A 114,694-nucleotide genomic window follows, 5' to 3' on the forward strand; every position below is an offset into this window, starting at 1 on the left:
TGTATTAACTAAGATTTCCAATATTACTTCATATTCTCAGGTTGAATATTAGGAATTTACATAGCAGACTAAGGCAGGAGGGACCGGTGAATTGAAGCAAATTCTTGATGACAGAAAACAGAGATTTCAGGATTTTGCATGGTATGACAGTCTTCTCTACCCTTTATTTACTAGAAGTCCACAGTCCAAGGTCATTTGCTAAAAATCATGTTGTGCAAGTTGACTTGTTTATAAAAATTAAAGAAGTTTTAGCAGAATACATACCAAACACAGTGATTTATTGAGTACTAGTCACTAAAATTTGCCTTCTAGGTGTGCTCAAACAAGTGCAAGACCTTGACCAAAATGCATCCAGGTCTCTGTTTACTAAGACAAGCCTAGACAGGTAAAATTCAATTTAGGTGTTCATACAGATTAGCAAGCAATTCTAAAGAAGTGCATCTACTCAGTGGAATAAAAACTGTACTGCACACATTTTACCTATTAACACCTGCATAAATATGGCCAGAAAATCCAGGGAATATGCAGAAATTTCAATTCCCTTTGCTAATAAGAACCAAGGACTTCTTAAGAAGTAGTCCTTAAGAAATGTCTCCATCGTGGTCCTGGTCCTGGTCTCAAAAGAACTCTGCACTCCTTTCTACTAGATGTTTCCTTTTCAAAAAAATTTATGACTACTGGAATGCTTACATCATACTAGGATCTAGCCCAGCAGTTGAAGTTAAAACATTTTCAAAACAGACGCAATCCTCGCTCTGAAGATACAGTATGTACAGCAGTCCAGCTGAAAGACAGCAGGGAGGCTACCTGTGGTGCAATCAAGATACACCCGAAGGAATCACAACTGGAGTCACTCTCCCAAAGAAGTGCGGAGATTAGGCTGTCAGTTTGAAATTCCTCTTGCGCAATGGACACCCAGAGATGGCTTTCAGTCCATTCTAGTTCACTCATACCTTCCTTTTATACATGGTTATTAGGCATTATGTCTTCAGTTGCTTAAATTCCAGTCATCCAAGTATTTGAATTAATTGCATATTTGCTTCTATTGTAGCTCTGCTCGTTAAGTAAATCCTTTCCGCTGCAGAAATGCAGAACACTCTAACTTGTTCTGGCTATAAGCGAACGCCCACTTAGGGGAGACAGGTGGTTTTATGCATCTTTCTAAACTCAGGTGATAACGTTGCATGCGGTCAATTCCACACAAGGTTGTTTCCCCATTCTTCCCGCCCAGGTTCTTCCAGGGGCCCAGGGTCCACTTCCACTCTCGCCTGCTGTGTGGGGCACCCATCTCTCAGTTCAGTACGTCTCAGGGTACCGGCAGCCAAGGTCAGGAGAAGCAGGCAGCCCTCCAGGGCTGCACCAGCACTCACTTCCCTGACTCTCACCCCGCAGTCCGGGTTTGGCCTCGACACTCAGATTCGGCCAGGCAGTCCCTCGGCCCACAGACCCCCGTGAACTGCGGGGCCCGCGGCTCTTCTCTGGCTCCAGAACCTTCCATAGGTCGTCTATGCAATCCGGGTTCCCTGAGCTGCTGCGACGTCCCGAACACGAACAACATCTAGATGCTCCATGGGCGTCGGGCCGACGAGGCCCGCTGGCCGAACCTACCTGTCAGCCCCGCCCCCGCCCTGCCGGAAACGACCGCCCTCTTTCCGGCCACCCTTCCGGCCCGCATCCCTCCAGCTTCCGGCGGGCGGGTGTGCGCGCGCCGCCTAACGACCTTCTGGGCCGACCGGTCGGCAGGCGGCGGCGGCGTGTGAATGGAGGCCTCGGCCCCGGGCCGAGCGCGGCGGGGCTGGCGGCGGGCCCGGGCCGCGGGGTCCCCGCTCTCCCGGGCCGCGGTGGTCCTGGTGGTCTCCGCGCTGGTGCTCTGGGCGCCCCCGTCAGGTGAGGCGGCGGCGGGCGGCGCAGGGCCGCAGCTCCCGGAGATTTGTGTGTGTCACACGTGCGCCCTCTGATGGGAAAGCCTGTCTCACGGGTCCCGTCCATATATTTAATAAGATGTAAGTGCTCAGGAACCAAGGACTTGTCACATTTATGTTTAGACGGGCGAGGTTATTGAAACACCCACCGCTCAAGGCTTGAGGTCAGACCGGCTGTTAATAACCCCTAATCAGCCCACGGGTCCTTTGCCAGCTTTCCACGATATTCTGGCCTCTGCATTTAAGTATATTTCAAAACCAGGAGACATCCTGCGGCTTTGTCACTTTCCGTGGACCTGGAGCTCCATCTGTTGGTTTTAGCTATAAAGTACAAAGACTGGGATTTTTAAAGTTTTGATATTTTGCTGTCGCCATTTGTTTCCTGCTTTGTATCCAGAAATCCGAGATACTTCTTCACTTTTTCAAAGTACAGTTAAGATATTGAAGGGAGAGCTTAATTAAACGGTCGTCATTTAACCAGAAAGGTTTTGGCTGCGTTATTTTGCGTTCAAGTTTTAACCTTTTTAGAAATATTTAATAAAGTGTCTACCAGAATTGAATCACAGAAAGGATAAAAAAGGTGTGTTTAGATGAAAGCTGTGGAGATAAGGGGCGATGAGAAAAGAATCCCACCAAGAATTGAGTGAGGAAGGGCTGCATACGTAGGCAGGGATAGGAGAACGGAAAGAAATGGAGTGAGTAGATGTTACAAAATATGCCAAAGTCTTGGCATTAGGTGTCCAAAGGTCATTGCAGTATAAGTAGACAATAGCCAATAGCCTTTAGTTACTTTTGTAGAAGGATGCTTCCTGACCTTGGCCCATGATCTTATATTAATACTAGATAGGACTGTATATGGTGTGTCTTTTGATCCAAGAACAAGGTCAGGCTTGAGGGTGTAAGACATGGAATAAGAAGGCTGTATCCTAATATGTAAGGTATGAATAGTGAAGGCAACATTTATGTAGCATTTTATAGTTTGTACAATAGTCCTTTTAGTTCCTGCAATAAATCTAGAATTTAATTTCATTTTACAGATGAGAAAACTGAAGCTCCTGGAGTTTTAAGTGACTTTCCAAACACTCATTAGTGGAAATTGGGATTTAAATCCAGGTCATCTGACTTTGAATACCATACTCTTCTTTCTGCTATACCCACTCTCTGTTAACAGCAAAGAGGACTTAAGTCCAAGTTATGTTGCATTTTTTTGTTGTTGTTCTTCTTCTGTGCACACACCTGTGTCCATCACATTAGCTTGTTCAAGGATAACTGAACAATATCATAATATATTTAATGGCCATTTAATACTTGCCATGTGCGAGGTACAGTGCCTGGTACAGATTTTTTTTTTTCTGAAGTCTTTTATTTACTTGCTGGTTTTTGCAGGGTCAAAGCATGACTTAAAAAGACCTTCCTAGTATCACCCAGCTTCCTCTTTTGCTTCCCATTCCTGTCTTCTCCAGGTTTAACAAACTCACTTTTTATTCTGGTTTCATTGAAATATAATCGATACACAGCGTTATATAATTTTGAGGTATACAACATGATGAGAAAAAATTGTTTTCTTGTGTTGGAAACTTCGGATTTATTCTCTCAATGGTTCATATATAACTCAGCAGTGTTAATTACATTAATCATATATTGATCATAATTTATGTTATTGTATGGCATATTACATCCCAAGCACTTACTTATAACTGGAAATGTGCACCTTTTGACTGCCACCTACTGAATGGGAGAAGATACTTGCAAAGAATATATACGATAAAGGATTAATATCCAGAATATACAAGCAACTTGTACAATGCAACATCAAAAAATGAACAGCCTGATTAGAAAAGGGCAGAGGATCTAATAGACATTTTCCAAGGAAGACACACAGATGGCCAGTATGCGTATGAAAAGATGCTCAGCATCACTAATCGTCAGGGAATGCAAGTCAGAAACAGAGTGAGATATCACCTCACACCTGTCAGAGTGGCTGCGATCAGAAAGGCAACAAATAAGCATTTGAGAGGGTGTGGAGAGGGGAGTCCTGTGCATTCTTGGTAGGAGTGTAAATTTGTTGTAGCCACCATGGAAAACAGTGTGGAGGGTCCTCAGAAAATTAAAAAACAGAACTACCATATGACCCAGCAGTACCCCTCCTGGGTGTTTATCTGAAGAAAACAAAAACACTAATTAGAAAAGGTATATGAACCCCTGTGTTCATTGCAGCACTACTTAATAGCCAAAATATGGGAACAACGTTAAGTGGCCATCAGCAGATGAATAGATAATGAAAATATATGTACACAGAGTAAACTCTTACTCAGTCATAAAGAAAATAATGAAATCTTGCCATTTGTGAGCAACATGGATTTTGACCTAGACAGTATTATGGTAAGTGAAACAAGTCTGACAGAGAAAGACTAACACTTCACTTCTATGTGGAATCTAAAAAAAAAAAACAAATGAGCAGACATCAAAACATAAACAGTTGCAGACTGAGAAAAAACAGGTCTTTGCCAGATGGGAGGAAAGAAATAGGTGAGGGAGATTAACTGGTATGAAATTCTAGTTGCAAAATAAATGAGGCACAGGTTTGAAATATACAGCGTGAGTATAGGCAATAGTATGTAATATCTTTGTATGGTGATTTATCATAACTAGGCTTACCATGATGATCATTTTTAAATCTATACAAACATCAAATCACTGTGTGGATAACAGGAACTAGCATAGCATTGTGGATTAATTATATTTCAAAAACAAACTCATGGAAAAAGAGATCAGATTTGTGGTTACCAAAGGAAAGGGAGTGGCAGAATTGGATGAAGGCGGCCAAAAGATACCAATTCTTGATAAATTGACACAAACATTGATCCTATGCTTGAGCTTATAATGAAATAAGGAAAATTATATCTATGCATGAAGAACTGTGATACAATGTAGAGTGAGTGTTGCAGATGATGTACTAAAGAGATAAGAATGAGGAAGGCAAACAGAAGGTTTGAGGGAGGAAGGACTTATGATGTGTGTCCTGAAGGGTGGGGATTTGGATTTTTAAAAATGAGAATATTCTAAGTGGATGTAGAAAAAGTTGGAGCTGAGATAAACAGGGGAAACAGTGGGTATATTAATTTCATTGAAGCTGGAACAGGTACCAGATGTCAGATGTTGATTCATGGCTTCCCTTAAACAAACATCAAATATTGTAAGACAGTGTACTATTTGAATGTTATGAAATCTCTGGTGAACCAGACTGTTGATTATTTCTGTCTTTTTTTTTTTTTGATAGTTGGATATTTGGATCGATTACCAAGAAATGCTAACTTGCCCCAAGATTCAGTGAAAATAGTGGGATCACCAAATATTCCAGGTATTAATAGATTATCAGTAATTGTAAGAAAGTTTTAAATTTTAAATTTTGTTTTAAATTTTGTCAATCTTTTGCCAAAAACTAATGTTCCCTATATTGTTGTCTCCTATGGCCCTTTTCCTTCTGTGGAAATGGATTATAAGTTGTTTCCACAAATTTAGATTCATATAGTCCAATTCTGTTTGCTGTAACTGCTTCAAAGTACAAAAATAATTATTTCTAAAAGTTATCTAATTAAAGTTGCCTACAGTGTTTTTGCTTGTATAATAATCATAATATTAGGTGTATTCAGTTCTTATGCTAAAATTTTTTAAAAATGAGATCTATATATCATGAAGATTTTGGATTAATAAGATTTTGCAGTAGTAACATGAGGTAAAGCATCTGTAACTTTTTTGTATTTTTTTAAGTGAGGCAAATCCACTTAAAGTATCTAATCGAGTAGTTTTTAGTATATTGACCAGGTTGTGAAATCATCAGCACTATGTAATTTCACAACATTTTCATCACTGTAGAAATAAAACCACCATACCCATTAAATAGTCACACTCCAGCCCCTGGAAACCACTAATCTACTTTCTTTCTCCATGAATTTGCCCATTCTGGACATTCCATTTAAGTGAAATCACTCTGTGTGTCTGGCTTCTTTCACTTAGAATGGTGTTTTCAAGGTTCATTTATATTATATAATGTGTTAGTATTTCACTTACGGCTGAATAATATCTCATTGAATGGATATAATACAACTGTGTATCCATCAACTGATGGATATTTAGGAAGTTTCCACTTTTTGACTAATGCTGTTATGAACATTTCTGGACAAGTTTCTATGTGAACATATGTTTTCAATTCTCTTGGGTCTGTACCTTGGAGTAAAATTGCTGGGACATACAGTAACTCTGTGTTTAACATTTTGAGGAACTTCCAAACTATTTTTCAAGGAGTCTGAACTGTTGTACTTTGACCCCAGAAATTTGTGGGGATTCAAATTTCCCAGCATTCACATTAACATTGATTATTGTCCAAATTTTAAGAGTGTAGCTATCCTAGTGTGTATGAAGTGGATTCTCATTGTGGTTTTTATTTGCATTTGCATATTTGACTAATAATGTGGAACCTCTCTTCATGTGATTATTGACCACTTGGATAGCTTCTTTACGGAAATGCCTTTTCAAGTCCTTTGCCCATTTTTTAATTTGGTTGTTAATTTGTTATTGAGATGGAAGAGTTTTTTTTTTTAAATATGTTCTGGATACTAGAACATTATCAAATATTTTCTTCTGTGGATTTTTGTTTTCTCTTTTTAATAGTGCTTTTTAAAGTACACATTTTAAACTTTGATAAAATCTGATCTCTACTTTTTCTTTGGTACTAGTGCTTCTGGAGTCATGTATCAGAAATAATTGCTTAATCAACAGCCATAAAGTGTTATTCCTCCATTTCCTTAAAAGAATTTTACAGTTTTAGTGCTTATATTTGGGTCTTTGATCCATTTTGAATTGATTTTTGCATATGGTATGCAGCAGAAGTCAAATTTCATTCTTTTGCATGTGGATATTCATTTGTTCCAGCACCATTTGTTGAAGAAACTTTTCCTTCTCTATTGAATGTCTTGGTGCCCTTGTTGAAGAACAGTTTGCCATAGATGTATGTTTTTTATGGACTCTAAATTTTTTTCCTTTGATTTTACATCTGTCTTTATGCCAGTACCACACATACTATATTAATTTCTGTTGCTTTATAGTAAGTTTTGAAATTACCAGGTGTGAGTACTGCAGGTTTTCTCTTTATCAAGATTGATTTGGTTACTTCGGGTCCCTTGAAATTCCATGTTATTCTAGAATCAGCTTTATCAAGTTTTGGGGAAAAAACCCATTGGGATTTTAATAGGGATTTCATTGAAACTGTAGATCAATTTTGGGAGTATTATCACCTTAACACTATTTAGTTTTCCAATTCATGTTCCAAGAACATGGAATGTCTTTATTCATGGAATTCTCCAGGCCAGAATACTGGAGTGGGTAGCCTTTCCCTTCTCCAGGGGTCTCCCCTACCTAGGGATCGAACCCAGGTCTCCCACATTGCAGGCGAATTCTTTACCAGCTGAGCCACAAGGGAAGCCTTAGTTATTCTTTACTTTCCCTCAATGGTGTTTTACAGTTTTCAGTGTATGTCTTGTACTATTTTTGTTAAATTTATCCCTGAATATTTTATTCTTTTTTTGATGCTGCTGTAAATATAATGTTTTTCTCAATTTAGTGTTTTGATTGCTCAATGCTGTTGTATACAATTGTATATAATTGAGATTTGCAAATTGATATGGTATCCTTCATCTTGCTGAATCATTTATTAGCTCTATTTTTAACAGGAGGCAGGGGGAGTTTTTTTTTTTTAATTTTATGCATATAATATCATGTGATCTGCAAATCATGGTAGTTTTATTTCTTCCTTTACAATATGAATGCCTTTTTTTCCCTTGCTAGTTGTTTTAGGTAGAACCTCCAGTTCAGTATTGCTGTTAACAGATAACCTTTTGTTCCTGAACTTGGAGGGCTGGGAAATGTTTTAGTTTTAACTATTGAGTACTATGTTAGCAGTAAATTTTTGTAGATGTCCTTAATCAGATTAAGAAAGTTCCCTTCTGTTCCAAGAGAACTGTCCCTGGTGGCTCAGCTGGTAAAGAACCCACCACTGGTTCAGTCCCTGTGTTGAGAAGATCCCCAGGAGAAGGAAATGGCAACCTGCTCCAGTATTCTTGCCTGGAAAATTCCATAGACAGAGGATCCTGCCGGGCTATAGTCCATGGGGTCGCGAAGAGTCAGACATTACTGAGTGCCCATAAATATACTCAGTTTGTTGAGTGCATTTATTGTGAAGGGGTGTTGAATTCAGTCAGATGCTTTTATCCATATACTATGATAATCGTGTGGTTTTCGTCCATTCCAATGATTTAATAAGGTATTGCATTGGTTGATTTTTGTAGTTTGAACTCGCCTTGCATTTCTGGAATAAATCTGAGTTGATTATGATGTATAACCCTTTTTCACACTGCTGGGTTTGGTATTTTGATGACTATTATGTACATATTTTTCAGGAAAAGTGGTCTGTAGCTTTCTTATCTTTGTCTGATTTTGATTTTAGAGCAATAATGGCTTCGTAAAATGAGTTGGGTTGTGTTTTGGGTGTGTTCCTTCCTCTTCTGTTGTTTTTTTTTGGAAGTTTATGAAGTATTGTTCGTTCTACTTTACTTGTTTGTCAGTATTCACAAATGAATTCAACTGGTGCTGGACTTTTCCTTGAAGGAAGTTTTAGGTCTATTCAGATTTGCTGTTTCATTATGGTTTCTGATGAAATGTAAGCTACTTTTATTGAGGGTCATGTATATAGTGAGTTGCTTCTCTCTTACTGGTTTCAAGATACTTTGTTTTTGGATTTTCACAGTTGATTATGATGTGTCTAAGGTGTGGATCTCTTTAATTTATGCGAGTTTTGAGTTTATTGAGCTTCTTCGATGTGTAGATTGTTTTTCATCAGTTTGGGAAAGTGCTATTGTTTCTGTCCTTTTCTCTCCACTATTCCATGGCACTTTTATGTATATGTGTGTGTGTATATATGTGTGTGTGTTTGTGTATGTATACAAATGTATGTACACAAATATGTTTGATGGTTTCCCAAAGGTCTCTGAAAACGGTTTGTTTTTTTTAACTTATTATTCTATCTCTCAGATTTTCTGTCTCTCACACTGATATATCATAAAGTTTGCTGATTTTTTTCTCCTGTCTGCTCAGATCTGCTGTTTATTCTTTATTGTCAATTTTCAGTTGCTATTGTACGTTTTAATCCAGAATTTATCTTTTTAAGATAATTTCTATCCTATTATTGATATTTTCTATTTGGAGAAACATCATTTTCATATCTTTTTAAAGCCATGATATTATTTGATCATATTTAAATAATTGATTTAAAGTCTTTGTCCAGTAACTCCAAACTTTGGCTTTCCTGAGAGACAGTTTCTATTGGTTGCTTTTTATTTTTTTTTCTGCCTATGACTATGCTTCCTTAGTTTATCAGTTCAGTTCAGTTGCTCAGTCGTGTCTGACTCTCTGCGACCCTATAAATCGCAGCACTCCAGGCCTCCCTATCCATCACTGACTGATATTGCACGTTTGGTTCCAGGTCATCACAATAAAGTGAGTATCACAGTAAAGCAAAGCACATGAATTTTTTTGGTTTACCCATGCACATAAAAGTTATATTTGCACTGTACTGTCATCTGTTAAGTGTACGATAGCATTTGGTTAAAAACCAGTATATGTACCTGAAATAAAAAATACTTTATCCTTCTCCTGGGCATATATCTGGAGAAAATCATAATTTGAAAAGATATACGCACCTTAGTTTTCATGTATTTTTTGCTGTTAAATAGCAGCACTATTTACAATAGCCAGGACATGAAAGCAACTTAAATGTGTATCAAAAGAGAAATGGATAAAAAAAAAATGTGGTACATATATACAATGGAATATTACTCAGCCATAAAAGAAAAACTAATGCTGTTTGCAGCAACATGGGTGGACCTAAAGGCTGTCATAGTAAAGTAAGTCAGACAGAGAAATACAAGTATCATGTGATACTGCTTATATGAGGAGCCAAGAGAAGGGTGCAAGTGAACTTACAAAGTAGAAGCAAAGTCACAGATGTGGAAAACAAACCTATGGTCACCAGGGGATGAGGGCGGGAGGTATAAACTGGGAGGTTGGGATTGACATACAGACATGACTAGGAAAACTCCACAGACAGAGGGCCCTGGCGGGCTGCGGTCCATGGGGTTGCAGCAGTCTGGACGTGGCTGAGTGTGCACACACAAATACACACACACATGTGAAAGAGATAACTAATACGAACCTGCGCTGTGCTCAGTCACGTCTCACTCGGTACGATCCTGCGGACTGTCGCCCGCTCGGCTTCTCTGTCCATGGGATTATCCAGGCAAGAGTGCTGGAGTGGGCAGCCATGCCCTCCTCTAGGGGATCTTCCCGACCCAGGGACTGAACCCAGGTCTCCTGCACTGCAGGCAGATTCTTTCCTGCTGAGCCACCAAAGTGAAGTGAAGTGGCTAGACATGTCTGACTCTTTGTGACCCCATGGACTGTAGCCTGTCAGGCTCCTCCATCCATGGGATTTTCCAGGCAAGAGTACGGGAGTGGGTTGCTATTTCCTTCTCCAGGGGAATCTCAACCCAGGGATCAAACCCAGGTCTCCTGCACTGCAGGCAGACGCTTTACCATATGAGCCACCAGGGAAGCCAGAAGTGAAAGTCACTCAGTCCTGTCTGACTCTGCGACCCCACGAACTGTACGGTCCAGGGAGTTCTCCAGGACAGAATACTGGAGTGGCCAGCTTTTTCCCTTCTCCAGGGGGTCTTTCCAACCCAGGAATCGAACCAGAGTCTCCTGAATTGCAGGCAGACTCTTTACCGACTGAGCCCCACCAGGGGAGCCCCAAATAAGAGCCTGCTTCTACTCATACTCTCTAATGGCCTGTTAAATAATGGCCTAATGGTTATATGTATAAATGACTCACTTTGCTGTACACCTATAACTAATACAACATTGTGAATCAGTTATACTGCAATAAAATCTTTTTAAAAAAGACAAGAAAACACTTTATTGCTAAAAATGCTAGCCATCATTTGAAACTCAGAGTTGCTATAAACCATTGAAGATTAACAAATGTAAAATCTGTTAGGTATAGTAAAGCAGAGTATAATAGAACGAGGTATTCCTGTAGCATTTGTTTAGTGGCTTTTCTGAACTCACTTTAAATTCTGTATTCTTTGCCATCTGTGGTCACTGAAGTCTCTGCTTCGTTAGATGGTTCAACAGAGATTTCACTAAACAGCTGAACCAGTTAGTCTCCTAGTATTTTCTGAAAATCTTTCTGTGCCTGTTGTGGCATATCTTAAATATTTAGCCAGACAGTCGACAACTCTGCTGTATCCTTCACTTTCTGCTTTGCAGAGACTCAGTTTCAGCCAGAGGTGAGAACTTTAAGGCCTCTCATTCTTATTGAGCATGCCCAGTCTTGCTCACGTGCCCGACTCTGTGCAGGCTTTGGCCTTCTTTTTTCCTAGTAAGGTGTTCAAACTTCTCAAAGCTGCCATAGACATGTCATGCCCAGCTTTTCCTTGTAAGGTTTTTGGTTAGAATGATGTTTACCTCAGATGTTCCCACTGCTTCAGGCATTTACAAAGTTAAGTAAGTAGCCTCTAGTTGTTTTTAAACAGATTCTTGGGGGAAAAGGCTTTTATTTTACAGTGGGTATGCTCTCAATTAGGTCATATAAAGATAGCTTTGTGAAGGTGCCTTCAAGGGACAGAAGGTAGGAAGGTCAGCTAATGACAGTTCTCTGGGAAGGAGGCGGTGGAGATCATCTACCCCCAGCTCCCTTTTTGCTGACTGCCAGGCTGCTGGTTCTCCTGGAAACAGGGCAACTCAAAATGCTACGAAGTCACTGTTTTTACCTAGCCTGTTACTTTGCTAGGGCTATTGTAAAGAACTACCAGATTGGGTGAGTTAAACAACGGGGATGTTTTGTCCTACAGTTTTGAAGGATTGAAGTCCAGCCACTCAGGCTTGGATGATCCTTCTGAGGGCAGCAGGGAAAATACCTGTTCTCTCGGCTTGGAGATGGACATCTCCCTGTGTCTCTTCACATAGTTTTCCTCTTTGTCTATATGTCCAAATTTCCATCTTTTATAAGGATACTAGTCCTACTGGATTTGGGCCTACCCTGATGACCTCATTTTAACTTGATTACTTCTATAAAAACTCTATCTCCAAATAAGTTCACTTTCTGGGGAACTGGGGATTAGAACTTAAACATATGACTTTAGGGAAAAGCATAATTCAGCCCATCACACTGAGATTCAGTTGATTTTTTTAAAATACATTTTTCCTGGGTTGCTGCAAGTCTTTGATTAATTTCTAGAGTTCTGAAAATGTTGATTCTAACAGTATGTGCCACATTGTTATTTTTCATATTACATTTATGACGGGGATGATTTTGGAGTTCCTTACTCTGTCATTTTCACTGATAGCACAACTTTTATTGCAGTTTTTGTTTTAAAGCTATAGTTTTTAAACTTAAGTTATAAAATAGTCATATGTAACTGCCTTCCCTTTTTATTACTTTCTTTTATCAGGTATGCTTAAATGTATCCTTAAAATGAATTCGTATTTCAGTTAAGAAAAAACAATTGAGTCTTGGTATGGTAGGCTAAATTATGCTTCTCTGTAAAGTCATGTGTTTAAGTCCTAATCCCTGGTTTCCTAGAAAATGAGTTTATCTGGAGACAAAATTGTTATAGAAGTAATCAAGTTAAAATGAAGTCATCAGGGTAAGCCCAAATCCCACACAAAGTGTCCTTACCAAAGGGCCAGTAACTTGTGCTGAGGAGTGACACTTTAGTACTAGAAGCATTTAATAAAAGTAGAAAAAAAGAAGAGACATTTAAACTGAGGTAAGTAGAAAATAAGAGGAAAAATTGAGACCAGCGAAGAAGTGGATTGGAACTAAAAGCTGCCTTGATTCATAAGAGAATAACTCATGTATAAAAATATTATGAATAAATTTAGATATGGTGAAATTTAAATATAATAGCTTAATATTCTGAATAATTTTATATAATAAACTTATAATGAATAACTATCAAAATGTAAGCTTCTGAAACAGACTTGATTAGAGTACTTAGTAAACTAATAATTAAATTTTCCTGATTGGTAATAAAAAGTTTTTTTGCTGTTTCCTTCCTTGTCAAGAGTAAGTACCAGACTATACAGTTTCTAGGGACAAAAACACTTTACGTATTCTTTCAGGGAACATTAATAGGAAAAAATCTGCCTAATTCCTTTTATGTGTCTATTATAATCTTAGATGCCTAACTTAATAATGCTAAATAATAACAATAATGCTAAATACTAAATCACAAATTTTGTACAAATTGGAAAAAGACAAAGGATAATATAAGAAAATTATGCACATTACATTTATGAACATAGGTGTAAGTGTCCCAGGAAAACATACTACTAAGAATAGAGGGGAACTTGCTTAACCTAAGCAAGGGTAGCTATCAAAAAGCCGCATTCAGTACACACGATGCTGTATGGCAAATTCTAGAGAGAGTCTCTGTACAAAGTCAAGGAGAGTTTTAATTCTCATAAACAATTTTTATCTTACTGGATCACAGAAATCTTAGTATATGGTTAATCAGTGAAGTATTGCTATGAAATTACTGAGGAGTTGCTAGAAGCTTTCCTAAAATCTTCCTTATGAGTAAATTCAAAATAACTGAATCCTTACTGTGTTCCTTTTCTATCTCCTAGACAATACTATTTTTGCTTGTTTAATGAACAGTATTGTTTAAATTTTAAAGCAAATTGAGAAAATGCTTAGTAATTAAAATCAATCAAAGCACGTATTTGTCAATTTTTTAATCACATTACAATTCTAAAATTCAGTATGTTGTGTTACATCACTGTGGATAATGTATTATTCCTATAATCTAAGCAAATTTATCATGTCAGTTTCTTTCGGATTTGGTATCTTGGCAAAATAAGTCATGATATAGAATTATCTTAATACTTTGTAATTAAAATAATTTTCTGAGAGTACAATAAGTATACATGAACTCTGAATAAAAAGGCTAATAATTTATGCTAAGATTAAGATATACCCATACACACAAATAAAATAAGTGTATATTTTTGAAAGCTAGTTACTGGAATCCAGTTATATTTAATTCTTACCAAGCAATAGCAATAATCCAAAGAAAACTTCTGAACACAAGTTGCCCAGACTACAAAAATGTAAGCCATTATAGAACATGAATGAACATAAAATGTTATTGGGACATTTTAATATTGTATTTTCAGTGAAAGTATATGTTATGCTTCATCAAAAGAGTCCACATGTGTTATGTGTAACCCAGCGGCTGCGGAATTCCGAACTGATAGACCCATCATTCCAGTGGCATGGGCCTAAAGGAAAAATCATTTCAGGTAGGACTCTGTTTCAGTTGTCATAATTAAAAGTGACATGTATGAAATGTACCCAGAACAAAAACAATACTTTTATCTCATATACATTTATCTAGTAGCTCACTTCTTTTTTTTTGTGATTTTTTCTTAGAGTTAGAATCTAAAAATGTAGATGGTGTGACCATTTTTCATAGATCTTAATTTGAGATAGAGACATAATGAATGATTAAACTGGAGAATTCTCTAAGCACTCATATTTCAAAAAATGTTCCTTTTATTATAAACTTCATAAAATCATTTTGGTTACCTGTTATACTTTTGTTAACAAAGTATGTATGAAAAAACAAATATGATTCTTGCTTTTGTTAAAAATACAAATGAGTACTTTGAGCTCTAGATTTAAAACTCTGATCTTGCTTTATATAGCCCCAAATAGGGGCAACTTGAGACTTTATTATGATTTATGATTTTTTGTTTCTTATCTTATATTTCATTCTGACCAAAATCCTGACCAAACAATATGGATTATGTTTGAATTTAACTTAAATTAACTTGATTCTAAAATAGCTCAAGGTTTAAAGAGCTACTCCACACTCTGGGCTAGGTGGTGTGTCTTCCAAGCTGAATTATTCAGCTCTTAGCTAGTGACTACTTGGTGGACGCCATTGTGCTAATAAGCTTTGTGGGAGATGCGAAGAGCAGACTTAATCTCTGCCTAACTGTAATACTAGGAGGAGATAGGAAGGAATCTGCCTAGATAACAGAAATTCTGAGAAGTTGAGCAGTTGCTATAAATCAGTGAAATGGGCCAAGTGTAAAGGCATCCAACACTGAAAATATAATCAGATTTTATTTTTATTGCTCTCTGAAAGCACATAATATAACTAAAAGATATATATTATGTGTATTTTACATTTGATATTAAAACTCTGTAAGTTCAAAAAAAGGCATTTAACTTACTGATTTGTAGTTTGTTACCCCTTTGACTTGGAAATTGAGATGTGAAAGTTGTTCTTCTCTAAGAAGCCAGGAGAGGTCTTGCAGTTTGTATTGCAATGTATAGAATGTATGTGAATTTGTAATCCTTTATCTGGAAGTGATATTTTATTTTACTCACTTTCATAATGGAAAATAGATGTCAAAAATGTAGCTGTTTCCAGGTAAGGATAAAATCATATTGATACAATGGTTTTATACTTATAAAAACTATTCCTGGAAAATTCTAGAATTCTGACAGCATGATTACAGTTTGTTTTTCAGTGCAGTGTCATATCATAGTTTGCTGTCTGCTGGCTTTAAAGCTCAGCCCTATCACTGTTATTGTTGAAAGATGTAGAAAATGTCTGCTTTTCTTAAAGCCTGAAAAATAGAGCTTTTTGGACTGTAGGTTAAACTACACTGTACTTGTTTTATTTTTATGGATATTCCAAGGATAGTTCTCCTCCAGTTGACCCAAAGAAACTTGTAGTGTAATTATGTACTTGAGCATTCCTTCGGAGAGAAATACCCAGACTGTTTAGATAGTTGTGAAGTTAGGGACCAAGTCTTAGATTTGGTCAGCTCTCTTTCTCTTTCCCTCCCCTGCCCACTCCCACACCTCCCCTGGTCTCTGTCTCCCTTCCAAAATTTTTGGTTTAGAAAAGTAGTACATTTATTACAAGGAGACCTGTATCTTTTACTTCAGTTCTAATACTATTCTGATGAATTAACTCTTTTTGGTGTGTGACTTTCCCACTTTTCTAAATGTTTAAACAAACTTATGGAAGCACATACACACACACATGTTGAGCTCTACCCTGTAATTGCATCCTTATTATGTTTCTTAAAAATGAGATTATAGATTATATCTTACTCTACTTTAATATTTTTATTATGAAGCATCTGATATATACAAAGCTGGATAAGATGTATGTGTGTGTGTGTGTATAAATTATGAAGCATAATAAAACCAACATCTTAGAATAGAAGCCAAGGTATACCATTCTCAAGACTGTTGAACCTTCTAATGTTTAAAAATCCCATTCTTCTGTTCCCAACCCTGTCAGGTAAATGCTATCCTAAACTTTTACAATATTATTCCTTAACTTTTTTAATGCATTTACTACATGTATGAATACACACAAATACATACATATATTATTGCATGCATATTCATACATGTAGTGAATGTCTGCATACACACATATATGGATATATTCTGTAAATGTATTTTAATTTTAGTGTTTTTATTTTCAGTTTTATAAAAGTAGTCAACAGGTATGCTTTCATCATGTAGCAGATACTGTTCTAAGCAATTTACATATACTAGTCATTTAAATTTTGCGGTAGCTGTTTGCAGTAAGTACAGCCGTTTTTGCCCCTTTATGTATGGAAAAGGAAGGCACTGAGAGAGAGAGAGCGAGGTGCTTTTCTTGAAGGCATGTGCCTTTGAAGTCTGGTTTTAGAGTTCACAGATAAGTAATCTAACAAAGGTAGGACTAGGATTTTCCCCTCACCATTTTGTGACTTTTTGTAGTTTGTATCTTTCAAGGAATTTTGCCCATCTTAGATTTTCTTCAGCTTGTTGAATGAATGTTCATCATTTGTGACATTTTCTTGTTATCTTCTTATATATTCAGGATCTCTCTGCTATGCCCTTATTCACTCCAGACGTTGGTTGCCTCTCTTCTTCATTTTGGTCTTTCTGGCTGCAAGTTTTATCAATCATTTCAAGGGACCAGCTTTAGACTTAATTTTTCTGTGTTACTTTTCTGTTTTCAGTTTCATTGATCTCTGATTATATCTTAAATTGGTTTATCTTTTTCTTTTGATGGTTGTAGAATTCTATACTGGCAATTTTTTTCCAGCATTCCAAAGATGGAATTCTGTATTCTTTTCGCTTTCGTGGTTTCTTGTGAGAAGTCTGCTATAAACTTGTTCTTGTCTCTCTGTAGGCACTGTGCTATTTTTTTCTGATTAATTTCAAGGTTTTCTCTTTTCCTTTCACTTCAGTGATTTAAACACTAAATGCATTTTGTTGTTGTTATTTGTATTATTCTGCTTTGTGTTCTATAAGCTTCTTGAATCTGTTTTTCGGTTTGTCATTAATTTTCGAAGTCTCATTTTATTTTCCAGTGTTTCTTCTGCTCATTCCTGTTCCTCTGCTCTTTCTGAAGTTCCTATCTCCGTTATGAACACTGAAATTGTTCTGTAACTCTTGGATTCATTCTTCTTGGAGGTATTTTTTGTGGTTCTGGCTAGGTAAATTTCTTTTGACCTAACTTCAAGTCATTGATTCTTTTCTTAGCCATGTCAAACCTCTTTATGAGCCCACTGAAAGAAAATTTCATCTGTGTTACTTTTTTTTTTTAATAGTTTTTGTTTGTTTTGCTTTTAGTTCCAACATTTCCATTCGATTATTTCATAGAGTTTCAATCTCTACTGAAATCTCCTATCTGATCTTGCATGCTTTCTATATTTTCCATTAAATTATTTAATGCATCTTTCATAGTTATTTTAAGTAAACTGTCTGATACTTCTGACATCTGTGTCATAACTTGGTGTTTTGGAAGTGTGTCATTTCTTACTTATCTGTATGCTTCTTAATTTTTGTTAGTTTGACATTTTGAATAAGATAGTAAACATTGAGATAGGTATTGTTATATTTGAGATGAACACTTTTAAAAATAGTATTAAACCTTACTATTAGGAGTTTTTATTAGTCAAGAATTGTCTGACTTTGATATTGGTTATTGCCATGGTTACTAAAATTTTTTTTGTCTCCAGTATCTCATCTTTGGCTTTGATTTCTCTTTGACTTCCTCAGAGAGAATCCCTTTCTTATAACTCTCTTAGCTTGATTTCGCTGTGTTGCTGGGCTCTTAACTAGGGATGGGCAGTTGGGAGAGAGGGGCTCTCTAGTGCTCTGATTAAGCCTTGGACAGCTGTGGCGCCCCAGTCTTGTGGGTGTGGCCTTCAGAAGTGCTTCATCCTCTCCTCCATCCAGCTGTAGTGTTGGCCTGGTACTTCTTGCTGACTCTGCCTCAAGGGTGATTTTTTTTCCTTCCTGTTTCCTTCTCTAGTGGCAACATTTTTCCCCAGTGCTCTTGATAATGATTTTTGTTTCTTCTCCCATTGGAGGTTCAAACATTGCTCCTTACCTGGAGGCAGGGGAAATGGATGTGGGTAGAGTTTTGACAGGGCCGCTGGACCCCCTCCAGCCAGCACCCTGTGAGACTTTTGCTCAGGGTTCCCTTGATCTTCCTTTTGAACACCCAGAGGTTTTCATGAAGGTAAAAGCCTTTTAGAGCGTGCAACTTCCTCTACCCACCCCCATCTCTGATCCTCAGAGGTTTTACATGCACACACTGGTTAGCACTTGGCTTTTAGCAATTCACTGAAGCCTTTCAGCCAGTTTTGAAGCAAATGCTTGGGTTCAGGTTCTCCTGTAGGCACTGTACATTCCTGGATTTCAGGTGACTAGCTGCCCTACCTGCCTGAGGGGTTTGATAGGTTCAAGAGAGTTCACTGGTTAACACTTTGTCTGTCTTTTCCCTTATTGTTATATGATGTTAATGCTGTTATATTCACTCTCTGTATCTGAGCAGAAAGCAAAAGTATAAACCTATTTTTTGAAAGAGTAAGCTAAACTGAAATTGTGCTTAAATTGTGCCATGTCATTTTAGAGAGCTCTGAGGCATGGGTTTCTAGAAATTGAATCCAACTCTAAATTTTTAGATGATCAAGCTGAATTCTAGAGAGAGAAGTACAGAGTTTAGTTCAATTATTTATTGACTGTCTGTTGTTATATTAGTTCTTATAGTGATACGTTATTGCGTTTTCACTTGGCATCCCATTTAAACTTAGTTATTTAAAAGTCAGTTTGGTAAGTGGTATTTGTTAAGTGGATTCTTCTCCTGGCTGTGAAATCCTCTGGGCATTTCTTCAAAGTGTGTGACTTTTAAATGTTTTAAAATAAGAATGTAGCCAGAGAGTATTTTCTTACAAATTGTTATGATACTAAATATTCTGGTGGTCATTATATTTAATGTTGTAGTAGGCACTCATATATATTAATACACTTTTTAATTGATGCTTCTGTTTGGGGAAATTTCTGCTTCAAATTAATGCCAGGGAATACATAGCCTCATTGCTGACATATTATTCTAAAATTTCTTTACAACTTGTGGGCACCTTTTATCATATGATATATCAGTCTTTGCTGAAATATAGTATATCAGGCACTTGAAAAACTTTTATCTGTTCCAAAAAGGAGACAGCATGTTATGATAAATATATACTTTCATTAAAAGATATTCATGAAGAAATAGGCAATACAATAGAAATTCATTCTAAATTTATGTCACATTTTTCAGCTTCATCCAGGATATAGAAATGGGAGTTCTCAAGGCATAATGCTCTATGTAGCACATTTGAGGACAGGTGTATCCATCTATTCATTTCTCCTTCAATATCTGAAGCAGGGCTTTGCATGTCTAGAAACCCAACAAATTGTTAGTGAAGAAATTAATGATGAAAATTGCTTAATAATAACACTAATTTTTTTGTCTTATTTTGAAGTAATTGCTTCAAAATAAATTTCAATTTCACATTTATGGGCAATAAATTATTTTCTTATAGTAGAAAATGATGAGCAATTATTTCATGAGATAATATTTTTAATTGTTATGAATGGTTTATTAAATTACTAAGTAAGTGCATTTTAATGTCTAATAATTTTTCTATTGCAGAACCATGGTTATGAACTTTCAGAATAACAACCTTTAATTGCTTAATGACATAGCTTTTTCAAGTACTTTAGCATTCCTTGTATTTGTTATACAAAAACAATTCTATGAGATATATTATCATATTTTATGATTCTTTGTTGTACAAATGAAGGAGCTAGACTTCAAAAAGATTAAGTGGTTATCCCTTAGTTACAGTTTGTGAGAAAGGTACACCTCAAATCCAAGTCTTAATCCTTTTAAATCAGGCTTCTTTTCCATTACATAACATGGCTTTCTCCCATTTGCTACTTTAAGTAATGTTGAAGTTGCAAGAGATCTTACATCCAGTTCTGACGTCTAGCACAGCAATTCTGATTGTGTGACTCTGGCCATGAAGTTATCCAACCTATATTTTCTTTCTTGTGCAACTCTTAGAGATGTAATCCAGCTTTTGCCTAGTAACTGTGTAATGACAACCAATCCCTAGTTGTCGGTGATTATATTGAGTTAGTCTTTGTTCCGGATACAGTGTTTCATCCCTTTAATATATAGTTTGTATGCTTACTGAGAACATAACTCATCTATAAAATATTTATATGTATATATATAGATATAGTTACTTGACAGTATATATAAATACTTGACAGTATATAAATATATACTATTTTATATGTTTATGAATATTGATCATGCCATCTCAATGCAGCAGGCAGATTAGGAACACATCATGTACGTGTGATTTTTAGCCTCTTACCACTTAGGCAGCTACACACTTCATGACCTCTGGTTAGTGAAATTCTGACAGTCAGAAGTACATCTTGGCACCTACTGTCAAGAAACACCAGACACAATGACTGTGTTCCCTCGACTTCTTTAATGTATAGCAGGTAAATTTGGATGGCTTTTCTCTGTTTAGAAAATAGCTTGTTACTTTATTTCAGTTTCATGTTATTTAAGCCACTGATCACTGTATCTTCTTATTCTGTTAGAAAACAGCACTGCACAAATCACCTCCACAGGAAGCCTTGTATTCCAGAACTTTGAGGAAAGCATGAGTGGTGTTTACACATGTTTTCTGGAGTATAAACCTACTGTGGAAGAAGTCATTAAAAATCTCCAACTGAAATATGTTGTATATGGTAAGAAGAGGTTTTAGTTCTAGTTTAACATTTCTTAATGTTTTCAAATATTTACATATTTTAACAAGTTTGTTTTAAAGGGATTTTGTTATTTTTAGTCTTAAAACTTTATGCCTGCTTTTATTTTGCAAAGTGCTTTGTAAGGAGTAGTGGTAAGGGAAGGTCTTTTTTCTTCAGGAGAATGTTGACTTTTACAGATCAATTTAAGCCAGTGAATAAAAACAGGATGGTAGAGAAGTCATGTTTTCAGAGTATGTGGGTGATACTGTAGTCTGTTATGCTTTTAAATTCTGAGTATCATTTTTGATGGTTCACTGCCATCCTCCTGAACAAGAACATGAGTTGCCACTGTGTGTAAAACCCTTTTGTGAAAACAGTTGGATCTGTTGATGTCTGAGACTGAACAGCTGAATTAGTAGTGGAGTGGCCAGGAGAAGAGCTTGAATGGAGGTTCCCTCTCATTGGTGAGACCTACATATGGAGACAGAGTCATGGTCCTCAAGGATGCCCTTGTCTCACCTTCAGAGTTTCTAAACCTGTTACCCTACAGTAGCAGGTTTTATAGGTACAACTAAGTGAAGATCTTGAGACAAGAGACCATCCTTAATTACTTGGACTGGCTCTGGGCAGTCACAAGAGTCCTTAAAGAGGAATGCAAGAAAGCCAAAGGCAGAAAAAAGAAAATATGATGAAATGAGAGGCTGAAGGGAGGGGCCGCAAGCCAAGGAGGCAGCTGATCTCTAGATCCTGGAGGTGACAGAGAAGTGGGAACCCCCTGGAGCTTCCAAATTGAACGTACCTTGATTTCAGTCTTCTAAGACTCACCTTGAACTTCTGATCTCTGAAACTGTAAGATAATATATTTGTGTTATTTTAAGTGACTGTGTATGTAGCTTAAGAAGTTAATATACCATTGGAAGCAGTAGGAAACTAATGTACCATTGTTTTCACAGCTGGGATACAGAACAAATGGCTGAATTATTAATAGTTTCTTGATCATTTTTTGGTCACTAAAAAACACTATCCCATGTATCAAAAGAAAGACATAATTTTCATGAGGAATTATATTAACTTTGTTAGGCAAATAATTTTTTTAAACTTTATAATCAGTCATACTTCATTTTTGTTATAGTTTTTTCCTATAATATATGATATAGATTTGATATAGCTCCAGTTGAGCTATATCAAATCCTAAAAGATGATGCTGTTAAAGTGCTGTGCTCAATATGCCAGCAAGTTTGGAAAACTCAGCAGTGGCCACAGGACTGGAAAAGGTCAGTTTTCATTCCAGTCCCAAAGAAGGGCAATGCCAAAGAATGTTCACACTGTTGCATAATTGCACTCATATCACATGCTTGCAAAGTAATACTCAAAATTTTCCAAGCCAGGCTTCAACATTACGTGAACTGTGAACTTCCAGATGTTCAAGCTGGATTTAAAAAAGGCAGAGGAACCAGAGATCAAATTGCTAACATCTGTTGGTTCATAGAAAAGGCAAGAGACTTCCAGAAAAACATCTGTTTCTGCTTTATTGATTATGCCAAAGTCTTTGACTGTGTGGCTCACAACAAACTGTGGAAAATTCTTCAAGAGGTAGGAATACCAGACCATCTGACCTGCCTCCTGAATACCAGACCATCTGACCTGCCTCCTGAGAAATATGTATGCAGATCAAGAAGCAACAGTTGGAACCGGACATGGAACAACAGACTGGTTTCAAATCAGGAAAGGAGTACATCAAGGCTGTATATTGTCACCCTGCTTATTTAACTTATATGCAGAGTACATCATGCAAAATGCTGGACTGGATGAAGCACAAACTGGAATTAAGATTGCCAGGAGAAATATCAATAACCTCAGATATGCAGATAACACCACCCTTATGGCAGAAAGTGAAGAAGAACTGAAGAGCCTCTTGATGAAAGTGAAAGAGGAGAGTGAAAAAGTTGGCTTAAAACTCAGCATTCACAAAACTAAGATCATGGCATCTCGTCCCATCACTTCATGGCAAATAGATGGGGAAATAGTGGAAATAGTGACTGACTTTATTTTCTTGGGCTCCAAAATCACTGCAGATGGTGACTGCAGCCATGAAATTAAAAGATGCTTGCTCCTTGGAAGAAAAGTTATGACCAACCTAGACAGCATATTAAAAAGCAGAGACATTACTTTGCCAACCAAGGTCTGTTTAGTCAAAGCTATGGTTTTTCCAGTAGTCACGTATGGATGTGCGAATTAGACCACAAAGAAAGCTAAGCGCCAAAGAATTGATGCTTTTGAACTGTGGTGTTGGAGAAGACTCTTGAGAGTCCTTTGGACTGCAAGGAGATCAAACGAGTCAATCCTGAAGGAAATCAGCCCTGAATATTCATTGGAAGGAGTGATGCTGAAGCTGAAGCTCCAATACTTTGGCCACCTGATGCAAAGAACTAACTCACTGGAAAAGACCCTAATGCTGAGAAAGATTGAAGGCAGGAGGAGAAGGGGACGACAGAGGATGAGATGGTTGGATGGCATCACTGACTCGATGGACATGAGTTTGAACAAGCTCTAGAAGTTGTTGATGGACAGGGCAGCCTGGTGTGCTGTTGTCCCTGGAGTCTAAAAGAGTCAAACATGACTGAGTGAACTGAACTGATGATATAGATATGTTATTTTATGTAGTTTATATAGTTTATAGCAAATATACTTTGGAATCTCTCATAAAGGTATATTCACATAAGCTAAGAAATTTAACAGTGCTTAAAATGAATGCTGATTTATAGTAAGGAAAATGATAGCTAATATTTGCTGGGCATTTATTATGTGTCAGGTAATGCTGTGTTTTTATGTATAATTATAGTAAGAGCACAACACATATATTACTTATTTTTGCAAGGCATTTTATTTTTAGATTTTTAAATTTATTTTTGGTTATGCTGGATCTTTGTTGCTGTGCAGGGGTTTTCGCTACTTGTGGTGAGTGGGGGCTAGTTTCCAGTTGCAGTGGGTGGGCTTCTCATTGCAGTGGCTTCTCTTGTTGAAGAGCATGGGTTCTAGGGCTTGATCTCAGTAGTTGTGGCACAGTTGTGCAGGGCTTAGTTGCCCTGCAGCATGTGGAGTCTTACCAGACTAGGGGTCAAATGTGTGTTCCTACATTGGCAGTTGGATTCTTAACCACGGGGCCACCAGGGAAGTCCTTCAAATTTTTTTTTTCTAACTCCCCTTTTGATTTCTTCTTTGACACATTGGCTACTTAGTTAGAACCATGTTCTTTAATTTCTACTCATTTGTGAATTTTTCACATTTTTTTTTATTACTCTAATTTTATTATATTGTAGTCAAAGAAAATACTTTGTATTATTTCAGTCCTTTAAAATTTATTTTGATTTGTCCTTTAAAATAGTTTCTATCCTGAGAATGTGCCATGAGCATTTGAGAAGAATGTATATTTTGCAGCTGCTAGATGGAGAGTTCTATAGATATCATTTATGTATATTTGGTTTGGGCATTATTTAAGTGTTGTATGTCCTTGTTGCTTTCTGCATAGTTGTTTATTATTGTAAGTGAGGTATTGAAGTCTCCAAACAATATTTTGAATTGTGTATTTCTTTCATCATTTCTATCATTTTTTTTTTTTGCTTCATTTTAGTGCTTTGTTCTTGGATGTATGTGTATGTGTGTCTTTATATTGTTCTCTCTTCCTGATAGGTTGTCTTTTTTAATCATAAAAAAATTTTGCCCTTTATCTGTGGTAGCATTTTTTGTTTGTTCTAAAGTTTACTCTGCTTGACAGTTGAATAGCCAGGTAGCCATTCCTACTTTCTTGTGATTGCTGCATATATGGTGTATTATTTTCCACCCCATCACTTTCAGTCTATTTGTATCTTTGCATCTAATGTGTGTCTCATGTAGACACTAAGTTCATTGCTTTTTAAATCCAGATTCACAGTCTCTGCCTTTTGATTATATAATTTAATTCATTCACATTTAATGTTATTTATATAGTTGGGTATACTTAATCATTTTACTTTATATTTCCCTGTCTTGTGTGTTGCTCTATTTCTCATTACATCTTGTGAATTAATTGAATACTTTCTAATGTAGCATTTAAATTACTTTAGTGATTTTTACTCTATATTTTTTGAGTCATTTCCTTATTGATTTCTCTAGAGATTACCACATATATCTTAACCTATCAGAATCAGCTTGATATCTTTACTAACTTAGTTCTAGTGAGATATAGAAACCTTAAACTTAAGTAGATGCTTTCCTTTTCCATACTTTTTGTGGTATATTATAAATATTATATCTGTAAATGTTGCAAAACTAACAATACATTTCTATGTTTATTATCTTGTATAATTTTATACATCTCAAGCTGAAATTAGAACAAGTGTATATTTATAGACTTTTTTACATTAGTCTTTTTGTTTATCATTTTTTATTTTCTTAAATTGTTCCTATTTTTCCAAGCTTCCATCTGTAATCATTTCTTAAGCTAGTACAGCCTTGCTTCTACCTACTTACTTTCTGTTTCTATTAGAAAATCTGTATTTATGTTTGGTCCCAGTGATAACATCATACACAAATTTTTATATGATTGCTTTTTAAATCAGTAAAGAGGAAAAGTAGAAATAAGCACTTATTCTGTTTTATAATTACCTTGTTTTTTGTTTAGATTCAAATTATTGATTGAAGTCATATTCTTTCAGTCATGAGAATTCAAGATAATTTGAAGATCTAATTAGTTTTATCCACTTCTATTAAAATTTGGTATTGGGAAGTTTGTGAAAAAAGTTTTAAAACGGTCAAAAATCATCAGTCACCGTGAGACAATACTTATTTCTTAACCAGAGTTACAAGAGATAACAAAAGTATATGGAGAATCACTTAAAAGTAAAGAACCTTACATAATCTGTTATCAGAAATCGCATTCCAAGAAAACTTTATTTTCTTAACAGAAAGAAAAATTTAATCCAGGCCTTACCTTAGCTTGCTCCCAACAAAATCAATTTACCCAACTAAATTCAATCCAATCTTAGAAAATCCTGATCATGCATAACTCTTTGCAATACTTTTTCATAAATTCTCATGCCTTCTTTTACTGAAAACATATCTTACTTTCCTTAAAAGATTTTTCCACACCAAGTTACTTTTCTTGCTGACAGATAACCTAGGTACAGCAAAAGTATTATGCTTAACATTGATGACTTCTGAGACTTTAATATGTCTATATTAATCTATATTAATCAAACCAGGTAGCTTAAGCTACCTTCAATACCAGAGGTCAGTTTGGTACTGAATACTTTTCCAGATGACTTAAGCTTGAAATTCATTCTGGCAACATTACTTTATATTTCTAAGTATTTATATATGCACTTAATTTCCTTTAAGTCAATTAAATATAGCTTCTTTTGTGAATTAACACACAAACACAGAGGCCTCATAGTTCCTCTTCCAAAATTTCAGCCATGAGTCAGGTACAGCAATGTAAAACCCATCTGTCTGCAAAAGAGTTTGGTTTAAATTTGAATTTCTAGCAGATGGGACAAATCAAGCTCACTTCTCTAGATGGCTAAATCTGTTTTACTCATATTTGGGGAAAAGATGCTCAAAGATTTTATTTTTCCTTGATAAGTTCCAAATTATTTACTCTCTTGTTCAAAATTTGCATTTTAAAAAGATGGCATAGAAAAAGGTTTCTAGAGAAAAACCAGGTAGGACATTTGCATCTCAAAGGCACAGGCAAGTCCCTCCTATGATAACTTTGTTTCCCCTTTGTTCAGTACTTACAAGCCTCTTAAGATAGATGGGGAAGGTTTTGGGAGTGCTAAAAATATCGATGGGTTTTGAATTATTTTTGGAGCTACACCCCTGGTCCTGTAAAGACTAGATTTGTAAAACAAGGACAGTTTTTTGTTTTTTTCCGCCTTTTAAAGAATTGGGTGGCTTCTAAGTGATACTGAGGGACTAATATACCCATTCACCCATGTTGGAATGTTTACTTTCCCTCCTGTAGGTTAGAGAAGAAGGCCTCTTTGAGATTTCTATCCAGGAAGATCCCCTGGAGAAGGGAATGACTTCCCAGGGCGGTACCTTGAGAATCCCAGGGGTAGAGGAGCCTGGCAGGCTACAGTCCATGGGGCCGCAAAGAGCTGGACACAACTGAGCGAATGAGCAGTGCACGTACACATGGTTAGCTTAGTTGGATCCGTGGCCTCCCAGTTTGGTACTCTATTTTCAAACACTTTTGGGCCCTGCCTGGCTTTAAGAAGCTTCCCCCATGGCTCAAGTAGTAAAGAATCTTCTGCCTGCAATGCAGGAGACACAGGAGATGTGGGTTTGATCCCCAAGTTGGGAAGATCCCCTGGAGGTGGATATGGCAACCACTCTAGTATTCTTGCCAGGAAAATCCCATGGGCAGAAGAGCCAGGTGGGCTGCAGCCCATAGGGTTGCAGAGTTGGATACGAATGAGCATGCACATTCGTGTTCAGACCTTTGATCTGAGGAGGCTTGCCTACAGCCTCTCCCATTGGCACCCTCTGCTTGAATTCTGTAAGCCCACAGATGGACCCCTTCATGACACTGCAGTGTCTGGGTTTGTCCATTCAAAGCCAAATAGATGAGGGGAGTCTGGGTGCAGGGAAGAAAACCACTTTTAGTTCTAGCACTGAACCAGTTCAACCACCCATAGTTTTACGGCTTAGATGGGCTTGCCAACTGAAAGAGATGTGCAAGTTGAGAGTAGTGAGTCAGGTTTTGTTTGGGGCAAAATGAGGACAGCGTTCCGGGGGCAGCACCTCAGATAGCTCTGAGAGACTGTTCCCAAGAGGCAGTGGGGGAAGGTCAATATATAAAATTTTGGTGAAGGGGAAGTTTAGTACAATTAAGCACTCAAATTATAAAAGATTTTCTGCTAGTCATGAGATGCTGGTGTCCTCATGAAGGGATTTAGTGCTTTTCTAGATATGAAGAGATGCAAGGGTTGGGATCATGAAGTCAGCTCCTGAAAATATCTAACTATCTAAAGAACTGTCCCACCAGATTCCCTGGAGCACAGCGTGCCTCACTCCAGCCTGTACTCCCTTAGAGGGTGTTGAGGGTCAACAGCTGCAGCAGCACAGGGTTCATCTCCACAGGGCAGACGGCAGACGCCTTGTTGTTTGGTTATTGGTGGTGCTCTTGGCAGGTGTCATTTTGTATCTGACAGGATGGAGTGGTGATCTCCCCTAGTTTGAGACTGTGTTAGATTCCGCTGACCAAGACCGATTGTTTGTCCTGGTGGCTGCCATCTCCAAGGGATCTCCAGCTTGGGTTATTTTCTGGAATTTAATGAGCAAGTCCCTTCCCAACAAGCAGATGGTGCACTCAGATGTGAGCAGAAATGGATGTGCAAAGGTAAAGCTTTCTAGCAAGCAGTTGAGGGAAGGGGTGAATTACTTGGTTTGGGGCTTTCTATCAATCCCTGTTATACATAATTGAGAAGACAAGGGTCAAGGGACATCAGTTAGCACATAGTAGAAGGCCCCCCTATTTAGTAAGAAAATGACTTTCCTCTCTGCCACATCAAAGATTACCAGAGGTTCCTCTGGAGAAATGACCAGGTATCCTTTGGGAGCCAGGGAGAGTCCTGGGCTCCATCAGTCTTCAGTCCTCTTACCATCATTGGTTTGGTAGCCCCAGGTCCCCTTTGGGACTGAGGGCAGTTCCTCTTCCAGTGGCCTTCTAATTTTCGTATCAAGCAGAGTCCCAGTGGACTTTTCCTATCCAGGCAGCATTTGTTTTTCCAGTGATCCTACTGGCCACACTTAAAACAACAGATATTTTCTCAGTGAGATAGTGGCTCTGATCCAGGCTTCCTGGTTCTTGTCCTCACCATGGGTTTCCACAAGGGTGGGTAACTCTGAGGTGGTACAGGGGTTAGGGCTGCCTATGGTAATTGTGCTGTTAACTTTTGAATCCTTTTTGCCTTTTCAGCCCCATCTCTACTGTTAAATACTACAAAAGCCAAATCCATGAGCTGATTAATGGGTGTCTAGTGTTTCCAGCTCCCCAGATAGGAGTTACAGATAAATGGTCCAGATGACTGTACCTGCTCAGAATTGGGGGGTGGTGGGGGGGAGTAGAATTTCCTGGCTGTGGATCTCAGGGAGGTGAACTTGTAAGGGGATCATCTGAAACATCAAGCTCCTGAAGGGGAAGAAGGCACTTTGAAGAGTTGTGAACCAGGCACACCCGGCTGGAGTTCTTTAGACCTGGATTTTGGAATAGGGTCATGGACCTTTGGATGGATGGAACTTCCTCCCCCCCGCCATTTTCCTTTCCTTTTACAAAATAGGCCAAGCTAGAAGATGGTATTGTAATTCAGTCGCCCAACTTTTTATTTTGCCACATTTCTTGGTTTCCTGGTATGTGTTGGGATCATGCAGTATTGCAAAAGAAAATTAATTTCTTTTTCTTGAACCATCCTGTCTAAATTTTCTGCAGTGAGCTAATACACATCCTAGCAGGGAGTCCTTCAGGATGCTTGTGGTTGCCCCCATTTTTTGTTGGGATGTTTTGATAAGACGGGTCTGATTGATTCTTGTCAGACGGTAGTTATTTGTCCTGGCATTCTCCCAGTGTCAACAGGGGGGTCCCTGTGAATGCCTGAAATCTGCCACATTGGCTAGCCTGAGGAGACCCTTGCCTTGACAAGGAGATCCTTGTCAAGAAAGGGAATAAAAGGAGGGGGGGAGAAGCAGCCAGAATCCCAGGGCCTAAATCCTTTAGAGGCAGAGGGAGGAGACCTCCCTGAGCCGGCTAAACAGATTACCTTTATCACTGAGAGAAACAAATAGAGCTGAAGGGTATCTCTCCTCAGGATGTGGTCCATGTGATGTTGAGGAGGCCTGCTGTTGTTGAGTTGCTAAGCCATGTCCACTCTTTGTGACCTCATGGATGGTAGCATGCCAGGCTCCTATGACCTACACTATCTCCCAGAGTTTGCTCAGTCTCATACCAATTGAGCAAACTCTGGGAGATAGTGGAGGACAGAGAAGAGCTACCTCTTCACAGAATTAAAAGAGGCAACACCCAATCTGCTGGCAAAGCCAGCAAGCAGGAGCAGGGATCAATAGATAGTCCAAGAGGTCAAGAGAGAAGGAGGATATAAGAGAAATCTAGGGCAGGAGGGAAGGTGTACAGTCATGATGCTTCCCAAGAGACATTTGTAAGCCCACTGTCTCCTCTCAGGGGTTGGTAAAGTCTGCCTGTGACCCCCATGAGATAAGTGCTCACCCACACTTCTGTTCAGGGGTGTCTGGGTGCCCCACCAGATGTAACCCTTAAGAGGGAGCATGACACCTGGCTCGGTATCACAATTGATAATGGGGTTGAAATAAGGAGGAAGACTGAGTGGGACTAGGAACGTGCACCCCTGCAAGCTTCATAGCATGGAGGACCTGCAGCCCTCTGGAGGGAAGTGCTTGCCCACAGCATTCCCTTGGGGGTGCAGTGATGCTGTAAGCCAGGCTGCAAATCTGGAGGAGGATTCAGGGAATTCCCAGTTTGGGCCCTCTTGTAGTTCCAGCATCCTGGAACTGGGGATGGGACGAAGGACGAGCAGGGAGGGGAGGAGCCACAGGGGAAGCTCACCCAACCAAGTGTTCAGTTGCGTGTGGCAGTCTTTATTTGGATGTCCGGTGGTCATCTTGGGGATCTTCTCAAATTCACAGAGATAGAACAATAGAGGAAAGCGAAAGATCGAGGGCCCTTGGCCTTGGTGGGTTCCTTCACAGCCAGAGAACTGGTCTCTGCCAGATCCTGCAGGCGGCATGAGCCCCACCTAAGGGGCTGCTTGAATGTACATGGCTTGTGACAAGTCCCCGTCACCCTTCAGAGGGGGAGCTGTAGCCCAACAGGTGGATGGAGATTATGCTCTTTGAGGCCCCTGTTGGGCAACAGAAAAGATGTTGAAGGAAAGAAAGTGGCGCACAAGAGGATTGTCATGTCCCAGTTCTTAAGAGTTCCTGGGATGGCTGCCAAGCATGGGTTCTTGGCTTCTAGTAGGATAGAATTCAAGAAAAAGCAATAGTAAAGAGAAAGAAAGCTTATTCAGGGAGATAGACACTCCATAGACAGAGTATGGGCCATCTTGGAGGACAGGAGACAACTGAGTATGCAGGTTATCACTTTTATAGGGCTGGCTAATTTCATAGGCTAATGAGTGGGAGGACTATTCCCGCTATTTTGGGGAAGGGGTGGGGATTTCCAGGAATTAAATTAGGCCATTGCCCCCTTTGACCTTTATGGTTGGTCTTGGAACTGTCAATGGCATCTGTGGGTGTGTCATTTAGCTTGCTGGTGTATTACAATGAGCGTCCACTGAGGCGCACGGTCTAGTGGAAGCTTACTCCTGGACCATCTTGTACCAGTTTGCTTCTAATCAGTTCAGGTCGTATCCTCAGGCTTTGTCATCCTTTTAAAGGTTGTGGCCTGCCGGATTCCTTTCTCAGTTTAATGTACATGTCTGTTGTTTTCAACAGTTCCCTGGGGCATAAATTCCTCTAAAACTGATCCAATTAAACGTGGGTTCCCCAGGTCCTTCTTTGAGATGTGTTCTGACCTCAGGGTTGCTCCTTCCAGCTGACTCTTCCAGTGTTGCTCTCTGATAGACTAGGCCACCTGCCATTTAGCCTATATCTCCAATGAGTCTACAAACCTCCAGGTTGTCTTTCTCCGAACTGCCAGTGTTTCTGAAAGTGCCCCACAGTTGTTCACAGAGTTCCTCTGAGAAGAGATTTTGAGCTCTGTTCTGTGGTCTGTTTGTGCTCTCATCCCTGACAGACTCTCTGAGTTGCAGCTCTGGGGCTGGGGCTGGGGCTGGGGACAGTGGCATTCTTCTCTTTGAGTGACACCCTTCGTTAGGCTTTCCTGATAGCTCAGTTGGTAAAGAATCCACCTGCAATGCAGAAGACCCCGGTTTGATTCCCAGGTTAGGAAGATCTGCTGAAGAAGGGATAGGCTACCCACTCCAGTATTCTTGGACTTCCCCTGTGGCTCAGATGGTAAAGAATCCACCTGTAATGCAGGAGACCTGGGTTCAATCCCTGGGTTGGGAAGATCCTCTGGAGAAGGGAAGGGCTACCCACTCCAGTATTCTGGCCTGGAGAATTTCATGGACTGTATAGTCCATGGGATCGCCAAGAGTCAGATAGGACTGAGCGACTTTGACTCCATTAGGAACTTAGTGTTTGGTGGAGGGGTAGCAGCAGCAGCCCCAGAGCTCTTCAGTGGGTTTCTGCTAGTGTGGAGCCTTTATGTGGTGAGCTAGATCAGGCTGATGGGCTCCCAGTTTTCTCAGAATTGCTGTAGCCAGGTTAGAGCCTCCTTACAATGTGGGGATGACAGAGGAGGGAGCCTTCACCTCTCAGCTGTCCTCACCTGCAACTTCCTTGTAGCACCAGGTACCTCTGGTCTGTACAAGAAAGACTTTTTCTTGTCCTTTCTTGTCTGCACCAGTCTGGGGTGGAGTTTCCCTCAGCTGAGCTGAGAAGGGTAGGGGGAGAGAGAGCCTGGGTTCAGATTCACAGACTCCCACTGTTCTTACTGACTTGCAGCAAGAGTGTTTAGTGTTATTCTGTTTCTTCCCCAGTGGCTTGGAGTTAAAAGCCTTTGCCTGCAATGCAAGAGACGTAGGAGACATGGGTTTGATTCCTGGATGGGGAAGGTCCCCTGGAGGAGGAAATGGCAGCCAACTCCAGTATTCTTGCCAGGAAGATCCGTGGTCAGAGGAACCTGGTGGACCATAGTCCATGGGGTTACAAAGAGTCAGACATGACAGAGCACGCATGTGGACGAGGCTGGAATATTCTGTTCAGAAATGTTTGAGGATTTTTTTTTTTTTTTGTGGCTTCATAGGGTCTTAGTTGAGGCACATGGGATCGTCTTTGTGCCATGCAGGAACTTTCATTGTGGTGTCTCGGCTGTCTAGTTGTGGGGCATGGACTCTAGTTGTGGTGTGTGGGCTCTGTAGTTGTGGGGCATGGACTCTAGTTGTGGGGCATGGACTCTAGTGATGTGTGGGCTCTCTAGTTGTGGGGCATGACTCTCTAGTTGTGGGGCATGGACTCCCTACTTACGGTACATGGGCTCAGTGGTTGTGGTGTGAGAGCTTAGTTGCTCCTAGGCATGTGGGATCTTAGTTTCCTGACCAGGGATCAAACCCTTTTTTTTTTTTTTTTTTTTTTTTTTGCATTGCAACGTGGGTTCTTAACCACTGGACCACCAGGGAAGTCCCCTAGAAATGTCTGAGGGATTTTAATTGTTGATTTTTATTTTTATTTCAATGTGTCAGAGAGTGTGGTTTACATAATTAATTCTTAAATTTTTTGACTCCTTTAGGATCTCTAAAAATCTTGCCATTTGACTATTTTTGTTTCTGGAATACTAATTAAACATATTTATTAGGGTTTCTCTATCATTCGTATTTTTGGCTTGTATAGTATCAATATATGCAGGCCTTTAAATATTTTATAGCCCTGTGTTTTAGGTACCTTTATGCAATTTGTCAAACTCTTCTTCAAGGAGGCGATGTCTGCAGTTCACCTAGTCTGTTCACTTTATGTTTTAACTTTGGTGCCATTTGTTTTTCTGTTTCGGTGACCGTACTTTCCACCCCCACTATTTCCAGTTGGATCTTTTTTTTTTTTCCATTTATTTTTATTAGTTGGAGGCTAATTACTTCACAACATTGCAGTGGGTTTTGTCATACACTGACATGAATCAGCCATGGAGTTACATGTATTCCTTCTCTAAAATCTCCACTTGTTCTTTAGTCTTATCTACTGGGTTTTGTCCAGTAATTTCCTATTCTTATTTACTGCTTTAATACTTTGAGATATACTTCTTAATTTTGTTTTTAAGTTTTCATAATACATATGAAAACTTGTTTGTATCCATATCCTTCACAAAAATAGGTGTTATTGCTCTTTAATTTGTATAGGGAGTATAAAATGCTATGCCGCTGTCATATTGCAGTTTCCTTAGTGTTTACTATTCCTTCTGAGATGTTCTATTCCTATTTTTTACCTGTTTTTCTATGTTGTGTTCTTATTAATTTCTAGTAAATTCAAGTACTCTAACTCTGAATATATATCAGTAGTTTTACAGTAGTGCTCTGGGTGTACCTGGGAGTCCTGAGTCCCTTTCAAGGGGGCTGTAAGGTGAAAAATATTTTGTAATTATACTATGATATTATTTACTGATTTAGCTGTATTGAGATTTGCAGTTACAGTGGGTGAACTACTGTGGAGTAATCCACAATTACCCACAAAAGCTGTTAAAATGTTTCTTGCCAACCAACTACATATCTCTATGAGGCAATAAACCAGCATGTCACATGTCATTGAATGCACAAGCCAGTGTAAGAATCCAGCTGACTTCTCCTAAACCAGACATTAAACAGCTTTTCAAAGTATAAAACAATACTACTCTTCTCACTGATTCTTTTTAAAGAGTAGTATTATGCCTAAAAGCGTTTTTTTTTTCTTTTTTTAATATTTCCTGATGAGTTTTTACCATTTTAAATTTTGATTAATAAAATTTTTTAAAAAGTTCTTCAGTTTGAATATCTAGTAATTCAAATATTGGTGGGTTTGTAGGGATTTTTAAGAATGTAAAGGGATCCAGAAACCAAAACTTTTGAGAACAGCTCCTGCAGATTTTTCTGTCATTTTTTATCATTTTTATTTTTCTAGAGCCATATATATCTATCTTCTTTTAAAGCTTCTGATTTTTGCATGAGGATTTTTTATTTTGTGAATTGTTGCAAGGGTTCACTGCAAGGACTTGGAGTTATACTCGTGGCTAAGGTAGGAACAGCATGGGGATCGGCCTGGACTGAACCTGGAGGAGTCCACGTTTAGGCCTCCTGTGCTCTGTCCTTTCAGTGTGAGGCCACATTGAAACTCTGCCTTATTTAGTGGTGAAATCCAGTAGCCTGTGTAGCCGACTGATTAGGAGCTAATCATAGAGGCTCGACAACAAAAGTCCCAGACTTTCAGAGGCGCAGGGTTTACTTCCTCAGGTGGGAAACAGTTTTATCATGTGGGGAACAATGCCTGTTCATGTAGGAAGTATTTACCAGCCAGTATTTACCAGTCCTGTAGGCAGCCTCCAGCCTGCAGTGTTCTCTTTTATACAACTTGTTAATAACTCTTTGACACCTACACGTGGATCCTGAATTGCTGTGTGTGTTAATGTGTACTTCTCCCAATGTTAAGGAGCTCTCTTCAGAATAGAATGCCCTTGACACAGTTTTCTAGAGCATTTTGGAAATATTGTGGCTTATATGCAGGCTGGTTTCTGTCGAAGGCAGTAACATGATACATGCCAGAATTCTTGAAAGAAAAGGGAGTTCCTTTTTGGCCCGTGAATAGGGAACGCTTGCTCTGTTCACAGTCCCGGTGGTGAGCCTTGCCCCAGCTTCCAGCTTCATCTGTGAGGTGTTCACTCTTTTTTTTTCTGAGGTTCACTCTTCTGCATGGTGCTTGTATCACATCACATAGCTTTGATGTCATCAGTAATGATACAATCATTATAAATCAATTATTTATCATATGGCAATGTATGTATCAGTGAATGCATGATAAGTTTTTAAGATTAATGTTCAAATGTGACATTTTCAGTTTTCTTATTCACAGTTTCATGGACCTTTTTGGTGTGGGGACACAGATCTTCCTTTAGCTTACAGAGCATTGTCCCTTTTTGTCCCTGATTAATTTCTTCTCTGTCTTCTCTGTCTGTCCTTTCCTGGAACTCCTTCAGTTTGACATTGTATATCTCAGATCTCTTTTCCTTTTCCCTTACTTTGCTCTTCTAATTTTGCTCTGCACTGCACAAGAATTCCATTACTTCATTTACAAACATACAATTTTATTTTTAACCTCATTTTCATTTATTCAGTTACTTTTAAAATTTTCAGTACTTGTATTTTAAAATTTTTCCAGAATTATTTTCATATTTACCATCTCCTCTCTTCTACAATAGCTTTATACCAGTTTTATGAATATGCTTTCTATATTTACTAGTTAGAATTTTAGATATTTACAAATGATTCCTACATTAATTTTCTTTTATATTATTTTCCCTTGCTTTTTCATTTTCATATTTTTCTTTAATGCTCCTTTATTTCCCCAGATTTGGTTAGGTGGATCTGGTTTTCATTCATGATTGTGAATGAAACTGATAGTTTCCTCATTAAAATTATAAGCTGTCTGGTGTCAGCCTTGAATGCAAAGCCTGACAGTAGCTCAGTCTGCGCGTTTAATTCTGGCGCAAACTGAACAGTGGTGGCTCTCATTTCAGTGCTAGTGGTAAGTCTGTCACAGCCTGTGAGCCAGGAACAGTCCCCTTGTTAGCAAAAGTAGCAACAGCGCTCCCTGTCTTGCAAAGGAGATGTTTCTCCTTTTTAGTATTGTAGATTTCTTATCATTTTTGTATCATTTCAGTGAGATTTTGAAATGGGGGGGGGGGGAGGCACTCTCAGTTTCAGATGTTATAACTGAACTCAAGGAACTTCCCTGGTGGCTCAGAGGTAAAGGATCAGCCCGCCAAGCAGCAGACACAGGTCCCACCCCTGGATTGGTAAAATCCCTTAGAGAAGGCAATGGTAACCACTTCAGCATATTTCCTGGGAAATCCAATGGACAGAGAAGCCTGGTGGGCTAAGTCTGTAGGGTTGGAAAAGACATGACTTAGCGACAAAGCAACTACAATTGAACTCATTACAGCTTGCAGATATGTTAGAAGCATGCTTTCTTTTTTTTTTCCTAGTCTTACATGACTGATTTCTTCTAAGATAAATACTTGAACTTGGAGAAGTCTCACTTCTGAGTTTGAGGCACCAAGACCTAGTGGTAAAGGGCATAGCCTTTGGGCCAGGCTCCTGAGCTGGAGTCTCAGCTTTCATAGCATAGACATTAAGCGTGTGATGTAGTCCCTGCCTCCCTCTGTGTCCTCATGATGGATGTAAATATTATCCAATATTAATTTAAGAGATTTAAATGAGTTACTGTTTGTAAAGTGCCTCTAACAGTGCCTATAAGTCACTCGTAACTGCTAGATGAGTATTTGTTAAATTAAAAATAATATGTATATACAGCTATATATAAAAACATACACAGTTGACATTTGAACAACCTGGGTTTGAACTGTGTGGGTCCAATCATACACGGATACTTTCAGCAGCAAACACTAGAGCACTGCATGATCCACATCCTGGGATGCAGAGCCCTGGATACAGAGAAACAGGTAAGGAGGACTGACTGTAAATTACACACGGATTTTCAAATTGACTGGCAAGGGAAGGGGCGTGTTGGCGTTCCTAACCCTGTGTTGTTCAAGGCTCAACTGTATTATGAATTATTCCAAATAGTAATTTGTCTTGAAGAGTTGAGATGTATTTGAATTGCTTAAATAACCGTCACTATGTTCTCTGTTTAATTTTTTGCAGCTTATCGTGAGCCGCATTATTATTACCAGTTCACAGCTCGATATCATGCAGCTCCTTGTAACAGTATCTATAATATTTCTTTTGAGAAGAAACTTCTTCAGATTTTAAGCAAACTTGTTCTTGACCTTTCATGTGAAGTTTCCTTACTTAAGTCTGAATGTCATCGTGTTAAAATGCAAAGGGCTGGTTTGCAAAATGAATTGTTTTTTACATTTTCAGGTAAGTATATGCAATTCTTTAAGGAAAAGGAAGTTAGAATGTGAACTAATTCTAGAGATGTGTTATTAATTACCAGCAGCATTTTTAGAATGTAAATACTGTAGATCTGAATGTTTCATATTCTTTACTTTCACGTCTTAGTTCTAATAGCCCTTAAATAAATTTCTGTTAATTCATGTACTTAGTGAAAAGTTTGGATTCCCAAATAACTTAAACATTGCTATCATAATTTACTACAGACTAGAATTTAATATAAGGAATATCTATCATGGTATTTAGCTACCAAGATTTAATTTGTAAAACCAGGTAGTTATATAATAAATAGGTTAATAGTGTAGACCACAGAGACTGTTGTAACAGCTTAGTGTGTTTTTCCTAATAGTGCAGAGTAAAAGCCCACTATTTTCTAGAAAACCGAGAACTGGACTTCATATCTGAGGACTTGGATGTGTAAGAGGTCTGCTTATGAATTAGCATTTAGGAACAACCATGCATGTGTTTTTGATGAGTCCCGGTGGCAGTCTGAGTGCGCTGTTTGCTGTTTCCTTTCTTTCTTCTGTACTCTCTGTCCTTCATTCATCTATTTTCGGTGTTTCATTGCACTTACCCATTTCTCTGATACTCCCTTTGCTTTTTCTTGGGATGTCTAGGATTGAATGATAAGATATGAGTGAGAGAGTTGAGGCTTTCAGGGAAAAGAATAAGTTGGGTTCAGTACCATTTTCCAGTCTTTTGTCTTCTTTACTCATTTTCTCTTCTGCCAGAAAACTTTGAGAGTTGTTTTCCAGTGTCTGAGGCAAAGCATGAAAGACGAATTATGAAAGATGCTTTCCTTAGCTCATCACAGGCCCACTATTAGCATTCATAAGAGTTATGGGGTATTTGTACCTGGTGTATTAAATAGGTGCTATCAGTGGGTATTTAATATTTATTTTATATTTTTAATTGGAGGATGATTGCTTTATAATATTGTGGTACTCTCTACTGTACACCAACATAAATCAGCCATAATTACATGAAGTAAAGTGAAGTCGCTCAGTCGTGTCCGACTCTTTGCGACCCCATGGACAGTAGCCTGCACCAGGCTCCTCCGTCCATGGGATTTTCTAGGCAAGAGTACTGGAGTGGGTTGCCATTTCCTTTATATATCCCCTCCTTCTTGCGCATCCCCTCCTTCTTGCGCCTCCCCTCCATTCCAGCCCTCTAGGTCATCACCAAGTGCCAGACTAGGCTCCCCTTTTAGCTTGCCGCTAGTTATCATTTTTACAGATGATAGTGTATATATGGGAACTTCCCTGGTGGCTCAGTGTTAAAGAATCTGCCTGCCAATCCAGGAGACACAAGAGTCACGGGTTTGATGCCTGTGTTCGGGAGGATGACCTGGAGAAGGAAATGGCAACCCACTCCAGTATTCTTGCCTGGAAAATCCCATGGACATGTCAATGCTACTTTCTCAATTTGTCCACCAGTCCATTCTCCACGTCTGATCTCTATGTCTTCTCTAAATAGGTTCATCAGTACTATTTTTCTAGATTCCATATGTGTGCATTAATAAATGATGCTTGTTTTTCCCTTTCTGACTCTATAACAGGCTCTAGGTTCACCCGCCTCACTATAACTGACTCAGATTGTTCCTTTTTATGGCTAATATTCCATTGTATACATGTACCATGACTTCTTTATCCATTCACCTGTTGATGGACATCTAGGTTGCTTCCATGTCCTAGCTATTATGTGCTGCAGTGAACATTGGGGTACATGTGTCATTTTGAATTTTTGTTATCTCAAGGTATATGCCCAGTACTGGGATTGCTGGGTCATACAGTAGTGTTATTTCTAGTTTGCTAAGAAATCTCCATACTGTTCTCCATAGTGACTGTACCAATTTACATTCCCAGCAACAGTGCAGTAGGGTTCCCTTTCCTCCACATCTTCTCCAGCATTTACTGTTTGTAGATTTTTTGATGGCCGTTCTGACTGGTATGAGGTAATAAACTCATTGTAGTTCTGATTTGCATTTTTCTAATAATGAGCAATGTTGAGTATCTTTTCATATGTTTATTGTCCATCTGCATATTATCTTTGAAGAAATGTCTGTTTTGTTCTTCTGCCCATTTTTTCATTGGACTGTTTGTTCTGATATTGAGCTGTATGAGCTGCTTATAATATCTTGGAGATTAATCCTTTGTCAATTGCTTCATTTGCAATTATTTTTTCCCATTATGGGAGTTATATTTTCCTTTTGTTTATTGTTTCCTTTGCTGTGCAAAAGCTTTTAAGTTTAATTAGATCCCATTTGTTTATTTTTGGTTTTATTTCCATTACTCTAGGAGGTGGGTCAAAGAAGATCTTGCTGTGATTTATGTCAAAGAGGTATTGCCTATGATTTCCTCTAAAGAGCTTTATATTTTCTGTCTTTACATTTAAGTCTTTAATCCATTCTGAGTTTATTTTTTGTGTATGATGTTAGGAAGCATTCTAATCGCATTCTTTTACATGTAGCTGTCCAATTTTCCCAGAACCACTTATTGAAGAGCCTGTCTTTTCTCCATTTTGTATTCTTGCCTCTTTTCTCAAAGATAAGGTGCCCATAGGTGCATGGGTTTATCTCTGAGCTTTCTATCTTGTTCCGTTGGTCTATATTTCTGTTTTTGTGCCAGTACCATACTATCTTGATGACTGTAGCTTTGTAATAATAGTCTGAAGTCAGGAAGAGTGATTCCTCCAACTGTTTTTCTTTCTCAGGATTGCTTTGACTCTTTGGTCCTTTTGTATATCCATACAAATTGTGAAATTTTTTGTTTTACTTCTGTGAAAAATTCCACTGGTAGTTGTATACAGATTGCTTTGAATCTGTAGATTGCTTTGAGGAATCTTTCCATGCCGAGGATAGACTCCACTTGATTGTGGTATATGATCCTTTTAATGTGTTTTTGGAGTCTGTTTGCTAGAATTTTGTTGAGGACATTTGTGTATATGTTCATCAGTGATATTGACCTGTAATTTTCTTTTCTGTGGTATCTTTGTCTGGTTTTGGTATCAGGGTGATGGTGGCCATATAGAATGACCTTGGGAGTTTTCCTTCCTCTGCAATTTTCTGGAAGAGTGTGAGCAGGATAGGTGTTCTTTAAATGTTTGGTAGAATTCATTTGTGAAGCCATTTGGCCCTGCACTTTTGTTTGTTGGAAGATTTTTCATCACAGTTTTGATTTCAGTGCTTGTGATTGTTCTGCTCATATTTTATATTTCTTCCTAGTTTAGTCTTGGAAGGTTGTACTTTAAAGAATTTGTCCATTTCTTCCAGGTTGTCCATTTTATTGGTAAATAATTGTGTGTAATAGTCTGTTATGATTCTTTGTATTTCTGCATTGTCATAACCATCCCTTTTTAATTTTTAATTTTATTGACTTGAGTCTTCTCCCTTTTTCTTGATGAGTCTAATGGTTTGTAAATTTTATTTATCTTCTCAAAGAATCAATTTTTAGCTTCATTGATCTTTGCTATTGTCTCTGTCATTTGTTTTTCATTCCTTTCTGCTCTGATCTTTATGATTTCTTTCCTTCTTCTAACTTAAAGGTATTTAAAAATTCTTTTTCTAATTGCTTTAGGGGTAAGATTAAGTTGTTTATATGATGCTTTTCTTGTTTCTTGAGGTAGGCTTGTATTGCTATGAACTTCCCTCTTAGCATTTGCATCCCATAGGTTTTGAGTTGTGTTTTATTTGTCATTTGTTTCTAGGTATTTTTATTTTTTAATTTTCTCTTTGATTTCTTCAGTGACCTCTTGGTTATTCAGAAGCGTTTTATTTAGCCTCCATGTGTTTGTATTTTTTACAGTTCTCTTCTTGTATTTCATATCTAATTTTATAGCATTGTGCTCAGAAAAAATTGCTCGAATCAATTCTTTTTTTTAATTTACTAAGGCTTGATTACTAACCTAAGATGTGATCTATCCTGGGAAATGTTCCAGGTGCACTTGAGAAAAAATGAATTCCATTGTTTTTGGATGAAATATCCTGGAGATATCAATTAGGTCCATCTGGTCCAATGTGTCATTTAAGGCTTGTATTTATTTTTAATTTTTATCTGGATTATATGTCCATTGGTGTGAGTGGGGTGTGTTAAAGTCCTCCACTATTATTGTGTTACAGTCAATTTCCCTTTTTATATTTGTTTGCATTTGCCTTGTATATTGAGGTACTCCTATGCTGAGTGCATATATATTTATAATTTTGTTATCTTCTTCTTGGATTGATTGCTTGATCATTATGCCATGCCCTTGTCTCCAGTAATGGTCTTTAAAGTCTGTTTTATCTGAGTATTGCTACACCCACTTTCTTTTGATTTCCATTTGCATGGAATATTTTTTTCCAGCCACTCTCTTTCAGTCTGTATGTGCCCCTGCAAACAAAAAAAAGAATGGACAAACACTCAAGACATATGGTGAAAGCAACACACCCAGACAGGAACAGCCAAAGAAATGCTCACAGAGAGAACAGAAAAGAGAAAAAAGATTTAAAAAGAGTGAAAACAGAAACCAAAAATGAAGAGAGAAGTCAATCCAATAAACAAACTTAGAAGTGAAAACAAATACTGAAAACTAGACTGGCAAACTACAAAACCAAAATCATGGATAAAAATGCAATATGATGAAAGAGTATTGAAAAATTAGATGAAAATAAAATAAATTTATTTAAAAATAAAAGCAATTTTAAAAGGAACAAGTAAAAAAATAAAAAAATTAAAGGAATAACAGAAAAAGAACAATAATAGAACAATACCAAAAAAGACCCAAAATATATATGTAGAGATAGTGGTAGTAAGAAGAATATCCTCCTTTGTTCTTCATTGTTCTCGCTATACGGTGACCTCCAGCCAATCTCCCTATTCAGAAAATCCTCTGATATTTCTAGGAAGATCTCTGGGCCTGCTCTTGGCCTTATGGTTCAGCTCATACTGAGATCTGGCCTTATCCAGCTTGTACTTGCTACCGAAGTGCACAGTTACCCCAAAGTTCACAGTCTCAAGCAAATTGCAGGGATTTAATCTACTGCACCTCAGCTGTAGGAGCCAGTTCCCATCCTCTTCCCTGGTCACACATCCCATGGTGGTCTGTTTTGGTTTTAGCCCTGCCTCTGCTTGTAGGCTTCCCTTCAGTGTCTGTCCCCCTCCCAGATAAGAGTAAGAGACAGCAGTGGCTTATTAGGGCTCACTTGCTTAGTCAGGCTGGGGAGAGGGAGAGGGGTGGTAGACACAGTCGGGGTGTGTGGGGAGTGCCTGCTTCGGCTGAGGCCTGTGGGAAGCTGCCACAGTCTGAGGCAGGTTTTGCACTCCCCCAGGTGTTGATCTTGGATTGTGGGTCTCTCAGCAGAGTCAGGCTGCCTAGGCTCCCAGGAAAGGGTGGACAGTGACTTAACTCCTGCCCACAACCTGGTGGCAGTCTCTTGGGTCGGGACTAGAGCAGCATCTTGCCCCGTGCCTCTGGCATTCACGCAGGCTTTGGCAGAGCCAAGCAGCCTGTGTTCTCCCCTCTGGGACCGCAGATTGCAGTTGTGGTTAGTTCTGCCTAGGGTGGTGGCCGGCCAGCATACCTACCTCTGGGGCCCCGAGCCTCGGCTTGTCCCAGCTCTGGCACTTGTGAAGGCTGTGTCCTGCAGACTCTGTGCGTGTGGGGCCAGAGAGGCCCCGCAGCAGTACTCACCTGCCTCCCTGGTTTTCCTCAGCTCTGTCGTACTGGCCTCCTCACAGTACCTTATGGCAGTCAGCCCCAGGCTTCTCCCTGGGGTCTGGCCCGTGACGTCTTAGTCTAGCGCCCGGAACCCGCTTGCCGCAGCAGGCACGGAAGCAAGCGTTTCAGGCTGCGGATCGCTGGTGGCACTGACTTCCTGAGCACATGCTGCTGTTCTCCGCTCTGAGGGTGCAGAGCTCCCCGCTTTCTCTGCTTGAGAGGGGCTCCTGAGTGTGCGGAAATTTTTCCCCCTTCACAGCTGCCTTCCCAAGATGCAGATCCCATCCCAGGCTCTTATGTCTCTCTTTCTCTTTTTTTTTCTTACATCTTTTGCCCTTCTTCCTCCTGTGGAGGTTAGCTTGCCTTTTTGGAAGTCTAGGGTCTTCTGCCAGCACTTAATAGGTGTTCTGTAGGAGCTGTTCCAGAGGTATTTTTGATGTGTTCGTGGGCAGGTGATCTTCATGTCTTATTCCTCCACCATCTTGTAAGTCCCCTAATAGCTTTTGGAAAACCAGAAAGTGGGCTTGAACCCATTAGAGAAAACAGATGGTGTTCACAGCGGGCTTGATTTGCATTTCTCTTATGAATAATGATGTTGAGCATCTTTTCATGTGCTTATGGAAATACATTTGTATATCTTTTTTGGAAAAAAGTCTATTCAGGTCCTTTGAATTAAAGAATAACAATAAAAATTTTCAATTTTTCCTTATTTTTATTGATTTATAATTGACATAACAATATGTAAGTTTAGAGGATTTGATGTATGTATACATTGCAAAATGCTTACTATAATATATACTATAATAAGGTTAAGCACATTGATCATCACACATAGTTACCATTTATTTATTTCTGCAGTAATGAACTTTAAAAATCTACTCTTTTAGCAACATTCAAATATACAATACAGTATTATTCCCTGGTGGCTCAGTTGGTAAAGAATCTGCCTGCAGTTCAGGAGACTCAGGTTCCATCCCTGGGTTGAGAAGATACCTTGGAGAAGGAAATGGCAATCCACTCTGGTATTCTTGCCTGGGAAAGCCCATGGACAGAGGAGCCTGTCGTTCTATAGTCCATGGAGTTGCAAGAGAAGGACAGGACTTAGCGACTAAACCACCACTGTTATTAACTCTAATCACTGTGCTCTGTGTCAGGGGTTCCCCACCCCAAACCCCTTGGCTTGTTAGGAGACAGTCTACACAGCAGAAAGTGAGTGGTGGGTGAGTGAGGAAGCTTCATCAGCTGCTCTCCATCCCTCACATTACCACCGGAACCATCCTCACCTGCATCTGTGGAAGAATTGTCTTCCACAAAACTGGTCCCTTGTGCCAAAAAGGTGGGGGTAGGGTACTTTACATCACATCCCTGAACTTGTTTGCATTCTTTGTCCTCTTCCATTCGTTTCCCTCATCCTCCGCCCCTGGCAATCACCATGTGTTCTCTTTTTCTAAGTTCAGTTTTTTGCAGGTTCTACGTGTGAAATCGTATAGGATTTGTCTTTCTCTGTCTGACTTGTTTCACAAATGCCGTTAAGTTTTATCTATGTTGTTACACATGACAGAAAGTCCTTCATTTTTCATGATTGAATAACATTCCTGTTTTATGTGTGCACCACATTTTGTTTATCCATTCATCTGTTGATGTGCTCCCAGGTGGTTTCTCTGCCTTAAGTGTGGTAAACAATGCTGCAGTGAACAGGAGAGTACAGATAGCTACAAGATAGTGATTTCATTTCCTTCAGACATGTATCAGATTATATCCAGAACTGGAATTTCTGGATCATATGGTAGTTCTTTTTTTTTTTTTTTTAAATTTTTGAAGACCCTCCTTACTATTTTCCTTAGTAATTATACAAATTTATATTCCCACTAATGGTGTACAAGAATTCCCTTTTCTCCACATCCTTGCCAACACTTATCTCTTAGATAATAATCATTCTAACAGGTTTGGGTAATCTGTCATGGCTTTGACTTTCATTTCCCTGATGATTTGTGATTTTGAGCACCTTTTCACTTAGCTGTTGGCCATTTGAATCCCTTCTTAGAAAAAATTGTTCAGGTTGTTTTCAATTTTTAATTGGGTTATCATTATTATTATTATTATTTGCTTTTGAAATGTATGAGTTTCCTATATATTTTGAATATTCTTGTCTTACCAAATGTATGGGATTATCAGATATTTTATACAATTCTCTAGGTTATTTTTTCAGTTTGTTGATTGTTTCTTTTGCTCTGAAGAAGCCTTTTTTAGTTGTATGTAGTCTCATTTGTGTATTTTTTTCATTGCTTTGATTTGTTGTCATATTCATAAAGTCATTTCTAACACCACTGTTGAGGAACTTTTCCCCTGTGTTTTCTCCTAGGAGTTTTATGGTTTAGGTTTACATTTAAGTCTTTAATCCTTTTTGAGCTAATTATTGTGAGTGGTATAAGATAGGAGTATAGTTTCATTCTTTTGCATGTGAATATCCAGTTTTTCCAGTATTGTTTGTTGTGTAGAGTACCTGTTCTCAGCTAAGTGTTCTTGACTTTCTTGTCAAATATTAGTTGACCTTACATGCATAGGTTTATTTCCTGAACCGTCAGTTCTGTTCCATGGGACTGTGTGTCCGTTTTTATGCCACTACCATATTGTTTTGACAACTACACCTTTGTAGTATAATTTGAAATTAGAAGTGTGATACTTCCAGCTTTGTGTTTCTTAGGACTGCATTAGTTATTTGGGGTGTTTTGTGATTCTATACAAATTTCAGAATTTTTTTCTATTTCTGTTAAAAAATACATTGGAATTTTTGTAGAGATTGCATTGAATCCATAGATTGCTTTGAGTTGTATCGCTGTACTAACAATATTAATTCCATTCAATTTATGAACGTAAGATAGCCTTACTTATTTGTGTCTTCTTCAGTGTCCTTCGTCATTGTCTTACAGTTTCCATTGCATGGATCTTTTGCCTCCTTGTTTAAATTTAATCCTACATTTTTTTTTATGTTATTGTAAATAGGATTGTTTTCTTTATTTCTTTTCAGATAATTTGTTATTAAATAGAAATTATACAAATTTTGGGTATTAATTTTACATCCTGAAATGTATACAGATTCTTTTTAAATTTTATTCTCCCTCCACCCTCCTCATGCATGTGTGCTCAGTCATGTAACCCCATGGACTGCAGCCCGCTATGCTCCTCTGTCCATGGACTTTTCCAGGCAAGACTACTGGAGTGGGTTGCCATACTGGGTTGCCATTTTCTTCTCCCCAAATTCTCTTAAAAAGTATAACAGTTTTTGGTGCAGTCTTTAGTCATATGCAGACAAAGCCAGTTTCACTTCTTGTTTGATTCAGGTGTCTTTTATTTGCCGTGCCTAACTAGGAGTTGGTGATGGACAGGGAGGCCCGGCGTGCTGTGATTCATGGGGTCGCAAAGAGTTGGACACGACTGAGCGACTGACCTGAACTGAACTGAACTAGCTAGGACTTCCAGTTCTGTTATTATAGGGATAATGACAATGGGCATCCTTTTCTTGTTCCTATTCTTGGTTTTTGAAGAAAATCTTTCAACCTTTCATGTTGAGCATGATGTTAGCTGTGGACTTGCTATACGTGGCCATTATTATGTTGAGGTATATTCCTTCTGTATCCAATTTTGAGATTTTTTTTTATTTTGAATAGATGTTGGATTTCGTCAGATACATTCTTGCATATATTGAGATGACCATATTTTAATTTTTTCATTCTGTTAATGTAATGAATCACATTTATTTATTTACACATGTTGAAACTTCTTGCATCTCAGAGATGAATTGCACTTGCTCATGTTATTTGATGCTTTTAACCTGCTATTCATTTTGGCTTGGTACTATTTTGTTGAGAATTTTTCCATCTATATTCATCGTGAATATTGGTCTGTAGGTTTTTTTTTTTTCTGTTAGTGTGCTTATCTGGATTTGGTATCAGGCCTTGTAAAATCATTTAAGCATGTGACCTCCTCTTCAATTTTTGGAAGTTTGGTAAAGATTAACATTAGTTTTTCAAATATTTGATGCAATTCCCCAGTGAAGCCATCTGGTTCTGGAGTTTTGGGGTGGGGTGGGGGGTTTGGTTACTGATTCTATCTCTAATTACTATTGATCTGTCAAAAATTTTCTGTTTATTTATGATTCAGTCTTGGTAGATTTCAGTTTCTGGGAATTTACCAGTTTCTTCTAAGTTGTTCAGTTTTAAGTGTGTAGTTACTCATAGAAGTCTCTTCGGCTCCTTTGTATTTCTATGGTATCGGAGTAATGTCTCCTCTTTAATTTATAATTTCACTTAATTGGGTCCTCCTTTATTTCTTATTCTAGCTAAACATTGTCAGTTTTGCTAATCTTTTCAAAAACCAAGTTTTGGTTTTGTTAATCATATCTATTTTTCTATCTCTATTTCATTTATTTCTGCTCTAATCTATCATCTCCTTTCTTTTAATAATGTTGGCCTTAGTGAGATTTTCTTTTTCTTTAGTTCTTTGAGGTATATTAGGTTTTTTATTTGAGTTCATTTTGCTTTATGTGTACTCAATTTGTTTCTTTCAAAGAATTTTGAAGTTTGCTTCAGATTCATTTTGAGTTAATTTTTGTATATGCTGTGAAATATAGGTCCAACCTCATACATTTGAATGTGGATGTACAGTTGTCCCAATACCAATTTTGAAGAGACTTTTTTTCTCATTAAATTGTCATGGTACCCTTGTTGAAAGTTATTTAGCCACAGATATGTGGGTTTATTTCTGGACTCTGCCTGTCCTTGTGCCAGTACCACACTCTTTTAATCATAACATTTTGATAGAGGCTTTGTTGTAGTAATATTTGAAATTGGGACGTGGCAGTCCTTACATTTTGTCTTTCCTTTTCAACAGTGTTTTGGCTATTTGAAGTCAGTTGCAGTTCCATATATTTTTTCACACTTTCTTTTCCATTCCTGCCAAACAAGGCCATTGGGTTGAGATAGGGATTTTGGTAGGCATCGTGATAGATATTGACTCTATAGATGTCTTTGAGCAGTATTACTTGCATAACAATATTGTCTTTGAGTCCATGAACACAGGATATCTTTGCATTTGTTTAGAACTTTGTCTTAGTCTGTTGGGCTGCTGTAACAAATACCATAAACCAGGTAGCTTATAAACAATGGAAATTTATTTTTCACATTTCTGGAAGCTGTAATTCTGAGGTCACAGTGCCACCATGTTTGGCAGGAACCCTCTTGAGAGTTACAGATTTTCATTATGTCCTCACATATTAGAACATCTAATGATTTCATTGAGGCTCTATTCTTATGACTTAAGCACCTCCTACAAACTCTGTCTCTTAATACCATCATGATGTACATTAGGATTTTTAACAAGTGAATGGGAGAGGACATAAAATGTTTAAACCATAGCAGACTTCTTTAATTTCTATCAGCGATGCTTTATACTGTTCAGTGTATAAATCCTGCCCCTTTTGATAAAGTTATTGCTATGTGTGTTTATTGCTTTGAAGCTATTCAAGTGCAATAATTTTCTTTTTTACATTGCTCATCACTAGTGTATAGAAATTTATTTATTTATTTTTAATGAATCTTGTATCTTGGTTTAATTAATTAATCATGTCCCACCACTCCAGTGATTGGGTCCAGGATGTTCTTTATTGGAAGATCATCAGTTACTGATTTGATCTCTTTGTTATATGACTGCTCATATTTTGTTTCTTCTTGAGTCAGTTTAGATAATTTATATTTTCATCTGTTTCATCTAGGTTATCTCTTAATAATTTTTGGCATACAAATGTGCATAATATTCTTACAATCCTTTTTTATTTATGAAAGGTAGATAATAATGTCTTCTACTTTCATTTCTTGTTTTTTCTTTGTCTAGGTGTTTGTCAATTTTGTTGATCTTTTCAAAGAACCAATTTTCATTTTCTTTTTTTTTCTATGCTCTATTTTATTTAAATCTCATCTCTGTTCTTTCTTCAGCTCGTTTTGATTTCATTTATTTTCTCTGCTCATTTCTTATTTTTAGTTTTATTCATTTCTATTCTAATTTTTATATTTTCCTTCTTCTGTTTTCTCCTGTTGAAGTTGTCCTTTTTTATTTTCCTAAAAGTAGAAGCTTTAAGTATTGATTTTGTTTTTCTTCTTTTCTAATTTTTTATTTGGCACTAAGTTTTTCTCTAAACACTGCTTTTACTGAATCCTGAAAATTTTGGTAAGTGGTATTTTCGCTTTCATTTACTTCAAAATATTTTCAAATTTCTCTTGAGATGTCTTTACTTGTGTGTTACATAGTAGTCTGTTATTTAATGTCCATTTGTTTTGGGACATTCCAGGTATCTTTCTGTTGGATTTCTAGTTTAATTCATTATAGTCTGAGAGCATACATTATATAATTTCTACTTTTAAAAAATCTTCAAAGTATCTTTAAAGGCCCAGAATGTGGTATGCCATGGTGAATGTTCCATGTGAGCTTAAGAAGAACTTTTATAGCTGGATGGAATATTCTGTAATTATCAGTTGGGTCCAGTTGATTGATTGTGCTCTTCAGGTCAACTGTGTCCTTACTGATTTTTTTTGCTTTTTAGAGTTGTCAGTTACTGATACATATTGATGTTTCTATGCATATTTGTGGGTTGTTCTTTCTCCTTATAGTTCTATCAGTTTTTATCTCATGAATATACACAATGTGTTTTAGGCTCATATACATTAAAGCCTGTTATGTCTTCTTGGAAAATTGACTCCTTTACCGTTATATAATGACATATTTCTGTGATAATTTTTCTATCCCTGATGTCTCTTTTGTCAAAAGTAAATATTGCTGTTCCAGCTTTCTTTTGATTTGTGTTAGCATGATATATTTTTCTACACCTCTTTACTTTTAGTCTATCATTGTCTCTGTGTATAAAGCAGGTCTCTTGTAGACAAGATATAATTAGGTCTTTAAAAAATTCATTCTGACAGTCTGTGATTGGTGATTTTAAACCATTGACTTAAAAATATTTATTGATGGAGTGGGATTAACATTTACCACATTCATTACTGTTCTGTATTTGTTGCCCATTTGTTTCTTTTTTGTCTTTTTCTGCCTTTTCTCGTTTTGATTAAGCATTTATATGATTCCATTTGTTTCTCTTAGCATATCAATTATAATTTATTTTTACTGTAGGTGGTTGCCCTATAGTTTGCTGTAAACTTTTACAACTAATACAAGTCTACTTTCAAATAATGCTGTACCATTTCATGGGTAATACAATAACTTTTAAGGCTTCCCTTGTAGCTCAGTTGGTAAAGAATCTGCCTGCAGTGCAGCAGACCTGGGTTCAATTCCTGGGTCAGGAAAATCCCCTGGAGAAGGAAATGGCAACCCACTTCAGTATTCTTACCTCGAGAATCCCATGGAGAGAGGAGCCTGGCAGACTACTGTCCATGGGGTCGCAGGAGTCAGACATGACTTAGTGACTAAACCACCACCACAGTCACTTTGCAAAGTTTGTCCTCTCTTCCCTTATAAAAATGTAGTAATTTGTTTTACTCATCCATAAATTTTAGTCAGTTAGTACATTGTTTACATTATTATTTTGAACAAGCTATTGTCAAATCAATTAAAAATAAGAAAAATATATTTATATTACCTTCTTTTATTCCTTTTCTTATGTGCTTCCTATATTTTATTTATTTTTAAAAAATTATTTTAGTTCGTTATTATTATGATTATCACTGCTGTGTTGGGTCCTCTCGGCTGTGCACAGGCCTCCTCTCGTTGCAGAATTCAGAATGGGGTGCTTTTCTCTGTGGCGGTTTCCATGCTGCAGAGCGCAGGCTGTCGGTGCATGGCTTCTGCAGTTGTGGCCTGCAGCCTCTGGCTGTGGTGCTCCAAGGCGTGTGAAATCTTCTCAGAGCAGAGACTGAACCCATGCTCCCTGTGTTGGAAGCATGGAGTCTTAACCATGTACCTCCAGGGAAGGTCTGAGTTTTAGGCACATATTACTTTTCTTCTTTATGAAGAACTTCTTTTAATGTTTCTTGCAAGGCTGGGTTTCTGGTGACAATTTTTGTTTTTCTGAGAAAGTCTTTGTTTTTAACTTCAGTTTTAAAGAATAATTTCATGGAATTCAGTATTTTAGTTTGGTGGCCTTTTTCTCCCCCCTTTCAATACTGTGTTTAAAACCATTCACACTATTCTCTTCTTGTTTGCGTGGTTTCCGAAGAGAAGTCTGATTTAATTCTTTTATTTATTTATTTTTTCATTTTCTTATTGTGGTACAATACATATAACATAAAATTAATCTTAACCATTTCAGGTATATAGTTAAATTGTACTAAATTCATTCATGCCTATCTGTTTTCATTATTTGTTTCCAAAACACTTTCAGCTTGGAAAGCTGATATTCTATTTCTATTACACAATAAGCTGCTAATATAACTGCATCCCCTAGCATCTACCATTCTACTATCTTATCTATGTGATTTTAACTAAATTCTCATGTAAGTGGAATCGTACAGTAGTTTTCTTTTTGTTCCTGGCTTATTTTACTTAGCATCGGGTCCTCAGATTTCATCCATGCTGTAACATATGGCAGGATTTCCTTCCTCTTTCAGATCTAATAATATCTCGTTCTGTATATATACATTTTGCTTCTCCAAGGATGCACTGACGGCCACTTGGGTTGTTTTCACAGTTGTGGATAATGCTGCTTATGGGTCAATACATATCTCTTTGAGACCCCACATTCAGTTCTTTTTTTGGATATATACTGAATGGTGTATTTCCTGGGTCATAATAATAATTTTTTTCTTGAGGAACTGCTGCACTGTTTTCTGCAGTAGCTGCAACATTTTACATTCCCACTAACAGTGTATGAGAGTTCCAGTTCACCACATCTTCACCAGCTTGTTATTTTCTTTTGTTTTCATAGTATTCATCCTAATGGGTATGTGATAATGTCTCATTATAGTTTTGATTTGCATATCCCTAGTAATTGGTTTTGTTAAACATTTTTTTCTGAGCTTATGGGCCATTTGTACATCTTATTTGGGGGAATGTCTATTCACGTTCATTGCCCATTTTTAAAATCTGATTGTTTGGTTTTTTGATTTTGAGTTTTAGGAATTCTCCAAATATTCTTTATCTTTATCCCATAGCAGATATGCAATTTGCAAATATTTTCTCACATTCTGTAGGTTGCCTTTTGACAAACTGTGTTTTGATGCACATGATACTTTTTTCAAATTTTTGTCTGTTTTTTCTTTTATTGCTTGTACCCTTGATAACATATCAAAGAAACCATTGCCAAGTCCAGTTAAGCTTTTGCCATAAGTTTTCTTCTAAGAACTTCATAGTTTTAGCTCTTATATTTAGACCGTTAATCCATTTTGAGTTAATTTGTGTATAGGCTATTAGGTAAGGATCCAAAATCATTCTTTTGCATGTGGATATCCAGTTTTCCTAGCACCATTTATTAAAAGACTGTCATTTCCCCACTGAATAGTCTCGACACCTTCTCAGAAATCACTTGACCACTATGTAAGAGCTTATTTCTGTGTTGTCTATTCCATTAGTATATATTTCTGTCTTTATGCCAATAACACACTGTCTTGGTTCCTGCAGCTTTGTAGTAAACTATGAAAATCAGGAATTGTGATTTCTAGCTTTAGTCTTCTTCAGGAGTTTTGGCTATATGAAATCCCCTGTGATTCCACATGAATTTTAAATTGGATTTTTCTGTTTCTGCAAAAAATGTAGTTGGAATTTTGATATTGATTGCACTGAGTCTATAGATTTTGTCTGGTATTGACATTTTAGCAGTATTATATTTTCCAATCTATGAACATCAGATGCATTTGTATTTACTTATATCTTCTTTCACTTTTAACAATGCTTTGCAGTTTTCATGATATAAATCTTTCATCCCCTTGGTTTAGTTAATTCCTAAGTATTTTATTTTATTCTTTTTGATGCTATTATAAATATAATAGTGATTCCATTTGTAATAGCACCAAAAAGGTATTCACTGTAGTGTATAGAAATGCAACTGATTTGCATGTTGACTTTGTATTGTGCAACTTTGCTGCATTTATTTATTCTTACAGTTTTATTTTTGGAAACTTTAAATGTCTACATATGAGATCATATCATCTGTGAATAGAAATAATTTTCCTACTTCTTTTCCAATTTGGATACTTCTTATTTCATTTTCTTGCTACAATACACTGGCTAGAACTTCCATTACTGTCTTGAGATATAATGGCAAATGTGCACCTTCTTGCTTGTTCCTCATTGTAGAGGTAAAGTTTTTAGTCTTTTGCTTATCAGTGTGATGTTTGCTATGGATTTTTATATATGGTTTTATTATGCTCTGTTATTTTCCTCCTATTTATGTCTTTTTTAGCCTTTTTCTTCATGAAATTATATTGATCTTTGTAAAATGCCTTTCCTGCATCAAATGTGATGTTCCTGTGGGTTTTCCCCCTTCACTCTTCATGTGGTATATAACAATGATTAATTTTTTACATTGACCTGTTCTTGAATTCCAGCAATAAATCCAACTTACTAATGGTATATAATCCTGTTAATAAGCACCTGAATTTGATTTGTTAGTCTTTTGTTGAGGAGTTTTGCATCAGTGTTAATTAGGATTATGATCTGTAGTTTTCTGTTCTTACTGTGTCTTTGTCTGGCTTTTGTGTTCAGGTAATGCTGGCCTTTAAAGATGAGTTTAGAAGTGTTATCTCCTCTTCAACTTTTTAGAAATGTTTGAGAGGACTGGTATCAGTTCTTCTTCTGACTGTTGTTAGAATCCACCACTACAGTCATCCAGTGTTGGGTTATTGCTGTGTTATTAATAACCTCTATTTCCAAAGTTATCTTCTTTCTGACTCTTACTGTCCATTATTGTGAGATATTGAAGTCTCCAAATATTACTGTAGACGTGCACTTCTCTTTTGAATTCTGTTAATTTTTACTTCAGAAATGTTCATGGTCTGATATTATATGTAAGTGTTTATAATAGTTACGTATTCTTGCTGTGTTAAATCTTTTATAAATATGTAGTATCTTTATTTGTCTCTTATACTCTTTCTTGATTTTAAGTCTGTTCTCTCTCTCATGAGTATAGCAACTCTTTAAGTGAGACATTATCTAATTGGATTATGTTTTTTATTCATTCTTAAATCTTTATCATTTGATTTGAGAATTTAACCCATTTACTTTTAAATTGATTATTGATAATGCAGGATTTACCTATGCCATTTTGATCCTTTGTTTTTGCTTTTGTTTTTCATTTCCTTCATTATAGTCTTTTTTGTCTAGTTGATTTTTTTGTAGTTAAATGTGAATCTTTCTCATTTCTTTTTGTGTATATTCTGTAGTGATTTTTCTTTGTTCTGTGGGAATTACATTTAACATTCCTAATTTTATAACACTCTAGTGTGAATTACACAAACCTAGCTTCTATATATACTATATGTGAAAAATGTCCTTTAAGAGCTGTAGTCCCACTCTTTTCAGTTGCTGATGACATAGAATTACTATTTTATAAATTGTGTGCCCCAAAATATAAATTAATAATTATGTTAAATGAATTAGTCTCTCAAATTATATAAAACAAATGTGGAGTTACAAACCAAAGTTACAATAATACTAGCTTTTAGACTGTCTTTTTGTTAGGTATATTGGACTCTTAAATTACATATATAAGATTGCTGTATAAATACAATCCAGTCTGAATCCAGTAATGGACTTTGACCCTTGTCCATGAGCTTACCTGTGTTGAGGTCTTTGTCTCTCTTCACACAGCTTCACGTCACTGTCCAGTGCTTTCTCATTTCACCGTAGGACTTTCCTGAGCGGTTCTCGCTGCCAGGTCTAGCAGTCACAAACTCCCTCAGCTCGTCTTACTGACGGAAGTTTTAATTTCTCTCTCACACTTGGAGGGCAGTTTTGTAGCCTATAGAATTCCTTCCTTGCTCTTTCTTTTCTTGTATTTATCACCCTACAACATAAAATGTTTCTCTAATGATTATTGTTTATTGTTTGTATGTATCATTCTTTATTCTAATTTTATGCATTAGAATGTAATTTCCAAAATTCAGGGAGTTTGTAGATTTTGATCACTTATATATTTGAGGCTCCTAGAATAACTCTTAATAAGTAATAGTCTCTTGATAACTACCTACTGAATAAATAGATACACGAATGCACTCAGGTATGAACATGTCCATCCTTTTAGTTACCATGGCTACTACTGTAGTTAAGCCTCTTTCATTTTCCAGTATTATAATGATGTATCTCTTTGTAGAGATTAAGAATTGAGTCAGTCAGATGATATACACAGTATTATATGGGTAGAGTTAAGTAGACTATTGAATGAATAAATACATTTATACATACATATATCCACATATATGGTACAAAAGGTAAAATAAATACATACATACATTATATGGTACAAAAGATAAAATAATTTCATTGTCAAAAATTGTATGAAATGAATTTCTAAATACTATCAAATTGGTTGATTAATTCTTAAGTTTACTGCAATGCTGAGGTTTTCTTAACTTACATAAAACACATTATTACCTTAGATTTTTACTTAAAAAGAGTGATTTAACATTTGGAAAATTGCTTTAGTTTTTACTGGAATAGAAATATTAGACACATGGCCTGTTTTATATTTCAAAAGCCAATTTAAATATTGTGATATAGTACTTTAGAACCATGATAAAATATAATTTATTTTCTCAGTTTCATCTCTAGACACTGAAAAAGGACCCAAGCCATGTGCAGACCATAGTTGTGAATCTTCCAAAAGACTATCTAAGGTATGTTATGTGAGGTGAGAAAAAAGAAAACATGCCCAGTATGTAAGTAAGCATCTTAGCTATTTATAAAACACATCACCACTACCCTCAAAACACATTCTTAGGTAATTCAACAATAACAGTAAAACTTCATCAGTTCAGTTCAGTCGCTCAGTCATGTCCAACTCTTTGTGACCCCATGAACTTGCAGCACACCAGGCCTCCCTGTCCATCACCAACTCCCAGAGTCCACCCAAACCCATGTCCATTGAGTTGGTGATGCCACCCAACCATCTCATCCTCTGTTGTCCCCTTCTCCTCCTGCCCACAATCCCTCCCAGCATCAGGGTCTTTTCCAATGAGTCAGCTCTTCACATCAGGTGGCCAAAGTATTGGAGTTTTAGCTTCAACATCAGTCCTTCCAAAGAACACCCAGGACTGATCTCCTTTAGGATGGACTGGTTGGATCTCCTTGCAGTCCAAGGGACTCTGAAGAGTCTTCTCCAACACCACAGTTCAAAAGCATCAATTTTTTGACGCTGAGCTTTCTTTATAGTCCAACTCTCACATCCATACATGACCCCTGAAAAACCATAGACTTGACTTGACAGAGCTTTGTTGGCAGTAATGTCTCTGCTTTTCAATATGCTGTCTAAGTTGTTCATAACTTTCCTTCCAAGAAGCAAGTGTCTTTTAATTTCATGGCTGCAGTCACCATCTGCAGTGATTTTGGAGCCCCCAAAAATAAAGTCTGACACTGTGTCCACTGTCTCCTCATCTATTTGCCATGAAGTGATGGGACTGGATGCCATGATCTTAGTTTTCTGAATGTTGAGCTTTAAGCCAACTTTTTCAGTCTCCTCTTTCACTTTCATGAAGAGGCTCTTTAGTTCTTCACTTTCTGCCATCAGGGTGGTGTCGTCTGCATATCTGAGGTTACTGATATTTCTCTCGGCCATCTTGGTTCTAGCCTGTGCTTCCTCCACCCCAGCGTTTCTCATGATGTACTCTGCATATAGGTTAAATAAGTAGGGTGACAATATACAGCCTTGATGTACTCCTTTTCCTATTTGGAACCAGTGTGTTGTTCCATGTCCAGTTCTAACTGTTGCTTCCTGACCTGCATACAGATTTCTCAAGAGGCAGGTCTGGTGGTGGTCTGGTATTCCCTATCTTTCAGAATTTTCCACAGTTTATTATGATCCACATAGTCAAAGGTTTTGGCATAGTCAATAAAGCAGAAATAGATGTTTTTCTGGAACTCTCTTGCTTTTTTGATGATCCAGTGGATGTTGGCAATTTGTTCTCTGGTTCCTCTGCCTTTTCTAAAACCAGCTTGAACATCAGGAAGTTCACAGTTCACATATCGCTGAAGCCTGGCTTAGAGAATTTTAGGCATTCCTTTACTAGCATATGAGATGAGTGCAATTGTGCAGTAGTTTGAGCATTCTTTGGCATTTCCTTTCTTTGGGATTGGAATGAAAACTGACCTTTTCCAGTCTTGTGGCCACTGCTGCGTTTTCCAAATTTGCTGGCATATTGAGTGAAGCACTTTCACAGCATCATCTTTCAGGATTTGAAAGAGCTCAGCTGGAATTCCATCACATCCACTAGCTTTGTTCTTAGTGATGCTTCCTAAGGCCCACTTGACTTCACATTGCAGGATGTCTGGCTCTAGGTGAGTGATTACACCATTGTGATTATCTGGGTCATGAAGATCTTTTTTGTACAGTTCTTCTGTGTATTCTTGCCACCTTTTCTTAATATCTTCTGCTTCTGTTAGGTCCCTACCATTTCTGTCCTTTATTGTCCCCATCTTTGCCTGAAATGTTCCCTTGATATCTCTAATTATCTTGAAGAAATCTCTGGTCATTACCATTCTATTGTTTCCCTCTATTTCTTTGCATTGATCGCTGAGGAAGGCTTTCTTAGCTCTCCTTGCTGTTCTTTGCAACTCTGCATTCAAATGTGTATGTCTTTTCTTTTCGCCTTTGCTTTTCACTTCCCCTCTTTTCACAGCTATTTGTAAGGCCTCCTCAGACAGCCATTTTGCTTTTTTGCATTTCTTTTTCTTGGGGGATGGTCTTGATTCCTGTTTCCTGTACAGTGTCACGAACCTCCATCCATAGTTCATCAGGTACTCTGTCTATCAAATCTAGTCCCTTAAATCTATTTCTCACTTCCACTGTATAGTCATAAGGGATTTGATTTAGGTCATACCTAAATGGTGTAGTGGTTTTCTCCACTTTCTTCAATTTCAGTCTGAATTTGGCAATAAGGATTTCAGTATCTGAGCCACAGTCAGCTCCCAGTCTTGTTTTTGCTGACTGTATAGAGCTTCTCCATCTTTGGCTGCAAAGAATGTAATCAGTCTGATTTTGGTGTCAACCATCTGGTGATGTCTATGTATATAGAGTTTTCTCTTGTGTTGTTGGAAGAGGGCATTTGCTATGACCAGTGCTTTCTCTTGGCAGAACTCTATTAGCCTTTGCCCTGCTTCATTCTGTACTCCAAGACCAAATTTACCTGTTACTACAGGTGTTTCTTGACTTCCTAGTTTTGCATTCCAGTCTCCTATAATGAAAAGGACATCTTTTTTGGGTGTTAGTTCTAGAAGGTCTTGTAGGTCTTCATAGAACCGTTCAACTTAGCTTCTTCAGCATTTTGTTCGGGCCACAGGCTTGGATTACCGTGATATTGAATGGTTTGCCTTGTAAATGAAGAGAGATCATTCTCTCATTTTTGAGATTGCATCCAAGTACTGCATTTTGGACTCTTTTGTTGACCATGATGGCTACTCCATTTCTTCTAAGGGATTCCTATCCACATTAGTAGATATAATGGTCATCTGAGTTAAATTCACCCATTCCAGTCCATCTTAGTTCGCTGATTCCTAGAATGTTGATGTTCACTGTTGTCATCTCCTGTTTGACCACTTCCAGTTTGCCTTGATTCATGGACCTAACATTCCAGGTTCCTATGCAATATAGCTCTTTACAGCATCGGTCCTTGCTTCTATCACCAGTCACATCCACAACTGGTGTTGTTTTTGCTTTGGCTCCATCCATTTATTATTTCTGGAATTATTTCTCCACTGATCTTTAGTAGCCTATTGGGCACCTACCAACCTGGGGAGTTCGTCTTTCAGTATTCTATCTTTTTGCCTTTTCATACTGTTCATGGGGTTCTCAAGGCAAAAATAGTGAAGTGGTTTGCCATTCCCTTCTCCAGCGGACCACATTCTGTCAGACCTCTCCACCATGACCCGGCCGTCTTGGGTGGCCCCACACGGCATGGCTTAGTTTCATTGAGTTAGACAAGACTGTGGTCCTGTGATCAGATTGGCTAGTTCTCTGTGACTATGGTTTTAGTGTGTCTGCCCTCTGATGCCCTCTCTCAGTGCCTACCATTTTACTTGGGTTTCTTTTATCTTGGATGTGGGGTATCTCTTCATGGCTGCTCCAGCAAAGCGCAGCTGCTGCCCCTGACCTCGGGTGTGGGGAGCTCCTCCCAGCCGCTGCCCCTGACCTAGGGCTTGGGGTAGCTTCTCTCGGCTGTGCTTCATCAAATAACATCAAATAATAAATAAGAATTTAGTAGAATTAATATTTTTATGAAATGCTTTTAAATTTAGCATTTTTAACTGATTATATTAGGAAACTGGATTTTCCCATTTATAAGGTCTTATTTGCTATTGCAAATTAATTTATAACTGATAATCAGATAGTATTATCTCCGTGTTACTGTTATTCATACTAAGTAATAAATTTGATCTATACTGTTTATTAACTGTTTTCATATTGCTCTGTACCCAGCCATCTTGTATCTATGCTTAGGATGAAAATTACGCTGTAATTCCCAGCAGCAGTTTAGTTTCTCTTTTACATTATACTAAACATTATTTATGCTCAGTAAATACACGGCAGATTTTCCTACTTCAGATTACTCTTCAGTGATCCTGAAAGTGAAAGTGTTAGTCACTCAGTCATGTTCGACTCTTTGCAACCCCATGGACTGTAGCCTGCCAGGCTCCACTGTCTGTGGAATTCTCCAGGCAAGAATACTGGAGTGGGTACCCATTCCCTTCTCTAGGAGATCTTCACATGCCCGGGATTGAACCCAGGTCTCAGTATGTTGCAGGCAGATTCTTTACCGCTAGTGCCACCTGGGAATCACGATGACCCTGAACACTTTATTTAATATTTTAAAATATTTAGGATATAAAATAATTTACAGTGTGATGGTTGTGACAGTTCCCTATGAAAATCATAGGTAATGCATACTTCATAGGTCAGTATTTATTATGTGTGACATTGACAGGAGAATGATTTCTTAAATTAGTACTCACTAAGCCTCCTGAAGGGCTTTCTGGTGGCTCAGATGGTAAAGAATCGACCTGCAATGCAGGAGACCTAGGTTCAGCCCCTGGGTCAGGAAAATCCCCTGGAGAAGGAAGTTGCCACCCACTCCAGTATTCTTGCCTGGAAAATTCCATGGGCAGAGGAGCCTGGCAGGCTAGAGTCCAGGGGGTTGCAAAGAGTCAGACACCACTGAGTAGCTAACTGACTTAGCCTCCTAAAAGACAGCTTAAATCATCTATTTATATGTAACCTAGTATTTCCATTGTAAAAGCATCCTGGCAGGTTACTTTTATACCTAGGATATATTTTTTCCTTTACCTTTGAAATAGTTAAATTTTGCAGCACTGAGAACAGAAAGCAATCTTATTTCTCTATTTCTTAATCTATGAATGCTATTTAGTATCTCACAAATTTTGTTATTAGTAATATTTTGTTAAAGTTAACAATTTTCAAAACACTTTTTGAAAATTTGCCTTGAGATAACTTCTTTGACCCATGTGTTAGAGGTGTGTTGTTTAATTTCCTAATTAACTTCTAGATTAATTCCATTGTGGTCTGAAAGCAGACATTGTATGATTTCTGTTCTTATAAATTCAAGGTGTGTGCTCTAATGGAGAATGTGATCTGTCATGGTGAAAGTTTGCTTTGAGCTTGAGGCGAATGTATATTCTCCTGATGTATGAATCAGTCTGTAGAAGTCATTTATAACAATGGAGTTCATGGTGTTGTTGAGTTCAGCTATGTCCTTAGAATTTCTTGTGTTCTGTGACTATGCCAGATTCCATTGTATGTATATGGCACATATTTTATATATCCGTTCAGTCATAGACTTTTAACTTGCTCCTATGTCTTGGCTACTGTGAATAGTGAATATGACAATGTTCCTGATTTCAATTTCTTTGGATATATACCCAGAAATTGAATTGCTAGATCATATGGTAATTTTGTCTTTAACTTTTTAGGAAATCTCTGTTCTGTTTTCTGTAGTGGCTGCATCAGTTTATATTATGCCAACGAAGTGTAAGGATTCCCTTTTTTACACATCCTTACCTACACCTTGTCTTTTGTTTTTCTGATAATTGTCCTGACAAGTGTGAGGTGAACAGTGCATTATAGTTTTGATTCCATCTCCCTGGTGCTTAGTTCTGTATACCTGTTGCCTGTTTGTAGTCTTCTTTTACAGAAATGTCTATTCAGTTCTTTTGCCTATTGTAAAATTCAGATAATTTTTTTAATTTATTTTTTGCTGCTTTTATGTCTTTCTTATATATTTTGGAAAGTAACCATTTATCTGATGCAAAGTTTACAGCTACATTCCTATTCCATAGATTGCCTTCTTGTCTTCTTGTTCCTTTTTAGTTCCTTTTTAGTTTCATGTAATCCCATTTGTCTGTTTTTCGCCTGTGTTTTGGTATCATATCCAGGTTGTCATTGCTAAGCCCAATATCAAACTTTTTTTCTCAATATTTTCTTAGATATTTTAGTTTCATGCCTTACATTTAAATCTTTAATATATTTTGAATTTATTTTTGTGAAAGGTGTAACATAAAGATCTACTTTTGTTCTTCATCTGGAAAATCATTTGCCCAACACCATTTATTGAAGAGACTACTCTTTCAACATTGTGCATTCTTGACTCTCTCACGCTCTGTGTAAGACCAGTTGATTTCTGAATACTGTATTCTGTTTCATTGATCAGTATGTCTGTTTTTATGCCAGTATCATATTGTTTTGGTCAGTGTAGCTTTGTAAAGTAATTTGAAATGTGATGCTTTCAGCTTTATTTATCTTACTCAAAGTTGCTTTGACTCTTTGGTGTATTTTGTAGTTCTAGATGAATTTTTTTTGTTTGTTTTTTCTTTTGGAGGGGAAATGCCATTGGGATTTGGAAACTTTGCATTGAACATCTAGATCCCTTTAGATATCCTGGACATTTTAACAATATTCTTCCATCTGAATGTAGGGTGTCTTTCCATTTATTTATTTTAAAAAATTATCTCAACAGTGTTTTATAGTTTTTGATGTACAAGTCTCTCATTTTTGTACTTCATATTGCTTATAAATATTTTTCTTGGTATTCATGTAAGTGTTATTATTTTCTTGATTTCCTTTTTAGATAGTTTCTTGCTTCTGTATAGAAATGCAGCTTTTCTTCTGTTAATTTTATATCATGCAGCTTTTACTGAATTTGCTAATTCTAAGATTTTTTTGTGGAGTCCTTAGAGTTTCTTGCATATATGAACATGTCATCTGCAAACAGAGATGATTTTACTTCTTCCTGTCAGATTTAGATGCCTCTTATTTGTCTTTCTTTTCTAATAGTTCTCCTTAGGAATTTCAGTACTCTGAAATTAAAGTGGCAAACTGGGTATCCTTTCTTTGTCCTGCTCTTAGAGAAAAAACTTTAAGTTTTTCACTTTTGAATATGATGCTAGCTGTGGAATTTTTGTTATATGAACTTAATTGCAGTGTTGTGTTTGAGTAAGTTCCTAATATTCCTACTTTACTGAGAAATTTCATTATGAATGGATGTGAAATCATGCTTTTCTACATCTATTGTGATAATATATGATTTCTATTTTTCATTCTGTTAATGACTGATTTGTGTATGTTGAAACATCCTTGCATCTGAGGGATATATCTCACTTGGTCATGGTGTATGATCCTTTTAATATGTTGTTGAATTTGATTTTCTAGTGTTTAGTTGAGGATTCTTAGATGTGTGTTAATCAGGAATATTATATATATATTTTTAATTTTGTTGTCTTTGTTTGCTTTTGGTGTCAGAGTGGTACTGGTCTCACAAAATGATTTTGGAAGTGTTCACTCTTCCATTTTTTGAATGAAGTTTAAGCAGTTTTGGTATTAATTCTTTAAATATTTGGTAGAATTCATGTATTAGACATCTGGTCCTGGAGTTTTTTAGCTAGTAGGTTTTTGATAACTGATTCAGTCTTCTTGTAATTGATCTGTTTATCTTGTTTTGGTTTTTTAATTTTTAATTCAGTCTCTGTGTTTTGTATGTTTATAGGAACTTGCCATATACTCTAACTTACTCAATTTATTGGCATATAGTTTTTCACATTAGTCCTTTACCACCTTTTCTCTTTCTGTGGTATCAGTTGTAATGTGTCCCCTTTCATTTCTGATTTGATTTATTCAAGTGTTTTCTCTTTTTTTCATTGTTAGTCTTGATAATAGTTTGTCTTTTTAGATTATCTTTTAAAAAACAGCTCTTGGTTTCATCATTGTTCTATTGTTTTTCTCTTTTCTAGTTTTTTTCTGCCCTAGTATTTTTTTTCTTTTCTTTATTTATTTCTTCTGAGTTTCGTTTGTTTTTCTTTTTCTGGTTTCTTCAGATATAAAGTTAGGTTGTTTATTTGATATTTTTCTTTTTTTCTAATGTAGGCTTTTATTGTCGTTAATGTACCTTGTAATATTGCTTTTGCTGCATCTTATAAATTTTAGTATTTTGTGTTTTGTTTACATTTGTCTCATAATATTTTATTTGCCTTCTTTGACCCAGTGGTTCCAGAATGTGTTAAATTCTACATATTTGTAAATTGTTTCATTTTCCTTCTGTTATTGATTTGTAGGTTCATTTCATTGTGGTTGGAAGACATACTTCGTTTGAATTTAGTATTTTTATATTCATAATGACATGTTTTGTGATCCATCCTGTAGAATGTCTGTATGCACTTGGGAAGAATACATATTCTTCTGCTAACATTGGAACATTCTCTGGAGCATTCTATGTATCTTAAGTTCATTTGGAACATTCTATGGAACATTCTGTGTATCTGTTAAATTCATTTGATCCGTGTGTTGTTCATGCCTGATGGTTCCTTAGTGATTTGCTCTCTGAATATTCTGTTGATTATTCAAATTGGAGTATTGAAGTCTCCTATTACTATAGTATTGATGTCTGTTCTTGCTCAGATCTGTCAGTGATTGCTTTATACATTTATTTAAATGCATTGGGTGTTTATATACACCCAAATTGGGTGTGTATAAATACCCAGTGCATTTAAAGCAGGATATCGTTTTCCATGTTTCACTTTCAGCCTCTCAGTAAAGTGTAGTTAAATCTAAAGTTAATCTCTTGTAGACAGCATGTAGTTGGATCATCTTGTTTTATCCATTAAGCTATGGTATGTTTTTTTACTAGAGAGTTTAATCAGTTTACATTTATGGTTATTATTGATAGGTAAGGGCCTACTATTGTCATTTTGTTAATTATTTTCTGTATGTTTTATAGTTCTTTTGTTCCTTTCTTTTAGTATTGCTCTCTTTCTTTGTTATTTGATGCTTTTTTTTTTTTTTTTTGCATTGATACACTTTGATTCCTTTCTTTTTTAAAAAGATATTTTCTTTGTGGTTACCATTAAGCTTATATATAAATATTTAAGTTATAATAGTCTCTTTTAAGCTGATAACTTCAATTGCATACAAAAGTCTACACTTATACTCATCCCTGACCTGGTATGTTATTGATGTCACAATTTGCATCTTTTATATTGTGCATATAATTATCGATTTTTATACTTACATTTTTTTATACTTTTTTTCCTTTATTTTTATACTTTTTTCTCTAACTTTTGTACTGGTTTAAAAAGTGACTTATGTGTCATCCTTATAGTATTACATTATTCTGTATTTGCTGTGAGATTTATACTTTTTTACGTTGCTCTTAAATGCTCTTTCCATTTGCTTGTTGGACTCTATTTAGTACTTCTTATAAGGCAGTACACTCACCAGGGCAGAACACTGAGATGCTCAGACCTCTATTGGTATTAAACTTGTTCATTTTTTGTTAGTCAAGGACATTCTTCATGTCTCCATTTTAAAAAGGTAGTTTAAAGATATATATATATTATACACTTTTATAGATATACGGTTTTGCAGATATACACTTGATATATATAGCTCGGACTTCTAGTCCTGTTAAATGCTTTCAGGTTTTGTTTGTCTAGGAAATTCTTCATGTCTCCTTCATTTAAAATGATAGTTTTACAGATACATACGGTTTTACAGATAGATACATACATATACAGCTTCTCCATCTTTGACTGCAATATAATCAATCTGATTTTGGTACTGACCATTTGGCGATGTCTACATGTAGAGTCATCTCTTGTGTGGGTGGAAAAGGTTGTTGCCTATGACCAGTGTGTTCTCTTGACAAAACTCTGTTAGCCTTGCCCTGCTTCATTTTGTATTCCAAGGCCAAACTTATCTGTTACTTTTAAGTATGTCTTGACTTCTTATTTTGCATTCCAATCCCTTATGATGAAAAAGGGCATCTTTTTTTGGCGTTAGTTCTAGAAGGTCTTGTAGGTCTTCATAGAACTGTTCAACTTCAGCTTCTTCAGCATCGGTGGTTGGGGCATAGATTTGGATTACTGTTAATGTTGAATGGTTTGCCTTGGAAATGAATCAAGATTCTGTCATATTTGAGATTGCACCCAAGTTACTGCATTTTGAATTCGTTTGTTGACAATGAGGGCTACTCCATTTCTTCTAAAACATTCTTGCCTGTAGAAGTAGATACAATGGTAATCTGAATTAAATTCACCCATTCCTGTCCATTTTAGTTCACTGATTCCTTTAGATGTCAGTGTTTACCTTTGCCATCTCCTGTTTGACCATGTCCAATTTACCTTGATTCATGGACCTAACATTTCAGGTTCCTGTGCAATATTATACAGCATTGGACTTTGCGTTCACCACTAGGCACATCCACAACTGAGCATCATTTCTGCTTTTGTCCAGCCACTTCATTATTTCTGGAGCTATTAGTAATTGCCCCCAACTCTTCTCAGGTAGCACACATTAAGGGGCTACTCCCAACCTGGGATATTCACCTGTCATATCTTTTTGCCTTTTCATACTATTCATGGGGTTCTCACAGCAAGAATCCTGGAGTGGTTTGCCATTTTCTCCTCCAGAGGAACACATTTTGTCAGAACTCTTCACTATGAACTGGCTGCTTGGGCAGCTCTGCGTGGTTTGGCTCATGGCTTCATTGAGTTATGCAGGCTCCTTCGCCATGACAGATCATGAGCTCCTTATTGAAAAATTCAGGCTTAAATTAAAGAAAGTAGGGAAACCCACTAGGCCGTTCAGGTATGACCTAAATCATATCCGTTAACGATTATACTGTGGAGGTGATGAATAGATTCAAGGGATTAGATCTGGTGGACAGAGTGCCTGAAGAACTATGGACAGAAGTTTGTAATATCGTACAGGAGGCAATGATCAAAACCATCCCAAAGAAAATGAAATGCAAGAAGGTAAAGTGGAGGCTTTACAAATAGCTGAGGAAAGAGAAGTGAAAGGCAAGGTTAAGGGAAAGATGCGCCCAGCTGAATGCACAGTCCCAGAGAAGAGCAAAGAGAAATAAGAAGACCTTTTTATATGAACAGTGCAGAGAAATAGAATGGGAAAGACTTAGTGATCTCTTCAAGAAAGTTGGAGATATCAAGGGAACATTTAATCCAAGGATGGACACAATAAGGGACAGGGACAGGAATGGTAAGTACCTAACAGAAGCAGAAGAGATTAAGCAGAGGTGGCAGTTGTTGGTAGAAATGTAATTGATACAACCACTATGGAAAACAGTATGGAGATTCCTTAAAAAGCTAGGAATAAAAACTACCATATGACCCAAGAATCCCAGTACTGGGCATATACCCTGAAAAAACCAAAATTGAAAAAGACACATGTACCCCAGTGTTCATTGCAGCACTATTTACAATAGCTAGAACATGGACACATTCTAAATGTCCATCAGCAGGTGATTGGATAAAGAAGCTGTGGTATGTATATATAAGCAACTATTACTCAGTCTTAAAAAGGAATGCATTTGAGTCAGTGCTGATGAGGTGGATGGACCTAGAGCCTATTATACAGAGTGCAGTAAGTCAGAAAGAAAAGCAAGTATCATGTATTACTGCATATATGTGGAATCTAGAAAAATGGTACTGATGACCCTATTTTCAGGGCGGCAGTGGAGATGCAGATACAGAGAACAAACTTGTGGACACGGGGTCGGGGTGAGGGAAGGCGAGAATGGGACAGATGGAGAGAGCAGCATGGAGACATGCACACCACCGTGTGTAAAATAGACAGCCAGTGGGAGTTTGCCTTATGATTCAGGGAGCTGACACTGGGGCTTGGTGACAACCTAGAGAGGCGGGATGGGGTGGGATGTAGGAAGCAGGTTCAACAGGGAGTGGGCATACGTATGCCTGTGACTGACTCATATTGATCTCTGGCGGAAACCAATGCAATATTGTAAAGCAATTATCCTCCAGTTAAAAATAAATTTTTTACAAAGGGAAAAAACATCCAGTTGAAATTGAGATGTTTTTATGTATAAAATATACATAGAATTTCAGAGATTTGCTGTAAAAATAAAGATGCAAATTATATCAATAATTTTCATTGATTTCATGCTATAATGTATGTTGATATACTGGATTAAATAAAATGTGTTCCTAAAATAAACTAATTTCACTTGTTTTTAAAAAAAAGAGGTAGCAAGAATACATAGAACTATACAAAAATGGTCTTAACGACCTGGATAACCATGATGATATGGTCACTCACTAAAAGCCAGGCATCCTGGAGTATGAAATCAAGTAGGCCTTAGGAAGCATTACTACAACAAAGCTAGTGGAGGTGATGGAATTCTGGCTGAACTATTTAAAATCCTAAAAGAGGATGCTGTGAAAGTGCTGCACTCAATATACAAGCAAATTTGTAAAACTCAACAGAGGCCACAGGACTGGAAAAGGTCAGTTTTCATTCCAATCCCAAAGAAGGACAATGCCAAAGAATCCTCAAACTACCAACAGTTGCACTCATTTCACATGCTAGTAAGGTTATGCTCAAAATCCTTCAAGCCAGGCTTCAGCAGTACATGAAACAGAAACTTCCAGATGTACAAGCTAGGTTTGGAAAAGAGGAATAAGAGATCAAATTGCCAACATTTGTTGGATCATAGAGGAAGCAAGGGAATTCCTGAATCTACTTCTGCTTCATTGACTACATTAAAGCCTTTGTGTGGATCACAGCAAACTGTGGAAAATGCTTAAAGAGATGGGTATACAAGACCACCTTACCTGTCTCCTGAGAAACCTATATGAGGGTCAAGAAGCAACAGTTAGAACTGCACATGGAACAGCAGACTGGTTCAAAATTAGGGAAGGAGTATGTCAAGGCTATATATTGTCACCCTGCTTATTTAACTTCTGTGCAGAGTACATCATGCAAAATGATGGGCTGAATGAATCACAAGCTGGAATAAAGAGTGCTTGGAGAAATTTCAACAGCCTCAGATATGCAGATGGTACCACTCTAATGGTAGAAAGTAAAGAGGAACTGAAGAGCCTTTTGATGAAAGTGAAAGAGGAGAGTGAAAAAGCTGACTTGAAACTCAGCATTCAAAAAACTAAAATCATGGCATCCAGTCCCGTTACTTCATGGCAAATAGATGGGGAAAAAATGGAAACGGTGACAGATTTTATTTTCTTGGGCTCCAAAATCACTGCTGATGGTGACTGCAGCCATGATATTAAAAGACCCTTGCTCCTTGGAAGAAAAGCTATGACAAACCTAGACAGCATATTAAAAAGCAGAGACATCACTTTGCTAACGAAGTTCCATATAGTCAAAGCTATTTTTTTTTTCTAGTAGTCATGTACGGACATTAGAGTTAGACCGTAAAGAAGGCTGAGGGCCAAAGAATTGGTACTTTCAAATTGTGATACCAGAGAAGACTCCTGAGAGTCCCTTGGACTGAAGGTATGTCAAGCTAGTCAATCCTAAAGGAAATCAACCCTGAATATTTGTTGAAAAGACTGATGCTGAAGCTACATTACTTTGGCCTCCTGCTACAAGAGCTGCGTCATTGGAAAAGACCCTGATGCTGGGAAAGACAGAGGGCAGAAGGATAAAGGGACAGCAGCGGATGAGATGTGTAGACAGCATCATGGACTCAATGAGCGTGATGTTGGGCAAACTTGGGCAGTTGGTGAAGTACATAGAGTTGCGAAGAAAGGGCCACAACTTAGCGACTGAACAGCAACAAAACAGTCAATATTTTTGGTTCATAGCTTTGTTTGTTTCTGCAGTTTGAATGTATCACCATATACTCTCCCAGCCTAAAAAGTCTGTGCCAAGAAATCCTCTGATAGCATCATTTGAGGAGGAGGATGTTCCCTTTATTTGATGAATTTCTTTTCTCTAGCTTCTTTCATGTTAATATGTTAATAACAGTGTTACTTGGTGTAGTTTTCTTTAGGACAACATATTTGCTTTTATTCGAGGTTTGTAAATCTGAATGTCCATTCCCTCTGCAGATTTCTTGGGCATTATTTTTTGAAATAAGCTTACTAGTACCTAGTGCTTGTACTGATTTAGTATGATGTCAAGTAAGTTTCATTGGATTTCTTTACTCTTTTCTTCTTTTTGTTTCTGTGACTGGGTAATTTCAAATGATCTACCTTTAATTCACTGATTCTTTTTTTCTGTTTGAGTCTGCCTTTGAAACTCTCTCTGTTGAATTTTTAAGTTGTCACTATTTTTCTTGCTAGAATTTCTGTTTACTTCTTTTTTATGGTTTGTGTTTCTTTGTTCCACTTCTTGGATTTCGTATGTATCAGTATGTGTATACATTGTTTTTTTGATGTTTGTCTCTCAGTGTAGTTTACCAAGTTTCTTTAAGATTATTTTGGATTCTTTTTATGCAGTTCATAGATTTTTATATCTTTTGTAGCTGGTTATTTGACCTTTTTTTAGTTCTTCTACGGTGTCATGTTTTCTTGATTCTTGTGATCCTGCTAACCTTGCATTGGTGCCTGGGCATTTAAAGGAAAGTTTCCTCTTCCAGTCTTTGTATCCTGGCTTCCAGGGATAATGGCCTTTACCAGACTAGAGCTTCTAGGCATCTCTCAAGCCTTTTCCTCTCAGCTCTTGCTTTTTCCTTGGGGGTGTGAAGGGTGTTTTAAAATTGTTTCTTCTCTCAATCTCACTGAGTCATATTAGGTTCTGATAGTCATATCAGGTGCTAAGTGCGAACCAGTCCTTTTCTGGACAGCAGTGCCTGAAATGTCAAGATTTTTGTGAATTTTCTGTTTCTCTCCTTCCTTCCTGAAGGGGATGTCTTGGACTTTGCTCCTTCTCTGTTGCATGCTGAGTCATGCCAAGTACTCGAGAGTCACCTTTTTCTTTTCTCCAGGGTAGCATGTAGATTCTGAGCCAAGGAGTACAAGCTCCATCTCTCTTCTTCTCTCCTGAAGGGACAGTCTCAGGGTTTTGTGCCTTTACCAAATTTTGTAGCACTAAACTAGTTGCTGGATTCCGTCCTGGCTGCTTACATCTGTGTGCTTTCTGTGGGGGCATACAGGCCAGGTGCCGTGGGTTTCCACCCCTTTTCTTCTCATCCAGAAGCAGTCCTTGTGGGGAATGACACAAAGGCTGGGACCATCAGACTTTCACTTTTCATTTTCTTTCCCCTGAGGGAGAGGTTATGAGTTAGAAGGATCTCTCCAGGAGCTGAGTTTTGGTGACCTGGGGAAGTGGTGACGTGGTCAAAGTAAAACTGTTTCTCCTACAATTTTCAATAGGCCTGATCTTGGGCTTTGTTGTCCATGGGGATGCTGGAGCCTTTCTGCTGTAATCACTACTTCTTAGAAAAGTATTTTCATCCCTGAATGATTGTCAAATCAGAGTTTTTGTGCAGTGGAAATGAGCCTTGTGTTCTGCTATGCTGCTGAACTGTTAACAATCCCTGCCTCTCAGTTAGAATATTTAGACCAGTTACATTTAAATTATCAGCCATTTGGATTTAAATCCACCATTTCCCTATTTTTTTTCCTTTTTGTCACATCTGTTGTAACCTTTTCTTTTTATTCTTTTTTCTTTTGATGATTTGCTTTTTTAAATAGTGCTACTATTTTATAGTCTTGTTCATTGCTTTGTGTTGTTTTTGTTCAGTTGCTAAGTCATGTCCAACTCTTTGTGACCCCGTGGACTGCAGCACTCCAGGCTTCCCTGTCCTTCACTGTCTCCCAAAGTTTGCTCAACTTCATGTCCATTGACTCCATGATGCTCTCTGACCATGTCATCCTCTGCCTCCCTCTTCTCCTTTTGCCTTCAGTCTTTCCTAGCATCAGGATCTTTTCTGATGAGTTGACTCTACGTATCAGGTGGCCAAAGTATTGTAGCTTCAGCTTCAGCATCAGTCCTTCCAATTAATATTCAGGGTCGATTTCCTTAAGGATTGACTGGTTTGATCTCCTTGCCATCCAAGGGACTCTCAAGAATTTTCTCCAACACCACAGTTCAGAAGCATCATTCTTCAGTGCCCAGTCTTCTTTATGGTCCAACTCTCACATCCTTACATGACTACTGGAAAAACCATAGCTTTGACTCTGTCAAACCATAGCTTTTGACATCACTCAAAGTGATGTCTCTGCTTTTGAATATGCTGCCTAGATTTGTCATAGCTTTCCTTCTAAGGAGCAAGGGTCTTTAATTTCATGGCTGCAGTCGCTGTCCACAGAGATTTTGGAGCCCAAGAAAATCAAATCTGTTATTGCTTCCACTCTTTTCCCTTTTACTTGCTATGAAGTGATGGGATGAGTTGCCATGGTCTTAGTTTTTTGATTGTTGAGTTTTAAGCTGGCTTTTTCACTCTTTTTTTCACCCTCATCAAGAGCCTCTTTAGTTCCTCTTCACTTTCTGCCATTAGGGTGGTGTCATCTGCATATCTGAGGTTTTTGATATTTCTCTGGCAGTCTTGTTTCAAGCTTGTGATTATCTAGCCTGGCATTTCACATGATGTACTCTGCATAAAAATTCAATATGCAGGGTGACAGTAGACAGCTTTGTCTTACTCCTTTCCCAATTTTGAACCAGTCCATTGTTCCATGTGCAATTCTAACTTGTTTCTTGACCTTTATTCAGGTTTCTCAGGAGACAGTTAAGGTGGTCTGGTATGTCTGTCTCTTTAAGATTTTCCACAGTTTCTTGTGATCTACACAGTTTAAAGATTTAGTTTAGTTAATGAAGCAGAAGTAGATGTTTTTCTGGAATTCTCTTGCTTTTTCTATGATCTAGCGGATTTTGACAATGTGATCTCTTGTTCCTCTGCCTTTTTTAAACTCAATTTGTACGTCTAGGCTTCCCTATAGCTCATATGGTAAAGAATCTGCCTGCAGTGCAGGAGACCTGGGCTCAATCCCTAGGTTGGGAATACCCCCTGGAGAAGGGAATGGCAACTCACTCCAGTATTCTTGCTTTAAGAGTCCCATGGACAGAGGAGCCTGGTATCACGTGGTCCATGGGGTCACAAAGGTTTGGTCACAACTGAGGGGCTAACACTGCTACTACTATACATCTGGAAGTTCTCGGTTCATGTACTGCCTAGGCTTGCTTGTAGGATTTTGAGCATAACCTTACTAGCATGTGACATGAGTTGTATATAGCAGTTCTACACTAGTTTGAGCATTCTTTGGCATTGCCCTGTTTTGCTTTATTGTTTTTAAATCATAGTACTGCTTTATGTAGATGGGTTTTTATTATTCCATTACATATCATTTAACCTTGTTTTTTACTCTTCAATGAAGGTTTGCTCCTCCCATTTATTTTTTGTTTTTTTTTTTAACATATATTTTTTCATTCTTTTTTTGTGGATTTGCTTCAAATTTTAACATTCTTAATAGCAGAACCAAAAGTTACTTAGTGTATATAGTACCTTCGAAAAAAGTGTAAGAACCTTAAAGACCTTTAACGCATGACCTGCCTTCATCTCTCAAGTTTTTGTTCCATAATATTTTAGTTCTTTTTAAAATTTTTGTCACTTCTTATTAAGATTATTTCAAAATGTCAGCGTCTGTTTAGATTCACCCACAGTTTTATCCATTTCTTTGCTTACCATTTACTCTTGTGTCTCTCTTTCCTTATCATGTCATTTTTGCTTCCTCCTGTATTTATTGTTCCACTGATATCTGAAGACTCACTGCTTTCTCAATTCTGGAAAATTTTTCTGCCTGAACAGCTTTGAAGATTACCTTTTACCCCATTTGCTTCTCTGCAGCTCCTATTTAGTATGTTTTAGATTATCTCGTTGATTTCTCCATTGCTCTTACTTTTTTATATGTTTTATATGTTCCTTATTCTGTGTAATTTCTTCAGGTATTTATTGTGCTTAATTATTCTTGCTGCAGCTTGACCTAATCTGATGTTCAGTCTGTCCACAGTTTTTAATTTCAATCTATTTTTTCTCCCTTTATTAACTGTAATGTAAGGTTGTTTTTCAGATATACTTTCTCTTTTATTATGATATAAATTTCCTTTACTGAGTTTTCATTACCACTTCTATATCTTTATGTGTTTTAAGGATGCTTGGTATCATTTTTTGCTATTTTAGGTAACTGAAGTTCCTTTGTATAAATTTTTTGATGGTCTCATGTGGCAGTTTGTTTCCTCTTCTGTAGTTTCTAATTTCATCCTCTACTTCATAATTCTGGCTGATAAGTAGTATTTGTCAGTCCTTTATCAGTAGATATAGCCCCTTTGACTTAAGTTGTGTGTGTTTTTCTGTAAAGTTATTATATTTGCTTTTGACTGTTCTCAGGCAAAGCCAACTTTTATGTTAATTTCTGACTTAGTGATTTTGTATCCCATAGAAAATACAACAAAATCCCACACCCAATTTGAAAGCAAATCATTGAGTAGTTAGTAGTAGCTAAACCACTAGTTTAGCTACTACTACAAACCATTCAGTTCAGTTCAGTTGCTCAGTCATGTCCGACTCTTTGCGACCCCATTAACCACAGCACGCCAGTCCTCCCTGTCCATCACCAACTCCTGGAGTCCACCCAAACCCATGTCCATTGAGTCAGAGATGCCATCCAACCATCTCATCCTCTGTCGTCCCCTGCTCTTCCTGCCCCCAATCCCTTCCAGCATCAGGGTCTTTTCTAATGAGTTGGCTCTTCACATCAGGTGGCCAAAGTATTGGAGTTTCAGCTTCAGCATCAGTCCTACCAATGAACACCCAGGACTGATCTCCTTTAGGATGGACTGGTTGTATCTCCTTGTAGTCCAAGGGACTCTCAAGAGTCTTCTCCAACACCACAGTTCAAAAGCATCAATTCTTCAGCGCTCAGCTTTCTTTATAGTCCAACTCTCATATCCATACATGACCACTGGAAAAACCGTAGCCTTGACTAGACAGACCTTTGTTGACAAAGTAATGTCTCTGCTTTTTAATTTGCTGTCTAAGTTGTTCATAACTTTCCTTCCAAGGAGTAAGCATCTTTTAATTTTATGGCTGCAGTCACCATCTGCAGTGATTTTGGAGCCCAGAAAAATAAAGTCAGCCACTGTTTCCACTGTTTCCCTATCTATTTGCCATGAAGTGATGGGACCAGATGCTATGATCTTAGTTTTCTGAATGTTGAGCTTTAAGCCAACTTTTTCACTCTCCTCTTTCACTTTCATTAACAGGCTCTTTAGTTCTTCTTCACTTTCTGCCATAAGGGCTCTATCATCTGCATATCTGAGGTTATTGATATTTCTCCCAGCAATCTTGATTCCAGCTTGTGCTTCATCCAGCCCAGCGTTTCTCATGATGTACTCTGCATATAAGTTAAATAAGCAGGGTGACAATATACAGCCTTGACATACTCCTTTTCCTATTTGGAACCAGTCTGTTGTTCCATGTCCAGTTCTAACTGTTGCTTCCTGACCTGCATACAAGTTTCTCAAGAGGCAGGTCAGGTGGTCTGGATTTCCCATTTCTTTCAGAATTTTCCACAGTTTATTGTGATCCACACCATTAGTAGTAGCTAATATTTGGTTTGTAATGTTCATTTTTGGCATCTTTTTCTCCTTGTCTTCCTTTTGCTTTTTCTTTCTCTTGTTAGCTACACAAGATCTTTGCTCTGTTATATTCAGTTAGGTGATTTTTAGCAGGAGGATCTTCCAGAATATCTGGTGCATCATATGGTTGGAAATGGGAAATCTTTTTCTGTATTTTTAAGTGTCATTTCTGTCCTCTATTTCCATCTTGTGTGCTTTTATCAGTTAGAAATATACTACTATAAAAACCTTAATATGACAGTTAAATCTCTAATAAGTTTAAAACCTGAATTATAAATTATCTTTAATCTTTCTTCTAAAGAATCTATTGTTCCAGTGCAGGTTTCGTTTCCTGTGGAACAACTACCGCTTCAGTGACCAACTCTGAAGAGTTGATCCTTTTGCCTGTTGCTTCAGGACTCATGTAGACTCTCCATTGCAAAGTTAAATTTTTCTTTATTCTAAAGTTCTAGGATTGGTTATGCTTCTTAGGAGTGGATTCCACCTTCCAAGGAATTCCAACTGTTGTATAACCTTATACTTGCCTTCCTGATCTGAGTGAGTGTACATTATTTGTGTTGGTGTTCCCACCATGAGGGGGATGACTTTGTGTTTTCATTTAATCTTCTTCAACAGTTAAGAGGGAAATTCTCCTGTAAGATAGGGACTTTGGAACATCCTCCTGTAAGGTCTGAACACCCTGCCTCTCATGTGCTCACTGAGCGCCAGGGTCACCAGTTTTTTTCTGCACAAATTCCCAGTTCTTCCATTTCATTCAAGATACCTTAAGCCTCTGTCTCCTTTTCTTTTGCTTTTTGTTTAGTTTTGCTTCTTAATTCCAGTCCTATTTGATGCCTCTAGTCATTTCCAAAGAGATTCCCAAATATAGGTGTTAACCAAAGTTTTCCAAGAGATTCTATCTTAGAAGTGTATTGTTTGTAATAGCTGGAACAAAATGAATTATCCCCTCATGGTTATTGGAGCTCCAGTCTAAATCTCATCCTGTATAATGTATTTTTTGCCTGTCCTAGGAGCTCCATAATTTTAAGTAGTTATTGCTTTCTGGGCTTGTTGGACTGATGTAGTGCAAATATTAAAAGCCTTCGTAGTCACCTTATTTAGTACCTAACTTGGCATGATCATGGGAACAGATTATGGTACTCAAAGGAAGCTGTTCAACTTCCCCATGCAGAACTTTATATATTTTACTATATATATATACACATGTATTTAATGATTTCTTGTTCTAGTCCTGTAATCAATAACTAATAACTGTAGAACATATTCCTTCCATATATGTTTAATCATTCTGTAAAGTTTGAAGGTAGGGGGTGAAGGGAATAGTAGCTTAGGCTAGGCATTATGATGTTTGTTCTGTAGTATTAATTCTTTTTTTGTTGTTCCACAGTGTTAATTCTTCATATCTTAAATTAGGTGATTAAACTATGAAGAATTTCTGTAATTATGGTTTGTTCTTATATCATCCAAATTGGTCCAGAAATTTTTGCTTTAAAATCTTTCATTCTTACCCAACTCAGGGAATTCCCCAATTTCACCCTTTATTTGGTACAGTTGACCCTTGTCAACCATCAACATACTCATTATTTAAAAAGTTGAGTCAATGATTCAAGTAATTTACTTTCTTTCCATTTCTACCAAATCAGATATTTATCCTTATTCTGCTTTTTAGAAGGAAAACAGGAAACAGAAATCTGATTTGCGTAATTACTTTTGATCATCAAGCCCAGTTTTCCAGATCTAGTTTCATTGTTGTTGTTGTTGTTTTCTGCATAGAATGTTAGGAAGCTAAGTGGTTATAAGTGTGTCTCCTGAAAATTTTATTTGTAGTCTTGTGCTTCCCTGGTAGCTCAGATGGTAAAGAGTCTGCTTGCAATGCAGGAGACCCGAGTTTTATCCCTGGGTCTGGGAGATCCCCTGGAGAAGGAAATGGCAACCCACTGCAGTATTCTTGTCTGTAAAATCCCCTGGATGGAGCAGCCTGTCAGGCTACAGTCCATGGTCTCGCAAAGAGTCGGATAGGACTGAGCGACTAACACTTTCACTCTCACCTGTTAGCTCAGCTGGTAAAGAATCCACCTGCAATGCAGGAGACCCCAGTTCGGCTCCTGGGTCAGAAAGGTCCGCTGGAGAAGGGATAGGCTACCCACTCCAGTATTCTTGGGCTTCCCTAGTGGCTTAGCTGGTAATGAATCCGCCTTCAATGAGGGAGACCCGGGTTTGATCCCTGGGTTGGGAAGGGAACGGCTTCCCCTGGAGCGGGGAACAGCTACCACCTCCACTGTTATGGCCTGGAGAATTCCATGGACTGTATAGTATGGGGTTGCAAAGAGTTGGATATGACTGAGCAACTTTCACTCACTATTTAAATATAGTTAATTACATACCAGACTTGTAGCTAATTAATTTGTAAGCACTTCCTTAACTAAAAATAAGTAGCAGCAAATTTGACAGAATTTATTAGAAATACAAGAAAACCATGTAGACTGTAAAAATGTAGTAATTCAGTAATAGACTGATTGAATATAGTATACTGAAAAACATTTTTACAGTCACTTGTAGAAATTTTCATGGCAGGGATATAATTTGTAAGATATCTGAGGAAGTCAGTAGGTTGAGATACACCATTAGTGGTTATAGATCAACATGAGTTCCTTCATCCCTGCTTCTTACTGTGCATGTTAGCATAGAAGAACTTCTTAGAGGTGCATGTTAGCATAGAAGAACTGAGCCAAACTAACTGACTTACAGAGGGTGTTAACTCATGACCATACCTCATGTTTTATCAGGTAAAGCTTACTAGTCACTGAAAAGTATAAGCCTCTCCTTACTTTTAGGAGTCAAGACAGAATAATTATTATAAGTAAAAAGGTAATTATAGGTCAGAATTATGCCTTAATTATTTTGTAAATTTGATTTTTGAAACAGTTAGAAGTTTTAACATGGGCTGTATTCCCTCTTGTTTTTAAACCTAATTTTTCTTTAATGAAAGAGTGGAGGAGATACCTCAGCATATGCTTCTTAAAGATTCTTAAAGAACATTTTTTTAAGAACATTTAATTGTTAGAGTACATTTCTGAAAGCACATTTCATTTCAAAGAACTGTCTTATTTTTGCTCTTATGCCATAAATAATCTACAGTGCAGGAGACCTGAGTTTAATCCCTGGATCAGGAAGATTTCCTGAAGAAGGGAATTCTACCCACTTCAGTATTCTTCCCTGGAGAATTCCTTGGACAGAAGAGCCTTGCAGGCTACAGTCTGTGGGGACGCAAAGAGTCAGACATGACTTAGTGACTGTAACACTTTCACATATTATTCAAAACCAAAGAGACCAAAAAGTTTGGCTGTATATTGAAATATTTTCTCTGTGTTATATTTGGAAATATTTGAGGTTTTTAGTTGAAATCATTTCAGTTTTATAGGTGCTATTTATATCCTTTGAATTCAGAAAAAATAAGGACCTTGAGAATTTTTCCTGTTTCTAAAAACATATGAATCCTTATTTGTTCTAAAATTTACATTTATGCAATAATGATTTTTCATACTGTATTTCTGTCTCAGGCTAAAAATCTCATAGAGCGGTTTTTTAATCAGCAAGTGGAAGTTTTGGGCAGACGTGCAGAGCCATTGCCTGAGATATACTATATTGAAGGTACCCTCCAAATGGTTTGGATTAATCGCTGCTTCCCAGGGTATGGAATGAATATCCTGAAACACCCACGATGTCCTGAGTGCTGTGGTATGTAATGAAATCTGATTTTATGATTTATTCTCTTACCTTCATTATGCCTAACTGAATGTCTCTTACTTATATTTACAATCATTTAGGTTTGAAGTAGTGTGTTTGAAAAGACTGAGCCTGAAGATTTAAAAGAAAATGCCTGGCTTAATTCTGGCCTTGTTTTAATATTAAAGAGGGGTTGGGGCATCAGGCAGTCGTCTGGGAGGAAAAGCAAATGCTGGTTATGAGACACCTAGAGTTACTTAGCAGCCAAACTATATTTTAAAACCAGTTTTTGAGGGGTTTACATTCATATAGCCTAGATTAGGTATCATTTTACTTTAAAAAAATAAGTGTATGAGTTGCTTTACTAGCAGTCTTCCTTCTGGCCTTTGATCCTCCCACTAAAGGGTCTGAGCTGCCATCTGGCTTTCCTCCATTGTGTTCTCTTATTAAAGCATCTGTAGAGGCTGTTAGCATGAGGATATGGATGCAAAGGTCTTTGAATTTCTATTTTCAGTTGTTGATTGAGCCAATTAATCCTCAAAGACTTTCTAATAAAAATACCACTAAATTAGTACCATTTTCCAAGTCTCTGTTTTTTCCCCTTCTCTTCTGTTGTCTTATGTTAGATTAAAAACCTGTTCATTTGATAGAGCTCTAAATATTATTTTTACTTTGCTTTACTTAACTTGGTTAGATTTTGCTCTATTTTTTCATAATTTTGTTTTTGTTTCGGGATATGAATTTTGACAAAATGTACTGAAAATTTGTCTTAGGAAATACAAATTTAACAAATAACACACTTACAAGTACCAACCTAGTGACTATTTTATGAATCTGTGCTTACATATGTCACCAGAGCACAGAAAATGATGAAGAAAAGCCTAGGAATGCCAAACAGTGAAAACAAAACCTGGTAATTTAGCTGTCTATTAAATGCATTTACATTATCCATCAATAAAGTCTTTTAAGACAAGCTAAAACATTTAAATAGTTGTATATCATTAATTCCAAGAATTTGAAATAGTTAAATGTAGCTCTTTCGTGTGAAATAATAGGTTTCATCATAATTATTATTGTGATAATAATAATTTCATCATTAATTTTTTTGCATTTATAAAAGTTCAGATAGCATAATTTTCAGGTATTCTCATTTTACCATGTAATTATAACATTCAAGTTATTATGTGTTATAGGTTTGATTAGGTTCGTTAAGCACCTCTCATTCTTGACAACAGACACCATGGGAAATATAGATAAAATATGTGTAAAGCCTGGCTCTGATGCTCTCCCAAATGTGTGTCTGGGCCCTCAGAGCTTCGCAATACAGGAGATATAGCCAGGAAACAATTAGTGAACAAGAGACCACCACACCACAGGGAAAAGAGCAGAAAGGAGGTTATATAAAGCAAGCCAAATTAGAGATAGAATGGATCCTAAAGGATTAATGTAATTGGCAAAATAGCTTTCTGAGTGATTTGACACTTGAGGTAGGATTCTGAAGATACAGGCTTAGCAAGTACCACCCAAGCAAGGGCAAGATTGAGCTTCAGATTTCTGGGGGGATTTCATTTGACTGGGGCTTGAGGATTAGTATCAGAAGGGCATGGCAGGCTTTGAGAGCAAAGTGGGAGAATTCGAATTTATTGTGGCAGTATGAGCCATATCTCTGAATAGAGGAGAGAAATGGCATTTATTTCTTGAATTTTATGGGATCATTATTATTGCTCAGTATACTTATCAACTAATGATTTGTTATATTTCAATTTGTGTCATTCAATAAATAGATATTTTAATTTAGATTACTTTTGTGTTATTATCATCTCTGTTAGACTACTTAAGCAAGATTGAGCTCCCTTTTTTGCACAGAGCTTGTTAAGTACAATGTTACCTTCAAGTACAATGTTACCTTCAAGTACAAGTACCTCATCATATACAGTTATTTTTGTCTATATCATATGAGGCTATCACTCTAAAAATTTTAAAGAGCACATGCTACTCAGAAACACACTTACTTTGTTCTGCAAATTAAAAGACTCTGTAAAATGCAGTGGACTTCCCTGGTGGCTCAGTGGTGAAGAATCCACATGCAATACACGAGATGCGGGTTTGATCATTGGATTGGGAAGATTCCCTGGAGAACAAAATGGCAATTCACTCTAGTATTCTTGCCTGGGAAATCCCATGGACAGAAGAGCCTGCGTCCGTGGGGTCACAAAAGAATAAGACCCAACTTAATGACTAAACAACAACAACATAAAATACAATACTTACAAGACAAAGTTAGCATATTCTATGAACTTAAAATTCATTCAAGTGTGAAATGAAATACTAGATAGAAGCACATAAAATGTATGAGGTACTGTGTAAAATAACTTACTTCCAAAATGAAGACACTTATGTTCAGCACAGATTGAGATAAGCAGATCTGTTATGTGAGTTTCTTTACTTTCTCAGCAGTCGGTTAAGTAAACAGAGATGTTTTCTCTTTTTTTGGATATCTTACTTTACTCATTTAATTTTCACATCTAGACCACAGATAAAGATTGTTTGCTTATAAGCCTGGAAACTTAACATTTCTACCTCTACTGTGTTATCATTTCTAGTTAACTTAGCATTTTAAATTGATTTTTACTAAAAAGCTGAAACTTCACATTTAACCTTGCTTATTATATGCATCATTTTGTCTATCATTTTGACATGAATAATGAAAAAGTTCTAATTTGTGAATTATAGATATCTCATAATTTCATAAATTATAAAAATACTACAACCAAAGTCCAGCTGGAATATTATACTGTTTCTGATAGAATTTTTTTACAATCCAGATTCTAAAATATGTTTTACTGTGTAATTTCTGTGATGTCTATTATTTCTATAAGACTCTGCATGTCTTGTTTTCCTCTTTATTTTATTCCTATTTAACCTCATCAAATAGCATTTTTGGACATAATATCCCACTCCTCCTTTTTCTTCTTCTTTAAACTATGGCAATATCTTAAAGTTACCTGAAGATCTTCTCAAAAATATATTCAAGGTACAGGAGCCAGTCAGCTACATTTATAAGTGTCCTAGGTGAATTGATGTACATGAAAGTTTGAGCCTACTGAATATTGGTATTAATGAATCTATACCTAGAAAGGACGCCTTTCCTCCTGTTGAAGCAGTAGACTAGTTTTCATTGATTATAATGGGTGAATATATAGGTTTCTGATACTTTATGCAGCATTGTTGTTTTCTGTTACTTTCTTTATAAATAAAGTTTTCTGTTGCACATCCAAAGCTTTGGGGAGTCCCAGGAAACTTTAGCAAGATTATCATGATGATATGTCTGTGTCAGTAGTTAGAAATAATTAGCTTACAGGTTAAGCATTGGATAATTTTATTAATAAAGTGTACTTTCACAGTGAAAGTGAATTATTTAGGAGATATAGTTGTTTTTAATAAGATATTTTAGACTCTAAAAATTTATTCTGTTCAGACATGTAACTGTGAACTCTTATTTTAATTTTATATCCAAGCACCAAGAAAAATAATAACAAAAAAAGCTGATGTCAGCAAAGCAAACTTTAAGGCAAGAAGTCTTATTAGTTACACAAGGAGGCTTTACATAGTGATGAAAGGATGGGTCTAATAAGAAGAGGTGACAATACAGTATTTCTGAATTTGTGGAGACTTAACATAGGTCTGGAATACATGAAAATTGTCAGGTAATACTGGCATATAAAGCAATATAGAAAAAATTAAGATTGGACTCAGCTAAAAAATAACTCATAGATATATTACAAACATAAATAGATCAAGAACTGTAAACATTTTAGAATATAACAAGGAAATATCATCACATCTTCAGCATCAGAAAAAGATAAAAAAGAACCCACAAAAATCACTGATTTTTATTTAAAAAAAAAAGGTTGTTCATTTTGTCTGCATAAAAATTAAGTATTTACATTTATTGAAAGATATTCCAAAGAGAAGATAATCCACAGAGTGGGAAATTTATTTGTAATGAATATAACCAGCAAAAGACTAGGTCATATAAAAAACCCATAGAAAACATTTTTGAAAAAGACAAGACAATTTTGAAAAAATGGAAGGAGGTTTGAACAAGTAATTCACAAGAGAGTAATTCCAGATGGTCAATAGATCCATGAAAATATGTTCAACCTTTTGTAACCAGGGAAATGTAAATTAAAAACTAAATTAGATCCTACTACACAATTATCAGATGGGCAAAAAGTAAACAGTGTTAATATACTATATGTTCAAAAAGCTGTGGAGGCTTGGAGTACACTGCCTGAATGGATGTAAATCGTGTCCCTGGGGAAGCAGTTTGGCATTATTGTAAACGTGATAATGCACATACTCTATGATCTAGCATTTGACTCTCAGGAAAATTTCCTGACAGCATATTTTTTCATAGTCCCAAACTAGAGACAACCCAAATGTCCATTCATGTTAAAATGTACAAATAAAAGAGTGATATATTCATATAATGGGAGTGTTATATAGGAATGGCTATAATGAGTGAATGGGAATTACATCGGTGTGGATAAGTTTTATAAACATAACTGATGGAAAAGAACCTAATTAACCACAGTGGAATCCATACAGTTTGGCATAGCTGAACTCTGTCTTATAGAGATTTATTTATGAATGCTGAGAGCTAAGACTACAGTGCAGTTGACGGAAATCATCACCATGACACAGAAGACTAGAGCTGACTTGCAATGGGGACGGGGAATGAGTGGAGTGGGACCCAGGAGCAGTGTTGAGAGGTGGCAGGCTCCTATTTTATGTTTCTTAATTGTTTCTAGACAGGTCTTCTGTGCAAACATTCATTATATTGTACATTTATATCTTATTTTGTGTGTGAGAGTTGATAATAAAAAGGTAAAAATTTAAAATTTTCCCTTAAAGCTTGAGCACCATTGTTAAAACACTAAAGGCATGCTAAAGAAAAACATTCACAAGTGTTTCCTTTCTATAATAATTAAAATTTATCATTTGTGTATGGTATCACCTGATCTTTGTCTTCAGAAATTTATAATTTTAACAGAGCTATATCAATAAATGGTTCAGCAGAAATAATGAAATTATTTTGACTTTTTTCTGTTAATCATTAAGTTATAAATACAATTTCATGTTACTCTACTCTCTGCATATTACTTTTACTTATTAAAAATAATCATAGGAATTACATTTAAACATTTTGTTTATGTTGGAAATTAGATTATTTCCTTTTTTATTATTGTATTAAATGTTTATACTTTTACTTAACCAGCTTATATATTTTTAGTTACTTCTTTGTATAAATTTATAGAAAAATGAGTATTAACCTTAAATAATGGACATTTTGATATTTTACATTTTTTGGTGTGTTTAGCATGTTCACCCTATCTTAATCTCTCTTATAATATGTGTGTAACAGTGCATTACAATGTTATAATGTATTGCAGTGTTATGATGTATATGTAACTACAGACATTTTGGTATGTCTTTTAATAGATTCTGAGTGTGACTTTTCAAAAAAAAATTTCCAAAAGCAAAATTGTATAGCCCTTTGAAGTAAGGGCCATGTCTCTCACCCTGCTGCATCTGCTTAGGCTTTATCTGGGAGGTCTGCCACTCAGGACTTGTTAACTGGACAGCAGTCCTTTGCACTTTCCAAGTTTTCCTTCTCTTTGCTCTGCCTCACCACTCTTCTCCAGTTAATTTCTTATTTAGAGGTTTCACCCAAATTTATCTGCTTGATTTCATTCCCACTGAAATTTGGATTTCATTGTTTTTTGCCTGGAATGATTATAGTCTTTTCCTAACTGGTGCCCCTTTACTTTTTCTCCTTTTCAGTCCGTATACCACATTGCTTCTGATTATACTTGTAAATTCCAAATGTAATCATCTCATTACTTTAAAACCTTCAATAGTATCATCCTTTACCCAGTACTACATATTTGTGTCTCTATAGGTAGATATGTTTCTGAATACTTTCTTGTTCCACTAATGCATTAGTCTACCCCTGCAACAATTAGTTACAACTTTTAATGAGTCTCAAATCTCTGATAAACCATGTCTTTATGTACTATGAGGGCTTCCCTGATAGCTCAGTTGGTAAAGAATCCACCTGCAATGCAGGAGACCCCAGTTTGATTCCTGGGTTGGGAAGATCCCCTGGCGAAGGGATAGGCTACCCACTCCAGTATTTTTGGGCTTCCCTGGTGGCTCATTGGTAAAGAATCTGCCTGCAATGTGGGAGACCTGGGTTCGATCCTTGGGTTGGGAGGATCCCCTGGAGAAGGGAAAGTCTGCCCACAGTATTCTGGCCTGGAGAATTCCATAGTCCATGGGGTCGCAAAGAGTCGTACACAACTGAGCAACTTTCACTATGTACTATGAGGTCCATTGCTTCTCCAGTCAGACTTTTGAAATCATCTTGTCAAGTTCTATAAAAATAGCTGTTGGATTTTGATTGCCACTTCACTGAATCTATGAGTCTCTTTGGTAGAACTGTCATCCTACCAATATTGAGTCTTCTAACTCATGAGCATGATGTGTGTGTATGTGAGTGTGTGGGTGCATATACTTGTGCATCTTCATTAAAATATATCCCTTTACATTTTCATTTAAATGTATCCCAATTATAATTGTTCTTATAGATGTCTTAGAAATACTTTACTTAGATTTATATCTAGGTAACTGATTGTTTTAAATTTTATTTTGATATAATGTTAGACTTCAGAAAAGTTAGAAAAATAGTTCAAAGAATTCCTCTATACTTTTCACCAAAGTTATTGCTATAAACAATATTTATATACCCTCAAATTCATATGCTGAAACCTAACCCCCAGTGTGGTGCTATTTGGTGGTGGGGTCTTTGGGAGTTGATTTTTGTATAGAGTGTAAAAGTCCAGCTTTATTCTTTTGCATGTGGATATTCAGTTTTCCAGCACGAGTTGTTGAAAAGATTATGCTTTACCCATGGAATGGTCTTAGCTTCCATGTTGAACATCAGTTGACCATATATGTGAGCGTTTGTTTCTGGGACCTCTGTTTTGATCCATTGGTCTGTATATCTGTGTTGATGCTAATATCACACAGTTTTGATTACTATAGCTTTGTAATAAATTCTGGAATCAAGAAGTGTGATTGATCTAAATCTTTCTTTTTCAAGATTGTTTTGCTATTCATGAATCCTAGAGTTCCTTGTGGATTTTAGGATGAGTTTTACTATTTCTGAAAAGAAAAAAAACACACACTCAAATTGTGATTTTGATAGGAATTGCTCTGCATCTGTAGATTGCTTTAGGTAGTATTTTTATCTTAATATTTAAGTCCTGCAATCCATGAGCACAGGATATCTTTTCAAATTTATGTCTCCTGTTTCAAAACACTCCTTCAGCAGTGTTTTGTAGTTTTCAGTGTGTGAAAGCTACAAATTCAATTTGTTCCTAACCATTTTGTTCTTTGTTATTCTATTTTAAGTGAATTATTTTCTTGACTCCCATGTTGAATATGATATTAGTTGTTAGTTTTTCATATATGACTTTTAAGAGAGTTTTCTTCCATACATAGTTGATTATTGTTATTATGAAAGAGTATTGACATTGGCAAAATGTTTTGTATAAATTGAGATGAGCCTTTTTTTCCCTCATTCATCCTGTTAGTGTGGTATATATAATTGATCAAGTTTTTGTGTTGAATCTTCCTTGAATTCTAGGAATAAAACCCACTTGGTCACAGCATACAGTCTTCTAAATATGTTGCTTAATTTGGTGTATTATGTTGAGGATTTTTGTCAGCATTCATAAAGCATATTGGCTTAATTTTCTTGTGGTATCTTATGTGGCTTTGGTATCAGGATAATGATAACTTTATGGAGCGAGTTAGAAAGTGTCTCCTCTGCATTTTTGGATGAGTTTGAAAAAGGAGTTATGTTACCTCTTTAAATTTTAATAGAATTCACCAGTGAAGCTATCTGGCCCTGGGCTTTCCTTTATGAGGAGGTTTTTGATTGCTAATTTAATGTCTTACTAGTTACGGGTTTATTCAGATTTTCTATTTCTTTATGTGTCATTTTGGTAGATTATGTGTTGTTAGAAATGTGTCCATTTCATTTCAGTTATCTAATTATTGGTGTTCAGTTACTCATAGTGTAATTATATTTCTTTTTGTGTAAAATCAGTAGTAATATCCTAACTTTCACTCAGATTGTTATTTTAGTGTCTTAAGTCTTTTCTCTTTTATTCGTAGTCTAGCTAAAGTGATTTTGTCAGTTTTTTTCAAAGAATTAGGTTTGTGTTTTTGTTAATATACTTTCCTATATATATATATACATATATGTATATTTTTTTTGCCTCAGTTTTAATCTTTATTATTTTTGTCATTCTGTTGGCTTTGTGCTCTGTTTGTTTCACTTTTCCTATTTCCTTAAGCAAAGTCAGGCTTCCCTGATGGCTTAGAATCTACCTGCAATGCGGGAGACCTGGGTTTGATCCCTGGGTTGGGAAGATCCCCTGGAGAGGGGAAAGGCTACCCACTCCAGTATTCTGGCCTGGAAAACAGTCCATGGAGTTGCAAAGAGTCAGACATGACTGAGAGACTTCCACTTTCACTTTGAGCAAAGTCAGTTTATTAATTTGAGATCTTTCTTTTTGGATCTAAGTATTTAAAGTTATAAATAACTCACAGCACTTCTTTTGCTGCATCTCATAAGTTTATTATATTGCCATTTTCATTTTTCTCAAAGTACCTATTTCCCTTGTGTTTATCAATTGATTCATTAATTGTTTAACAGTATTATTTGATTTCCAAATATTTGTGTATTTTCCTGTGTTCCTTAATGTACTGATTTCCAGCTTTATTCTGTTGTAATCAGAAAAGGCACTTTGTTTAATTTCAATCTTTTGAAGTTTATTGAGAGTTTTTAGGGACCTAACATATGATCTATCCTGAAGAATGTTCCATGTTCACTTGATAAAAATGTATATTTAGCTATTCTGATGGAGGCCTCTATATATGTCTCTTAGGTCTAATGGATTTATAGTGTTGTTCATGTTCTCTGTTTCCTTATTGAGTTTCTGTATGGTTGTTATTTTTAAAAATGGGTTATTGAAGTCAGTAATATTATATAAAACTCTATCTCCTTCCAGTTCTTTCAGTGTTTGCTTTATATATTTTGGAGATTTGTTGTTGGGTGCAAAGTACATATATGTTTATAATTGTTACTTCTTCTTGATAAACTGAATTTTCCATCATTAATATATAATATTCTTTGTATCTTATAATAATTTTTGTCTGAAAGTCTATTTTTTTTGGTACTAGTATAGTCACCTAGCTTTCTTTTGGTTAATCTTTGCAGGTAAAGTTTTTTTTTTCTATGTAAGATATTTTTCTGTTCTCTCACTTTCAGCCTTTTTGTGCTGAAGAACTGAATGAGTCTCTTGTAGTTAGCATTGGATGAAACATTCCCTTTTTCCCCTTGATCCTTTTTGCCGTGTCTCTTTTTGACCGGAGAGGTGACTCCATCGATGTTAAAGTCGCTGCTTACGAAAGGGCTGCTGTCATTTTGCTGTTTGTTCTCTGTCTTTCTCATACTTTTTTGTTCCCTGTTTCTTCCATTCCTGCCTTCTTTTATGTTTACTTGATTTCTTATAGTGACACTTTTTGATTCCCTTCTCATTTCCTTTGTAAAGTTCTTTTTTTCTGTGGCTCCATTGGAGATGAAATATAGCATGTTGTTATAACAATCTAATTATAACTGATATCAACTTAGCTTCATTCCAGTATAAACACTCTCCCTATTTACAACTCTGCATTCCCCTTAACTTACTGATGTTCTAAATTATATCTTTAGGGGCTTCCCTGGTGTCTCAACAGTAAAGAATCTGCCTGCCATTTCAGGAGATGTGGGTTTGATCCCTGGGTCGGGAAGATCTCCTGGAGAAGGAGATGGCAACCCACTCTGTAATTCTTGCCTGGGGAATCCCATGGACAGTGGTGTCTGGTGGGCTACAGATCATGGGGTTGCAAAGAATCAGATGTGACTTAGTGACTAAACAACCACAACAAATTTTATCTTTAATATTGTGTGCCCAATAACATAATTGATAATTGTTCTTATGCATTTGTTTTTTTAAATTTTACAGAAAATAAAAATAGTGGTTACAAGCCCAAATTACCATAATTCTGACATTTATACCCACTGTGTGTTTACCTTTACTAGAGATCTTTATTTTTCACCTGACTTGGAGTTACTGTCTAACATCCTTTAATTTCTACTTTGAAAGGACTCCTTTTAATATTTCTTGTAGGACAGATCTAGTGGTAATGGATCTCTTCATCTTTTCTTTATCTTGGAATGGCTTTATGTCTCCCTAATTTTTAAAGGACATTGGTGCCAGATATATAATTCTCAGTTGATGCTTTCCCCCCCAGCACTTTAAATGTATCTTCCTACTTACTACTGGCCTCATGAGAGAGAAATTAGCTAATAGTCTTTTATAGGGTCTCATATACATGACTAATCTTGCTGTTTTCAATATTCTTCTATACTTTGTCTTCAAGAGTTTGCTTTTTCCTTTTGGCTTAGCAGTGACCCATCAATTTCTCTTGATCCTCATGCATTTTACTATAATCATCAAGGCAAAGACAGAGACTACCTTCTATTTTGTCTTCTTTTTTGAGCAGTGTGTTTTGTTTTACTAAAAATTCAGTTTCTTTAATACATATGATTAATTGAAAGTGAAGTCGCTCAGTTGTGTCTGACTCTTTGCCACCTCGTGGACTGTAGCCTATCAGGCTCCTCCGTCCATGGGATTTTCCATGGCAAGAATATTGGAGTGGGTTGCCAATTAGGTTATTTGTGTAAGGGATAACATTCTGATAATTTGTGGCCTTTAAGGTCTACATTTGTTCCTAGCTAGTGGCACTTCACACATTTTGTCATGTTTTATTTTCATTTCCATTTACTTCAAAATGCTCGTTTCTCTTCTGATTTCTTCTTCAAGCAATTGATTATTGAAACTGTGTTTAATTACCAACTGTTATGGAAATGTCCAGAGGTCTTTTTTTATTGAAATCTAATGTAATTCAATTGTTAAAGAGAATGTGTGGTATGTGAATACTTTGTGGGCTTTCCAGTTGAAGAACCTGCCTGCCAATGCAGGAGACACAAAAGCCAGTGCAGGAGACATAAGAGACATGAGTTTGATCCCTGGGTTGGGAAGATCCCCTGAAAATGGGTATGGCAACCCACTCCCACAATCCTGGTGGGCTACAGTCCATAGGGTCACAAAGAGTTGGACTTTTTAATTATTGAAGTGTGTTTTCTGCTATATGTTTCTGGTTATATTCATGCCCTTATCATTGTGGGGTATTTTTTATTCCTTGTAATAATCTTTCCTCTGACTTCTGTTTTGTCTAATATTAATACAGATTTCTTTTTATTGGTGTTAGCACGGATTATCAGTCATAGTTCCACTAGAGAAAACAATCAGTAGGAGATATATATTGAGAGATTTATTACAAGAAATTGTTTGATATGATTATGACAACTAGTGAGACAATTCCAAAATGTATAGGACGGGCTGTCAGAAAGGGCAGGCAAAAAACTGTTGGCCACAGTCTGAAGCTGCAGTCCACAGGCAGAATTTCTTCTTATTTAGGGGAGTTGTAGTTCTGTTGTTAGCCCTTTGACTAATTTAATCAGTCCCACCAGATTATCTCATTTACTTAAAGTCAACTGATTGTAAACTTTTCATCTTATCTACAAAATCTCTTTACAGCAATGCCTGGATTAGTGTTTGATTGAATAACTAGTGAGTATCAATCACTTAGCCAGGTTGACAAATAAAATTGATCAGTACAAATGCTGTATCTTTTACTAGACCCTTACTTTAAACTTATGTCTTTATGTTAAGATGTACTTACTTAGATAACATGTAATTTGATCTTGCTTTCCAAATCCAGTCTGCGAATATATGTCTTTTCATTGGGATCTTTAAACCCAATTTACTATATAACTACTCTTATTGTCAAGTTCAAGTGTATCATCTCACCATTTTCTGTTTCCCCAACTTATTTTTTGTTCCTTTTTTTCTATTTTTCTGCATTCGATTAAATCAGTTGAAGTGTGTGTTCCTCTACGTATCTGCCTTGTTGACCTGTTACAACTCTGTGTATTTTTATTGTAATGGTTATTTTAGGTTTACAGTGTATGTCGTTAATTTATCACAGTCTGTATTTATTATTATACCACTTCATATAAAATCTTTATAAACATCTTATAAATATACTTCCATTTCTTCCCTCCTTATTATTGATACCCATCCAGTTTAGCTTACCTGTGTCACAAACCCCACACTATGTTGTTCTGTTTATTAAATCTTTTATGGGGATATAAATAATAGGAAAAAGTTACATGTATTTGTTGTTCAGTCACTAAGTCATGTCCCACTCTTTGTGACCCCATGAACTGCAGCACGCCAGGCTTCCCTGTTCTTCACTATCTCCCTAAGTTTGCTCAAATTCATGTTCATTGAGTCAGTGATACCATCCAACCATCTCATCCTCTGTCACCCCCTTCTCTGCTTGCCCTCAATCTTTCCCAGCATCAGAATCTTTTCCAATCAGTCGACCGGAAGGTGGCCGAAGTATTGGAGTTTCAGTTTCAGCACCAGACCTTCCAGAGAGTATTCAGGGTTGATTTCCTTTAGAATCGACTGGTTTGATCTCCTTTCTGTGCAAGGGACTCTCAAGAGTCTTCTCCAACACCACAATTCAAAAACATCAGTTGTTCAGCACTCAGCCTTCTTTATGGCCCAACTCTCACATCCATACATGACTGCTGGAAAAACCATAGCTTTGACATATATGGACATTTGTCTGTAAAGTGATGTCTCTGATTTTTAATATGCTGTTTAGATTTTTCTTCCAAAGAGCAAGTGTCTTTTAATTTTGTGGCTGCAATCACCCTCTGAAGTGATCTTGGAGCCCAAGAAAATGAAATCTGACACTGTTGCCACTTTCTCCTCATCTATTTGCCATGAAGTGATGGGATCAGATGCTATGATCTTCATATTGTGAATATTGAATTTTAAATCAGCTTATTTAGTCTCCTCTTTCACCTTCACCAAGAGGCTCTTTAGTTCCTCTTAGTTTTCTGCCATTAAAGTGGTATCATCTGCATATTTGAGGTTGTTGATATTTCTCCCAGCAGTCTTGATTCCAGTTTATAAGCCATCCAGCCCAGCATTTCTTATGATATATTCTACATATAAGTTAAATAAGCAGGGTAACATTATACACCCTTGACATACTCATTTTCCAATTTTGAACCAGTCTCTTGTTCCATGTCCAGTTCTATCTGTTGCTTCTTGGCCTGCACACAGGTTTCTCAGGAGGCAGGTAAGGTGGTCTGGTATTCCCATTTCTTTAAGAATATTCTACAGTACTTACCCATCTAATTATCCTATCCATTAGTCTTGATTCTTGGTATAGACTCAATTCCATGCAGAATTCTCTTCCTATGGCCTGAAGGATTTCATTTAACATTTCGTCTGGTGTGAGTTTGCTACTGATGAATAGTCATATTTTTTTGTTTTCATTTTTGAACAGTTTTGTTTACTGGATATAGAATATATTTAAATGTTGACCCTGTCTTCTCACTTGAATTGTTCCAGTTGGAAATCTGTATCATCCTCATTTTTTTCCTGTATACAATAGGTGTGGTTTTTTTGAGAATTCTTTTAAGATTTTCTTTTTATTATGCTTTTGAGGAATATAAATATGATGCATTTTGATGTTTTTTTCATGATTCTTTGTTAGTAGTTTGTTGTTGAGTTTCTTAGATTTGTGGACTAAGTGATCTTCAAATTTGAAAAATTTTATTTATTCAAATAATTTTCCTATTAGCAACTTTTTCTTCTTCTGAGATTCCAATTAAATGTGTATTAAACTGACTGATATTTCCCTCATCAATCCAATTAATGGCATCTCTGAAAAGCCTCCAACTAGTATCACACCTAGTTGGGAAAGCCTGTGGGCCCTGACAACTGGAAGAGAAAAGGAATGCCAACTCTCATCACTTTTGGTGAATACTTTTCTGAACATTCTAGGAAGACTAATGGGTTGACAAAAAGAAATCAAGAGCATGAAAACTGTAAATAAAGCAGTGAAACTGTCTTTATTCCTATGTGAGAAGAATGGGTATGAAAACAATCCTAAAAAAAAAAATGAACACTTAGAACTATGAGTTTTAGCAAGGCCACGCTAAAGTGATTTAACTAGAACACAGGTGAAGCTTCCTGTGAAGGCCTCAACAATCTATTGTCCTTGCTTCTGCTCAGATATATCTATTATCAGAATTTGATATTTTTTACCTCAACTCAGGATTTTATACTTTCAACCCTATTGAGGCAGTCAACAATAGCAAATAGTATTGGTTTGCATGATAATCAATGAGTAGTGTCTTATCTTAAATAACTTCTGCAGCTTGCTTTGTTTGGGCTCAGCATTGACATACAATTTAGTATACATGTTGAATTATGCAGTTTAATGACTTGGACTGTATTCATCCATGAAACTATTACTGTGGTCAAGAAGAGGATCTCTGCCATAATCCTGAACTTTGCTTGTGCCTTTTTGTAATCAGTCCTCCTTAAGTATCCATTCCCAGGCTGACTTTGATATTATTCTCTGTATCACTACGTATTTACATCCGTTTTATAGTTTTTAATAAGTGGGCCCATGCAGTATATGCTCTTTGTCTGGATTCTTGCCCTCAGCATGATGATTGTGAGGTTCATCAGCACATTGCCTGTAGTAATAGTCTGCTCCTCTCTATTGCTGAGTAGCCGTCCGTTGTGTGGATGACCGCGTTTGTTACCCGTTCACCTGATGATGGCCGTTTGGGTTGTCTCCAGCTTTAGGCCGTTATAAATAAAGCTACTATGAACCTTCCTGTACAAGTCTGTGTGTGGACAATACCTATGACTGCGATTGCTGGGTCATACGGTAAGTTTATGTTTACCTTTATTTAAAAAAAAAGCCAAGTTATTTTTAAAGTGGCTGTAAAATTTTCATGTTCTACCAGCAAAGTTGTGGAGTTCTTGTTCTATTTAATAAATATTTTCCAAAGCATAGAGTAGTCACTGTTTTTAATTTTAACCATTCCAGTGTGTGTATGTGTAGTGGTATCTCATTGTGGTTTTAATTGTAATTTTCCTTTTAACAAGATATTTTCAAGTTTCTATTGGATGTCAGTTTTCTTTTGCACAATGTCTATTCAGATATCTTTGCAATTTTTAAAGTGGGTTCTTTGTCTTACTGAGTTGTTACAGAGTTCTTAATTTAGTATGGACAAAAGTTATTTTCTGACATATATACTATGAATATATTCTTCCAGACTAAGGCTTGCATTTTTGTTTTCAAAGCAATAAGTTGAAGAAGTCCAGTTTATTAATTTTTTTTAATTCTGTGGTTCATGTGTTTTTGTGATCTAATAAAACTTTTCCTACCCTAATGTCACAAAGATTTTCTACTGTGCTTTTTATTTAGTACTTTTGGGTTGAGCATTTAAGTCTATGCTTGAATTAATATTTCTGTTTGGTATGAGGTTAAGGGTCAGTATTCATTTTTCACAATACAGATAGCCTATCTTGGTGATCCAGAACCATTTGTGGAAGACTTTTCTTTTCTCTTTAAATTTTCCTTGATGCGTGCTTCATTTGTTTCCGACTCTGTGTGACCCTATGGACTGTAGCCTGCCAGACTCCTCTGTCCGTGGAATTCTCCAGGCAGGAATACTGGAGTGGGTTGCCATACCTTCCTCCAGGGGATCCTCCTGACTCAGGGACTGAACCCACACCTTTTACATCTCCTACATTGGCAGGCAGGTTCTTTACCGCTAGTGCCACCTGGGAAGCTCCTTGGTACTGCTGTCAGAAATTGAACTGGCTATATTAATTCTGGTCCTCTTATCCTTATATTTATTATTTCACCAATACCATGTGTCTTTACTAATGAGCTTCATAATAAGTCCTTTATTTAAAATTTTCTTTGCTTATTCTGTTTCTGAATTACTATAGCATATAAGAATACAGTTGATTTTTAAATATTAACCTGGCTCCAGTGTCTCTGTTTAATTCAAATGATGAGAGCTCATAATTATTTTCTAGACCCTATATATATTTTTTCAAGAATAAATATATCATCTTCAAATAAATTTTATTTTTTTCTGATATTTGTGCCATTTTTTTCCTTTACTTGTTTTATTGCCAAGACTAAGTCTTGAGTAAAAACAGGCATTCTTATCCTGTTCCCAATATTAGAGATAACTCTTTCTTTTTCAGTATGGTATTAGCACTAGGACTGTCTTAGACACTTGTTTTCAGCTTGATGTAGTCCCTACTGTTATTTTCTTTTTTTAAGATGCATTTATTCATTTTTGGCCATACTAGATCTCATTGCTGTGTGCAGGCTTTCTCTGGTTGTGGCAGGCAGGGGCTACTCTTTGTTGCACGGCACGGGTTCTCATTGCAGTGGCTTCTCTTGTTGAGGCGCACAGGCTCTAGGTGTGCGGGCTCAGTAGTGGTGACTCATAGGCTTAGCTGCCTTGTAGCATTTGGGATCTTCCCAGAGCAGGGATTAAATACATGTCGCCTGCATTGGCAGGCAGATTCTTAACCACTGTACCGCCAGGGAAGCCCAGTCTCCTACTGTTCTAAAGTCATGATCATGAGTAGTTAATGAATTTTGTCCCATTCTTTATCTGAATTTTTAAAATATATATTTTTATTATATTAGTATAGAAATTTACATTGGTTGATTTTCTAATGTTGAACTAACCTTGCATTCCTGAGATAAACTCTACCAATTGTGATCTTTTATTCTTTTGACTTACTGTTTTATTTCACTTGTTAATATTTATACCTTTTTCAACAAGAGTATTTATCTTTTTTTAAATGTCTTTGTCATATGTATGAAATACAGTTATGTTGGCATCATAAAATGACTTGGGCAATTTTCCCTCCAACTTTATTTTCCAAAAGAGTTTCTGTAAAACTGATATTATTTCATCTTTCAGTATTTGATGGATTACTCAGGAAGCTGATCTGTTTCATTGATCTTTGTGTCAATTTTTCTACCAAAACTTCTACTGTACTGTCGCTGAGTACTAAGATTTAGTAGTGTGATTCTCTTTTCTTCTCTTGCAAAGTTGTCTTAGCTATTGTAGCTCATTTGCTTTTCCTTATAACAGTTTCAATCAGTTAAGCTGCCTTTTTTATATTATTTGATTATTTTAAGTAATATAGTTAAAACATTTAATGCCATTTTAGTTGTATTTGATTCATTTAATTTCCTTTTTGACTGTACTTTTTATATGTTTTTGGTAGTCTAAAGACTATACAAATTTAAAATTTCATAATCTACTTAAGAGTTGATATTACACCAATTCACAAAAATGTAGAAACCTTACAATGCTTGTAATCCCTTATCTGGCTACCATCTCACTGCTGTTTATTTTATAATCATATTTATTACTTATTGGTACACTGAAAGGGCTTCCTCTGTGCCTCAGATGGCAAAGAATCCACCTGCAATGCTGGAGACCTCAGTTTGATCCCTGGGTTGGGAAGATCCCCTGGAGAAGGGAAAGGCTGCTCATTCCAGTATTCTGGCCTAGAAAATGCCATGGACTGTATAGTCCATGGGGTCACAAAGAGTCAGACATGACTGATTGACTTTCAGTTTCACTTTTCACACTGAAAAGTTCTCCAAACCCTATTGTGATTTTTGCTTTTAATAATCTTACATATTTTAAATAACTTAAGGAGAAAATAGTCTTTCATGTTTATCCAGATGTTTTCCATTGGTGATGGAGGTTTCCTCTTCCAGATGTTATGTCTGTCAGATATTCTCTTTCACATAGTATCTTTCAGATATTATGTCATCTGAAAGAATTTCCCCAAGCAATTCTTGTAGAGCAGGTATGCTGGTAGCAAATTCTCTTACCTTTTCTTTATCTAAAGATGACACTTCTCTATCTAAAGATCTCTGTTCTTCATTTTTTGATGGATATTTCCCCTGAGTATAGAATTTTGGGTTGAAGCTTTTTTTTTCCAGTTCTTAAAAGTGTTTTTCCACTGTCTTCTGACCACTGCAGACTGATTTAGAAATCTACAGTCACTTGAATTGTTGTTTCCTTGTATATAATTTGTTATTTTTGTCCAACTGCTTTCTGGAACTTTCTTATATATTGTCAACCTTTTGAATGTGATGTTTATAGACATTTTGAAAAGTAATATCTATTTAGGGTTCTATGAGATCCTTGAATCTGTGAATTTGTCTTTCACCAAATTATGTAATATCATTTCTATATATTGCTGGATTACCTATTTCTCTTTTCTTTTTCAGTATTGACAGTGATACCCATATGTTATGCCTATTGCTGCTGTGATATAGGTGCCTGAGGGTTTAGTGTTTTTTAATGTTTTCTCTCTGTTCTTCAGTTTATTTATTTATCTACCTTAGAATAATATTGTCTGATAGTTCAAGCATCTGTTTTCTTGAGGTTAGCATTTGCTTATCTTTTCTCTTGCTAATAGGTCACGTTTTCTTGGACTTTTGGATGTTGATTTACTTTCTGTTATCATAACTAGTGAACACTATGTTGTGTATCCTCTGAATTCTGTTGTGATCATCTGGGGAAGATAGGTGTTTTTGGTTTAGTAGGAAACCTAATTCAAATCCAGTTCAGTTCTCAAAGACTTTGTTATGCTGGTTTGGGGTCTTTTCCCTGATTATATGTTCAGGAGTTTGACCGCAGTTTGTACGGTTTCAGATCTAAGTTTAGTTCTCTGACGTCTTTGTATGTTGACTTGGGTCTATGTAGTGTACATGTGGCACAGGAATTTTGCTGAGTCTTGTACAGGCTCATATACAGAATTAAGGGAACTCGTTCTTAGCATCAGTTGCCTCCAGGACTTCCCCCTCACTCTGTTGTCTCTCTGGGCTTTATTCCTTGATTCCATTGACCAAAAGTATGTCACGTTTTCAGTTGAAGTTTTATCTGCCTGTACAGTAATGCTTTGCAAATCAGTCAACCTCGGTGGTATGGCTGAGAGAGAAAACTAAAATAAATGAGACACTTGTCTTGGTGTGAGTGGCTTCTCTTAACTACCTCTACAAATTCACCTAAAGTCTTTGCTTTTTAGAGACCCTCAGGTAGTTATTTCATTTTTAGTTCTAGTTTTAGCCATAACCATTGGGCTGAAAGGGCACTAGCCCATTCAGCATTTGGCATTAGACCACCACCACAGCTGAACTGTAGCTCCCTGTGGGAAGAGTTGTAATTAAAACGGTTAATTGACAAAGTGCTTTTTGGGTTTTCTGGGTCCATTTTTATAATTTTACGTGCAAGATATTTGTCCATTTTCTTTAAATGGTCAAATATATTCCACAAACTTAGCAGTATTATCTTATTTTACCGCTAATGTCATTGAATCTGTAGTGATATTTCTTCTATCATTCTGGTGTTAACTCATTTATCTTGACTAATTTGTTTCTGCTTTTATAAGCTCTAGTTGGAAATTTATGAATTTTATTAGTATCTTCAAAGAGCCAACTCATAGTTTATTGAATTTTTTATTTGTCTGATTTCTTTCTTATATATGATCTTTAACATTTTATAAATACTATTTTTGCTTTCTTTCTCATCTGAAACAATGTGCTCCACTTTCTTTAGTTTAAGAGAACAGCATACTATTACACTGATTTTATATCTTTTTCTTTGCTTATATAAGTATTTAAGGCTGTATGTTTTTCCCTGCCCTTGTTTTACCTTCATCCCACTATTTTAAGTTTTTCACTTGGTACAAAATGTTTTCTAACTTTCTTTGTAACTTTATTTGTCCCAGGGCTCTTTTTGTAGTATGCTCTTTAATTCTCATATAATTGATCATTTCCAGTGTATCTTTGTAGTGTTGATTTCTAACTATTTTTTTTTTCCAATTTAGAAAACATGCTGTATATTACTTAGAATTTTTAGTTGTTTTGAGAAGTGTTTTAAGACTTGATGAATGTTCCCATGTCCTCTTTAAAAATATTTATTCTGGCATTTAAGGTAGAAGTCAAGTTTTCTTTGTCTCTGTTGTTCTGGTTTCCACTTGTTAAATCAATTTGTAAGAGTGAAATGTTGAAACCCAAAGTTGTAATTGTGGATGGGACTGTTTCTTATCAAGTATTTTGAGCCTCAGTAATCAAGTAAATAGGCCCTTAGGATTGCTGTTTTTTCTTGATCGCCTGACTCTCCAGCATTATGTACTGATGCACCTTTTTGTCCCTGATAGTATTGGCCGCACTGATGTCTGCTTTCCCGTGGTTGCTGCTTATGTCTTGTGCCAGTCTGAGATAGACCATGTTAACTTTCTGCTTAACCGTTTGACAGAGATGTTGATAACATCTTTTGATAGGCAGAAATTTTACTTTTAATGAACTCCAGTTTATCCATTTTTAAAAAATTTTGTTGCCATATCTAAAGGCATGAAGATTTAGCCCTATGTTTTCTTCTAGGAATGTTTAGCCTTGTAATTAAGTCACAGTTGATATCTGTATAAAGCATGAGGTTGAGCATCCAACTACATTTTTCTGCTTGTAGAAATACAAATTTCTGAGCACCATTTATTGAGGATACTAATTTTCACATTGAATGGACTTGGCACCCTTATCAAGAATCAGTTGGTTGTAAATGAATAGGTTTATTTATATTCCATTGGTCTATAGGTCTATCTGTTTTGGTTACTAGTGCTTTGTAGTATGCTTTGAAATGGGGATATATGGATCCTCTAGGTTTGTTGTTTTTCAAAACTGTGTTTTAGCTATTCAGGACCATTTTCAATTTGATATGATTTGAGAATTGCCTTTTTTAATTTCTTTCTTAAAAAACCCTAGTGATATTTTCATAGAGGTTGCATTGAATCACTAGATTACTTTGTGTACTATTGACATCTAAATTTCCATTTATTTAGGTCTCCTGTTGTTTCAGTGATGTGTTGTAGTTTTTAGTATACAAGTATTTTACCTCCTTGTTTCTAGTTTTGTCTTATTGTTTGATTATTCCCTTTTTTATGTGTCTTCTTGCCTCTTTTTCACCCCTCATAATTTTTGTGTGGGTTCCAAATATTGTGATTTTTATCTTATTTGGTGCTAAATAGTTTTATATTCCTGTGAATTTTGTCTTCTTTCTTTTCAGATGTAATTAATACATTATCAAAGACAATTTGATCATTTCTTTTCTAATTTTATTAGATGTTCTGGTTCAGTATTCAATCTAAAGCTGTTCATTTTATATGACTTTGCAAAATGCTCTACCCCAGACTTCTTACCAACCTACGTAAGAATGAATTTTCTCAATAACATGGAGCAGCATTCCCCGTTCCATAGATTAGGACCTTGATCATTATCCATTTTAGATAATAGCAGTGTGTACATGTCCACCCCAAACTCCCTAACTAAACCCTTCACCCCATCTTTCACGCTGGCAACTGTTAAGTTTGTTCTCATAAGTCTGTGTGAGTCTGTTTCTGTTTTGTAAATAAGTTCATTTGTATAGATTCCACATATAAGGGATGTCACATGATACTTCTCCTGTGTCTGACTTACTTCACTCAGTATGTCAGTCTCTAGGTCCATCCATGCTGCTGCAAATGGCATTATTTCATTCTTTTTAATGTTGAGTAACATTAAATTGTATATATGTACCACATCTTCTTTATCTGTTCCTCTGTTGATGAACATTTAGGTTGCTTCCGTGTCTTGGCAATTGTGAACAGTGTTGCAGTGAACACTGAGATGCATGTATCTTCTCAAGTATTCATTCTCAAGTCTTGATTATATACAAAGAATGAAATTATTCTGAATTATAATGGCAATTCTGTGCTTAACTTTTTGAGTACTTGTCAAACTGTTTAGGACAGTGCATGCAAAATTTTACAGTTCTGCTAATATACAAGGGTGTCTATCTTTCCTCAACACTTGTTACTTTCCTTTAAAAAATTGTAGCTGTCCTTGTGTGTGAAATAGTATCTTAGTATTGACTTAGTAGTATCTCTTTATTCCCAAGTGACTAATGATGCTGAGCATTTTTTCCTATACTTGGTGGCCATTTGTATATCTTCAAAAAAACGTCTAGGCAAGTCCTCTGTTCATTTTTTAAGTTGGGTTTTTGTCTTTTTGTTGTTGAGCTCTAAAGGCTATGTACATACTCTTTATTTAGCACATGTATGATTTGCAAATATTTATCTATTCTCAAATATTTTTTTTCACTTTACTGATAATGTCCATTTATGCATAGAAGTCTTTTTCATTAAGTCCAGTTTATCTTTTTCTTATTTATTGCTCATGCTTTTGGTGTCATATCTAAGAAAAACTGTGGGAAATCCAAAATTGTAAAAAAAATCTACCACTTTTCTTTTTCTCAAAGAAAAAGACTTGAGGTAATTTTTAGAAAGCAGTTTGAGTTAGGGGTCCAGACCTATTCTTTGCATGTGACTGTCTAGTTGTCCCAGGACCTTTCATTATAAAACTCACTTAGGGTGATTTTGTCATCCTTGTTAAAAATCAGTTGCTGTTGATGTACGAGTTTATTTCTGGACTCTCAGTTCTATTCCATTTGTGTATGTTCTGTCATTTTATAGTACTATACTGTTTTGATTATTGTAGCTTTGTAACGAGCTTTAAAATTTGTAAGTGTGAGTACTCTAGCTTTGTTCCTTTTTTTTCAGCACTATGTTGTATATTTGAGACCCTTTGAAATTCCATGTAAATTTGAGGATTATCATCCCATCTCTTCAAAACAAGTTGGCAGGATTTTGATTCAGAATACATTGGATCTATAGATTGCTTTGGACTATATTGTCATCTTAATAATACTGTCTTCCAGTTCTAGAACATAGGATGTCTTTCCCTCTGTGTAGGTCTCTTATTTCTTACAGTCATGTTTTACAATTTTAATGTACAAGTTTTCCACCTCCTTGGTTAACTTTACGTCTGGATTATCATGTAGATAAAATTGTTTTCCTAATAAAATTTTGGAAATTTTCACTGCCACGGTATAGATGTAACTGATTTTTTGTGTTGATGTTGTACCCTGTAACTTTGCTGAATTCCTATTTTAGCTCTAGTAATATCTATGTGTTCTCGAGTTTCTCTCCCTCTTTCATACTCCCTCCCTCACTATTCCCATTGCCCCCTCCCCACCTTGTGTATACACATACACACAATCATGTAAGCTACAATTAGATAAATAACTTTTTATTTTATAATTCAGATGCCTTTTATTCTTTTTTCTTGCCTGATTGCTCTCTCTAGATCTTTCTGTAGAACATCCTTGCCTTGTTCTCTACCTTAGGGGTAAAACTTTCAATATTTAACTATTAAAGATGCTGCTAGCTTTGCATTTTTCATAAAGGCCTTTGTTAGATTGAATTTTTTCAATTTATTCCTAGTTTATTGAGTGTTTTATGATAAAAATTTTGGACTTTATAAAATTCTTTATCTGCGTCAATTGAGATGATCATGTAGTCTCCCCCCCCCCCCCGCCGCTATTTGTATGGTATATTACTTTGATTGATTTTTTATACATTTAGCTACCTTTTTGGTTCCTGGGATATATCCCACTTTATTATGGTAAATAGTATTTTCATATAGTGCTGCAAGTTGCTACTAGTATTTTGTTGAGGATATTTGCATCTGCATTCAAGAGTTATTGCCTTTTATTTCATTGTCTTAGTAATATCTCTATCTGACTTTGATATCACAGATTGATTTAAAAGTGTTTCTTTCTGTTTTTGAAATAGTTTGAGAAGAATTGGTTTAATTTTTCTTTAACTATTTGGTAGTATTCATCAGTGAAGTCATCTTACCTTGAGATTTTCATTATTGGAAGTTTTCAGTTAATAACTGAACATCTTTACTTGTTATGGTTTTCTTTAGATTTTCTGTTTCTTCTTCAGTTTGTCATGCATGTGTTTACAGATATTTTTCATTTTTGTCTAACTTACCAAATTTGTTCATATATAATTTTTCTTAGAATTGGCTTATCCTTTTTATTTCTGTAAGTTTGGTAGTGATGTCCTGTGTTTTCTTCTGATTTTAGAAATTTGAATCTTTTTTTTAAATTTAATCTAACTAGAAGTTTGTCAGTTCTTTTAGTCTTTACAAAACTTGACTTTTCTTTCCCTTGCTTTTCGTTATTTTTTAAATTCCCTCTCTCATTAATATTCACTTTAATCTTTCTAAAAGGTTTTCTTCCTTCTGCCACTTTTGATTTAGTTTGCTCCTTTCTCATCCATTCAGGTATATAGTTATCTTATAAATTTAGGATCTTTCTCTTTTTTTTTTTCAGTGTAGGCATGTAGTGATGATAAATATTCCTCTGCTTTCACTTAATCTCATATGGTTTGGTGTGTTCTGTTTTCATTCTAATTCTTCTCAATATGTTTTCCAATTTCCCTCTTGATATCTTCTTTATCCTGGTGGCCTTTTTAGGAGTGTGTTGTTTAATTTCTACATTTTTGTGAACATTCCACTTTTACTTTTGCTACTGATTTCTTCAGTAGCTTCATTCTCTTGTGATTGTAGATGATTTATGTGATGCAGTTTCTTTTTAACTTATGAATAATTGTCTTGTGTCCTAAAGTATTGCCCATCCTAGAAAATAATCCATGTGTACTTGATAAAAATGGGTATTTTGTTTCTCTAAATGAAGTGTTATGTATATGTATTGAATTTAGTTGGTTTATAAATTTGTCAAATTCTGTTTCTTTTTTAATCCTCTGTCTAGAGACTTCCATTATCAGAAGTAAGGTAACAAAATTTCCAGTTATTGTTGTAGAGCTATCTATGTCTCCCTTAATCCTGTCTGTGTTTGCTTTATGTATTTTCTGTACCTGTTTTTGGTGTGAAACAGTTTTTATAATTATTGTATCTTCTTGGTGATTTGATCCGTTTTGGAATATGTAATTTCCTTTTTCACTTATAACAGTTTTAGACTTAAAGTCTATTTAGGCTGAATAAGTCCCAGCTTTTTTAAAATTACAATTTCCATAGAATATCTTTTTCTCTTTCAACATAGTTGCCTCATTTGGTCCAAAGTGAGTCTATTCCAGAAATTGCATATAGTTGGATCATGTTTTGTTTATTTATTCTGTCATTCTCTATGTGTTCTGATTGTAGAGTTTAATCCATTCACATTAAAAGTAATTACTGACAAGAAAGGACTTATTTCTGCCATTTTACTATTTCCTGTATGTTGATTGTTTTTAAGATTTCTTCCAAAAGTTACTTCTGAAAGTTTTTGCTTGATCACTTTCATTTTTCTTTAGTTAGACTACCTTTAGGAGCTGCCAGTAGCCATGCTGATGTTGATCTATTCATATTTTTAAACTTTTATTTCTCTTCTTCATAATGAACAGTTTCTATAAATAGATAAGTCTTTGTGTTTACTGACATGTTCTACTTTTGTCTTTATTCTGCTGTTAGGCACATCCAGCTTTGTTTTGTTTTACTTCAGGTATTTTACTTTTGGGATCTAAAATTTTTAATTGTTGTATTTTGAATGAAGTGAGTGAAGTGAAAGTTGCTCAGTCATGTCTGACTCTCTGTGACCCCATGGACTATACAGTCCGTGGAATCCTTCAGGTCAGAATACTGAAATGGGTAGCCTTTCCCTTCTCCAGGGGTTCTTCTCAACCCAGGGATCAAACCGAGGTCTCCTGCATTGCAGGTGGATTCTTTACCAGCTGAGCCACAAGGGAAGCCCAAGAATACTGGGGTGGGTAGCCTACCTCTTCTCCAGTGGATCTTCCCAACCCAGGAATTGAACCAGGGTGGTGGTGGTTTAACCACTAAGTTGTAACCACCTCTTGCGATCCCATGGAATGTAGCCTGCCAGGCTTCTCTGTCCGTTGGATTCTCAAGACAAGAATACTAGAGTGGATTGCCATTTCCTTCTCCAGAGGATCTTCCTGACCCAGGAATTGACCCCAGGTCTCCTGCATTGCAGGCAAATACACTTATGCTAACTGCTTTAAAGTCTTTATGTGCTAACTACCACATCTCTGTTATTTTGAATGTTTTTATTAGAGTTTTTTCTCTTGACTGCGTTAATTTTCTGTATCTTTAACAATCTAATAATTTTTATGATATGCTGAACTTTATTGATATTGCTATGTAGAGTCTTCTGGATTTTTCTTCCTCTAAAGAGTATTGATTTATATTAGAATAATATGCTAGATTCAAAATCTAAACTGCCTCTTCCACTGTGGGCAGCATCTTCTTTGTTCAGCTTTTCAACTCTTTCTGGTTTTGAACTTCTTACAACATCATTGACTCATGTGAAGGCCACACATCAGCCAGTCATCTGCATGGAGTTTATATGCAGATATTAGAACTCTTGTTCTGTTTCTGCCTGTTTCCTTGAATTTCTCCCATTACTTATTTTATCTTCTGGTGGCCCAGAAGTCTGTCCTCTTATTTTTTGTAACCAGTTAGACATAATTTTTGCTTCAGTTTTAGCCACCCATGTACCATATAGACTGATCAGTGCTCACTGCTGATACAGGTTTGTAACAGTGATTTTACCCAGCACAGTTTTCTTCTTTCAGTTAACCTGACTTTAGTATTTGCCTGTCTTTGCTACCCTTCAGTGCTGTCAAATAATGTATATTTCCTCTTTCAAATGTTGTCACTGTTTTCTACAAATTGATTAATTCAATATGGCTAGTACTAGAATTCTTTGCTACTTTTGTTTTCATTGTAAACATTTTCCTTGGTACATTTTTGGTTTAATATTGTATAAGTCTAATTGTGTATTTTCTGTGTTTCCTCTTATAAAAGTCTTACAAGCCTCACAACCAGGAAAAAATTCTCTAGTAATTTATTTTTATTATTTCAAATTTTGTTTCTTTACTCTCAGATCTATGAAATAAGGGTACATGTGTGTGTGTGTGTGTGTGTGTGTGTGTGTGTGTATAATATATATGTATATATATATGTATACATATATGATGTGTATATACACACAAATTTACATGTATATACACATAATATGTACATTCACATAAATATATATATATATGTCTTCTACAGGATCCTCTTTTTTGTTTTACTATTCTATTGTAATTAAATATCTTGATATGTAGAGAGGGTAAACAGACTTCCTTTTTTCTTTTTAAAAGTTGTCCATTTTAAATTGATTTGTCAAGTAACATAAAATCATTGAGGTTTTATTTGTGAGTTCAGTGTGGGTATAGATTAATTTGTTTAAAATTTACATTTTTCCATTAACAGCATAAAGTTGCATTTTTAAAAATTCAGTCTGAGAATCTGTCCAGTGATATGCTATTTTAACTGATTCATGTTATTGAAAATTGTGAGATTCATTCACGCTTTGTGATCATAGTACAGTTAATTTTTTTTTCTTTTCTAGGTGTAATACTCTATTTTATGAATATATCAAGGAGGCTATATCTGTTTTATTGTTGGTTGAAATTTCTTTCTACTTTTCAGTTCTTTTGCTGTGACAAACAGTGGTGTTGTGAATATTTTTGTCTTTATATCCTAGGTCTTTGGCTGATATTGGATCTTAAGAAATGCATTAGAATATGTCAAGCTGGATCAATACATCAAATTTAGAAAACACTTTTACAACAGCAATGTGGGACATATCCTGTTGTTCTATGTCTGTGCCAGTTCTTGGCATGTAGTTGTTCCGTCGCCTAGCTGTGTCTGACTCTTTGCAACCCCATGGACTGCAGTATGTCAGGCCTCCCTGTCCTTCACCATCTCCCAAAGTTTGTCCAGGTCCATGTCCATTGCATCAGTAATGATATCCAGCCATCTCATCCTCTGACGCACCCTTCTCCTTCTGCCGTCAATCTTTCCCAGCATCAGGGACTTTTCCAGTGAGTCAGCTGTTTGCATCAGGTGGCCAAAATACTGAAGCTTCAGCATCAATCCTTCCAATGAATATTAAGGGTTGATTTCCCTTACGATTGACTGGTTTGATCTCCTTGCTGTCCAAGGGACTCTCAGCAGTCTTCACCAGCACCATAGTTCAAAGGCATCAATTCTTTGGTGCTCTGCCTTCTTTATAGACCAGCTTTCACATTTGTACGTGACCACCGGGAAGACCGTGGCCTTGACTGTATGGACCTTTGTTGGCAGAGTAATGTCTCTGCTTTTCAACACACTGTCTAGGTTTGTCACTCTTGACATAACTAAACTTTAAATATTGGCAATCTGATGAGTATGTCATGTATCACATTTTTATGGTAAAATATTTCAAAGATTTAATATTTTAAGCATATTAAAAGGTACAAATTAGTGGCAGTAAGCATATTCACTTTGTTGTGTGTTAATACCATTCATGTCCAGAACTTTTTCATCTTCCTGAACTGAAATTCTGTGCCTGTGAAACTCTTAACTCACCATTTCCCCTCCTCTTCAGCCCTGGCAACGATCATGCTTCTTTCTATCCCTATAGATATGACTGCTCCAGGCACCTATGTGAATGAAATTATACAGCATTTGTCCTTTTGCGATTGGCTTATTTAACTTGGCATCTATGTTGTAGGATATGTCAGAATTTCCTTTGTTTTTAAGGCTAAGTAATATTCCACTGTGTGTGTATCACATTCCCACCTCCAACATGTATAGTGTGTGACCATAACACATTTTAATCCCATTCCACAGTACTTTTCGTAGCTTCATATGCCCACATTAATATACATTAGGTGGCCCAGCACTAATATATCACATTTCATCATCCACATGTGCATGCCACATTGTCTTTATCCCTTCATCTGTCAGTGGACATTGGTTTGCTTCCATCCCTTGGCTGTTGTGGATAATGCTACTGATTGATAGTGCTACTGATTGAACATGGGTGTGCAAATACCTCTTCAAGATCCTGCTTCTGGTTCTTTTAGATAAATACTGTATTAGGTTGGGCTGCCATAACAAAATTCCATACTGAATGGATTAAACACCAGAAATTCATTTTTTTGCACTTCTGAAGAATAGAATCCCCGGTTCAAGGTATTGGTGATTCATTTCCGATGAGCACTCTTTTGGCTTGCAGGTGGCATAATAGGTCACTTTCTCATTGTCCTTACATGGTCTTTCCTTGGTTCAAGAAAAAGTTTCAGTTTTGATGTAGTTCAGTTTATCTGTTTGCCTTTTGTCCTTATGCCTTTGTTATTGTCCAGTTGGTAAGTCGTGTTGGACTGTTTGCTGCAGCACACAGGCTTCCCTGTTCTTCGTTATCTCCCATAGTTTGCTCAAACTCATTGCCATTGAATCGGTGATATCATCCAATGATCTCATCCTCTGTCACGCCCTTCTTCACCCTCCCTCAATCTGTATTTTGGTGTCATATAAAAAATAATTATAAACTCTGAAGTCATAAAGCTTCTTCCTGTTTTCTGCCAAGAACTTTACAATCTTAGCTCGTATGTTTAGGTATTTGATCCATTTTGAGTAGATTTTTATAGATTGTGTAAGGTGAGGGTGCAGCCTCCTTCATTCTCAGGTGGCTATCCAGTTTTACTGGCACCATTTTTGAAAAACTGTCCTTTCCTCATTGGATGATCTTGGTATCCTTGTTAAAAATTATTTGAGAGTTCATTTCTAAGCTTTCTATTCCTTTTATCTGTGATTCTGTCTTTATGCCAGTATCAGGCCATTTAAATTACTGTAGATTTGGAGTATTTAAATCAGCACGTATGAGATGTTCGACTTTATTCTTTCACAATATTGTTTAGGCTATTTTGAATCCCTTGAGATTTCAAATGAGTTTTGTGATGGATTTTTCTGTCTCTGAAAACACCACCACTGAGATTTTGTTAGAGATTTCATAGAATCTATAGGTTTCAGAGACAGATTTCATGGGTAATTTTTAGTATTACTGACATATTAATAATATTAAATATTAAAGAACATGGGATATCTTTCCATTTATTTGTCTTTGGTTTATTTCTGCAATTTTTGGTAGTTTTCAGTACACAAGAAATTGCCTCCATGGTCAAGTTACAATAGCATATATTTTTGATGCTATTGTAAGTAGAGCTGCTTTTTTATTTTTTTCCATTTCCTTTACAGATTGTTTAGTCTATAGAAACACCACTGATCTTTGTATGTCAATTTTGTATCCTGCAACTTTGTTGAATGTTTTATCAGTCAATATTTTTTAGTGTGGAATCTTTAAGATTTTCTTCATAGAAGATCAATTCAGTTCAGTAGCTCAGTCGTGTACAACTCTTTGCGACCCCATAGACCTCAGCAAACCAGGCTTCCCTGCCCTTCATCATCTTCCAGAGTTTGCTGAAGCTCATGTCCATTGAGTCAGTGATGCCATCCAACCATCTCATCCTCTATCATCCCCTTCTCCTCCTACCTTCAATCTTTCCCAGCATCAGGGTCTTTTCTAAGGAATCAGTTCTTCGCATCAGGTGGCCAAAATATTGGAGCTTTAGCTTCAGCATCAGTCCTTCCAATGAATATTCAGGACTGATTTCCTTTAGGATGGACTGGTTGGATCTCCTTGCCGTCCACGGGACTCTCAAGAGTCTTCTCCAACACCACTGTTCAAAAGCATCAATTTTTCGGCGCTCAGCTTGGTTTATAGTCCAACGCTCACATCCATACATGACTACTAGAAAAAGCATAGCTTTGACTAGACACACCTTTGTTGGCAAAGTAATGTCTCTGCTTTTTAATATGCTGTCTAGGTTGGTCATAACTTTCCTTCCAAGGAGCAAGCGTCTTTTAATTTCATGGCTGCAGTCACCATCTGCAGTGATTTTGGAGTCCCCCAAAATAAAGTCTGCCACTGTTTCCACTGTTTCCCCATCTATTTGCCATGAGGTAATGGGACCAGATGCCATGATCTTAGTTTTCTGAATGTTGAGTTTTAAGCCAACTTTTTCACTCTCCTCTTTCACTTTCATCAAGAGGCTCTTTAGTTCTTCTTCACTCTCTGCCATAAGGGTGGTGTCATCTGCATATCTGAGGTTATTGATATTTCTCCCGGCAATCTTGATTCCAGCTTGTGCTTCCTCCAGCCCAGCATTTCACATGATGTACTCTGCATATAAGTTAAATAAGCAAGGTGACAATGTACAGCCTTGATGTACTCCTTTTTCTATTCGGAACCAGTCTGTTGTTCCATGTCTAGTTCAAACTGTTGCTTCCTGACCTGCATACAGATTTCTCAGGAGGCAGGTCAGGTGGTCTGGTATTCCCATTTCTTTAAGAATTTTCCAAAGTTTGTTGTGATCCACACAGTCAAAGGCTTTGGCATAGTCAGTAAAGTAGAAGTAGATGTTTTTCTGGAACTCTCTTGCTTTTTCTATGATTCAACAGATGTTGGCAATTTGGATCATACCCATTATAAACAGGGATGCCATCACTCTGCCTTTACCATTTGAGTTTGCTTCCTTTTTCTTGTCTAATTGCTCTAGGCAAAACTCTTAATACTGTGTTCAATGGAAGTAGAGATGGTCGTCATCTTTGTCTAGTCCTGATGTTGCAAGGAAATTCTAAGCTCCCATCTCAAGGGGTTTCCTAGTCTAGCTTCTCACTGAGGGCGTGCTCAGTGTCTTATAGTTTGATCTTTATTTGCGTTTCTCAAATTCTTGATTTGTTTGAGCACTATTTTGTGGATCAGTAACATATCAGTCATTGGATATTTGTGTTTCCTCTTTGGACCTGTTGTGAGTTTTCTGTCCTCTCCTTGTTGATTGGTAGGGATTATGTCTGTTTTCTGAGTGACGGTCCTCTGGTGGCCACATAGCTGCAACAATATCCTAGGTCTCCTGCTTGACTATTGTCACTTTTATGATTCTTTTTATTAAGTTGTTAATTTTAATACTAAATGAATCAATTATTTTCTATTATGGCTAGTCACTTTCTTTTTAAATAAATTAGTCCCCATCTAAAATTCATGAATTTACATGTATTTACATGTATTCCCCATCCAGCTGATTCATGTCAATGTATGGCAAAAACCACTACAATATTGTAAAGTAATTAGCCTCCAACTAATAAAAATAAATGGAAAAAAAATAAAATTCATGAAGATTTTTTTCCTATATTTCCTTATCATTTCTTTATATGTTGATACTGATCAGTCACGAATGCTTCCTTCTCTTCTTATTGAAATAATCAAAATTTAATTAGGCTACTCTTTTAACTGTAGCTATGAGATATTCCATTTCCTGAGACTCAAACCTGGAAGATAATTTCACTAATTTTGCACTTTAAATTTAATAATATTTTAGCATTTTCCCTCAATTTTGCTTAAGAAAGAACAAAATATTTCAGAATATATCCTAGGAGAGAGTGTTACAGATAAGGGCCCTGGTAAAGAATCTGCCTGCTAATGCAGGAGATACAGGTTCAATCTCTTGGTTGAGAAGACCCCTCGAGAAGGAAATGGCAACCCACTCCAGTATTCTTACCTGGGAAATCTCATGGACAGAGGAGCCGGGCCGTCTATAGTCCATGGGATCTCAAGAGAGTTGGACATGACTTAGTGACTAAATAATATACGTATACAGTATTATGAAAGCTTTTTAAATATAAGAATGTTTATTAGAATATCATTATTTATGCTTTGATTTTGATGGGTTTATGCCAGTTTCTGTTCTGTTTGTGACAGTCATGTAAAAATATGTGTGTAAGACTTTATGCAGGCTTCTGTTCTCCATGTTTAATGTTTAACATTTTTAATACCTTTGCTCAGTCTTTCCATATTTGTGCTTAAAGAAATATTAATATGTGTCTTTGAGAGAATGTGTACCATGGTCACACTCCTTTGAGAAACATAAGAAACATATCATTAGAATTTTACCACATGCATTTTTACTTTAAATACTCTTCCTATTACTGCAGCAAATCTATCTAACTTTGTTTCCCAATTTTTTTTCCATCTGGAACATTAATTTCCAAATAAAATGTCTATGAAAACCGAGGAACTCTATGGAACCTAGAACAGAGAATACTTTCTCTGAGTGATGGTTAAGATATTTCCCAATTTGAAACAATATGTATTTTGAGAAAAATATGAAATTAAATAATATAATATGACCCAGATCCAATCAGTGACATGTATTATTAAATTATGGTGCTAAAAAAAAATCTCATTTCCTGGCCTATGATAGCCCATCCTTAGATGTGCTCTTGTTAACATCTTTGTGACCCCTTGGCTGATGACACATGCAGTAGGAGAATCAGAGACCAAGCCCTGTTAGAGGGTGATGCCTTCCCAGAACCTTCGTGGCCGTACGCACACAGAAGAGGCGGGTAGAGACCGCAGCCTGCAGTGCACAGGGCTAAGCGTTTGTTGAGCACAGTGCTTGCCACAAACTTGCTGTTTTCTTTTCTAAGTCATCTGATTTCAGTCCTCACAATAACTATGACTTGATCGTCATTGTACCTCTTTTAGAAATGTTCAGTTCAGTTACTTGGTCGTGTCCAACTTTTTGCGACTTCATGGATTGCAGCATGCTAGGCCTCCCTGTCCATCACCAATTCCCAGAGTTTGCTCAAACTCATGTCCATTGAGTCAGTGATGCCATCCAACCATCTCATCCTCTGTCATCCCCTTCTCCTCCTGCCTTCAATCTTTCCCCGCATCAGGGTCTTTACAAATGAGTCAGTTCTTCAAATCAGGCGGCCAAGAAATGAGGAAGCTAGAACTAAGAGAATTGACTACTTTGCCCAGGATCCCAAACTTAGTCAACAACAAAGAGTGCATTTAACCCTGGTTTCTTTCTACCTTTCTTACTTCCCATCATGCAGAAGGAGCATTGGTAACATTGATGATAGATCCTTATGTTAGGGATGACCAAACTGAGTTACATTTTAGGCTAAGTAATGTTTCTAAAATTAAACTTTTAGCCCGTGATAGAAATAGAATTTGAAACCAGATGACTGTTAAAAATAATCTGCAAGTCCTTCCCATATTTGCACCTATCTTTATATATCTGAAGCATGCTTACTATGGACCATCTGGTAGTCACATTCTTCTAGAATTTACAGGATGGCCAGGAAGCCTTCTTATGTCAACACTGTGGGATCAGTCTTGGTTTAAGCTTACATGAGGCATTTAGAGGAGTCAAACTCATAGAAACAAATTGTGGAATGGTGGCTGCCAGGATCTAGGAAAGGGGGAACAAGGAGTTTAATGGGTATAGAGGTGCAGTTTGTCCCAGATGCAAAAGTTCTGGAGATTAGTTGTGCAATGATTTGAGTATACTTGACACTACTCAACTGTATACTTAAAAATAGTTAAAATGGCAGATTTTATGTTATGTGCATTTTACCACATTTAAAACCAAAAAGAAAAAAAAATCTTCTTTGAAAATGTATTCTCCATCTAAAGTTAACTTACTTGGCATTAGGAGACTGTTACTTATTAACTTATTTTTTATTCACAGTAATCTGCAGCCCTGGATCTTATAACTCCCGTGATGGAATTCACTGCCTTCAGTGCAATAGCAGCCTGGTGTTTGGAGCAAAAGCATGTTTATAGGCCATCATTTTGAGCTCGACGATGGTTTGTCAAACACAAAAGTTTATTTTTGAAGTATTAATATATAATAAATCACTATTATGCCAAAATTAAATGTATTAGATTTTACCAAAAAAAGATGTCGTTTTAATTGAAATGCTGTATATCCAAATTCTTTATACACAGAACAGCCAATAATCTTTATTCATTAATGCCAGACCTACATATGACTCCAAAATATTTCTTGGATCACTGTTTTTAAGATAGTTTCAAATATACTCTATTGGGTTAGTCCAAAAGATTTTTATGATTTTTCAAAAATTGCCTATTTTGTCATTATTATGTTAACTAATCTGAGGCCACCATTTTCTTCTACAGTAATTGTAATTTCAGCTTCTTTTAGTCCTTTTCTTTAATTTTATGTGATTTTATCCCTTGCAGTTTGAACTTTCATAGCTGAAATTCACTTTTTTAAAACTCCAAGTCTTATTATTGCAATTTTTAACTACTTTAGTTTAAGACCTAGACCCATACACACACACACCCAAACACATTATGGGTTTTTAATACAGTTCACTGTGGTGAACTTACACTTTTCAGTTTAAAGTCCCTCAAATTTGACATCTTAGAATAGAGCAATGTGTAGGTGCCTAAATTAACATTTGAAGGACTTCTCTGGCCTGGTGGTCCAGTGGTTAAGAATCTGCCTTGCAATGCAGGGGACACAGGTTCAATCCCTGC

The 114,694-nt window shown here is 36.6% G+C and overlaps 1 protein-coding gene across 3 annotated transcripts; it reads left to right on the forward strand.

Annotated features, from left to right (window-relative positions):
- The first annotated feature begins 1,760 nt into the window (after positions 1-1,760).
- On the forward strand, positions 1,761-114,480 carry ZPBP (zona pellucida binding protein). Of its 3 annotated transcripts, XR_009696610.1 has the most exons (9): positions 1,761-1,887; positions 5,203-5,283; positions 14,217-14,342; positions 21,019-21,168; positions 37,647-37,865; positions 56,346-56,422; positions 79,218-79,395; positions 94,233-94,392; positions 113,880-114,008. XR_009696610.1 is itself a non-coding variant. In XM_061164842.1 (8 exons), the coding sequence occupies exons 1-8, from the start codon at positions 1,761-1,763 to the stop codon at positions 113,972-113,974; spliced, it is 1,053 nt and encodes a 350-aa protein (XP_061020825.1). In that variant the 3' UTR covers positions 113,975-114,480. The 3 variants fall into 3 exon arrangements, 2 of the variants coding, with proteins under 2 accessions (XP_061020825.1, XP_061020826.1); XM_061164842.1 differs by lacking the exon at positions 94,233-94,392 and having other exon boundaries at positions 113,880-114,480; XM_061164843.1 differs by lacking the exons at positions 1,761-1,887; positions 94,233-94,392 and adding an exon at positions 1,912-2,003 and having other exon boundaries at positions 113,880-114,480.
- Positions 114,481-114,694: the final 214 nt, after the last annotated feature.

This window comes from Dama dama, chromosome 18, assembly GCF_033118175.1.
Source record: "Dama dama isolate Ldn47 chromosome 18, ASM3311817v1, whole genome shotgun sequence".
Taxonomy (NCBI): domain Eukaryota; kingdom Metazoa; phylum Chordata; class Mammalia; order Artiodactyla; family Cervidae; genus Dama; species Dama dama.

Excerpts from the sequence above, each read along its gene's own strand:
- ZPBP (XM_061164842.1), top strand. The coding sequence starts at position 1,761 with ATGGAGGCCTCGGCCCCGGGCCGAGCGCGGCGGGGCTGGCGGCGGGCC. Across the intron at positions 1,888-5,202 it reads GCTCTGGGCGCCCCCGTCAG|TTGGATATTTGGATCGATTA; the intron begins GTGAGGCGGCGG and ends TTTTTTTGATAG. Across the intron at positions 5,284-14,216 it reads GGGATCACCAAATATTCCAG|TGAAAGTATATGTTATGCTT; the intron begins GTATTAATAGAT and ends TTGTATTTTCAG.